Here is a 144,179-nt window from a genome sequence, read left to right on the forward strand (position 1 = left end):
AGAATCATGTCAAATCCTCTGGACGGAAGCCCAGTCCCAGTGCCCAGTGGAAAGTCAGAAGCTACTTTTGAAATGGAAAGTAGTTGGCAGCAGCGGGGAGCAAGGTTTTACTTCAAACCCTAGGCATCTGTGCTGTGATTCCCTTATTAGAGTTTCCCACAGTCTATGTCAGCAGCCGTCTGCCCCAGACACTTCAAATACCACTGGGTCTACTAGGTCTCAAGACTCAGGTGTCAGCCTGCTCTGCAGTCTGAAACTGCTGTTGTAGTTTATTTCTTTGGGTCCAACCGGCAGCCTCGTAGGTGAGCACCAATAAACGTGACAGGGCAGCAATCCCAAATGTGGTGCACATTGCCTGCAGAATGCAAACAGGTCTACCAGACTTTGTTTCTTTCTGTGTGATAGGTGCTGAGAGGTACAGCCAACCTCAGATCAATGATGCTTAAAAAACTTTACCTGGGGCTTCCCTGGTGGCGCAGTGGTTGGGAGTCCACCTGCCGATGCAGGCGACGCGGGTTCGAGCCCCGGTCCGGGAAGATCCCACATGCCGCGGAGCGGCTGGGCCCGTGAGCCATGGCCGCTGAGCCTGCGCGTCCGGAGCCTGTGCTCCGCAACGGGAGAGGCCACAACAGTGAGAGGCCCGCATACCGCAAAAAAACAAAACAAAACAAAACAAAAACAAACAAACAAAAACTACCCAATTAACAGCCCGAGGAGACCTGGGGAAACACTGTTTACACTGTTGAGATCAGTTTTTAGGGGATTGGTTCCCTTGCTACCTTTCCAATGTGACCAAACTAGAAATTAGTCTGATCTTCTGAAATTAATTTCTTAGACGTAACTTTATTAACAGGTGTACAATCCTAGCTTAGTACTTAGACATGAATTTGCAATTGTTTTCAACACTGACTAATAAGAAGTGTAAAAAACATTACCCTCTGGTAGCTTTTCTTTTTTCTGGAATATAACGAACATAATCTATGCAAAGCTTTTTAAATGGGGCAGTTGTCCTAAGGAGTTCTAACTCAAATAATATTAAAGAATGAATAGTCTAAATTTAGAAACTATCACATGGAGAGTAACAAGAGGATAGAGTACCTGGATGGGATTGTGCAAATGCCCACGTCTGATTATCAGGTTGACTTAAATTATTTATATATTCAAAGTTTTATTTTTATTGCTCAGTTACCTTTTAATACATTCAACAAATATTTATTGGTCATGTAAATGCTGAGTACTAGAGAAATTGAGGGTTTTTTTAAAAAATTAATTAATTAATTTATCTTTGGCTGCGTTGGGTCTTTGTTGCTGCGCGCAGGCTTTCTCTAGTTGCGGTGAGCGGGGGCTACTCTTCGTTGCGGTGCATGGGCTTCTCATTGCAGTGGCTTCTCTTGTTGCAGAGCACGGGCTCTAGGCGTGTGGGCTTCAGGAGTTGTGGCACGTGGGTTCAGTAGTTGTGGCTCATGGGCTCTAGAGCACAGGCTCAGTAGTTGTGGTGCACAGGCTCAGTAGTTGTGGCTCACGGGCTTAGTTGCTCCACGGCATGTGGGATCTTCCCGGACCAGGGCTCAAACCCGTGTCCCCTGCACTGGCAGGCGGATTCTTAACCACTGCGCCACCAGGGAAGTCCTGAGAAATTGAGGTTAATGTGATAGTTTTTGCCTTCAGAAAGCACACATTCTAGTGAGAGAGAGAGACTCCTGCTTTGAGTGGATAAGGTGTTATTGAAAAAAAGGGGAGGCATGATTCTCATGACAGGGAAGATAAATCTGTTTTTCCACAGAGACCTGTGGAAGTGGATCTACAGCTAAGGAAAGGCAGAGACAGCTAGATTACACTTATTTTTTTTAAAAGGAGGAGAATTGAATTTCCAGAAGACACCCAATATAAGTGGCCCAGAAAACAGACGCAAAGAAACACAGCACAGCAGGAATCAGGATCCTACAGAGGAGATGGTCAGAAATTCATGGGAAAAAGGACATAAAGTACTTACTAAGAAATGAAGATCTAATATTCCAAGTTAGCTTGTCTTGCTAGGCTGTAACCCTCTTCCTTACCCTAACATTCCATGAAACCTTGCTGTGAGGAAAAGTTCCACTTCTGCATCAGCAGAGAGCAGAGCAAAGTTACTGCCAGGATTTTGGATATTCAGAGGAATATCTACAGCCCTGTCCCACATTTTAGAAAAAATATTTTTTCAAAGGGGAAAAAATTTAAATAACTATTGGAGACTGAAGGCTACAGAAAATTTTAATCAATTTTAATATGGCAGTACTTAAGTTCTTATTATACCTGAATGGGATGGGAAGGAATAAAAGTTTCCTTTTCTAAAAAGAGTTATTTGGTTGCTAAGTACATGAAGTTTTATGCAAATAGCAACAACAAAAACTCAGTTCCAACTGTCTTAAAAATAAGCTAAATATATCAATTCATAGAACTATAATCCCAGAGTTACAGTAGGATTTGATTGACCCAATCACTCTGATTTTCTTTCAATCAGTTTTAGTCTAAGATTAAGATGAAGTCTCCTCTCTCTCTCTTCTTTTTTAGATTCCTTATATAAGTGACACCATATGACATTTGTCTTTCTCATTCTGAATTACATCACTTTGTTTAATAATCTCTAAATCCACCCACGTTGCTGCAGATGACATTATTTCATTATTTTTTATGGCTCAGCAATATTCCATTTTATGTATGTACCATATCTTCTTTATCCACTCATCTGTCGATGGACAGTTTAGTTGCTTCCATGTCTTAGTTATTATAAATAGTGCTGCTATGAACATAGGGGTGCATGTACATTTTCAAATTAGAGTTTTCTCCAGATATATTCCCTGGAGTGGAATTGCAGCATCATATGGTAATTCTATTTTTAGATTTCTGTGGAAACTCCATACTGTGCTCCATAGTGGCTGTATCAATTTACATTCCCACCAACAGTGCAAGAGGGTTCCCTTTTCTCCACACCCTCTCCAGCATTTATTGTTTGTAGATTTTTTGATGATGGCCATTCTGACCAGAGTGTGAACTTATTTACAAAACAGAAATAGACCCACCCACATAGAAAACAAACTTATGGTTACCAAAGGGGAAAGGCGGGGCGGGGGGTGGGGAGGGATAAATAAGGAGCTTGGGATTAACATACACACACTCCTATACATAAAATAGACAACCAACAAGGACCTACTGTATAGCACAGAGAAGTATACTCAATATTTTGTAATAAGCTATAAGGGAAGATAATCTGAAAAATAACCATATATATATATGTCACATTCCTTCACACCAGAAACTAACACAACATTGTATATCAACTATACTTCAGTTAAGAAAAAAAAATGAATTCTTCTCATGGAGGTAGCAACTGGTGTTTCCAGCTGAAAAGAAAGCAGTTTCCTTGCCGCTTTCCAAAAAGACATGCTAAGATTTGAGGTTTATCCTAACCAGCTTGCTGAGGTCACATTCCAGCTTTAACCCAATGCCTGTGTCTGGAAGGAAGAAATAACAGAGGTTGGATCTGGGACCCACCATTACAGCCAGGAGTTAGTGGATCTGTGGGTGCCATTACCAGTGGGAAGGAGGGAGAAAGGAGAGCTGGCGCAGAGACCAGCCTGTCCATCAGAGAGCATAAATATGGGAGAATAAGGGTAATTCTAATCAAGGAGAAATTTTATGACTTTATACAGAAACATGCTTTCTCTCATCTTAGAAACATTTACACTGATTCGATCACTTAAGTAGAATTTGCTATGACTATAGCCTTCTGTTCACTTCAAAGGCTATTCCTGCAACATTGTATAAATTCCAGTAACACTATAAACTCCTTTGAAACAGCATCATTTGCTGCCACATGTACAGCTTGAGAAAAGTTCAAGGCCGTGAAAGTGCTTTGAGGCACAAATTAACCCTCAACTGCCCTGAATGCCCTCTCTGTTCCCAGCAGTTTTATAACATCATAAATATTTATGTATCTGATACCACTAATGAGTTCCATAAAAGAATTTCTGGCCCACAAACATACTAGTTCAGACTCCTTTGGGCAGCATTAATTAGGTATTTTATGTGACTGTGCTAGAAAACATCGTAGTTGGATAGCTATGTTTAAAAATTAAAAAACAAAATTTTATACAGTCATAACAGAAAGACAGAGTTTTGTTTTTGTTGTCGGTTAGATTTTGTCTGTTTGCTTCCCCGCACCCGGCATGAAAACAGAGCCATGTCTGACTGGTTTAGTACCAATGACAGATTTTTGCTGCTCTGTATCCTGTACGGAGGAACACATTAAATTTGCAACCAAAAAACGTTTTTCAGATGGTGACATGAAAGCAAACATTCCAGTTCGAGTACACTTCATTTCACCTATGGATCAAAGCTACTCACTGAAATAAGGAAATCAACCACCTGAAGTTTTGAAAGTTAATTGTAAATTTGCACAATCTGTCTAGTTCATTATTAATTTTGGAAAAGTACTTCTGCCAGGTTAGACACAAAAGCCTCATTCAGATGTGCCGTTAACCTTCCTTTTCACTGGAAGGCATCGCAGAGCGGACGTTAATGACAAGAAGTCTTTTGTTCTCGTCTTATAGAAGAATCCTGAAGAATGAGAACTATTTTCTTTCTCTCCCCGCCAACCCCCTTTGAAATGTTTTGCTGGGTTTTGAGTCCTAGAGGCAGATGGATGTCTTTACCCTAGGGTCAGGTTTAATGGGTTTCGGATTAAATTGTTATACACTGAAGGGTGGAAAATTAAGGCTGAAAATGTCTAAACCACTAGACAATTTCTCTGACGTGAAGGGTAGAGATGGGTGTTTTGTTTGCTTTGGACTTGATTATTTTTCATGAGAGTTGTGGGGAATGCGGTTCTTCAGAAGACATGGAAAAATATGGAAGAACTTGAATGCTGATAGAAGCCCAAACGGGGTGGCATGTGGACACTTGGAGAGATGGAGAACCCTAGCACGACCGCCTTGGTGTTGAGCAAACATTCTGTGCTGAGGTTTGTGCAAAAAGATAGAACCGCTCACACAATGTGAAAGATCACAGGACTCAGAAAATGGCTTGATGCCCTGGAGACTGGAATTCTTTCTTGCATTTTCCAAGCATTGCTAAGTTCTCCAGTTTATTATGCGAAAGGGAAGGTCCCTCAAAATACGACAAAATTGAATTTCTTGCCAGCTGGCGAAGCTAGGGCATAGGCTGAGATTTAATTTAATTTATCAAAATAAGGGTACTGTGGACCTTCCTTATACTGTCTTTACGACCGTGAATGGAACTCATACCTTCTGTCTGTTGTTCTAGCTTTGGTCAGTGCTACAGTCCAAGTGACACAAACCATCAAAATTTTCCTTCAGTTGCCATTTCCAAATATTAAAAGAATTTCCACCATTTGACCCTGCAATCCCACTACTGGGCATATACCCTGAGAAAACCATAATTCAAAAAGAGTCATGTACCACAATGTTCACTGCAGCTCTATTTACAATAGCCAGGACATGGAAGCAACCTAAATGTTCATTGACAGATGAATGGATAAAGAAGATGTGGCACATATATACAATGGAATATTACTCAGCTATAAAAAGAAACGAAATTGAGTTATTTGTAGTGAGGTGGATGGACCTAGAGACTGTCATACAGAGTGAAGCAAGTCAGAAAGAGAAAAACAAATACCATATGCTAACACATATATATGGAATCTAAAAAGAAAAAAAAGGGTTCTGAAGAACCTAGGGGCAGGACAGGAATAAAGATTCAGACGTAGAGAATGGACTTGAGGACACGGGGAGTGGGAAGGGTAAGCTGGGACGAAGTGAGAGAGTGGCATGGACGTATATACACTACCAAATGTAAAATAGATAGCTAGTGGGAAGCAGCCGCATAGCACAGGGAGATCAGCTATACAGTACTGTACTGTAATAGGTTTATAATACTTTTCACACAACTAATACATAAAAAACAAATACAGAAATCGAAGGAAACATTTTTAGTCTTACAGTACAGCACCTCGAAAAGTACAGCAGTACAGCATAGCAGCTGGCCTCCAGGGGCTGGCATCGAGGGAACAGGCAGGAAGAGTTCCTGACTGGAGGAGGGATGGGAGATGGGAGGTGGTAGAGCTGAAGGATCGTCAGCGATGAGAGGTGGAGGGCAAGCTGCAATGTCACTCACGCCTGACGTTGATGGAACTCACGCTCCCACCTTTGAAAGTTCGCAAGTTGAAGGTTCATACGTAGGGGACTTGCTGTATAGGACAAGGAAGAAGAGCTTGACAATGAATGAAGCTTCTGGACTAAGGTGCCAAGCACATGCTTCCCTGCCCAGAGCCCAAAGTCATCCCCTTGGGGTTGGGGAGGGTACCCTCAAAGGCCCAAGGCTGAAAGTGGGAGGATATAAAGACACTGAGCTAGGAAAACCAAGCGAGGGATGGGACTGCAGCCTGGAAACTGGCTGGGTGGATGAGTCTGTGGCCTCATTGCCTCTGAAGACATCATCACTGGGATAGAGGTTACATGTGAACGGGACACAGGGATGATTTTCCTGAGGGGTGTAAATGAAGTCTGCCTTTGGCCAAGTTTAAATTGGCCACGGGAGCTGTGGAATCCCCTGAGCTCTCCTCAGTAGTACACGTTAAGCAAGATAAAAACCCAGAAGGGCAATGACCGATCACTGCTCTGATTAAGGAAGCAGTTAAAGGGTTATTGTGTTTGTCACAATCCTGTCCAGCCAGTATGTCAGGCAGGAACAGAAGGTGAACAGTAGCTGATTAAGGGTTAAATGTGGTGAATCCTCTGATTGGTCAGTTGACTTGACATGTAAAGCAAGATCATCCTTTTCATTCAGGACTCCTGTTGGCTTCTAATCACAAGGTCAACAGAAAGAAATCGAAATTTTTTAGGAGGGGATTTAAAAAAAAAAATTTTATTGAAGTGTAGTTGATGTACAACATCAGGTGAGTTTGAGCTGTAGAGCACAGCAACTCAGTGTTACATAAACTCAGTGTTACATAAACGTATATATAGTCTTTGCAGGTGATTTTCCCTTATAGGTTATTACAAAATATTGAGCATAGCTCCCCATGCTGTATAGTAGGTCCTGGCTGGTTATCTCTTTTAAGGAACTCTGAATTTGAATTGGGCTCTGAGCCGACAGGAGCACTGAAGTGTTAGAGTGCTGCCCCCGCTGAGCCCTGAGGACGGAGCTGCTCACATTACCTTGGAGTTATCTGCAGCCCAAACAGACACAGACTAGACCTTTTGGCAAGATGTGAATCGGGCTCCCCAGAGGAGGTCCCGCAGGTTTTGGATCGGAGAACTTCCTAAAACCTCCGTTCGTTCTCATCTGCTTGAAAGGGAAGTGTTGACTTGTTGCTGGATGCGAATCCAAACTCCCCCCACGGCAGGCAGGGTTCAAAAATCTAAGGCCAGAAATATCGATGACCACTGAGGTGACGTCATAGAAGCATCCTCACAGGGAGAGAAGTCTTCTCATAAAATAGAAGTGGGATTAGCAGATGCACACTATTATATATAGAAGGGCTACTCAAAAAGGGCCTACTGTAGAGCACAGGGAACTCTACTCAATATTTTGTAATAACCTATAAGGGAAAAGAATCTGAAAAAGAATGTGTGTGTGTGTGTATATATATATATATATATATATATATATATATATATATATATATATATATATATATAACTGAATCACTTTGCTGTACAGCAGAAATTAACACAACATTGTAAATCAACTACACTTCAATAAAATTAACCTCTGCACACCAGTGGATTGCCTCAAGTTACATTTGTAAACTTTTACTTTTAAGTACATTTTTATTTACAGAAGAGTAACAAGGAAAATAGAGTTCCCTATACCTCCCCTGGAGCTTTCTCTCATGTGGACATAGAAAATAAACTCAGTATACGTATCAAAGCTAAAACAGCAACATTGGCACAATATTGTAACTAAATTACAGCCTTCATTCTCTTTCCCCACATTTTTCGTCAATGTCCTTTTTCTGTTCCAAGATCTCGCCCAGGATACCACACTGCCTTTAGTTCTCATGTCTTTCCAGTTTCCCCCAAACGATGAGAGTTTCCTTGTTTTTTCACGACTTTGACACTTTCGAAGAAGACTGTCAAGTCTTTGGAGGAATGTCCCTCAGTTTGACTTTCTCTAATGTTTTATTATGATTAAGGCAGCGCTCAAGTTAGATTTTAAAGTAACCCATATGACATAGGCAGTTCATAAGGGACACACCTGAGGCAAAGCAACATCAAAAAGATGGAAAAATCAACAAAGAGAAAGCGACATGACAAAGTTAACATCAGGCAAAATAAAATGTAGAATTAAAGTAGAAAGGCGTGAAATGGGACTAAACGGCACCGTCCACACAAACAAATGAAGTAATTCATCAGAAAATGCCAGTCTTGCATTCAAACGTGTGCAAACTTTATACATATGTGTGTGTGTGTCTGTATAATATATAGAGAGAGAAATATTCATAAAGCCTCAAAATATAGAGAGCCAAATCTAATAGAATTATGAAAAGAAAAGGACAAATTTTAAGCATTTTTCTCATAATGTTCGACAATCACATCTAGTAAAATAAGATATCAATAATAAAATAGATATCCCTAATGGTAGCCAAACATGCATGAATTTGGAGTCTAGAAGTCACACTCTTAAATAGTTTCAGGTTACAGAATAAATTAAAAATAAACTTAAAAGCATTTATAACTCTACTTCAACAAAAATGCATATAAAAATTTGTAGCATCCAGCAGTACTTAAAGAGGAATTTATAGCTTTAAATGTATTTGGAGAATATGAATGGTTGGAAAAACATGGACTAAGCATTTGAATCAAGAAGTTTAGGAAAGAACACCAAAATAAATCCAAAGAAAATAGAAGAAAGGCAACACTGAAGAGGAGAAATGAATGAAATAGAATGCACACACATTAAATCAGAGTTGATCAATAAAAAAATAAACTGGCTCTTTGATAAGACTTACAAAATTGAAAACCTCTGTAAGTGTGATTAAGAAAAGGGAAATCACAGGAGCAGCTAAGCCCACGCGCCACAACTACTGAGCCTGCGCTCTAGAGCCTGCGAGCCACAACTACTGAAGCCCTCACATCTAGAGCCCGTGCTCTGCAGCAAGAGAAGCCTCCACAATGAGAAGCCAGCGCACCGCAACGAAGAGTAGCCCCTGCTCTGCGCAACAAGAGAAAGCCCGCACGCAACAATGAAGACCCAACGCAGCCAAAAATTAATTAATTTATTAATTTAAAAAGAAAGTGGTATGGATTATAACAGAGAGTTTAGATGTCCCAAGACATTATTTCATGGATAATTGTCAATAATTTAAAAACCATAAAAAATTGATAATTTCCTAGAAAGAAATGTTATCAAAATTCATCTAAGAAGGAAAAAGTCTGCATAGAACATTATGTACTTCTTTTTAATGTGCTCAGAATAATAAATGTCCCTAAATCTACCCTCAATAACAGAAGGATGGATCTGTTTTATAGGAGTTTTAGAAAACTCAAAGAACCATTAACTCCAGGCTTACTTAATTTCTTCCAGAGTCCAGAAAGAAGTAGGAAGATACACAACTCATTTTATGAGACGAATGTAACCCTGATGCAGAAACAGAATATGGATGACATGAGAACATGCTATTATTGGCCAATCTCACTTATAAATACAGACATAACCATTTACAGAACTCGAAAAACTGTACTAAAACGAAAAGGAATGTACCAAAATGAATACATCACAGGCAAAACCAGTTTATCCCAGCAATTATTTCAAGTTAGAAAACCTTTTAACACAGTAACTATGTTGCAGTTTATAGGAGAAAAACAACATCATGTCAATAGCTGCAAATTGAGACAATGAGTTTCTTCAGCATTTTAGCTTGGCAAAATTTCTGCATGTTAAATTCTGATTACACCACTTATTGAATGGAGGATGGGAAATGAGTTCTTTCTTACAATCTTGCCAGGAGTGTAAATTGATACTGTTACTGTAGAAAAATTTTGCGTTATCAATTAATTTTTTAATTGCACAGGGGTTCTATCTGTAGTTATCTACTATACAGAGTCAGTCTCCCATAAATACTAGAATATATACACAAGAATGTTTATTTCAGCATTGCTTGAAATAATGAAAAATTTGAAACAATATAAATATTCTTTATTAAATAAAATGTGACACATGCATATGATGAAATAATCTGGATATCTATGTGAATAGCTCTCAAAAAACCTAATGTGAATGACATGCATAGCATTAATGTAAATTTAAAAACACTAATATTTGTTCCTTTTTTTCTTTAAAATATTATTAAATTTTTTGGGAAAGTACAAACAAACTGATAATCACGGTTGCCTCAAGGTATAACTGCAGAGAAGCAAGATAAAGGCTTGGAGGTGATGACAATTTCAAGTTTATCTTTAAGGTTTAATATTTTTTAAAAAAAGACAAAGTTATATATTACTTAATAGATAAAAAGAATAAAACTTCAATCAAATATGTCAGAAAGTTAAAGTGATTTAATTCTCAGTGTTGGAATATAGGTAATTATTATATTTCCTTCACCATTTTTCTGGCTTTTATCAACTCCCGCCCCTGTCTCTCTCTCTCTCTCTCAATCTGTCTCTTTCGTAGATACACACACACACACACACACACACACACACACACACACACACACACACTTAAAAGCATAATATAGGAAGATAGTTCAAGCTCAGAAGAAAAGAGTTTTACATAGTACAATGTTGTGAATGTTTGTTACCCCCCAAATTCATACGTTGAAATGTTGACACCCTGATCCCAATGGGATGGTATTTGGAGATGGAGGTTTGGGGAGGTCATTAGATCATGAGGGTGGAGCCCTCCTGAATGGGATTTGTGCTTTTATACACGAGAATGAGCTGGCCAGCTCTTTTGCTGCCATGCGAGGATGCCGCCCGAAGACGTCTCTCTGTAAACCAGGAAGAGGTCCTCACCAAGGACCCGACCACACTGGCACCCTGATCTTGGACCACCAGCCTCCAGAACTGCGAGTAATAAATGTCTGCCGTTTAAGCCACCCAGTCTGCGGCAATTTGCGAAAGCAGCTCAGGCCAGCTAAGACACATAGGTAGAGAAATAATCTGGGAGCATAATTAGAGAGCAAGAAAAATGCTAATTCGAGTCCCACATCCCTAGATGGCGAGGGAAAATAAACAGGGGCCACTTGAAACATACACGGTTTGAGATCTAGTTCACGGTGTGAGATCTAAATTAAACAGTTCTCTGGAGCATTCTGACTAAGGTCAGGAGAGGCAGGAAAAGGAATAAAACGCTAAGGTTTTGTTTATAAGGATGGAGACCCCAGAAGTCAGAGAGGGAACGAGAGGAGGACCGCTCCCGGGGAGGGAAGAGCGACAAGACCAGAGTAGCTGAGGTGCAGGCTGCGAACAGGCCGACGGTTCTCAGGTACTAAGATGGTACATCCCCACGAGATGGGGTATTCTGCACACGCCAGTATGCCCTGGAGGACAGGTGTGACCTGGCGTGTGTGAAAGCTGTCAGATTCAGCCTAAACTACGTGTGAATCCAAAAGAACGAGACCAAGTGAGCAGGGACGCACCTGGGGGTGTTTCCTTCCAGGACCGTTTGGCAAGTAGAAAAGAGGAGCTGTTCTCCATGTCTGGAATGATGGGGCAGGAGAGGGGATGTGCGCTTTCTGAGGGGGGCAGAGCGGACCTGGCCTATATACAAGAATGGGAGTGGTTTCCAATGATTGCTTATAAATAAATAAATGGAACAGTCCGCTGAGGCTAAGATTTTTTCTGTGCGCCGTCTGGTTCATATCAATTAGCACACACTTCTTTGACCCTTAAATAGGCATTCCCTCCAGAGCTCCTAGTGTAATCTTCTTGTGAGACTGTCCCAGACATACATAAAATAGGTTACCCTGCAGGACTTCCAAAAGGGCAAAAACGTAGTATGTCTTAGTCGCAGATAAAACACCAGTTAATGTTACATACTCTATGTATCCATATATACATGTACAGATATGTATATACATATACAAATATAGACCCGTATTTACCTAAACCTATTCACACACACATACATACACACATTCATATACATATACACACATATATATACACATTCATATATGTACTTTTTAAAATCTAATATCTTCCCAGTATTATACTTAGGTTTAAAGAACAATGTTTCTTCAATAAATGGATAACTATTGTTACTATAATATAAAATATATTGCCTTAAGGAGAGTTAAATATGGTTTTGTTACTTAGAGGTTGACCTCATACATTTTTAGTATGAATTCAGAATGCAATACATTTCCATTTATACAGAATTGGGTTAACTGGATATTTTGATTAATTGAGAATAACCATTATGGTCAGTAGTTGGATTACCAATCCTCAGAGAATGAGAATACAATCAACTATTTTAACATGACAATTCTATCGAACACAATTTAGTGTTTTCTCTTTGTTTCAGGAAGAATTTCACAATCATGCAGTTTGCCAGGATGACCATTATGAGCACTAAATATCTTTTGTTAGTACCATACACGCATGACATATAAGAGATCCTACAATACATGCATCACTACCATACACGCACGAGATATGAGATCCTACAATACGTGCATCAGTACCATACACGCACGAGTTATAAGAGATCCTACAATACGTGCATCAGTACCGTACACGCATGAGTTAATATGATCTTGATTTGTCATGTTTAATACACCTAGGAAATTCTTTTCCTTATGTTTTTTTTTTTAATTCTGAAGTATTCTCATTTATTTTTCTTTTTAAAGGATAAATGTAAAATATGACCCTTGACTAAGTGTATTCTGAATTTTGGGCATTCCATTGCCCACAACCTAATTCTTAAACTTCGGAACTCCAAGTAAATAATCTAAGGACTCCTTAACACACTCCAAGAATATTTTAATATGCAACTGATAGTTTCTGCTATTGTTCCTTAAATTATTTTATATTCAAAATTGTGTATAGCTGATTCACTTTGTTATTAAGCAGAAACTAACACACCATTGTAAAGCAATTACACTTCAATAAAGACGTTAAAAAAAAAAATGAGAGTTTCCCTGGTGGCGCAGTGGTTGAGAGTCCGCCTGCCGATGCAGGGGACACGGGTTTGTGCCCCGGTCCGGGAGGATCCCACATGCTGCGGAGCGGCTGGGCCCGTGGGCCATGGCCGCTGAGCCTGCGCGTCCGGAGCCTGTGCTCCGCAACGGGAGAGGCCACGGCAGTGAGAGGCCCGCATACCACAAAAAAAAAAAAAAAAAAAAAAAATGAGCTCAATGATTATGGATGTCAGTGCATTTTTTATTTGAAAGACAAACTTCATTAAAAGTAGTTTTAGTATTTTATTTATGATTAAAGTTTTATGTTTTAGTGGAATATTTGTATATAAATGTTTTCAACAAATTACCAAATCAGTGACAATTTATGGAACATGAAGAGCTGAATTAATAAATTCATTTGAAGAGAAAAAGAAAAGTAGTTTTAGTGCTAGAAATAGTGCAGTACTAAGGGATAAAAGGACATAATAATAACCCCAATTTATTGCACAATTACTATGTGCTGGAACTCTGCTGAGCACTTTACTTAATACATTAAATCCTCACAATAATGTTATGAGGTGGTCATTATTACCGTGTTTTTTTTGTTTTTTTTTTTGGTTTTTTTGGTTTTTTGGGGTTTTTTTGCTGTACGCGGGCCTCTCACTGTTGTGGCCTCTCCCGTTGCAGAGCACAGGCTCCGGACACGCAGGCTCAGCAGCCATGGCTCACGGGCCCAGCCGCTCCGCGGCATGTGGGATCTTCCCAGACCGGGGCACGAACCCGTGTCCCCTGCATCGGCAGGCGGACTCTCAACAACTGCGCCACCAGGGAAACCCCATTACCGTGTTTTATAATTGGGGAAACTGAGGCTCAGGATGTTAAAAAAAATTTGCCAAGATTTACCGTAGTAAATGGGACTCTAGCCTAGACTATGTATTTGAAAATCCTTGCTTGTAACAACTATAAAAGATAGACTTACATGTTGTAATCTGTAACTCTTAGATTATTTTTACTCCCTCTTCAGGAATAAGGTAATTGAGAAAACCGTTCTTTGACAAGGTTTGCAGGGTTGTGAAAAGCAAACCCAGAACTCTAACTAAACTATAACTATAACGTATTCTTATTCCTTCCAGCCCAAGTCTTTCTACCCTCTCCTGTTCCCTCTGTGTCTACATACTGGACTGGCTTCTGACTTAGCGTAGCTCCTGGGATTATTTCTGTAGGATGCACCTCCCATGTACATGCCTTAAGAAATTTCACATTTTTATTGGGACGTTTGAAATTTGAAAGCTTCCAAGATGTCAGTGGACCGATTGGAAACTCTAGAGATTTTTGAATGAAAGGGCTTTTGAGTATACAAATGAATAAACCAGAGAAGGGCAGCTGTGTTTAGAAAGAGGCTTTATAACAGTCCAAGGCAGAATTTATTAGGTATTCCCTCTAATGGGTTCCATAAAATATTCTCTCAGTTAATAAGTGAAAGATCATCTTTGTAGCTGAGAAGCCTGCAGATTCTGACTCAGATTTATTAAAAACGCTGAAGCTTGTTAGTAAGTCAGCAGATATGATGCTGCTATCGTGTGCCGAATTCTTGTCCTCCGCAGGTTTCTAAAAGCTTTACGGCACGAGGTCGTGGTCCTTGAAGAAGAGCAGCTAGAGTGTTTACTATTGCTAAATGCCATGTTCCTCCTGCTACGTTGCCAGCTCCATCCCTTGAGAACAGACTGTAAAGTCAGCCGAGCTTTTCAAAAGCTAAAATCCTTTGCCTCGTCATCTAGTTTCCCATCTCACAAAATAGGGTTTCTCTTGCGCGTCAGCAGTGGCTTAGGGGCAAGGCAATGCTAATTGACTAATAAAATCCCTATTTGATGTGGTAATTGCTGCATTCTTGCTAAATCACGGAGCCCAGGAGGTGACTCCTGGTCACATCACTGTGCATAATATTAATTGAACTGCCACTGCCTCGGGCTGCAAACTGAGATTTACTGAAAATTCTTTCCAGTTATAGGATCAAGATCAGATGGGAGTTTTAGTTAAGAAACAAACAGCAGGTAAAGCGCCTTCCATCATCAGCTGTGGAAAATCTGCTTTTTCCTCTTCATTATTTCCTCAGCAATGTTAACTAGGAAATAAAATTCAAAGAGCACTTTAACTTTCTTTATGGCAATGTTTCTCCACTTTACAATTCATAATTTTTCTTTTCGTTAATGTCTAGCTTCAAAATTCTATGATCTATAGTAAAATGGCCTTTATTTAACTACAGTAAAGTATACTTTACTTAATTTTCTTTAAGACGAGTCTTTTCCTTTCAAATCACTGATTTTCTTCCTTCCCTTATGCTTTTTAATGACATGCGTTATGTATTCTGATTTGCATTATAGAGAATTGTATAATTAGCATACGTTTCCTTCTCACACTATTGACTATCATTTAAGAGAGCTTCCACTGTTAAATGTTTTCTTCATCTTCACGGTTTTGGGCTGACACAAGACCCTCAAAATATCAAGTACCCAAGAAGCATTTACTGATTTACATTTTTGTTGTTGTTATTTAGTATTCTACTCTGAGAGGATTTAGAAAGACCTGTTTTGGGTGTGATACATGAGATTTGGAAACTGTAAAAATACTTATGACAGTGAAAGTGCACTTACTGTTTGGAGTACAGAAATTCCAACTGGAACAAAATTCACGAGTTTTCTCATTGTTCTTGCTGGTTAAGGACAAAATTTTATAATACATATGTAGGGCTTCACTGGTATCGCAGTGGTTAAGAATCCACCTGACAATGCAGGGGACACGGGTTCGAGTCCTGGTCCGGGAAGATCCCACGTGCTGCGGAGCAACTAAGCCCGTGCACCACAGCTACTGAGCCTGCGCTCTAGAGCCCACGAGCCACAACTACTGAAGCCCACGCGCCTAGAGCCCGTGCTCCGCAACGAAGAGTAGCCCCCGCTCTCTGCAACTAGAGAAAGCCTGCGCAAAGCAACAAAGACCCAACACAGCCAAAAATAAATTAATTAATTTTAAAAAATACCTATGTATATATGTGTGTGTGTGTATGTGGAGAAAATGCAAAATGTATTAAAATACAAAATATCAAGTTTATGCATATGTGTATATAAACACCCTAAGATTATAACCACCCTTGAATATGGCATCTATATTATCCTTTCATATCAATCACAAGAAAGTCGGTAAAGCATATTTACTCCATTGATGCTTCCAATGCTTTGAAATAACTGGACCCTAACCTCTTAAAAGGTTACGAACAGCTTCATAAAAAAAGGTTGGGGGGAATTAGTGAATGCTAGATTATTGATAGGTTGTGTAAACATATGCACTTCATTTGAAAACATAATTGGAATAAATCTGCTTTTCTAAAACAAGATAATAAAATTTTAACAAGAAATCCTTATTAAAGGTTATAAAAAAAGATTTCAAACTATTTCTCATCTTAGGCCTGGTACTTTAAATTTTTGTATCCAGCTATTTATGTAAACTGAAATTTTCCATGATATAGATGATGATAAATTGAATGGTTTTTAAAGCAGCTTAATTTGAACACGGCATGTGCAATGGGAAATATTTTTAATTTTATTATTCAGTAGAGATGAAACTGTATAACTGACACACGCTTAATGTTGAATAAAATCATATCAGTTAACATGAGTATGGGAAGACAAACCATCCAAGACTGACCCACTTAAGAGAAATAATGAGACGTAAAATTAAACACTAACCTAAAAGGAAAGGTACCTCACTGAACTTAGCAATCCTGTCACTAAGTGTGATAAGCAAAGGTCGGCTTCAGTTTGGTTGGAGTTTGAGATGTGAGCAATGTGAGAAACAGCTACAAGATAAGTTAAACTTTAACAAGGAGAACTTCATATGTCAGAGGGAGGACTTTTTTCCTTAGTTCATCGGGCAATACAAAGCTCTAAAGATGTTTGAGCAGAACGCCATGATCTCAGCTTTATTTTAAAGAAGTTAATGTCATGACAAGTAAATAAAGAATGGGATACTGGATTACATCCTGAACTGAAACAAACAAACAAGAAAAGGTGGGACAACTGGCAAATCTGAATAAGGCCTCTAGATTATAGTAACTTATCAATGTCAGTTTCTTGATGTGGGTTCCTGGTACTACTGTGGTTATGAAAGGATGTTCCTTGTTTAGGAAACATACATTGAAGTGTGTAAATACAAAGGGTCATCATCATCTCTGCAACTGTATTTTAAATGTTTCAGAAAAAAAGTGTCTCGTGAGCACACACACAGTGGGAGAGGGAAAATAAACCTAGTGTGATGAAGTACTAACCTTTGGGGCACTGGCATGAATGGCGTACAGGAATTCTTTGTAATATTTTTGCACGTTTTTCTGGAAGTCTGAAACAAGGTCAAAAAAAGTTTTTAAAAAAGAAAAGTAATACGTACATTACATACAACAGGTTAAGAGATGACCAGGCTGTGAGAGTCTGCACACAGCATCTTGACAATCTAAAGACATTACCAGAATTTAAGATGTAGACATCTTTCAACTCAGCAACTCCACGTCTGGCATCCACTTCACGGAAATATACGCATGTGTGCGCAAAAATATTTAGTACAATGCTATTTTGTATTAGAAAAGAAAAACAATCAAAATTCATGTTTAAAAAGAAGCTAAATTCAGACACATTCATGCTATAGAATAATAGGAGGCAAAAGGTTTATCAGCATCCAATATATCCTCACATAGAAAGAGCTCCAAAATATAGGAGATGAAAAACAAATTGCAAAACCGTACATATGGTAAAATCTCATTTACGTTAAATCCCGTTACGTTATCTTTTATATTTAAAAGGTAGATAGAGGTTGTAGATGCCTAGAGGTCACTGTGGTGACCTCTGGGAAAAGAGAAAGGTTTGAAGATAGAAGGTTATGACAACGTTAAGGGCTTACTTATTTTAGACACACCTGTTTTTCTAATACGTCGAGATATTCATGTATTACTTATGCCATTACAAAATAAACATCACAAAGTAAGTTTGTAGACTGCTGTAATTGTCTGATGCATGGGAAAGGGAAACCGAATTAGGGTGGTGTCCGCAGAAATGGAGAAGCAGTGGTTGGTGTAAGGGGGGAAATTTTAGGACTTGGAACTTGACAGGGTATACCGTGTGACAAAGGAAGGCAGATGGTCCACGGGGGACTGGAATAGTGATGGCTTTACTGGAAACAGAAAATAAGAGAAGCGGTTGATTTGTAAGGAGAAGATCTTTTTTATTTTGGAAACATGGAATTTGCGATACTGACATCCAGGTAAATATACTGCAAGTTTCCTAGAAAGACATAATATGTAAAGTACACAGATCAGAACTACCCTGGGGTTAAGTGACTAAATTCTCAAGATAACAGTAGAAAGCAACCGTTAGTGGACACCAATTGTACTACCTTATGATCATTGCGTAATGTTCCATTTGTAGTTATACATACACACTGAATCCGGGGATACCTAGTTATATATATTTGGGTATTAAAATGGATATTAAGAGGCTACAATATTGTATTACAGAAAGGAATTCATTCACATTATTTTCAAGAAATAAATTCTTATGGAATGAGAACTGTCTTCCATTTCATCCATTTCCCACTTAAAACTCTATATCTAAATCAAACTCCCTAAAATGAATGAAATTGGCAAGAATGAAGAACAGAGATCACAAGCAAATATAATTATTATAACTACAAATTTAAATGGTCTAAGTATTATCCAAGACGCTTTTTCCTCTCAGCGTTTAAGATGTTATTGTCCAGGTCCTAGCAGGATGTTGAAGTCCATCAACAGGGCGACTTGTGGCATTTTTAAAGTGACTCAGGTGACTGTGCTTTTGCAACTAGAGGGTGCTGAAGGACCGCAGAGGACTAGATATATCTCGTCTTTTAAAGATTCAGTAATCAGTGACTCTTACAAATTAAAGTCTTCAATAAAATAACATTGAATTATAGATGTAATTTGCATAAACAATATGTAAACACATTTTATTATTGAATTGACAATCCAAACCCTCAGCTGCTGCAAACTCTCCAAATAATGTAAATACACTTATTTGGTCTTATGTTTACGTTACATGGATTACTGATAGTCCTAGTATCAGCTATGGAGAAATAAGAAGGTACATTGGCTCTGATATTACTAGGGAATACAAGTCTTATAGACCAGAAAGTACCTGTTTTGCAAGTTGGCATAAGACCAAAGCAATTAATCCAAGTAGCCTGGACTTTTAGCAAGAAAGAAGATACAAATGGAGGTGAGATCTAACTACGTAATCGTTTACTTAACCTTTAAATGTCTTGTAACAAAATCAAACACTATTCAAATAAGAAAAAAAGAAATTCAGGAAAAACATTTAATTTTACTTTAAAAGATGTGAGCATTTTAATAAAATAAAGAAGTTAAAATCCTCTAATGATTATGGATTTTTCTTCCCAACTCGTTACTTCTAGTAAGAAGGTATTTTCCTCTTGGTTTCTTACAAATGGTACGAAATCGCATATTCATTGCTATATTCCAATTCAAAATACTTATGACTCTTCTTAAGGCACAATGATTTTGTATACTCTGTATCAACAAAATAAAATCCACGAAAATATATCTAGGTTTTAAAGTGGACTAAATAGAATTTCTTTTATCAGAAATATTTAATCAATATATCTCCTTTTATTTTTATTTCATGAGAAACCAGAATTCAGCACGAATTTAGGTAAATCTAGATTTCCCTTTGTTTCAAAAATGCTCACTGGGCTTCATTATCTGGCATTTGACAACACAGGCACACTTTAAAATGAGCTGCTTTTGCAAATTAGGAATTTGTTTGAACTTTATTTCTCCACAGAGCTCATGTAGTTAGAGTTGATATACTTCTACTTATAAAGTTATACCATATGTAATATACTTTTGCTTTATCTATGATAATACCATCTAAAATTGTACAAGAATAAGATGGCTTTCTCCAAAAGTTACAAGGAAAGGGATCTGAAACACTACGTACATTGCGATGATGACAAAACAGGGTTCAGAGTGCACCCCATTTTACTATCAGAATTATCGGAATATTTGCAATTTACACTAACTGGAGAGAAATGTTCGGATTCTATTTTACGTAGTACGCTTATCCTCCATTTATTCCTAAAGCAATTATGTTTGCTTTACATAAATACATCATGATTAGAGCACAGACGTAACAAGATCATGCTGCCATTCCACATGATGAAGGCGCCATATTTGTATTACACTCCAATGGCATCCAAAATGCAATATATTGCTATGAAAATGCAAGGAATGTTCACAGATTGGCATTAATGAACGAGGTTGTTCACAATGCAATGGGACTTGACTTTATACGAATGGAAAAGGTTTATCATAAATATATAGACCAGTAGATAATGTTGAAGAATAAGAAGCAGAAAGGAAACAACGCCCTTGCATAAAGATCGATCCTCTTCGCTGCCGTCGGAATAACGGGTTTGGCAGGAGGCGGCTTCTTGTTATTCTTGGCCTGGGATTTCCCAAGTCCGTTGTTGACCTCAATGGGTTTTCCATAGCAGTCATAATTGGACAATTCAAAATCTCTCGGTAAGCTTCCCACGATGCTGAAGTCGTTAGATCTCAGATCAGACTTGGACGTACAAACCTTTTTGCATCGGGTCTCTCCAACCTGAGAATAAAAATTAAAGACAGGATATTTAGAATTTTTCTATTTATAAAACGTCTTCAAGAAGATATTTTAAAAATCTGATGGTTTATTCAGTTGACTATTATGTCTCTCTGTCAAACAGAAATAATAGTCAACTGATTAAAGCACGGAATTACCTGAACATTTAGGGCTCTAAAATGTTGCCTATACAACAAGGCTTATGTCATGCAATAAACTTTTGGTAGGTTATTTTATGTTAAGGGATCAAGGCACAAATCAGCCTGGTGCTCCCAGGCTTGTGAGAGTTCTCAGTTGAAAGACTGACCAATAAATGAAAATCCAACATTTAACCATGACACAGATCATATTAGCAGAACATACAGAATACAAACGTCTTCTGGTACCTCTGATTTCCCCAGGGCTCCTATTGCCAAATTGTGTTGTTTATAAAAGACTGAGGCATTTATCCTTGCAATGAGACAGACTGTGTCTCTAAACCACACTCACAAGTAAGAACTAAAAATGGTCACAATGATCATGAACCAAAGATTGACCAACGAAAGGCATTCCTCACTTGCCGCCTGAAGATGAATTAGCCAGAGAATCCAAACTCAGAAAATCCAAAGAAACTGTGGCTATTTCAGCCAGATCATATGCTACAGAGACTGTTCAGTTGATCATCTCTGAAGTACTACATTTGACTCAATTCCCTACAATATACAGAATAATTATTTCACACTGAACTCTCTCTGGCCATCAGAAAAGCTCATGGAAAAGACAGAGGCTGACCAGTGGCTTAAGGAAAGGCCACAGAAGGGGGAGCCCATGATTCCACTGCTTCATCTTTCACTGTTCTTACTCCCGACCTTTGTGATTCACCTTGGGAATCTTCACTAAAATATTTACTCTTTTACCGAAAAAGGAAACCATGTCATTGTACACTCTTAGTACACTCTAGTTTTTGCCTTAGTTACAATAATACATTGACGACTTATGTGGATTCTATTCACATTTACTAGATTATGGCTGGGTAAAAATGATGCTTAATGTAAGATGTAAAACAAATCATTCCCCAGCAGCCCTTCAGGTACCAGGATGGTATCCTTTATCCGAACAAACACTGAGGCATATTTTCTGGGCAAAAGGCAGATGGCAGTGCTCAGAGGTGGATAGCAAAGGTAACCAACATACACTGAGTGAAAAAACGAATGAAAATGTGTCACCACATCCTCTGGCTTTATACATTTAGGTTGTTTCCTTTTTTTTTTTTTTTTTTTCAATTTTGAACAAGTGCTGGTAATGTTATTTTTTTAAGCTGATCTATGAATGTTGGCTTTAGTATTATATCTTTATGCCACATAGACATTTGTACAATCCTGTTGGGTAAGAACTTTCGAAAAAGATGTTTATGTAAATATAATTGTACAAAAGTACACAAGAAAATGTTGATAAGTAGGAATGGGGACTAAGGCACTGGAATTTCATCCTTTCTGAATGTCTTATAGGTTAAAAAAATGTGAATCACCAGCATATTACAATATTTAGAAAGTGTCGATTTAGTTCCGTCCTGGTTTGATGGGACTTGGAGCTAAAGGAGGCCAGCCGGAAGAAAGAGGATTACCGTTCCCCGTTTTTTAACGTACAGTCCCAGCTTCCCCATGGTGAGGACCCCGTGGAGCTTAAAGAGGAGCTATATCCTGATGGAGCCACCATTGGTCCGGGCTCTGGTCCACATCAATTTAACCCAGTGTCTAGGAAAATGTCTGGCCAAAAATAGGGACTGATCAATGGAATGAGACAGAACAAAGCTAGCAACGAGAATCTAAGTTATTTAAATGAGACTTTGGGAAATCGTTCATGTATATATTATATATATGTATATATATATCACGAATTGTGAAAACATATATTTAAAATTTACTTCCAGGCCTTTTATTTAAATTCCCCAATTTGAAATCTTAAAAGGTCACTTTCAGCAAGCAATCTGTCACCTAAGCTCTGTCTCCACAGACACACACACACACACACACACACACACACACACACACACACACGTTGACACTCACATACCCTCCTGGTAAGTGTCCCAGACAGAAGACCGCATTTGAAGCTCTGGTTTTCCAGGACTGTTTGACGAATGGGTAAGTCTCAGTGTGTGTCAGAGAACTTGTGAAAAGACTAAATCACGACCTTCATCGGAAGAGAAGCTGGGAATAGCCCCTCCATGTCAAACCTTTGTCCTATTCTCAGACTCTCAGAGCAGCCTGCAAGCTCTGGGACTCGGTGGGTGTCCCAGGCTCTCTCTCACTTAGAATCCTCTGCTCCAAGAGCACTAACTGTGCTTTAGAATCACGTATCAAAACAAAGGAGGACTCTGGCTTCTGACAGCAACTCAGGAAGCGTGACTCCTACCAGTTCTTTTTACTTTTGCACAAAGAAGGCCATACATATTTACTACAGAAATGCATTTACTCTGAACCGTATTTTATTCATGGCTTTAGGGGTAGTTTCAGTATCTATAAGTAACTGGACAAGTAGCCCAATTTATATGATATGATAACCTAAGTCATACATATTAACACTTCAAATTTTCTAGTGTTTTGTTTACATAAACACATTCTTAGATTCTGCCAGCAATTTTGTTCGTTTTTTGTTTGTTTGTTTTGCAGTACGCGGGCCTCTCACTGTTGTGGCCTCTCCCGTTACGGAGCACAGGCTCTGGACGCGCAGGCTCAGCGGCCATGGCTCACGGGCCCAGCCGCTCCGCGGCATGTGGGATCTTCCCGGACCGGGGCACGAACCCGCGTCCCCTGCATCGGCAGGCGGACTCTCAACCACTGCGCCACCAGGGAAGCCCTGCCAGCAATTTTAACCATTATATAATTGTACCTACACAGCTCATTCAAAATGTAGACATAGAATGTTACATTTATTCCAAGAGATTGTTTATATATAGGAAATAGTTAAGGGAAGAATAATTACTTCAATGTTGAAGTGATAACAGGAAAAATCACTCCAAAAACTTCAGTTTGGTTACACTAAATGCTTAATCATTTAGTTTATTGAACACTCTTCTATAAACGTATTTGCAGATTCTTATATTTGAAATGAGGTGTGTGTGTGTGTGTGTGTGTGTGTGTGTGTGTGTGTGTTGGTGAAGAGTAGGTCTACTGCAGAAGTAATTTTTAACGACGTGTCAGAGCTGAATAAGCAATAAAATTAGGTTCCATACTGAGAAGTCCTCTAGTTGCTTAAACAGCTCATAATTCATTACCTCATTCGCTGGTCTCTTCTCCTGCTCATCAGAGACTTTACACAAACACAACTTTCTTTAGTTAATACTCTCCACACATCATTATCAAATCAAACATGTACATAAGAGTACAAAGAGTTTACAATATAAATGCTATTTTAAACAATTATAATATCACATGCAGAGGGATTAAATGAGCTACTTAGAAGTAAGACAGCAACCCCACTCAACACATTCTTAAAAGTGACCTTGGTTCTGCAGATCTCCCATTTATACTTTCCCCATTTTTCCTCATATGAATATGTGTCTCATTTACTTTCATCATATAAACTTGTCACTTCTGAAAATTACTGGTAGCAAAAATGAGGCACTACGACAATGAGGCTGTCAAGGATAAAAAATGATGACGATAAGAACTTCCAAAGGCTTCAAACTGTAGCCTCTCAGATTTTCTTTGTGGTCCTTTCCAGCTTGAATCTGCACACAGGTAAAAGCGAATCACCCGAGGCAATATTTCTGGGCCAGAAGACTTAGGTGTGACTTCACGGTGGTAACAACAGAGAACTTACTAGAAAAATGAGCAGAGCCTCAGTGGTGACGTGTGGGCCTGTAACAGACCATCTAACATCTGTGTCGTCACAGTCCTAGAAGGATGGAGGAAAGGTACTCAAAGGAATAACAGCTGAAAACTTCTCCCATTTGGCAAGAAGCATGCGCCTGCATTTTTTTCTAACAAGCTGAACAAACCCCAAACTGGATGAACCCTAAAAAAAACACTCCAAAATACATAATTAAACTTCTGAACACTAAAGGCAAAAAAAAAAAAAAAAAAAATCTTGAAAGCAGCCAGAGAAAAATGACATTTTACCTAAAGGAGAAAAACAGTGTGAATGAAGCAGAGTTCTTCTCAGAAGCCACAGAGTCCAGAAGGAATGGGCACAATACTTTTTAGGTGTCAAAGGAAAAGAACTTTCAAGGATCCTATTCCCAGTGAAGAGATCCTTTGGGAATGAAGGGAAACCAAGACATTCCCAGATGAAGGAAACTAGGAGGATCTGTTAACAGCAGTGCTACCCAAAATAATGGATAAAGGCAATTCTCTAAAAGGAAAGAAACAATAAAAGATAGAACCTTGGAATATCAGAATGGAAGAAAGATCAAAGTAAACAAAAATAGGCACAAATACAATAAACTTTCCTTCTCTCTCTGAGTTTTCCAAATTATGTGTGATGGTGAAGCAAAAAGTGTAACACTTTCTAATTAGGTTCTAAGAAGTATTTACAATAATTTTGTCATGTGAAGAGGAAAGCAAAAGGTGTTAAAGGGAGGTAGCATTTCTACACATCACACAAAGTGGTAACAGAGTGACATCAGGAAACTGTGATAAAGTTATGTGTATATAATGGGACACCTGGAGCAGCCTCCAAGCAAGAGAGTGACATGCTTACAAACAATACAGGAAACTCAAAATGTCATTCTAGGAGCTGTTCAAGCAGTCCACGTGGAAGAAGGAGAAAGAAGAAAGAGATTAAAAATAGAACAAATAGGACACAAAATACACACCCTGAGAAAACCATGATTCAAAACGACACATGCACCGCAATGTTCATTGCAGCACTATTTACGATAGCCAGGTCATGGAAGCAAGCTAAGTGTCCATCGACAGATGAATGGATAAAGAAGATGTGTCACATATATACAATGGAATATTACTCAGCCATAACAAGGAACGAAATTGGGTCATTTGTAGAGACGTGGATGGACCCAGAGTCTGTCATACAGAGTGAAGTAAGTCAGAAAGAGAAAAACAAATATCGTATATTAATGCATATATGTGGCATCTAGAAAAATGGTAGAGATGAACCTATTTGCAGGGCAGGAATAAAGGTGCAGACGTAGAGAATGGGCATGTGGACATGGGGGTTGGGGGATGAATTGGGAGATTGAGATGGACGCATACCCACTACCACGTGTAAGTCAGATAAGTAGTGGGAACCTGCTGTGTAGCACAGCGAGCTCAGCTCAGTGCTCTGTGGTGACCTAGATGGGTGGGACAGGGGTGGAGAGGGGAGGCCCAAAAGGGAGGGGATATACGTACACATACAGCTGATTCACTTCGTTGTACAGCAGAAACTAACACAACATTGTAAAGCAACTATACCCCAATAAAAAATAATAATAAAATTAAAAAAAATAAAATAGACTGAAGCCCTAAATATATCAATAAGTTCATTAAATTTAAATGATCTAAATATACAAACTAAAACGTGAGAGGGCTTCCCTGGTGGCGCAGTGGTTGAGAGTCCACCTGCCGATGCAGGAGAGGCGGGTTTGTGCCCCGGTCTGGGAAGATCCCACATGCCGCGGAGCGGCTGGGCCTGTGAGCCATGGCCGCTGACCCTGCGTGTCCGGAGCCTGTGCTCCACAATGGAAGAGGCCACAACAGTGAGAGGCCCGCGTACCACACACACACAAAAAGACAAAAAAATAAAAAAAGACCTGCAGACAGCATCACGTAAGAACAGTTTGCTTGTCTCTGTCTATAAAACCGTGTCTAACGTCCTAGGTGTTGGTAGGAGTGGCGGTCAGCAAATGGACATGGTCTGGGGCCAGATGCAGGCAAGGTTTCCAAGGCTGTAGGATGGTCTGGACCTGTTAGCCTCTTGTGGAACTTACCATGCTACGTTCAGTGGAAATGGTCCCCTGGCCTAGGGTCTTCTCAACTAGAGGTCATCAAGTACAGGCATGCTGGAGTGAGTAGACCACTGTCCTCAATCCATGACGTGGTCTGTGGCCCCAGGATGTATCAGTACCTGAATCTAGAGGCATGGTCCGCTCTTCTTAGACCCATCACCAAGTGACAAGGCAAGGTCATGGATTTTAACTGTTCAGTTCTTCTCTAGCTACTCACTGCGCTGGACAAATCCCAAGCCATGGGCATAGTTTCCCTATGAGCCAGGCACCCAGTAAAGAAGTAGCCTGCCTGACATGAGCATTGTGAAGCTCTCCAACTTGATGGGGAATGGGTGGGAGATTGACTCAAGAACGTGGGCCCCGGAAGCCTTCAGCCCCCCGGCCATTCACAAAGGTTTGTCAAATGAGAAATAGTAGGAAGGTCTGTCACTTGGGCAAGGCCTCCACATTCAGTGGTGACCATCAGAGCAAAGGAACTGAAGCATCCTTAAACTCCACGGAAAGTTCTCCAGTCATTTGATAAAGTGTTAATTTTTTTCTCGGTTACTATTGGACCTAACTGTTTTCTATTCTTTTCCAAACAGTAGGTTGTGCTTAGTCCCTTTGCATCTGTGAGAGAAAAACGAGTGAGAACCAATTCTACCAAACCTTTAAACCCGCAGAACGCACTTTGCTGGCCGACGTCGTCCTTACCTGTAAGGTGCTGATGTGAACAGGTGTGCCCGTGCCGTTCACAGTGTTCTTCTTAGCTGCACTCCCCCCCTTCCCATCTGCTTGCTCAGCCTTGGCAATTCTGGCTTTTTCCGCTTCGACTCTCTTGGGGTTATTGAGCATCACCTGGACGACCGCGTACTCCACCAGGGACGCAAACCCGAAGAGCAGACACGCGATGAGCCACACGTCCAAAGCCTTCACGTAAGACACCTTGGGAAGTTCCGCAGCCAGGGTTGTGCACTCAGAGGCCAAGCTGAGCACTGAGAAGATTCCTGCCGGACAGGAACAGGAAGTCAAGCTGCTTTTACTCCCGTGAAATGTTCTACAATCACTGCTCTTTGATGAAATCCCCCTCCAATAACTTTCAATGCCCCTCAGGTCCCCTTAAAACTCAAAGAGTAGAAGAAATACCACGTACTTGCTTCTTATGTAAGAATTATTGAATGTGGGTGGTATGTGTGTAAACACTTAACATTTTAAAAAGTAAATATTTATTTTTTATTACCCTAATAATGAAAGATGTACTTGGTTCTCTTTGCTCTTGCATTGGGAATACGGGAAACACTATATTAGTATCAATAATCATTTAAAACACTGAAAAATATATATTCCACCAGTTGCATCATTTCAGAGGCTCCTGAAAGGTGTGGAGTTTTGGGGATTTTTTTTTTTTAATATTGAAGAACTAAGAGATTCTCTCCTAGAAAGAAAGGCTTTTAGTAAAATATAACTTCTGCAGATTGAAACAATATTACATATATATATATATATATATACACACATATATATTACTATTATATTGTAATTATCCTCTATCCTGAAGAAAACTAATGAACAGGACTATGTTTTAAAAGTTAATATAGGTTTTAACATTTTCTAACCTGGAAGTGAAAAGTAACATAAAAATACAAGATCTTCTCAAACATTGCCCTAAACTCAGTTAATTATACCTATGGGCATTAATTTAGCAAATCATATTCCCAAGTTATTTTTTTATTCTTAATCAAATGTTATGTCAGCTTATCAATCAATCAAAAACAAGCCTTGAAGTAGCATATATTGACACCATTCTCTGTGTTTCCATAGCATTTCATGCTCATCAATAACACAGAATGTATCAAATTGTAGTCAATTTAGTAGTATACCTGAATCTTTATCCTGATATATTAGCAACTTTATGAATGAAATGGAGAATAGTGCCAGATTATAGAAGGCCTTCAAAGTCCTAGAGTGGATCTTTTATCGTATTTGGTAGAGAAATGACATTATCAAGAGAATATTTCAATAAGGTCACTCTTCTAGGGATAAAAAAATAAACTGAGAAAGAAAAATATAGGAGATGCAGAAACAAAGAATAAGAAAATGAAGGATAGGATGAATGTGAAAGGATTTTGGAGAAAACATTTTTTAAAACCTGATTACTGTTTAAAGGAAGAAGGAAAAGATTGAGACAAACTTCTAAACAGAATGACTGGGAAAATACCCATGAAATGTAGGAAGAGGAGAATATAGAAAAGATGTGACTTTGGAAAGAAAACACCGAGTTAGGCCAGATAAAGGCCGAGAAACAAAGAACTGGTGACCACGACTCAGCACAGGGCACCCGGGACCTTCTTGAAGGACAGATTGGCCAGTATCGTTCAGGGGAGGTTGTGGTGGAAAGGGAGGGGACTCCAGAGAGGCTCAGGCATCAGAAAAAGGAGGTCAAAGGAGCAGAGAAAGATTCAGAATAATAGGATATTAATGGACATTTGGGAGATATTTATAATCCCAGGCGTTAAGTTAAAAACCATGGTGACCAATTCCAATAAGATCTGTATCATTTCGAAGATGTAAGAATGGAAATGGAGATCAGTTGAGAAGGAAGGGAATGTGGACCTCACTGTGTGCCTTGTCTTCAGGAAATCACATTAAAATAGGAAACGTCCACTTGCTTTTTTATCCTAAAATAAGAAATCTGAGCCAATATTTCTCCGGACAAATATTTCAGCCTTATCTTAACATGGCCTTCAGATGAGATCACTTCATTGTTTAAGTAACTCATAGTGAAATGCTGCCTGAATTTTACTACATTGTGAACCAATAAAAAGAAATGTGAAACCCATCATTCAAAAAAATGGGGATATTTATAATTGCAACATTGTGTTCTTAATATATTATCCCCACTTAATGGAGCACCTCTCTAATAAATTCCAGGACTTCTTGGTATAATCTTTCTATAACGTGTTTAAAACATATAGTCCTTATTTGTCATTTGTTACTTTCTCTCCCTAATGCAAAAACAAACCAAGTCTAGATTTCAAATCAGGGAGTATGTCGTAAAATTGCTATCAACTCTGATAAACAGGCGTGAGGTCTACATCTACTAAAAGTTATGGCTAACAAATAATATAAATCAAAGTATTAATCAATTAACTACATAAAATAGTTAACCTGAATAAAAACTTCTATAAAGAATTCAGGGTGAAGATAAAGTTGTTTAGCTCATCAATACGCAGAAAGAACTTTATAGTGATAAAATCCTTATTTAAGAGACCACTATTGATGGTGAACTCCCATTGACTATGGGATGTCCAGAGATTTCTCGTTCAGACAATCTCAGAGGAAACATCTGAAAAATAATTCTTTAATAGCATATACTCTAGCAATCTATTGCCTAAAAGAGGAATACCAAAACCTAGAAGACTGAAAAAGGAAAGCAAGAAAAAGGGTGAAAAAAGAAAAGGAAAAGAAAGGGGAGGTAGAGATATTTTTTTGGTATTTCATTTATTTATTTATTTTATTTCTTTTCCTTTTGGCTGTGTTGGGTCTTCGTTGCAGCCCGCAGGCTTCTCTCTAGTTGTGGCGTGCGGGTTTTCTCTTTCTAGTGTCTCATGCAGGCTCCAGAGCGTGTGGGCTCTGTAGTTTGTGGCACGCAAGCTCAGTAGTTGTGGCGCGTGGGCTTAGCTGCCCTGCCGCACGTGGGATCTCAGTCCCCCAACTAGGGATCGAACCCACGTCCCCTGCAATGCAAGGTGGATTCTTTACCACTGGACCACCAGGGAAGTCCCGGTAGTATTTTTTATTAACAACAAATAGAACCAACAGAGCAAATCAAGGAGAAATTGTGCCCAACAGCTACTGTCTAAACCTGAAATCATCTTTATCCCATACTGAGACAAACTATACTATGCAGCAAATTCTTATATGGAGTTGTGATTAATAACATGAAAATTCATTTAGAAATACTGCTAAATTATTACATCAGCATGTTATCATTGCACAGCATTCTAATCAAAGGATACTAAAAGGAAAACTACAATTACTACCATGTGGGAATCCAGAAATAATATCTGACATTTTTGAAAGAGATCCTTATAATCAAAAAGATCTTGAACCACTGTTCCAGATGATAAGAAAAGACTATAATAAGGAAGAAAGGTACTGTGTGTGACCTGCTAGAGGTCTGAATTGCGACCTGAATTATTCATCTTTTTACATTTATAATTAAAAAGTATTGTTTAAAAAAATCATTTTTAGCAGCAACTAAACCATTTCATGTACCAGAAAAAGAATGTGTTACAGTAAAGTTTACGTAGGGTAAAAAGTGTAAGATGTTACCTCCACAGTTACTTTTATACTTAAAGAAATAGCTGAAGACAAAGTCTACCTAAAGTTCGCAGAGGAAGCTTTGATACTTGTTAACAATGGGAAAAGTAAATCAAAAAGAGATAGGAAGAAAAGTAAAACTAGAACACAAGACTGATTTTATTTTAAAAAGCAAAATGAGTCTAGGGTAAATGATATATGTTCTTCTCCTAAATTTTAGAAAATAAAAATTATAGCCCATAGAAGGAAAAGATTGGCAAATTGATTTCATAATCTTTTGGAACAATGTAGGGGAAAAAAAGTAGAAAAAGGAAAGATACACTGGGTCAAAATAGCCGTATTGACAGAATATCCTGATATTTAATCTGTCAGTAATATTATTTCTTTTTTCTTTTTAGATAAAATTATATATATGTGTGGGTCTAATCACAGAGTTTCAAAATACCTGAAGCATAATTCCATAATTAGAGTTGGGGATTTTAACAACTTTCTCATCAATAACTATAATAACTAGACAAAAGACATAAAAGATTTTAACAGTACTATCAACCAACCTGACTCCACTCATATCTACAGAATTCTACACCCAAGAGTGACAAATATACAGTGCAAGTGACATGGGATGTTTGCCAGGAGACATAATGCTGAGCTGGACCATTAACAAACTCTCAGTAAACATAAAAGGATTGAAATCATAGAGTATGTTCCCTGACGAAATTAAAAACAAATCCTATCTGAGTACTTATGAAAACGCTAAATATTTGGAATCCAAACTACACATATATAAAGAATCCGTGGGCCAAAGAAGAAATCACAAGGGAAATTAGAGAATATTTTTTTAATGAAGGAAGATGAAAATACAGTATACCAAAATTTGTGCACTGCAGCTAAAGCAGGACTTACAAGGGAAATTTGTAACTTTAAATGCCCGTGTTAGAAAAGAAGAAGGGTCTAAAATCGGATATCTGAGTTTCCACTTCAGTCATCAAAAAGAGATCAAATAAAATCCAGACTGAGTAAAAAGAAAAAGACAAGAGCCAAAATCAATGAAAAAGAAAAATAAACAAATAGATAGAAATGAATGAAATGAACGCTGATGTTTTGAAAATACCAAGAAAACGGATAAGTCTTTATCTAGAGTGGTCAAAAAAAAAAAAAAGAATTCACAATTTAACAGTATCAGTACGTAGGAATGAATACTTCACTACAGCTAGACAGGAAAAGGAAAAACAAATGTTATGAACGTGTTTGTGCTAATAATTTTATCTACTCATCTAATAGCTAGGAATCAATTGGTAAAATTTGCCAAAATAAAGGAAAAAACCATATAAACCTTTAAATATACTCAGAGAAAGCATTGAAGCATTTGGCAAAAGTCAACAGTCATGATAAAAACCCTCTGCCAACTAGGAAGAGAAGGGAACCTCTTCAACCTGATTAAGAGATCTGTAATAACTAGAGCCACTATTACACTCAACAGTGAATACTTCAACTATGTCTACCCAGAATCAGGAATAAGCATCTCTCACAACTGTATTCAACATTGTACTAAGGTCCAAGGCACTACAAGAAGTAAAAAAAATCAAGTATTTGGGGAGTATATGACACAGGAGTACGAATCAGGCAAAACGGTACCATTATTTTGATAAACACTATGCTAATATTTTAGAAAAGTTAAACATACTTTTCCTATAAAATGCAGAAATTTCATTTCTAGGTGTTTGCCCAAGAGTAATGAAAATGTATGCCCACACAGAGCCTTGTACGCAATTATTCATCACATCACGTATAATACCCCAAAACTGGAAACAACCCAATCCCCAACAACTGGTTAATGGAGAAACACACGGTGGTGTAGCCATACTATGAAATGCTACTCGGTAATAAGATAGAACCAAACATTAACACACGCAACAGCACATATAAATCTCAAAAACCTAAACATGTCCCTAGTTTTCTTTTCATGAGTCAACATGTGGACTGATCCCACTTTCAATTTACCACCACTGACCTCCAGAGGTCCGCGATCCTACCAGGCAATCAGGGTGTATTTCCCCAGTCCCTTCACCAGTCCCTCTCCCTTCAGAACCACAGTGCTTTTCCCCATCACCCTTGCGACTCATGACCTGGCTTCCCGTTTCACTAAGAAAACAAAATCAGGGGCTAGCCCCCATGACCACGTCTGCCCTCGCATCTCGCCGTGTGCCCATCAGCTCTGCCTTCTCTCCTGACGCTACAGACCAGCAGTCAGTCAACCCGATGCACCAGGCACATCTGACCCACCGCCTGTTTTTATAAATACAGTTTTACTAGGACATATCCACACCTCTTCAGCTATGTATTGTCTAAGGCTGCTTTAGTGCTATGACAGCGGATTTCGGGGTTTCAACAGAAACCTCAAATGTTTGCTATTCAAACTGTCGCCGAAGGAGTTTGCTGACCCCGTGGACAAATGCACTGTGTTCTAGCAAAGGCCAATCCCTCGTCTCCTACCTCCCATCCCCTCTCACGGCTCCTGCACTTCTACCCACTCTCATTTTTTCCTTCACTACCGGTTGTTTTCCACCAAAAATAAACGTGTGTGGATTGGCCCCTTAGAAAAACAAAACCAAGAAACCTCTCAGCTCCCATCCCCCCTGGCTATCTCCCCACCCTCCCCTCCTGTGGGCAGCTAACCACCTCCAACAGGCCGTTTACACCGAGGGCTCTAGGTCCCCCTCCTGCGTTCTCCTGAGTCACTCCGACCAGGCTTCCCGCTTCTCCTCACTCCATGGAGACTGTCTCTCTTCTGGATCCCAGGGACCCCCTAGGCTGCTAAAGCCAAGGGCAATCTTTAGCCCTAACCTTGACCTACAAGCAGCTGGCTGGTCACTCTCCTGGCCTGGACACACCTTCTCCACTTGGCAGGATTCTAGGAAACCACATCACATAGATTGCTCCTCATCTTCTCAATCCCAAGGCTTTAGCCCTGAGATTCTTCTACCTACACTCCACTCATCACCTGAAATACCATCTACAAGATGTCTTGCATGTGGGATTTAAGAAAGCAGAATCAGGGCTTCCCTGGTGGCGCAGTGGTTAAGAATCTGCCTGCCAATGCAGGGGACACGGGTTCGAGCCCTGGTCCGGGAAGATCCCACGTGCCGCGGAGCAACTAAGCCCGCGAGCCACAACAACTGAGCCCACGTGTCACAGCTACTGAAGCGTGCGTGCTTAGAGCCCGTGTTCCGCAACAGGAGAAGCCACCGCAATGAGAAACCCATGCACCACAACGAAGAATAGCCCCCGCTCGCCGCAACTAGAGAAAGCCCGTGTGCAGCAACGAAGACCCAACGCAGCCATAAATAAATGAATTAATTTAAAAAAAAAAAAAAAGAAAGAAAGGCTCTCGATTATTTCCCCAACCGAGACTATTTAAGCCCTATAGAGACAGAATTTTCAAGTCTGGCTATTGGTGTTTCTATGTCACAGAGCATTAAACATCACAAACTGGAGAGCGTGGCCTAACCAGCCCTTCCTCTCTCTAGCCTCTCTTGGTGGTACAGCACACAATAACTAGTGTTTAGGAAAATGATGCAAAGTCATGTTTAAAAGATAAATTCTATTACATATTCCCTGATGAACAGTATGAGACAGTATAAGATTTAGAAAGATTTCTATCCAAATAGTCATTTGTTTTTAAGCTTGGCACCACTGGGGATTTTAGCCTTCCGTTATCCGTGAAAATCGCTTATTAATAATTATTTCATGAGAGTCAAAGTAGGATGGATTAACTGCTTAAAATACCCCAAGGACACAAAAAGAGAAAACTTAGTTTAATTATAGAATGCATAAACACGGAGAAAATCTAGTTCAATGTCAAGGACTGAAGGAAGTCTGAAAAAAAAAGAAAAAAGGTTGCCATCAATTCCAAAACTCACTGTCTCAAAATCATTTGGTATAATTTCAAAATTATACAGTCATTTCTATAAAGATGCAGCGCACTCGCGACCCCCCGAGAGAGGCTGGAACACGTTACCCAGGGGCACTCTGGCAGCGCTGGCATCAGGGTTGATCCAGAAGGACAGCCAGGACAGAACCACGATGAGCAGGGTTGGGGCGTAGACGCCCATCATGTAGAAGCCCACCTGCCGCCTCAGGGTGAAGATGACCTCCACGCACGTGTAGTACCCTGCCAGCAACAGACACGGGCAAGAGTGACACTCCCGCAACATCCTACCGCAAAATCACATCGTGCCCGGAAATTACAGGTCGCTCCTGCTTGAGGCAACTTCATAAAGTGAACTCCACGTAAAAAGGATGGGGGCTGGTTCTGTAAATATGTATCCTTTACGTGATCTAAGAGGACGGCATGATGAGACCTGTTTCACCCGACCTCTTGCGACTTCATTATGAGATTGACAAACAGGCACCATGTGCTGCTCTGGGATGGCCAGTCCCGGCTTTTAAGTCTTTGCTCCGAGATTTTGCAGTGACTTAAACTTCCCATTATCCTTGGGTCCTCTGGGAGCAAAAGATCTAAAGAAGCCACCGGGAGCATCAAATCAGAGCAGAGCAAGTCTAAAAAGAAACATGCCTGGATTACACGTTGTCAGTATAATTTTCAGCCACGTGGACCACTTCTTATCTGGAAGGGATGACCGTCTACCAGAACTCATACGCACATTTACGCATGAAATGTGCAGACAGTCTTGGAGGTAAACACGAGCAGGGTAAGTGAGTGTTCCCAGTCTATGCAGGTAAAAGTTTGTAAAGGCAAACATCGGACATCCCAACCAAGTCTCCCCTGGTTCCACTCCAGGACCTCAAATGTTCTGGAATCGAGGGAAAGGGCTTCACTTTCACAGGCTGAGATTAAAGCAGACGTTGCCCTTACACATCATTCTAGGACTGCCATGATGTCAAGTAGTCTCTCAAATTAATCACAAATTATGGGCAGCCTCATAATAGCCTTTGCTGACTGGAGAAAGAAAATAAGTGACACAAATAGCCTCCCAGCACTGGCATACAAGAGACGTTTCCAGATGTTTGAGATGAATTTTTAAAATGTTCAATTTAGATAAAAATGTCATTTCCCATTCAACAAAAGGAAGGGTATGCATGAATTCCAAAACGTTAAAATATCTTCAGTTGCGTTCAGCTTAAACTGTACATAATTATTTAAAAATGCTGAGACAAATGAATGGGCAGTGCATAAATAAAATAATTATGGGGGAAAAAGACAATATTACCTTTTTACTGTGTTTTAGTTTAAAAAGTTGTACTTATCTAGTTTTCCGAGTTGGGAAGAAGGTATATATTTCTGATGCTAGAATAATCTTCATATTTATTCATTAATAGTATCTAGAGCAGTAATTGCACACAAATAGGGTCTTTCAAAGAATGGCTATTCTCATCCCTTTATCAAATAGCTTAGATTAGAAATCTATCCTTTTCCCAATAACCATTGATACCTCGGAGGGATTAGAAAGATGTTAGGGCTAATCTGTAACAAAAATAAATAGTTGATTTGAACTGAAGTAAATTCTAATTATGCCAAATGTTTCCATATTATATCAAAAAAAGACAAGCATGGGCTTCCCTGGTGGCGCAGTGGTTGGGAGTCCGCATGCCGATGCAGGGGACACGGACTCCTGCCCTGGTCCGGGAAGATCCCACATGCCGCGGAGCGGCAGACAAGCAATGCAGAGTGTTGTCTTTTTTAAATTTTAAGTTCATTAAAACTAGGCAATTCATTTAAATGGTGCACAGGTTCTAAAAAGATATGAAAGGCAAAACGATGGAAAATCCCCCTCCCTTTTCAGTGCCTACCTCTTATCTCAACTTCCTGCCTGGACAAATGAGAACATATGCTTCCAACTAACAACCATGTGCAAAACTTCCAAACTATAATCTTTCCTAAGCCCATTCGCTGCAATTAAGGAGGCCCACAGCGTTGCCTACACGCGGTTCTGCAGTACCTTGCTTTCTAAGAGTGTCACTCCCTCAAGGTAACTTTACACTCACCTAGTGCCTGTGAAATGGGGAAGAACACATATGTGCTTATTACGTATCTTTAGGAGCCTAGGTTGTCACAAGGATTATAACAATTTTCTATAAAGTTGCTCACTTTCCAATGCATTTGCGCATCCCATCCACCACATTTAGATGACAGCCTAGTAACCGATTGCTTCATCTGAAGCCACCCCCCGGGGAGCTTCCCAAGCCGTGGATGCATTTAGCAGTAAAATATATGCCTGGATATCATAGTGGTTTGCTCCATAAACTTTTATGAGAAACATCCCTTGATCTTTTTTGATTTCCTGGTACTGTTACATTTATGAGGGGCAGGTGGGCAGCTAATGGGTATAAATGCTCACTGGCAAATTCAATTTACTTTCTATTTCCTGTGAGCTTTTATTTGATTATTATTCACTCAGGCTTCCAATTTAAAGATTTTTCTATACTTGTGTACCCATATATTTCTCCACCTGTGTAATTTCTACTATTATAAATAAAACCCTAATTTTTAATAAAGTTAAAGCCAAATCACCAATTCGGATAATTTTGTACAAATTAAAGAAAATATTGGCCATCATTTTATACATTGCTTTCTGTGTCTTTTCCAGTATTCTGCACTGTTAAGCATTTCATATATTTTGGATGTTCTATTTTCCTAGATACATTTCTAAGTATTATCCAAACATTAAAATGTTTTTCTTATATCCATATACTGATTCATATAAATACTGACAAAGCATGTTTACTGAAATATAGTGCCAATTATTATTATGTTAGCCATGAGTTTTTTCTTATTTTCTGTATCTAATGAGATATAAGCGACTTATTTATGATAACTCAAAAAATAAATACCACACACACACAAAAATCTATGAAAGATTTACTTATCGTAAATCTTGAGTATATCCCCAAATACTCTCTACCGCAGCACACCCTCTTATTTCCTTCTTAGGACTAAAAGAATTATATTTACTTTACTTGCTTGCCATGTAAGAATATGGATCTATAAAACAGCAGGGATCTGTCCTTTATTCACTGCTGAGTCCCCAAGTAGAGGCTTCTTTTTTGTTAAGATTGTTTTGATGTGGACCATTTTTAAAGTCTTTATTGAATTTGTTACAATATTGCTTCTGTTTTATGTTCTGTTCTTTTGGCCACGAGGCATGTGAGATCTTAGCTCCATGACCAGGGATCGAACCCGCATCTCCTTCCCTGGACCTCCAGGGAAGTCCTGAGACATTTTAAGTTCAGGGCTTAAAGGTGAAAAAATGAATAACCCCATGATTTTCAATACTATTACATGATTTTATACTACATAAAATTAGAAATAAAATTACTGGTTTTATTTTTCATCTCTAGATGAAGTTTAAAAAACTTCAGTAAACTCTATTTCAAGTTTCTCCAACAATTTAGAGACTATTCATTTTGAAATGTTAATCGTATAATCTGGATGTGGGTAACTATTTTCCAAATATAATAGCACTCACAGGATTGTTGTGAGGATTAAATGATAGAATTCCTGCAAAGTGCTTAAAGCAATGCCTGACAGATAGCAAGAACTCAAAAAGCCATGTATTAAATGTTTCTGTACATCAATCCTCCGAAAAACTTCTCTTGGCTTTCAAGTTTATTTTTTCCATTACTAGGTGAGAAATCCCTGAAAACTGTAGTCAGTCTCAATTTGCATGAGTCACAGAGAGGAGAATGACTGTGCCCAGGTTACAGCTGACACTGATTTGCCCTTGACATTCAGGAAGTCGTTGACCCTGCATCTCAGTTATTTTATGTGTTCAACAAAAGAGCTGACTCAGCATTAGCCGACCGATCACTTCCACATCTGACAATCAAGGTATCTACGATTTCTTCACTGAGTACTTTGATGGTCAAATTTTTAAGAGCTCTGTTTTTCCATTAAAAATTTTGATAATTCTTTCAGCAGTGTATTTGCTTATTTTGTCTCTTGTCCTAAAATACTATAAGCTCTACAAGCGAAGGGACTATTTATATATAAATGTTACATAATCTGTTAATTTAATTGAAGGTCAATGACAACAGATGCTTAAACTAACGTTATCTCTAAGTTGGCCCGTGTTGTATCTATTATTACAACAACGTAGATGTGCAACTATTCACTCTATCTTTTATTCTAATCAACAGGTATGTTTTAAATCATACTTTGTCCTTGATGAGGTCACGATGCAGCATTTTAGCTCAAACATCTCATCTCAGTAAATTTTCCACAATTACTCTACACGTTTTTATTTTTGCAAAGTCAACATAAATGTTGCAATAAACTTAAACTTTAATTACATCTATTCCTGAATATCTTTGTCATGATTTACTTCCTGATACAGAATTAGAATTTTGTGATAATTTATAAGTTAGACTGATTATTAGTGTGAATGTATTGGTCAAAAGTCACTCACCTTTTTATTTATATTGCTGAGGAAAATTGCACTATATTTAATATCTAGAGCCTTCAATAACCTATAACCTCCAGAGGAGACTCAAAGGTTGAATACTAACCATATTATGAAAGTATTGATCAGTGAGTACTGTATTTTCATTTCTGTAAAGCTTGACATGATTTAATGCGTGAGGTTAATTTGTTGAGCTTTCATAACTGGCCGTTCCATAACCTAGATCAAGAATATTATACGGCAAATTTTTACTCATGTCCAATTATTTCATGTGTTTACTGTTTCCTGCACAGCATAAAGATCAAACTTTTTGAAAATTAAGAAAATGGGTCAACCAACAATGAAAAACTGCCCCAAAGACAGCAGACGAATATATATGGGTTACATTGTTTATATCCATAACGTTTGGCCCTAATATGAATCCTGTCAGAGCAGAATTTCTAGGCAACATCTAAGAAAACCACTGCCTGGAGAGTTCATATAAAATAAAACGTTGAAAACCTCTTGCTATCCGGAATTACATAGAGAAAAGCAAAACTATCTAGTGATAAAATAAATTTTAACTTTAGTGGATGTCATTTTATGAAAGATTTAAATATATCAACATATAGATATAATGTTTATAAATACTGAATTTATTTTTTAACTAGTTTTCTCTGTTCTGTCCCTAGCATATTTTAATATTGAAACAAATCTTTGAAATAAGACTTAGTTTTGTTTAATTTAAAGACTATTACTTACCAGTGCCTTTGTAGTATTTTGTACAGTTACCATATTCAATATCTTCCTTTTTAATATCAAATTGAGGCAAGGCAATCTTTTCTAATTGAACAGGATCCCCCGACTGCCAGATAAATCGTAAGTCGTCAGTTGTGTAACCAACTGTAAACAAAAGGAAATAAAATATTAGTTTGAAATATAATTATGGACACTTCTTTAACATTTTAACATCCAGATATTAAACACAGAAATGGTAAAACAATAGGCCCTTTTATGAAACTTTTGTTAGAAATGTAAAGAGGTAAAATCTATGGCCACTAATAAAAATATTAGCACAAGTTACAGATAATTGGCTTAAAGAAAGAACAAGCTAAAATAATCAGCATATCACAGATGGTAAAAATCCTCGGGGGGCATGAACAGTAGTACATCTGTCTATGTCAGAATTCCGAACCGTCATCAATGAAAAAGTAGCAAATAAGTGATACCAGCTTTCTGAATGTACACGTTTACAATCATGCAATATGCTACCTGGAGATTTTTAAAGAAACTTAAGCACCAAAATGGGTTTTTTTTGAAGAATTCACTACCAACTTCCCTAGAGGAGTTGCATGGCCAGAGGAGAGCAATAAGACAGCCCCTCAAATGGACATCACTCCATCACTAGAGCCTCCTGGAACCCACATTGTGGGCTTAGGTAACCTGGCTACAACCCAAGGGCCCCATGGGCTTACAGCATGTTGTAGCCTACCGTTCAACTCTTACACGCCTATGTTTTTTAAAGCCGTACTTTAGTGTATCTAGTAATAGAATTGAAGGTATATACACATGTGGAATTATTTATAAAAGGTGCACATGGACACACAGGCACACGTACATACAATACACACACAGACGTGTACCTACATACACTTATATCTGCAGAATCTCACATGATAGTTAGAAAGCAAAAAATATTGTTCAAATTTAGGATCCAGCTTCAGTAAATTAAACAACAACAAGAAGTAACCACTAAGTGACTTTAAAGCACGTCATCAAGCAATCACCTACATTTTATAAGGTGTAGGAACAGGTCACAGTATATGGGTATTCAGGCTGAAGAGTCCTTCCATTAGTGTTAGTTTTTCAAGTTTTATTTCCTACTTTGATTTTCACATGACAAGCTTCATAGCAAATTAATTAATAAATATATTTTAGAGATAAGCATTTCAATGACTACACCTGGTACCTCTTTTAGAAACTGAAAAATACATGATTCTAGAAATATAGAAAATCTGAAATCCAACTTTGTAAAAGATTTTTTTTTATAGATCCATAGAAAATGAATGCTTGGTAGGATTTAGATAATATTTTTCAATGTTTTCCAAATTTTCTGCTCTGAAAAATGTGGTTTTAGCATTAGAAGAGTTATTAGGACATCATTTTCTCCTTTACCTTGTCTATATTACTAACTCAAATGCAGGTGGCAATTGGAATAAGTTAGAAGGGTACACACCTACACCTACGGCAACTCAACTGAAATCAACTGGTAACAAAAGAATTCATCTATCTTAGTATACAAATTAATACAGTAAAAGGAAAACTATAATTTCCCTAAATAACTTATTCTAACGTCTATTTGGAATCAAAAGCATTAGTTTCACCGTTATTATCTAAGATATTAGTAGCATGTATTGCCTAGAAATTTTAAGCATTTTTATCCCTATGGTGACTTAGGGTCTCATTTACATACAGCTCTCAAGTTGCATCTTGCAACGTTGTGTATCCATGGGAAACAAGGTCAAGTCCAAAGGGCACGAAAGAGTAATAGATAGCCTGAAAGCAGAAACAGACGTCTTAGAAGTTGTTTAACACATGTCTCCGTGATACACTGATTTTTAAAGGAAAATATGAATCTACAAATATTAGAGAGAAAAGAGTACCTCATGCTGACGAGGACATCTCCATCCCGAAAAATAAAGAGGAGAATATTTTCCTGGGTTACATCATGAAAATTGGCACTTTTTTCATTTGCAAAAAATAAATCAGGTTTCCACAGACACTTGTACATCGTGGGGTCCACCGTCAGGGCATCTGAGCCCCGGAAATCGCTAGGCAGCTTCAGTCTGGGGTCGTTCCACTTCTGTCTCAGGAAGATGTTGACTCTATAATCCTGGGAAAATTACGTGTGCGTGTGTTTACTGCCATTTTTAAGAATGCATTCAGCACCAGAATAAAAAGGGTTCAATCGTTAGCAGCACAAATACGTTTGCTCTTCCAACATTAACAAGGATCACAATAGCTGGGTATAAAAAGCCCCTCGTGTCTTTCTAAGACTCTCTACAGACATCCTCTTAGCGCTTGCGAGTTCAAACGTCGTCATAGAACTTTACCAATAATTGCTTTACTGTAATACAAACACCAATTATACCAGGGGGTTAGTGGGTATTGTCAAAAAAGCACAGGAACTGCTAAATACTGCCATTATTCTTTCCCCAAAAGTAGGATACATTTTCATTAAAAATAGATAAGAAGCCAAGAAAAAATATTTCACTTGTATCTTACTAAGTAGCAAACTACAGAAATAATTTATATGTATATAAAGCTACAAGGGGGTTCGGGAGGGAAGGATTGGGAGTTTGGGGTGTGCAGATGGAAGCTGTTTATCCATAGGATGGATAAACAACAAGGTCCTACTGCAGAGCACAGGGAACTACATTCAGTAGCCTGGGATAAACCACCGTGTAAAAGAATTTTTAAAAGAGTGTGTATCTAAGTGTAACTAAATCACTTTGCTGTACAGCAGAAACTAACACAACACTGTAAATCAACTGTACATCAATAAAAATAAAATAAAACTCCATATATGTTTAAAACACATACTTTAGATATACACTTGAGGAAGAAAAGGAAAAATGATCCTTGCCTACTCATACATGTAAATGGTTATACAGAGGTAGTCAAATAACATTTGGATTTTGCCAGATGAGCGTACATGCAACATGTGTAAATGTTATATTCAACTCCAGTAGGAAAAGGTTTTGAAATCCACGAAACAGCTGATTCTTTTTCTTCAGTTTTTTGCCTATCTCCAAAGTTTTAATTGTAAAACTTTGTAGAAGTTGGATTATATCAAGACATGTATATTCTAAGAATAGATGAACCTGGAAACATTGTTTAATACCTTAATACCTTTTATATTTGCCAGTGAAATGAGGTTCTGCCACACATTGGGTTACTGGGGTACATACAGTCCAAAGCAGCACGGTGGCATGATGCTCAGGCTTTTTTATTTTAATTTTATATGCTGAACTCAGAATATGCACCAAAGTGCTCAAGGCATAAATGACATTGGGCTTCAGCACCCTTATTTTCAACCATTCAAAATTCACAAAATACTATTATCCATGGCCTTTTGACATGATCAAAATGAATCAGAGCATAAACTTCAAATCAAAATCCAAATATTTAAATAGGAAGAGATGATAGATTTTCTTTCTTTAAATAATAAGACCTAACATATTTATATGAAACATAAATGCGCACATTTTATTTATGTATAAAATATAAAATAAGCAATGCGCAGTGACTAGGAAAATTTGAGGAATTCACTGTCTCTCTCCTACGATGTTCAGATTCCATAATAGTAATCAGAGGAGGGTAAGGCACATATTGATAATAGATATTTCCTGAACTACAGACAGTGAAGTAAGATTTAACTTACCTACATCTAACAGCTAAACTTGATGTTTATAAAAACTGCAACACATACAACACATTGTAAATCAACTATACTTCAATTAAATACATGTTTAATAAATAAATAAACTTCAACACATAATATAAATTGGTTGTTAAAAATCATACGCAGATGGTCTTGAAGTGCAAAAGTCAAATAAATTAAGAATTATGTAAGCTGGCACTGAACATATCTGTACCACTGGCAGGGAAAACAAAAATAACATTTTCCTAATCAAACGAACATGGAATCAAGGAGGACGTGAAGGAGACCTAGGACCCTGGAAGATGAAGACCTGCACTACACAGCTCCATTAACTTTTTGTCAAATAGACACATATCTTACAATTCATAATGGGACTTAAGTGGTTACCTCATATCTGATTGTGACAGCTAAAGAAATTAGCTCAAAACATGTCCAGGACATAGGCCTATCAGCTGGTAAGCCTTCCAGTGGCCACAATGCTGCTTCCTGACCAAAGTTTTTCTCATCCCAGAAAAACATGCATGGCCCCCAGCTTAAGAAGAAATACACCACAGATCTGATCATTTTCAAATAAAATTCCTAGTATGCTAGCTTCGCGAAAGCACATGGTTGATGTACACTTGCCATTACTTTGCGCACTTAACAGTATCCAATTCCAAATTATTTGCTAAAAAGCTTTCCTGTAATGATCGGCCAAAATGACTGGTATTCTAAAATTATATACAGTCAAAGCTGTTCTATTACCCTCGTATAACTACTGTTTCTTATCCAGGTAAATCATCAAACACTACATCTTTAAGCTGTGGTATTTGAAATACGCATTCACGGTATTATGATAAAATACTGTGTCCTAAGGGTCAGATGAGGTTGCCGATGTATCTTTCATAAGCTTATTATTAAAGCTATGGTCCCTTATTTTGGTCAATAACCATGACATGAAAATACTGAAGATGAATTTTTCTTTAATTTTTCATTTGCTTATCCAAATATAACTATAATACCTTTGTAGAGGTATTTACTACGTGCTAGCCATATTTGGCCTAAGTGCCTTACAAAAATATGACTATTTTTGGAAGTTTATACTGTGCAAATGGTCTCTTGGTGCTCATAAATGCTTCCTGTTACTGGGAAGTACCAGGTAAGCTTATTGTCGTGTTTCCTTTCTGTCTGGCAGCTAGGGAACTGAAAGCTAAACCCTGCAGCTAATTGAATTCATGTATAGCTCACATCCTGGTATGACTGTCATGGTATGGCTCTTACACATTTAGTACTGTTTCAATTCCTTCACTGTATTTTTGTTATTATTATACACTGTAAATCCTCTCCAGAAACAGGGGGCTGGATAAAAAAATAAATAAGTTGAGACACTGCCAGATACTGACAAGACTCTTTCGGTATCAAATTATTTGGGCGCAACTCCCAAGCAACCTTACCAGTGTGGCTTCTAAAACTGGATGCTTTGTTTTAGCCTAATATTAGGTTTTATTACTTTGAAGAGGGTGAGAAATATGTGTAGAGATAGAAATATTAAGATCTCATTGGTATTCTTTATCTAGACCCAAGCAACTACATTTTGCTTCTTAGTAATTAATTTCTAAAGACATTATATCACTATTTTTTTAATATCAGAAAGATATCTGACAGGAATTAAAGCAACGCTAACCTTTAACTTCAGCATATTTTGCATAATTAAAAAAGAAGCCATCTTACAATGTTTGGGGTGGAACTTCAGGAATTAAGCCTGCATTATGTCGAGTTCCCCTCGATATCTCCACACAGGCACACATTCTTTTGGGAGCACTGTTCTACTTCCCACCTATCTCCAAAATGGAATGGTTAACTCATCTAAAACTGTATCGCAAAATTATGTTTCTTTTAAAATTTTTATAGCAATTGCAATAGTGTTTTTCCATGTGAAGTCCATTTTTCTAAATTCTTCTTGAAGTCTAAATCAATGTTTCCACACCATCCCAGAATATATTCATGTCATTTATCATTTATTAAGTTCAAAGCATTTTAATCAGCTGAAAGCTGATGAAAGCCCTAGATAGTATCAGAGACCTTGACAAAATAAACTGTCTGTGTGAAAAATTACAAAATTACAAATGATACAAGAATGTTTTCATCTACAGTCAGCCCTCTTTTTATTCTATATGTCTGAGACAGGCTGGGACCTGGGACCTGGGACCCTTTGCTGCAGGGCTTGCACCTGGACACACGTTTCCTGCAGTCATAAAGAAACTATAAGGGACTAAAAATAACTGACAACAGCAAATGGAAATGAGGGTGTGGAGCAGTAGGAACTCTCACTGCTGCTGGGAATCAAAATATGACAGCTACTTTGGGAGACAGTTTGTCAGTTTCTTACAAAACTAAACATACTCGTATCATATTGCACTCCTTGGTAAGTACTCAAAAAAGTTGAAAACTATGTCTACACAAAAACCTGCAAATAGGTATTTATTGTAGCTTTAGTTATAACTGCCAGAACTTGGAAGCAACCAAGATGTCCTCCAGTGGGTGACGGATTAATAAACTGTGCTCCATCACGCAGTGGAATATTATTCGACACTAAAAGGAAATGAGCCGTCAAGCCGTGAAAAGACATAAAGGAGCCTTAAATGTATGTGACTAAGTGAGAGAAGCCAATCTGAAAGGGCTGCATACTGTATGATTCCAACTATAATGGCATTCTGGAAAAGGCAAAACTAAGGAGCCAGTAAAAAGATCAGTGGTTGCCAGGGGTTAGGGAGAGAGAAGAATGAACAGGCAGAAGACAGTGGTTTTCCAGGGCAGTGAAATTCTTCTGTTTGATACCATAATGGTGGACACATGTCATCATATGTTTGTCAAAGCCCATCAAATGGACAAGGCCAAGAGCAAACCCTAAGCTAAACGCTGGATTTTAGGTGATGATGTGTCCATGTAGAGTCATCGATTGCAACCAAAGGACCCCTTTGGGGGAGTAAATCCACAGTGGAGAAGACTGCACGTCCAGGGGTAAGGGGCCGACAGGAACTCTCTACGCTTTCTGCTCATTTTTGCTGCGAACCTAAAACTATTCTAAAAAATAAAGTCTACTTAAAAAAAGGAAACGCAAAAAATTATGTCAACAAAAGGAAAGCGAATAAATAAAAGCTTAGCCAAAATTTGGAGACAGGCAAGAAGATGGCCCTTTCAATATCACACTAAATGCTATCTAACAAGCCCACCTAAGGGCTGTCTGAGTCTCTAGGAAAATGTAACTTTGTTTGACTTGCCATTTTCTACAGATTAGGGCCCAGACTCTGTACAATTATGTCATTTCAAGAAGATTACTAAATTACAAATGATTTCTGTCAGGTAGGACAGACACTCCCAAAGGTATGCCTTTATTGCCCTGTAGAACATTAACAAGTATATCTAATTTAGCAACCTAATTGCAGCATTCTTTCTCTCCAGTCTCCTGAATTCTCCACTGAATCAGCTTTACTATCTGGCTGGTCCCCTCATTAATGAGTTAAATAAATCACTGACATGTCCTTACAATATTCATGTTTTTAACTTTTTAAAAATTGTGCTTTGTTCTCAAAACGTTAAGTATAGAATTACCATATGATCCAGCAATTCCACTCCTAGGTACATGCCCAGAAGAATTAAAAGCAAGAGACTACAACTGATATTTGTACACCCTTTTCCATAGCAGCATTATTCACAATAATCAAAAGGTGGAAACAATCCAAGTGCCCATCAACTGATGAACAGATAGACAAGCGTGGTACATACATGTACACACACCGTGGAATATTATTCAGCCATAAAACGGAATGACATTCTGATACATATTACAACATGAATGAACCTTGAAAACACTACCCCAAAAAATCAAGACTAAGAAAGAGTTTGTCCAATATTCCTACCTAGAGAAGGAATGCAGGGGAAAAAATAACCCTAGGGAGGGTAAGCATTTAAAGGGCTGGCTTTCTCAGAAGTCTGAGAAAAAGAAGAAAGCCCTGAGAATGTGATTTCACCAAACCAGAGTCAAAAGCTTCAAGATGGTCCACAGCAATGAATGCCACCAGAGGTCAAGTACAGTCGAACTGAATACTTTCAGCAAATGAGGGAGACACTGATGATTTCAGCAAAACACTGTGGCACATAAAAGCAAGATGACAGAGAGTTAGGACGTGAGCAACGTTGCCTATCTAGAAGATGAAGATAATAATGATACACCCACAACACAGGCTTTTTACCAGCAATAAATGAGAAAACATATGTAAAGTACACAAAGTTCATCTGGCTATATTAAGCACTAAGCAAGTATCGATATTTTGTCTCATTATGGATAGTATATATCCTTAATGTTGTTATTCTTTTATAATGTTGGTAATAGAGGTGAATAGGCTTTTTGCCTCAAAAAAAAAAAAAAAAAACAAGCCTATACCGTAATTCATTGGGTTTGCTCTGTACTGTGATCGACCTACGATTATTCTAAACGGTAATCCATTTCTAGGTCACAAATCTTGAAACTGCTTTGAGCATCTCCTGAAATGAACTCTTCTTGCTCTCAGCTGCACTGATGTAAGCTCAATATACCATAAGCTTTGAGTCTCTACTGTAATCCTTTTTCAAATTTTATTTCTGAGTAGAACTCCAGAGTTGTATTACAATGAGTATCACTGAAAAACTGGAAATCAGTTACTTCATTGTATCATTCTTGGTCATTATGTCTTATTAGCTCATTAGGAAAGTGCTTCCAAGATGCTTTTCTATTAGTTATGTAGCTACGTAGTATTATATTCAATACAAGTTGCAGCACGCTGATGCGTCTTTTAAGAGTGTTTAAAAATTCCACAATTTAAATTAATAGCTTTGGCTTAATATTCATTAAAAGATAAAAGATTATTAATTAGTATGCTTTGGTTCATGCTTTATGGGCATTTCTAAATAATTGCTACTTATTGGCATTTCAAAGCCTCTGTATCTAGATAACTAACTTAGAAACCTATTTATTTTCATTTTCATTTATTCAATCACTATACTTATAGCTCTATCATTTATTTTGCAATAAACAACTTCCCATCAGAAACAGACCTCTTTTATCACTGGGAAATTACTTAATTGTTTTGAAAGAACTTGGTGACAAATACTGTCATTATTCATTCCAAATAGCACACTAATAGTCATGATCTGGAAAATGGATGTTCTCCAAGATTTTCAGTACCAATTAACACCCAAATTACACTACTTATTCAAGGCAATAAAACATTTCACAAGAAGGCATTAAAAATGGTTAGTTTCATTAATGATATTTTAATATTAAGAACTGTTCATCTATGTTCTGTTTTGTTGTTAGGATACCTCTTCTGGTTACTTGTAATTTTTACCTAACTCTCACATACGTGATGTTTCCTCATTTGATTTCTTTACATTACGATAAAAAAAAATGGCGTTCAAGGAAATAAAGAAAATCAACTCTCATAGCATCCGGCAGCATCATAATTAAAGTTCTGTCAACAGAGCTGTTATAAAGTCTGGTGTGAAAGGGATTTAAATTTGGTCATTAGTGAGGTTAGAAATTTCATGTAAGAACTGCAAGCTACCAAAATGTCAGTAAAAATTCTTAGGTTATGCTTATGCTTTATCTATTTTTCTCAATATGTGATTTTTAAGTTTTTAGTTAAATACTGTTTAATCACACCCTACGAATATTTAAATTTTTCTAGACCTATGTCAACATTCCACTTTTATTAGGGGTGCCTGCTAGGTGATACAATGCGACCGCCCTAAACTATAAACTACGTGAGTTGCGGTCTGCTGGACTGGATATCTAGCAAGCGCCCAATATATTTCTGTTAAAGACAGAAGGGAAGAAATAATTTCTATGACATTTTGACAGGTTAGGATATTTGGATAGCACTGTTTACACCATTAATTTGATTTTTCTGTACCAGCTGATAATGACAAATTTTGGAAGGAGAAGATAAAACTGGGACATTTCTCATCCTTCCTTCTTGTCTGAGACAGTTGACCCTCGTACAGCGCAGGGTTAGTAGTGCCGACACCTTATTCAGTCAAAAGTCCGCGTGTAACTTCATTGTGTGCCCTTCTGTATCCATGGATTCAACCAACTGCTGTAGGTCGTGTAATACTGTAGGACGTACATGGCCCTATAGTGACAAAAATCTGCATAAAGTGGACCCGTGCAGTTCAGAAACGTGCTGTTCAAGGGTCAGCTGTACAATCCTCTTACTTATGATGTCTGATCACCAGTGCTTCTGAATAATATAGCTAAGAGAAATAGGGTAGAGAGTAACTTAGTAAACTAAGACAAGTTGTAAGGAAAGAAATTTAAAGTTACATATAGAAGAAAATACATAAAATCCAATTGTTTTGAAACAACAAAGATAAGTAAGTGCCAAGAACTAGAATTAAGCTCTTTTAGCTGATCCCAAATATGATTTTCTTCTTGAAAAGGTCATGCAGCACAAAGGCATAGAAAGCTTGGCAGGATCATGGATCGTAATGCGACAATCATTCAATATAATTACAAAGCGTGTCTACACCAAAGAAAATGGATTGTATAATCAGGCTTTTATTTCCATGAAAGAGTTCTTACGTACTTCTGATGAGGCAAAGTGTCTGTGTACAGATCGTTACAATAAACCTAATACCTAATTTTCCCCACAAGTGCAACAGTTCACATTTTCAATTCTAAAAACCAACTGATGTAAGCCAGAGGTTGGAACTGAATGGAAAAATCAACAAATATTTTCAGTATAACCATGGAGCAGACGCCACCTCGCCTCTAACAAACCACTCTTTTGTTTTGAAGGTCTTATTTCAGTAGTCACCAGCAGTAGCATATAAACTGATACAAGTGACTGCTGTACCAACTTCAAGTGAGGATGATTACATTTATTTGATGATTTGGGTAATGCTGCTATTAAGTCAGTAAATATCACTTACAGCATTAACAACGATGTCTTACAGAAATGGAAGGTAGCAGAATGCCAACGAACACACCGACATGAGAAATAGGAACCATGAAGCTCAAAAATGAGATTGTGAAACCAGCTGAAGGAGCACATACATAACCGTGGAGGTTAGAAGGGCTTAAGGAGTATAATATGGCTGTGACGTTGTTTCTTCCACTACACAGTTACAGTTTGTGAACAAACGTGAGACTGATTTTAGTTTAGCGAGTTAGCCTCTGAATTATGTCCCTGCCACTCTCTCACTTCGTCCCAGCTTACCCTTATACGCTACCAAATGTAAAATCCATAGCTAGTGGGAAGCAGCTGCATAGCACAGGGAGATCAGCTCGGTGCTTTGTGACCACCTAGAGGGGTGGGATAGGGAGGGTGGGAGGGAGACACAAGAGGGAGGAGATATGGGAACATATGTATATCTATAGCTGATTCACTTTGTTATAAAGCAGAAACCAACACACCACTGTAAAGCAATTATACTCCAATAAAGGTGTTAAAAAAAATAGCCTCGGAATTAGAAGACAAATAAGTAGGAAGGCATGTTTTCCAAACAGAATTGGCTAAAATGTCCTTACAGCAGCGTTAATGTGCACCACCTCGATGGCTTCTTTGTTTGGTAATGAACTTTATACACTGGAGGAAAGGGCTGCCCTCCTCCTTCAGAAGTTGCCCCACCTCTGTCTGCAGTTCCTCACGCTACGCCCATCCCAAGCTCTGTGTTCTACATTATGTTTTCTGGAGTAAGCAACTGCCGGTTAAAGTAGAAAGATCTGAGCTGCAGAGGAAAGCTCTGGGCAACACTGAAGCTTCCAAATTTTAGGGCTTCCTTTATTTCAGCAGATCTTTATAGGGGAAATTTCCAGGGGGCTATTCATAAACAAAACCACAACCGTACAGTGAAGCTGCTAACAAACATAAATGGTTCATTTTCTTTAGGATGAGATTCTATCCTGACAGTACGTTAATTTGCAAATGCATGACAACCAAACAGTGAACCACTCCTAAGAGTTACTATGTCATGCAAAACACTGTTGCTTTATTTCTATAGTTTTTTCACTCTTTTTAGGGTGTAACACATCAAGTACACAACAGATTCCAGCACAAGCCTGTCTGATATCACAACTTACACACTATTCATCATACTGTTTCTATGAACATATATCTTATATTTAGACAAATCTAAGGCTCTCTGCTTTTCCAACCTCTTTTTTTTGGAGGCGTCTTTTTGTTTGTTTTCTTTTGTTTTTAAGAAATATGCTATCTGGCTATTTTCAAAAAGACAAGAGATCTAACACAACATTGTAAATCAACTATACTTCAATAAATTTTTTTTAAAAGACAAGAGATAAATTCTGGTTAGAATGTAGAGAAAGGGGAACAATTGTACACTATCAGTGGGAATGCAAACTGGTACAGCTGCTATGGAAAACAATATGGAGAGTCCTCAGGAAATTAAAAATAGAACTACCATATCCAGCAATCCCATCTCTGGGCCTATACCCAAAGGAAACAAGATATCTAGAAGCGATGCGTGTATTTCCATGTTCACTACAGCATTATTTACAATAGCCAAGGCATGGAAACAACCTAAGTGCCCACCAATGGAGGAATGAATGAGGAAAATTTGGTATATATATACATATATCGTGGAATATCACTGAGTCTTAAAAAAGAAGGAAATACTGTCATTTACAATAATATGGATGAACCTGGAGACCATTATGCTACGTAAAATAAGCCAGACAGAGAAGGACAATTACTCCGTGGTATCACTTATATGTCGAGTCTTAAAACAACGTTGAATTCATAGAGTAGGAGAGTGATTGCCAGGAATTTCAGGGTATGGGAAATAGGGAGAGGTTGGTAAAACGTACAAACTTTAGGTTGTAAGATGAATAAGGTCTGAGGATCTAATGTGTAACATGGTGACTGTAGTTGATAACACAATTGTGTAATTGAAATTTGGTAAAGGAATAGAACTTAAATGTTCTCATCAAAAAAAAAGAGATAAATGTGGATATGCTAATTAAGTTGATGGGGGAAATCCTTTCACAATATAGAGGCATATCAAATCATCACATACACTTTAAATTTCTTACGATTTCATCTGTCAGTTATACCTCAATGAAGCTGAAAAAAAATAAGCCCACCCTGGGTGATTGGAAGGAAAAAGAAAGAAATAACTGCTCTCCACACGTGGACCCTCTTAGTTACCCTGCTGAGTCATCACTATTATTTCTGACTGGTGTCTATAACAAGTAATGAAGAGCAAGCTTGTCTTAGATAACACTTTTTTCCCTTAGAAGACATCCTAATGTTATCTCTATATCAAGAATAGCTTGTACCTTTCCTAACTATTAAGCAACCAGGTATTAGGGCATCTGTTTTTGGAAAGACTGAGCAAATCTATAAAATATGACAGGCTTAAAACACACATCTATAAAACTCTGTCTTACAGGTATGCATGAAATAAACACTGCAAAAGCAAAAAATAATACTTATGATAAAATGGAACATTTAAGTCTATTTGATGAGTATGGTTCCAATTCTGAACCTTTGGGCTGTATCTTCACAACACAAAGGGAAAGCCAGGTTATTTCATCAAAAGAAACAGTAAATATAAATAATTTGGTTCCTCTGCATAAAGGTCTCTAAAACTAACCCTCTACTATTATAACATTATTTGCTCTTTTTTTTTTTTTTTTTTTTTTGCGGTACGTGGTTCTCTCACTATTGTGGCCTCTCCCATAGCGGAGCAACAGGCTCCGGACGCGCAGGCTCAGCGGCCATGGCTCACGGGCCCAGCCGCTCCGCGGCATGTGGGATCTTCCCGGACCGGGGCACGAACCCGCGTCCCCTGCATCGGCAGGCGGACTCTCAACCACGGCGCCACCAGGGAAGCCCTGCTCTGTTTTTTAACCCAATAAATGTTCAACATGAGTCTATTGTTTAAATTTGCTTTGCCAATTTCTTTATGGCTACGTGGACTCACTTTTTGCTAGACAAATAGAATTTATTTGTTCATTTATTTAACCGGTATTAGTTAATAATATGACATTATTTATGTGTTCACTAACTGAGGGCCTATTGTCTCCTCACTTTACAGGAAATGAAGAAGTTGAATACATTTTTCCTGACTTAAGGAGTTAATAGTCCATCAGAGATCAAAAGGAAAAGACACAAAAATACTTGCATTACAGTCAAGAAGCGATCTGGTTTAACAAACAAACATGACAGAGCTGAAAGACCTGGATGGAAAAGGGGGCACAGGGTGAGTGGGAGTAGCTCAGAGTAAGAGGCCCTGATTACAGACGAGAGATGGAGGTTCGAGGCAAGTAGCAGCGACAAAGACGCTGCTGAAAACTGGTGGGATCTGGTCCCAGCAACGGGTGCTTTTGGGCTCGCTACTGCGAAGAGCAGGCAGGAGGACAAGAGAAGATTATGTGAGAAATTACGCAGTATTTTGTTATAATCCTCAAATAGCCTGTAAGAAAGTTCTTACTCCTTTTCTATGTCCCCCACATGTTTTCAGCTTGATACAATTAAGTAACTACTGACGGGACCTAGAGAAGTGTAGCATCTGATATTTGGGAGGCATTCAATGTTCATTAAAGAACAGGTACATTAACGGTACTGCGTGAGTTGGGACACATATGTAGCCTTCATGCAAATGAGAAAAAACATCCCTGCATTAGTTGTCCTAAAATGCAAGATAGAGTTGGGGATGTTTCCCACAGGCTGAAACACCTCGATGGTGGTGTTTCGGGATTAGCGTAACGGTACCATGAAAGATAAAACAGGGTACAGGGAAGAGTATAGAGACCAAATAGATCCCCTCAAAGTTTCACCTTGAAATGAAATTTCTCACTCTTGTTAAGTGAAGTGCTTAGATAAACTAGTCATATTTTCAAACGATGAGGGCTATCCTTGTCTCCTGAGTGATATATGGTTGTCTGTCCTTTATTTCAGAGCTGTCTTCTAGTGATCTATACTATATTAGACATACAGCCATTTAGGTGAACTAAAGTCGCTGCAAGTGAATTTTGGACTTGAGTTCAAAATCTTTAATTATCCAAAATATCTACACACTGTCTAAAAAAAAATCAAGTACTCAGGGCTAAAGACATGGTTCTATAAAAAATAAATAACATTCTCCTCACAATTAATATATTATATTCTTATATTAATTAATATAAAAATAGGTGTCATCATTTAAATGCAATATACAATTGCTTTTGTAACATATATGCTGGTCCTAAGAATAAAGGAAAACATATTTAAAATCATTCTTTCTCTGGTCTGAGGTATTCCCTGAAAAACTCTACTGTGTTCTAACCATTGCTATTAGGCTTTTAATGCAAACCTTATATTATTCCTTAAGAAAAATATAAGTATCTCAAGAAAAAAGATACCAAAAAAAAAAAAAAAATTAAGCTTTCTTTCTCCCACCTAAAGTATCATTTCTGCATGTGGTTTTTCAAAAAGGGTACAAATCTAATATGTTAAAACATTAATAAGCAAGTGGACTGTACCGAATGTCTTCTAAAAGCTGAGGGGTAATTGCATCACACATGGCTCAGGGCATCTACTAATCACCCTCCACAGACATCTTTGCCCCTAACGCCCAACTCACCCTGGATGGCAGCCCCACCTCAAGCCTCCCTTCTCTGTTCCTTTCGCTCTTTTCTGTCCCTCCTTTCTCTTCCTGGCCGTCTCCTTGCCCTTTCTTTGTGTCGCATAATCTTTTCAGGGAGCTCCGCTGCTCTAGTTCAGGAAAATCAAATTTGCTTTTTACTATTCTCTGCTCCACACATCACAAAATTAGCACAAGAGAAAAAACAAAGATTCTTCTCAGGAAATTGGAAGGAAAAAAAAAACTATGAACACTTAAATATTTTTGAATGCTTCTACACATAAGCATATTAGGAAAAAAATGTCGCTCCAGAATATTAATTGCATAAATCCTTTTCCCAGGTGGTATCCAATTAGCCGTTCAGAGTGAGGACGTTAATTCTCCCAAGTCTGTAAGTTTCAATGCAATATAAAGACTAAATTTGAATGGCAAAATCAAAAAGCCATTGAAATCACTGATTCAACAAAATGCTGAAATTTGAATATTTTATACTAGGAGACAGCTTGCATTTTTTTCCCTGAGAGTTACTCCTTATTCTTCAGTTATAATTTCTTCCACTATCCTCCAGTTAAAATCTTCTCAATTAAAAATATTAAATTGGTTGTAATCTTACCATTGTTGTCTCTTGAATAGATCCAAAACTGTTGATAAAAATGTTGACAACTACATCAACAGGAATGCCTGTCAATAAAAATTAAGGCTATATTTAGTAGCTGTAAAAAACTTGGTCAGAATCTTCATTTTTTATGGTTTATGCATTTGATTTTTCTATTTTTTCCAATCCGTACGGATGTAAAATTATAAATCTATGGTTTCAGGATACCATGTTCACAGTTGCTATTGACTTATTTTTCTAAATAGGGATCAACACACAAATAAAAAATGAGTTACCTTGTACTTTATAGCGTTATTTATTCAGAAATATTTCTCTCTTAAATTGTAGAAATTCTGGGAAAATACATTTACCTTAAATTTTTTTTTAATTGGGCTGATGCGTTTACTTTAAGAGATTGTAAATTATTCTTTAAAAAACATCATTTTTAAAATATGGGGTTTTTTTTTGCATTTTATAATCATTTTAAATTGTTACCTTAAATGGTAATGCAGAATTCAATTACAATTGCTATATTTTGATTTTTAATTCATGAAAATGCAAAGTTAATCAGACATATAACAGAATCATTATTAAGATTCTTGCCTGACCTGCTGGAAAATAATTTTAAAGTTCATGGAGTGAGAACTAAAGTACAATGTTGCCAATTTCTTTCTGTTTCTTTTTTTTTTTTTTTACTCATTGTGAACTGCTGCTTGGGCTAACAAAGGGAAAATGTGAATTTAGCCTTTTAGCCACATAACCTCTGACTGATGAAAAACAGGTGTTGAATCAATACAGGGTAGACATGTGACAACTCAGAGCACAGTGCTGCTGAAAGTAACCGCAGGTTCTGGTAACGAACAAAAACCCTGTTTTTATAACAGAGTCGTATAACTTCACTTGACTAGAAGCAGCTGCAAGCTTTTCTTTCTTTCTTTCTTTTCTTTCTTTCTTTTCTTTCTTTCTTTCTTCTTTCTTTCTTTCTTGTTTCTTTTCTTTCTTTCTTCTTTCTTTCTTTCTTTCTTCTTTCTTTCTTTCCGTCCTTCCTTCCTTACTTCCTTCCTTCTTTCTTTCTTTTTTCCGTAAAGGAAAAATAATCAAGCCTTATAATGTTAATCCGATCTACATTAATACCTGTCCTTAACCAGCAACAAAGATGACAGTTTTCCAGAGATATGTTCATATAACTTTTCCTAACTCATCAAGAGGAAGCAAGAAGGAAGAGAGAGAGGAAGAAAGAAAGAAAGAAAGAAAGGAAGGAAGGGAGGGAAGGAGGGAGGGAGGGAGGGAGGGAGGGAGGCAAGGTGTACCATCTTCCCACAACTTTTAGCTCAAGTACAGTTTTGGTTCTTGAAAGGAATGATAGGAGATAATGCTTTGTTGAAGAATACATAGTCATTTTATTCACAAAGTTAACACGCTTTTAAAAACCATATGGCCATTTTTTTTCAGCTAAAGAGTAGAGGGAATTTTTTTAATCAATGTAAAAACCTAATAAAGATTTTTAAAAAAGAATTTAAATGTCTATCAGAGCGTTCTCTATCCTCAAATGAGTATATGGCCATTCTCCTACAAAGTAGAACTTTGGTGTCTGAATGAAAGTCAGAGCATAAATTTTAAATTATTAAGGTTAAGAATACAAAGTACTTAGAAAACCCATCAGATCGGTTAGCCTATTAATTCACAACATATCTTTTTTATTTTTAACTGGGAACTACATAAGCCTATTAGAACGAATGCTTTGCTTATCTTTAAACATCTTTGCATTAAATTGCTCTGACTTAAGCACATTACATGACAGATGTCCATTTAGAATATACTCTTTTGAATAAAACAAATAAATGATCTTATACAGATAAAATTAGTTTTTAAACTGCAAAGAATGGAGATATTGGGGTGGAGGGAGACCAACCTTTGAAATTTGGTCTTATCCTGGGATCATAACTGACCAATAGCCTATTCAAGATATTGCTAGTGGAGTTGGCCGGTACTCGGGCAAGGTCCTCGGCTGACTGCTGCCTATAGGAGAAAAAGCAAAACAAAGCCCTGGTAAGTATTTAGAATAGCAAGCAACAGGAATGCGTGATGTTCATTGGAGAAAAGAGTTCGCTTTTTGAGATAAATTTGCAGCACGGCTTTTCCAAATAGAGGTGAAAAGTAGTAGACTTATCAGAATCCCAAAAAGTATTTGTCATAAAGAATAAAAACAAACACAAAAAGTATTTTAGCGTTTAATTTTACCAAATGCATGAAACACTGCCCTAAATACTTCATGTTACTTTCTTTAAATAAAATTAAGCAGACCTCTCACTTGTCCTGAAGCAACATGCAATCAAAATCTAGACAAGCGCAAAAGAATGGCAGACAAGGAAACAAGAGCAAAAAATAGTTTTTGAATAATATATATAGTATTAACCTTACACCTAAGCAAAGGAGTATGTGAATACTACAGGATGATACGGCCAGAGGGTCCAGGAATTCACAAAAAAATGGTGCTGACCCATAAATGATATTGTCCAAGAAACACACAAGGAATGCTCTCTGTGGAGTAAAATACACCGGGGATTGGTAAAAGCAGTTCCTCAAATATCAGACCAATTAAAAGGGGAAAATACAGAGCTCCGAGACACAGCTGCCTTTTCTTTTACGTGCACATATTTGCTGTCCACTATCGAAAAGAGAAAAACTGCCATTTCTTCTACTTTAATCAACTTTGAACAATGAATCTTGACTAAACTGGTAGTTGCTTGGGAGCACGTAAACGCTTCCTTGGAAGCCAGTGGAAACTGTTGTTCTTTACTGTTGGTTTGGATTCATTTACCACCTGTAAAGTCTTATCATATAATCACTTTCCCAGTCCAAAAATAATATCCATGAAAATCACAGGGAAGGTTAAAACTACACTTGGAGCATCCAGCATTGTCTATCCTGTACCGATACGGTAAAAGTGTCAATTTCATAAGTGACATTATAGGAAGCAAAAAATGTCATGTGCTTGGCTTTGTTCTAAAATCCCAGCTCTGACCTACCAGACAATTCTTTTCTGTGTTAATTATCGTACAATGTGCTGATAAGATACAACCACGACAGGTGAAATATGACAGACATTAAGAAGCGTATGAAAAAATCTAAAACTACTGTGAGTTGATACCGACAACCTTTTCAAGTAGCTCTCAGAAAGAATCCAAAACATTGGAGAAAAAAAATGAAAACCAATTCGTTAAACCCCCCAAAGGTGCAGGAGATTAAGTAGATATGTTTCTCAAGACCTTATCAGCTCCCATATCCTAGCTGCAGGATTTGGGGACCAGTAATGAGATTTTTCCATTTCATTCTCCAGGATTTGGGGACCAGTAATGAGATTTTCCCCTTCATTCATTTTCCATTTCATTCTCAAGAGAATGAGGTTATGTGGAAAAATTAGATATTAAGATGCAAATTAGTGTCCAAACCCATCTACAAGTTTTCTCATTCAAGGGAGGAAAACGGAACTGATGGATTACAAACTACACTTGAATTGGATCAATTAAGGACGGCTATTATTATGTCTCCATATAAAATCCTTCACAAGTACATTTCTTCTAAGCAATAGAATGAACCCGACAACATAAAGACAATTAACAATTTCTTTTCTTTTTGGACCATTGTGTCAATACATACATTCATGTCTCTGCTGCAGGTAACCTGATATGAGTCTTTAATCAACACTTCACCTTTCTTTATATTAGAAATTCAAAGACATTTTAAAATTGAAGTGAAATCTCATGTAATTTATAGTCACATGGACGAATTCAGGGATTTTTTTCCTACTAAATAAAAAAATAGAAATCATTCTTTTTCAGCTTGGTCAATCCTAAAATAACATTAAAGTCATCTCCACACATTAAAATATATTTTAAAAGCCTAGATAGCTACATCACTTTCTTCAAGAGAGCTGAAACAATTTGCATACAGCACATTTTCCTGTGTTTGCACTTTACTATACATAACCTTATAATTTGGAAAGTGGCTAGTATTTATACAAAATAACCAGGAATAAGAAGAGTTAAATGATTTTAATTAGGTTCCATGCTCAATGTCTATTTCGTCATTAGAGATTTCACATTCTGAATCTCAGTCCAATGTTTCATCCATCTGATGAGGCCACTGTGTTTTCTTTCAGTAAATCTATCAAGGATTATGATATTATTACACAACAAGACTGATTTCATGGAAATATGATATTAGTTTAAGACAATAACTGAGTCTACTGAGGCAAAGTCATCAAATGACTAGAGAAAATAATGTCTTTTATATCAAAAGCCTTTTTACAGCCTGCCTCTTTTGTTCACTCACCTAAACTTGAACTGATGTCATGACTAATATGCTAAGGAATGGACCAGGCTGTATAGCTGGATGATGTAATGTTTTCCAGCACTAAAGGAAAAATCCAGAAATGTCTTTCCAAAGAGGGAAGCTCAGTTTTCCATTAACTGCAGAGTGTACTTATTTTCCATGACCCTTTAGTGACCACACAGCACTGCTGCATTTCAAAGCCGGTGTGCGCGAGCATATTGGCTTCACATCCTCCCTTAAACCAGGAATCTGAGTCAAAGGACCGTTTTGTTTTTCCAGTTATAAGTGCAGCAACCATGGTCACAGGTCTTCGCAGACCTGAGTGTGGCAGGGCACTAGCCAGGTCACCTCAAGGAGGGAGCTGCCTGCTGGCTGTGAACTAAAGCAAGCACCGCGGAGGGAGGAAAGAGCAAGGCGTGCGAAATGTGTACGTTGTATTATTTCTCCTCTTTACTCTAGGGCAGTGATTCTTTACCTCTTTTTTTAGCACTACAGATACCGCTGGGAATATAATGAAAGCTATGTGCTTCCCTTAGAAAATGGCCACAAATTTGCAATGCTGAGGGTTCCCGGATGTGCCCCACAGGTTAAGAAACCCTCCTTCGTGGAAACAAATGCTGTTATCCTCACCTAAAGTGAGATAAGGGAAGTTTTTTTTTTTTTAAAGCTGATGGGACTTTGTCAAAAAGACACAGGAGCCAACTGAAAGAGCTCCCTATGGCCAAATCTAGGATGACTTGAGCAATAAAATAAAATTGTACTGGCTTATAATCCAAAGTATAAAATAAGAACGCATGAGTCCAAAGTATAAAATAAGAACGCATGAGTCCATAAAGATGTAAATAAAATGGCTGATTGACTGAGTAAATAACTAAATGGTAGAGCACAGACGAATCTCCCGTGCAGAATTCCAAATAACTGGCATAGATCCTCTGCTCTCAAATTGCTGGATCATCACACCCCCAGCTTGGTGTGAGCTGTGCACAGTGACACCTTTCCAAAGAGCATGGGATGGAAAGGGGGAAAAACAGTAAGTTCTCCGGGGGAGAAACCTGACAAATGCGACCTCACCCAGGTGATTAACCTTAACCTCTAACCAGGTGATAAGTCATGTTGACTCTGTGTACGTTTAATATGATGTGATGGGATTGTCATTTCTAAACGAGTGTTCTTCCTTCCCAGAACACATAACTTCAATCTAGTCCTGACAGAAACATCAGACAAATCCCAGCGGAGGGACATTCTACAAGCTACCCGACCACGATTCCTCAAAGCTTCCATGGCCACAAAAAACAAAGTCTGAGAAACTGTCACAGCCAAAAGGAGCCTAAGGAGGTGTGAGGACTGGATGTCATTTGTATCCTGACTGGGGTCCTAGAGCAGAAAAAGGACATTAGCTAAACACTAAGCAATCGAAATATAGACTATAGTCAATAACAATATACCACTCTTGGTTCTTTTTTTTAACATCTTTATTGGAGTATAACTGCTTTACAATGGTGTGTTAGTTTCTGCTTTATAACAAAGTGAATCACCTATACCTACACATATATATCCCCATATCCCCTCCCTCTTGCATCTCCCTCCCTCCCACCCTCCCTATCCCACCCCTCTAGGTGGTCACAAAGCACCGAGCTGATCTCCCCGTGCTATGCGGCTGCTTCCCACTAGCTATCTATTTTACGTTTGGTAGTGTATATATGTCCACGCCACTCTCTCACTTCGTCCCAGCTTACCCTTCCCCCTCCCCGTGTCCTCAAGTCCATTCTCTACGTCTGCATCTTTATTCCTGTCCTGCCCCTAGGTTCTTCAGAACCATTTTTTGTTGTTGTTGTTTTTTAGATTCCATACATATGTGTTAGCATACGGTATTTGTTTTTCTCTTTCTGACTTACTTCACTCTGTATGACAGACTCTAGGTCCATCCACCTCACTACAAACAACTCAATTTTGTTTCTTTTTATGGCTGAGTCTTGAGTTGTAAGAAATGTGCTAAACTAATGTAAGACGTTAATAATAGGGGAAACTAGATGCAGGATATTGGGAACTCCATATTATTTTGACAATTTTTCTATAAATATAAAACTGTTCTGATTTTTTAAAATTTATTTATTTTTTGCTGCGTTGGGTCTTCGTTGCTGCGTGCGGGCTCTCTCTAGTTGTGGCGAGCTGGGGCTACTCTTCTGTGTGGTGCACGGGCTTCTCATTGTGGAGGCTTCTCTTGTTGTGGAGCACGGGCTCTAGGTGTGCGGGCTCACTAGTTGTGGCTCACAGGCTCTAGAGCGCAGGCTCAGTAGTTATGGCACACGGGATTAGTTGCTCCGTGGCATGTGGGATCTTTCCGGACCAGGAATCAAACCCGTGTCCCCTGCACTGGCAGGTGGATTCTTAACCACTGCACCACCAGGGAAGTCCCTGTTCTAATTGTTTTAAAAAGTTCATTTGAGGAACACAAAAGAAGAGGGGGGACAAATAATAATAATAAAACACCTCACCAAAGATGAGCAAGGTGGCAAATAACGTATGAAAAGATGCTGCACATCATGTACCACCAAGGAAATGCAAATGAAAACAACAATGAGGTACCACTACACACCGATCGCAGTGGCCAAACTCCGGAACACTGACAACATCAAATGCTGACAAGGAGGTAGAGCCAGCAGACGCTCGTATTCGTTGCTGGTGAGAAAGCAAAATGGTGCAGCCACTTTGGAAGACATTTTGGTGGGTGTTTATAAAATGAAACATACTCGTACTATACGATCCAGTAATAGCACTCCTTGGTCTATACCCAAAGGTAATGAAAACTTACGTCCACACAAAAACCTGTACACGAGGCTTACAGCAGCTTTACTCATAACTGCCGAAACTGGAAGCTACCAACACGTCCTTCAGCGGGTGAATGGATAAATAAACTGGGGAACATCCAGACAGTGGAACGTTATTCAGCACTAAAAAGAAATGAACTGTCAAGGCATGAAAATAAAAGGAGGAAACTGACATGCATATTTCTAAGAAGCCAATCTGAAAAGGCTGTATAGTTCCAACTATATAACATTCTGGAAAAGGCAAAACTAGAGACAGTACAAAGACCAGCAGTTGCCCAGGGGTTGGAAGTTTGGAGGAGAGATGAGTGGGCAGAGCACAGAGGATTTTTAGGGCAGTGAAAATACGCAGTATGACCCAATAATGATGGACACATGTCACTGTCATTTGCCCAAATCCACAGAACGCTCACCGCCAAGAGTGAATCCTCGTGGAAACTATGGACCTTGAGTGATCACGACGTAGATTCATCAACGGTAACAAATGTACCATCTGGTGGGGATGTTGATAATGAGGGAGACTGGGCCATTGTAGGGGCAGAGGGTACACGGGAAATCTCTGTACCATACTCTCTATTGTGCTGTGAACCTAAAAATTCTCTGAAAAAGTAAAGTTAAGAGAAAGAACAAGAAGGAAGCTAAAAGATTCAGAGAGGCACTCACACTTTCTTGTTCCAAAATCCACAGCTGTAACTGGAGGTAAACTCTCTATACAGTCAGGTAAAACTGACATTTTGATCATACGTGAAGTCTGGGGCTTATGAAAACCACTGGTACAAGTCTGTACCTATCCCCTTACTAAGAGGTTAGTTCCCATTTTTATCTACATGGAAGAATTTTTAATTAGACAATCAGATAGACATACAAAGACAGACAAACACTTCCTAGATTCAGGTAATAAATCAGGTCAGTAGTTATTTAAGAATCCAGATAATTGTGGGGTTATTGTAGAGTACTTTTATTTGTTTTGTATTCGCCTTACTATAGTATCATTTATTATCACCTCTCTTAACAGCTTCGGTATTTATTTTCCATTCGGTTTTCCCAAATTGTGAACGGAAGGTTTATGAATACAGGGAGTGATACCTTTGACTGACTAGTTGACTTTAATTAGTTTTACATTATTTGAAAAGAATGTGTTTATGAGTGTGTGTGTATGTGCAGCAAAGTCTGTTGTGTTATAATTGTCCACGAATTATAATTACAAACAGTGTTTCTCAACAACCATTTTGTCACTCCAGTTGGGCTTAAGGAACTGTTAAATCCCGTGGAAACATTTGACAAACTTGTCTGTCTTCAATTACGCAATTACATTACCCATGGCTCATAGAAAAAAATATTTTTCATGAAGCAGAAACATCTATTTAGAGATGCTATATATTGGACACTAGTGATTTCCGAAACTCATCAAAGACTGCGGTCCTTTTGATACAAGCCTCGTGGTACAAGGAATTAAACTTAAACCTCAACCCAAACAAAATGTTTACTGTGCAATTATTTTCCATACTACACAGAAATGGTATTCCATCCAGCCCAGCAAATCAGAATCCATAGTGTTGCAATAATACCTCTGACTCTGAGACAAATTACAACTGGAACAGGACTTATCTTCTGTCAGTTTTCCGCACATGGCATAAGTGTAAAATACTTCCCTTCTGGCCTAAGAGACGTGGTAATAAGCTAAGCTCCACAGTCGCGTAATAAAGTTAAGTACGGGTATCACTGAAGACGCTCTTACCTTAAGAGTGGACACCGTACTAGTGCCAGACAGACTGCGAGATTGCCACGTGACTCTGGCAAATCACTTCCCCTCGCTGAGCCTCCGTGTACTCACCTTTAAATGAAGGTCTAAATGAGGTGAACTCTAAGATCCGTGCAGGTGCCAATCCTATCCCCCTGTGATGGACCCTGGGGTGCTGCTTCCCCCCAGATCTCCCAGCACAACGGAGGCTGCCAGAAATGTGGCTGCTTAAGGCTCTGAGCTTGGTCTCTTCAGAAACAGCCTTCAGCTGAAGGTGAACCGTGTCTGAAGACTCTCTGTGAGGACACCAAGCCCCAAGTCCCTCTCTACCCACCGAGGCCGCCCTAAAGGCCATCCCAGCCTCGAGCTCCTGGGGCATCGACTGAAGCCTCAGTTGCAACTGCCTCGTTCCTGTGTTTGAATCTGCCTTTCTCAGCCCCAAGAGGTCTTGTTCCCAAAACAATCTCATTCTGCGGGTCAATCTCCATCTCAGAGTCTGTCCCTGAGAAAACTCAACTTAGGACATGAAACAATAAGATCCCTTAAAGAACAACCAAAGCTTCACCAGCCACGCCACTACAGTCTGCTGCATTTCTCTTCTACTTCAGTCGTTTAAGGTTTCATTTAAGAAAGCTCTTGGCGTTCACAACACACCATGCACAGTGCATGGGCTAGTGAGGTATTCAAGGGTCCAACACACATACGGGTGATTCTCACATGAAGGTGGTATTGAAAGCTGCAGGTTCTGATGAACATGTCCAGCGGTTCTCAGCTTCGACTGTGCACTGAGCCCCCTGGAGGAGCTCTGCAGACTACAGATGCGAAGTCGCACGCCCCACCTCCAGATTGAGTTAGTGCGGGATGAGACCCAGGCATCAGGATTTAAAAGCTCCTTGGATGATTTTTTTTTTTTTTTTTTTTTTTTGCGGTACGCGGGCCTCTCACTGTTGTGGCTTCTCCCATTGCAGAGCACAGGCTCCGGACGCACAGGCTCAGCGAGCCCGCTCCGCGGCACGTGGGATCCTCCCGGACCGGGGCACGAACCCGTGTCCCCTGCATCGGCAGGCGGACTCTCAACCACTGCGCCACCAGGGAAGCCCTCCTTGGATGATTTTAATGATTAGACAAATCACTAGTTAGAAAAAAAAAAAAAAGTTTACAGTGACAAAAAGGACATGGAATTGAAACACCAGGAGCCCCAACATGTAATGAGCAGATGTAGGAAGATAAGCCGACAATTAAGGCAAAGGATAAGCTGCCCAAGAAGAAGGAGGTGTGGGCAAAGAATGTTGCCGCCGTATCAGTAAACAAAGGATGCTGCAGCCATGAAGCCAGCACATGGCAGCCACCCCCGGCGGTGCCCCCTGAGGGGACTCAGGATGAGAACGCTGGTCCCCGGCAGCCGAGGTGCACGTCCAAGGAAGAGTTTCAGCGAGCCCGGACTCTTGCATCTTCCCATACATAGAAAATTGCTAAATTCATTACGTTGAGATGTCTGGCTTTCGTTAATTAGTGGTAAACTTTTGATGTTCCGATTACTTGGTCTTTGTTGCAAAAACTCCTCCGTGTTCTGGCTCTCCCCTTACCTCTTTGGAACAGTCCCTCCGAGCTATTCTGAGAGGCTGCATCCTGGGCTTAAGTCCTCAGTTTTGTCCGCCAAATAAAGCATAATTCTCAACTTCTGGTTGTGCATTTTTTTCCATCAACAGAGAAAACCCACAAGTGTGGCGTCAACAGAACTCCAGGAAAAAAAATATTTGATGGAAGGGTTGGTTCACAGGACCAAAGCTGCTGAGAGGTTAATAAGTTGAGGACTAAAGACTCTTCACAGGATTGAGCAAAAGGGAGAGCTGCTTTCCAGCTGAGGGAGAGACAGAAGCCACACTGGATGGGATGGTAAGATGTAGGGCGGGAGATGGAATGAAGAATTTGATTGGAGGGACTTCAGGAGATGGAACAGGAAATCCTGGACTCTCCTCCCGCCATGGATACACCATCTCAACAGCAAGGCACGGATCCATCCCCTCTGTGAGAAATCCAGAAACTAACAGACAGGCTTCTCCACCCAACCAGCCTCAATGGCCCCTGTAGGAAAAGGGGAGACACTGTATCCCCACAATCCCCACCCCCCAGGCACCGCCCACCACAACACAGACCAGAGAGAACAGGGAAGGAGTGGAACCAGCATCCCAGCTCATTGGGGTGCCACCCCAGGGATGGGCTTCTAGCTCGCCTGCCTCCAGACACTGATGGGGCCGGTGGATACCAATCCCGCGGGGACCACAGAGATCCAAGCCGGGGCTGGAACCAGGAGAACTGGCCACGGCCCCTCCCACCACCTTAGTGCACAGTGTTGAGCTCTAAACCCCAGCTCCGGGGGGACTTCCCTGGTGGCGCAGTGGTTGAGAAACTGCCTGCCAATGCAGGGGACACGGGTTCGAGCTCTGGTCCGGGAAGATCCCACATGCCGCGGAGCAACTAAGCCCGTGCGCCACAACTGCTGAACCTGCACTCTAGAGCCCACAAGCCACAACTACTTAGCCCACATGCCACAACTACTGAAGCCCGTGCACCTAGAGCCCATGCTCCACAACAAGAGAAGCCACCTCAATGAGAATCCCGCGCACCGCAATGAAGAGTAGCCCCCACTCGCCGCAACTAGAGAAAGCCCGCAAGCAGCAACAAAGACCCAATGCAGCCAAAAATAAATACATAAAAATAAATAAATTTATTAAAACAATAAAAAATAAAACTCTACCCCAGCTCGTCCCCGCATCTGCAGCTCAGGGTCCCTGCCACACTCTGCACAATAGACACTGTGTGGAAACAACCTAATGCCTATTGACAGATGAATGGAGTTTTAAAAGCAGTCCATGCATACACACAATGGAATATTACTCAGCCCTAAAAAAGGAAACCCTGCCACATGCAACAACACAGATGGGCCTGGAGGACAGGATGCTAAGGGAGATAAGCCAGTTTCAGAAGCACAAATACTTCAGGATTCCACTTATATGAGGAGTCTAAAACAGTCACACTCATAGAGACAAAGGAAAAAATGGGGGTTGGTGGGAGTGAGGAGGGAACTGGAGTTGGTCATCAACAGGTGTAAAATTTCACTTAAGTAAGATGAGTAAGTTCTGGAAATCTACTGTACAACGTTGTACCCAATGTCAACCACACTGTATTGGACACAAAATCTGTGAAAAGGAGTAGATCTCATGTTAAGTGTTCTTGCCACAATAAAAATATTTTAAATTAAAAAAAAAAAACGATATCCAGTGACAACTCGCCCCAAAAGAAAATCCACACGGTATTTATACATAACAAAATATTGTGACTGAGTTATTACTCAATTTAAGACAGAAAAAAAACCAGTCAAATTACTAGTTTGCTTTTGTTTTTTTTTTTTTAAACCAAATGGCTGATTATTTGAACTATTTCCCTAGCTAATATTTGAAAACCAAGTTTAACGTCCTGGCTTTCTTCTAAGGAAAATCTGGCCCATGAAGAGATAAAAAAGTGAACACTAGCAAGACAAAATATCACTGGGTATAGTTCCTAAATACTTGGGCTTCAAAAATTAATAAAATAAATCTACTCTTTGTTACCACCCCCAAAAGAAGACTTGGACTATACTGACTCCAGAAAAGGAGAAAAACTGACTAGAAGGAAGTGTGGGTTTCAGAAACATGTGGGAATTTTTCTTTACATTAGTCTGTGTTGTAAAATCTAAGGAGATGAAAGATGCAGTTGAGTGGAAAAACTTGGAAATATGAATTCCCATTTCAGATTCCCTCCCCCCCAAGACAAAACCCAGAGTCAATGAAATCTAAGACATGGGAGACATAATGAGTCCTGGATGGAGGTGGGGAGTGCCTTCCCTGAAAGGGAAAAGGTGGGGAATACAGGCAGGATCATATGCCTGGTGGGAAACAGTCAGACAGATGTCCTGTCCTCCTTGAGAGTTTCACTCTAACAATCCAGAACAATCCTCTTGTTTACCTGCCAAGAACTAAGCTATCACAGAGCACCCAGAAGATACAAAATGACATATCCTGAATTGCATTTGAAAACAATTCCGAACCTTAAATGTAACCAAAAATACATCAATGCGACTGATTTTGAAACTTACGTTTTAAAGGTATTATGATACAGTATCCAATACTGTTGCCAAATGATTCACTAATCATGACTAATATCAATTACGGCCTATCATTGTCTATATTTGTTAACACCTTTGGGGGGAAATGTTCTGTGAGTGTAAATGTTTCAAGAGTTGAATCTATTTCTCCCTCACAGAACCTACACTTAAATAGAACTACCATTCTTCGTATTCTGCACGGGTAGCATTCAACACATATTGAGTTAGCCAACTGCAGCCAGGCGTCTTCCTCAGCCTTGGAAACGTGCTCAAAAAACAACATGCAAAAGCACCTGCCCTCCTGGAGCTCAACCCTGGACTCATGGAGTGATTGCCACCGGACAGGAATCCGAAAGCCCCCAGGTGCCAGTCCTGAACGTGCACTGTTCAGTGCTAAGGTTTGCATCTGATGCGGTTTCAAATACCCATGATCCAGCCACATTTAGGAAAAGGTGGTTATCACAACTTGAAGATAAATATCTCCACTCCCAGTTCATTTGCTTTGCCTATTTTCCCACGTACGTTTCTCTGTTTACCTTTTTATTTCACGTTCGACTAAAAATTAGAAACAAAATCGAGTCCATACCATGTTAGGGACCACCCCAAGCTTTTGTATCTACCTGTGTGAAGATGGATATGCTGATTCTAAACTTCACAGGGAAAGGCTACGAGCCCAGGATGGCCAAGGTGACACGGAAGGAGAACCAAGCAGGGGATGTGAGGCTTTCCACTCCCTTGATGGGGGGTGTGTCACTGCACGAGGTGAGCAGTCCCGGACCAGTGGGACAGAAAAGAGAAGCGATAACCGACCTACAGTGAATGTACACTTGCCAGTTAGCAAAGTAAGGAGAGCCTTTTGCATAAATGAGCTGCCCTCACTGGATGTGCCTATCCCATCATACACAAGCGATGAGCTGAAGTGGGCTACAGAGCTAAATGTGAAACACGAAACAGTGACAGCCTCTAGGAAAATAACCAAAACAGACTACTTCGTGACCTGCGTCCGAGAAAGATTTCTTAAATAAAACACAAAAGCATTAATAAAAATTAATAAATCTGACTTCATTAAAAAGAAGCACTTTAAATTAGGAGTTTGGAATTAACAGATATACACTCCTATATACAAAACAGATAGCCAAAAAGGGCCTACTGTGTAGCACAGGGAGCTCTACTCAGTACTCTGTAATGACCTACATGGGAAAAGAATCTAACAGTGGATACACGTACACGTATAACTGAATCACTCTGGTGTACCCCTGAAAGTAACGCAACACTGTAAATCAACTATACTTCAAAAGAAAAAAATAAGCACTTCAGTTCATCAAGAGACACTGTTAAGACATGAAAATGCATAACAAAGATGGGAGAACTGACTGTAATACAGTCATCCGGCCATATCTGCAACCAGGATTCAACCAACCTCAGGTGGAAAACACGTGAGGAGAAAAAAACTTCCAGAAAGTTCCAAAAAGCCAAACTTGAGTCTGCAGTGTGCTGGCAACTTCTTACATAGCGTTTACGTGGCCTGAGGCACCGTAAGCGCCCTAGAGATGATTCTTTGCACTGTACATCGTTGTTATAGATACTTTTTCTGTATGGTTTATGATGATTTTGAGAGTGTCACCATATCATTCTGAGCCTTTCTAAACCATATATTAAAGGCAAGATCCCCTTCTCATCTAAAAAAAAGAAATATGTAGCCCTTGACATGAGAGGCACCATTAGTGACAGCATCCTGGCTCTGAAAGCCATGCCGCCTGGGTGTGAATCCTGCTTTACTAGCAGCGTGGCCCTGGACACCTAACCCCGTGCCTCAATTAGCTGTCTTGTAAACAGTGCTGATAATCCTGGAAAATCACTCTTTTTCATAAAAGGCATGTTTTCAGAATCAAATTAGGTGATTTACGTAAGAGCTTAGAACACACCAAATACTTGGTGTTACACATCAATCAGTGCACGGTACCCTATCTTGGGTCATCGGCAAAGGAACAGAAACTGGTTACAATTAAGAAGACCCCTAGGGCTTCCCTGGTGGTGCACTGGTTAAGAATCCACCTGCCAATGCAGGGGACACAGGTTCGAGCCCTGGTCCGGGAAGATCCCACGTGCCGTGGAGCAACTAAGTCCGTGAGCCACAGCTACTGAGCCTGCGCTCTAGAGCCCACGAGCCACAACTACTGAGCCCTCGTGCCACAACTATTGAAGCCCACGCGCCTAGAGCCCTGCTCTGCAACGAGAAGCCACCGCAATGAGAAGCCGGCGCACCGCAACAGAGTAGCCCCTGCTGGCCGCAACTAGAGAAAGCCTGTGCGCAGCAATGAAGACCCAATGCAGTCAAACATAAATACATAAAAATAAATTAATTTCAAAAAAAAGAAGATCCCTAGTCAGAAAACAGCTGATCCAAACCTGTTGAAGGTTTCAGTATGTGATTTGATCCACAAATATGTAGAATATCCTGATTTCTTACACATACACATAACGTACATTCACGCATCTTCTTTTCCAAATCAACACCCTATTCCTACTGCTCCCTCGAAATGTATAGCACCGAGCTAGTAAAAGGGAGTGTTTTCCTTGCTACTACAAACAAAACTCAAAAACAAGATACTCAGTAAAGAGAGGTCAGAGCAGGGCTTCCCTGGTGGCGCAGTGGTTGAGAGTCCGCCTGCCGATGCAGGGTACACGGGTTCGTGCCCCGGTCCGGGAAGATCCCACGTGCTGCGGAGCGGCTGGGCCCATGAGTCATGGCCGCTGAGCCTGCGCGTCTGGAGCCTGTGCTCCGCAACGGGAGAGGCCACCGCAGTGAGAGGCCCGGGTACCACAGGAAAAAAAAAAAAAATTGTCAATGTTAATTTTATTTCTCTATCATTTAATTGTGTCTAGAGTAGGGATTTAATAGACTAGGTGACTCCTGAGCTGGGCTGGAAGGATAAGGAAGCAGGCAACAGGTGGAAAGGGAAGGAGGACGGCAGATTCCAGGAGGTGGTCACAGTGAACACAGCAGATGACTAACAGAGAGGCACTGAGAAGCTCACCATGGCAGGAAAAGAAGGTGTGGCACATATATACAGGCACATATATACAGCCATACAAAGAAGGAAACTGGGTCATTTGTGGAGATGTGGATGGACCTAGGGACTGACATACAGAGTAAAGGAGTCAGAAAGCAAAAAACAAGTATCTATTAATACATACATGCGGAATCTTGAAAAACCGTACAGATGAACCTCTTTGCAAAGCAGAAATAGAGTAACAGACATAGAAAACAGATGTGTGGATACCAAGGGGGGAAAGGGGGTGTTGGGACGGATTGGGAGATTGGGATTGACACATATACACTACTACGTATTAAAATAGATAACTAATGAGAACCTGCTGTAGAGCACAGGGAACTCTGCTCAGTGCTCTGTGGTGACCTCAATGGGAAGGAAATCTAAAAAAGAGGGGATATATGTACACGTATAGCTGATTCACTTTGCTGTACAGTAGAAACTAACACAACATTGTAAGGCAACTATACTCCAATAAAAAAAAAAAAAAAGAAAAGAGAAATACATGGTTGGATATACAATAAGCATCTCAAATCTGCTGACACTAGAAAACAGCAGTTCTCAAAGAGTGGTCCACAGACACCTGAAGGTGCCCGAGACCTTTTCTGAGCGTCCAGAAAGTCAAACTATTCTCTTCATCTCCATCATCATCATCATCATCCTCCTCAAAACAACATTTACTTTGTTTCACGCTGCAGACGTTTGCACTGATGCTGCACAAGCAACGGTGGATAAGACCGCCAGTGCACAACTCAGGAAACTAATAGTTTTACGTAGCAAGAGTGTTCGTGTCCTTAACCACTAGACACCAGCAGTAAGAAATAAATAAAAGATGTGAAAGATGGTTTTCCCATGTACTGTTCTTAAAGAAGCAGTAAAAAATATTAAGGTTATTAAATTTTGCAATTTAAATCCATATTATTTTAATATTCTGCATGAAAAAAATGGCAAGTATCCAGACAGCACTTCTGCTGCACAGAAAACTGAACTACGAGAATTGTTCCAAAGAACAGCACTTGGATGACTGTTCGACTTGCTAGTGAACAAGAGACTTTTCATGCAACACTGTTTTCATGGAAGACCATGGGAAACCTATGGTGATTCAGACTTGGATATTTGGCAAAAAAAGTTTTCACAAGTGAAAGAAGAAAGACTGTAAGTTCAAGAAAAACTAATGAGGGTATTTGCTGCCGGTCTGCTGATACTAACAGACTTTCCAGTGAGATCAAAAGTAATAGTAAATGGATGTGATTATTTGATACTGTATAATGAAACCTGTCAACATTTGGAAGATCTGTAAAACCCAGCAAACCAATATTTTCCAAATGATCGATGCATGTTATAAATTCATGTTTGGGCAAAAAAAAAAAAAAAAGCCATTCAAAATGAAAGACCAGCAAATTTTAATACAACAGAGATCAAAATGTTCACTGATCTGATTTCAGATTTTACATCACAACTAACTTTTAAGGAACTATCACTTGTCCAATTTTGGCATGGCATTAAGAAGGGATATTCATAATTATAGAAAGGCTATTGAAATACTCTTCCCTTTTCCAATTATATGTCGGCATGAGGTCATATTTTCTTCACCTAATTCAACCAAAACAGTATATCACAACAAACGGAATCCAGGAGCAGCTATGAGAATTCAGCTGTCTTCCATTATGCCAGCCACTGAACAGATAGGAACATTGTAAGACAATGCCACTCTCCGCACTATTTTTTTATTTTTGAAAATATAGTTAATTTTCATAAAAATAAGTTATTCATGTTAATCTGCAATGAGTATATTTTAGGTAATTTAATAAATATTTTTTAAAATTTCTGTTTCAATTTATAACAAGGCAACATCAATAGATAACTCCCACATAAACTAAAGCTCACTGTGTCCTTAAAGATGCTTCAGATTGGAAAGGGGTCCTGAGACCAAAGTTTGAGAGCCGCTGTTATAGAAGATGAACTACAGAGGACAGGATGGAATGCAGGAGTCTGGGGAAGTCCCTGCAACAACAGCTTCAAGGTGAAATGATTAGAACCCAACAAGGACCACACCCGTTGAGATGCAGAGAAATAGCCGGATGCAAGAGTCATTTCTGAGCAAGAATCAACAGAATGAGTAACTGATGAGATGACCCAGGTGAGCGTCCGGGACAGAATGGAAGATGTTTCAGCAGTTTCTCATGAAAGGCTGGGTGGAGAGCTGAGGAAGGCTGATGGCAGAGCTGGTTTGATATATTAACTCTGAGGTCCAGTAGGAAGTTACAAATAGTGCCCTGGAACTCACAAGACTAGTTACACCTGGAGATAAGGATGTGTGTGTAACCACAGACACAGGGAGAAATTACTCAGGGGAAGAGCGATAAGTAAGAAGCTAAAAGGACCAAGATGAACATCTAGCAACATCCAGGATATGAATATGTGGCAAAACCCACTATTTCTGGACAGACAAAAAAGAATAGCTAGGAAGGTGTCTAATCAGGGGTAGCAGGAGAGGCAGATGCAAAGCTGGAAGGCAAATCAGGGCAGAGGGGTTGAGGGTAAGAGATCACTTCAGGACGCAGAAGACAATCATTTGTCCTTGTCAAGTAAAGTAAGGACTCCGAAGAAATTTTGCAGATTTGCTTAAAAGGAATAAAATAAATATCTTCATCAAAAAACAGAATGGTGGCAGGAGTCAATACTAATAGGAGAATTAAGTGGTTCTACTGTTTCCTTTGTTACAACAATAATGTCTGGCTTTTTCAATTCAAAGAAATTCAAGTAAAGAAAAGGAAAAAATTGTGAATTAGAGCTGAAATTGTGGGCTGTCAGTTTAAGAAATGTGACAATGAACACAGAGGAAAAAACAAATTTGATGAAATAGGAATACAAAAAATGTGCATTTGGGACTTCCCTGGCGGTCCAGCAATTAAGACTCCGTGCTTCCAATGCTGGGGATGCGGGTTCAATCCCTGGTTGGGGAACTAAGATCCCATATGCCATGCAGTGCAGCCAAACAAACAAACAAAAAAACTGCATTTTTTCAGGTAGGCGACGCTTCAGCGTAGTTTTAAGCCCTTAGAAAAAGGAGCCAAAGAAGAGAAGATATGAAGCATGGGCAAGCAGAGTGTGGTGATGGGGCGCGTCTCAGAAGGGGGTGGGGGACGGAATCCAGGACTCAGAAAAGGATGTCCCTCTTCCTCTGGGTCAGGAGCCAAGGAGAAGAGAAAGGATGTTGCCACAGGCAGCTCTGGAGGGAAGATGGAGGGGTGAGTGAGCGCGAGTCCAGCAACTTCTATTTTTTTTCTTTAAAGTGGAAGTTCGTATCGTAGGTGAAGACTGAAAGGGGTATTGATCAAGGACTGAAACATTATTAGGGAAAGAGAAACATGGAGCCACTAAGGGCCAGTGAAGAATTGAGGCACCACAATGAAGACCCAGCCAAGGCTACATCAACACAAAATAAACCAATGGAGATTCCAAACAACATTTGTAGAATGAAACCGAAAACATTACAGATATTCCAGTCAAATACATATGGAACTCCTGGGAGATATTAAAGGATGTTGCAATACGACCTTTGGATTATCTCAGCAGCCACGTCCGTGGTGTAACTGAGAGCTGAACACAGACGCAAAGAAGGCTACGAGTCCACTCATTAAATGTGGGCCTTTTCTATCAGGTTACTCTTGGGAGTGGAGTCCTAAACTCCCCCGAATCATCAAGAATTCCTCCTACTGTTTTCTCACAGGAGGACTAATAAAGGTCAGATGTCTCACATTCTCCAACAAAGTCTATTAGTGACTGAATCATTGTTTTGCTGTTATTCCAATCAGAGCTCTTAGAAAGGTAATTTCCTATTTACATCATCTCTCAGAGGAGCTATTTGTAGGTACATAAATTTGAATAATTTGCTTCTTGAATTCTAAGTGTAAATTTCCAAGTTGAGGGCAAAGGGACTCATTTATGACGTGCTCTCTGCTCTCTGGAGGACCGCAGTGATGTGCTTTTTTCAGGTAGTAGCTCAAGAAGAATACAGGAGACTTCGGCAAAGATACTCTATCCTTTACTGCATTACAGAAATTATTCACCTCCAAAAGAAAACAAAAGACAAACACAGGACACATTTTTGTAAGTCAAATTCCTCAGTTTGTGAAAAATTATAGAGTTAAGAATGGGTACAATTTATCTTGCACACATGTGATTCTCCTACTTGGGAGGATGGTTACATACCTACATTTTGATAAGTCAACTCTGCAATTAGATCCCTTAGTAATTAACTTGCTTAAGAAACAGAATTTTGTGTATTCTCTTTCCATTGGTTAGGCTTGTCTAGTTCTAAATCAGAAAATGAAAAATCTTGACAAAAACAAGAATAGTGAGCCCTGAATATAAAGGTAGCAAAACAATCATAAATAAAACTTGACTGCATCATAATAGATAGAGTTGGAATGAATGACTGAAATTAGGAAACTACTGAGATGAAACTTTTCACCATAAGAATGAGAAAATTGAGACCTAAATAAATTAAATGACTTATTGAAAGTTATAAAGCCCATCAACAAAAGTCCTAATTGAGATACCGCAGTGGGCTTTCTCCCAAATTCCAAGGTTTTATCCATCTAGATTAAGCAGACATACAAAGGGAATTTTAAACAATGCATGTTTCAAGGTGATCTCTAAACATGGTCCCAGAGAGCCACTGACCCATCAAAAGATTAATTTATGATTTTTCTATTTGATCAGTCACCCATTTGATTCCATTTGGTTTAGTAAGTATAAACATAGCTGAAATGCAGGGAACATTGAAATAGGCAGAATATGAAACTATATATATATACGAAAGTGTGTATCTTTACGAAAGTGTGTGTGTATATATATATATATTCTTCCTACTTCAAAATTCCTTGAATCAGAGCTTCATGTATGCTTACTAAATGAAAGTGTATATACTGTAATGAAAGTGGAGAGAGAGGGAGAGCCATCTCATCTCAAGTATTTATAATCTGGCTGAAGAGTTAACACAATATATACATTTCAACTAGAAAATAAAAGGTATCATAGGAAGAATATTACTATTAAATCTAATCAAGTGTCAAAACACACAGGATGCACAAAAAGGATTCTAAGAGATCAAGAAGAGGGAGTTTAATTTTAGCTCTAATCATAAGCTCGTGAAACCTTGGTGAAAAGAACTTTTAAATTCGGCAACTTCCCAGTGATGCTACGTTTAGGTAGTGTCCCTACCCAAGCTTGGGAGGTGCTGGTGACAAAGAACCTCCCAAGGAAATCCTTGGATAGTTATATTGTTGGATAGTTATATCGTATCCTTTCAAATGGAAATGTCTTCCTCTATGTTTCTCTCTTTGGTCTTGGTTCTATAACTTGAGGTCTAAATATGAATTCTAGCTCCTATTATATGAAAACTCCTCACAATGGTGGATTACTCATCTACTCTTAAAGAAAATAACCCACGGTAAACCTATCAAACCACAGACTCTCATGTTCCTGCAAACGCTGATCATGATTATCTGAACAAACTCCCACGTAAATCCAATCCTCACAAACGAATGCAACCAGAATTCAACACAATGTTCCAGGTATGATATACCCACCACGAAATTAACCCTTTTTTTTCCTCTGCAAACACTGTATTTCTAACAAGGTCCAAGACCTTAATGCATTAACAGCCATAGCATGCTAATAATTTGCACTAATCTTACTTTCAGTGAACACTTCTAATCGTTTAAAAGGTTTCATCAGGCAAGGTAATGACTGAGATGAGCCCTGAAGGACTGCGTAGATTAAGCAGGAGGTTGTCGCTCTATAACCATAAGCATGTCTAAGCATAAGCAGTGGCAGGTTGGCACAAGGACAGATCAGCCTTTCTAAGATGAGAGAGTAGTTTCGCACAAAGTTCCGCATGTAAATCAGAGAGACCTTTGAAAGTCAGAGTGAACAGTCTGCCCTGGATCCTTGAGGGAATAAGAAGACATTGTGGGTCTGCAACATAAGATTAACAAGATGAATATGGAAACGGTATGTAAGACGAATAATAATGAGCGGGGAAAAAAATACGGCAAGTAATTAGGAAACTATTTTAACAGACTATGTTGAAAATGACGGTAAGAGGAGATGCAATGAACAGGACAGATACAGGAGATCATTTTAAGAGAAAACAGGTTCCATTTAAGTTTCATGCTGGAATAACTAAAATAATGAGGATTCCGATTTCAAAATCTAGGAAATTATTTGGAAAGGGAAGATCATTAATTCAGTTGACTGCAAAATAATATCATGCCATTAAATCAGAATTGTTTGTTAGGTAGTAAGAAAATACATAACTGCCCATCAATGAAAAATTTGATCTACCTTTGTTATAGTAATAATAATACTGGCAGTTTTCAATTATATCCATTGTACAGATTCTCCTTATCCATTTCCAATCAGCCTTTCATTTTTGGGCCAATGTATTTATCTTGAACATTTCCATTAGGAAGTAAGGAAATGGAACTAAACTGAAATCAATCCATTCTATTAATGAATAACAGGGAATAAAATCAGAATAGGAAGAAAATGGCTAACATTATACTTAACCCAACCCTTCATACTACACAGAACTGATGTCGATGAATACTACCATTAAATGGTATCTCTCTGAAGGAGACAAAAAAAATCTCATATTGGTATCAAACACATTTATGCACACACAACTTTTTTAGGTTGTGAAGAAACTAATAAAAAGTAATCAAATTGTTTCTCATTACACACACAGAACCATAAATCTTCATGTCATGATTTTAAAGCTAGAGTACCAACAGTTTGGAGGAAATATCATTAGGATGAAGTAAATACATGCAAACATGACCGAACAGTCATAGAAATAATAGCAGTCCTCCTCCAGGATCAATTAAGGGCTCCTTATGATGCTTCTTCACACCTAAGGTACAAGTCTGGGCCCAAAATGGGAGAAAGATTTCAAATGTAACTTGTAAGCAAATTAGTTACACTTACGGTGAGCTATCAGATGCCTGGAATTCAAACAGTCCTCAACAAATGGTAGAAAGTTCCCTAACTCAGCGATGACAAAAATGTCAGTATGTGTCAAGAGGTTACAGTCGGGCCAAATTCAGTATTAAAAAGTGTTACTGTGTCTGCTATGAGTACAAAGAGAAATGACAAATAATGCTTTGGTTTTGGTTCAAATAGTTCTGTTTTGTTTTGTTTTTGTTCATTCAATCAAGAATTCCGAAAGTATATTTTAGAATGTTCTGGTTTCATCTACAATAGACGTATAAACACAGATCCATAAACCTAAGCCTTCTTCTCATCAGTTATGGCAGGCATTGCTCAGATAATTAATATTCGTCATCCCTCAATCATTATTTCTTGAGATTAACAGTAGCTTGACATATTTATTCCGATTGGTTTAGGTCAGAAAAGAGAAAAGATGGTCTGAGTTTGAAAGATATTCAAACAACCTGATTACTTGTGACATTTCAAGAAGAAATGCTACCACTGCAAGTTTTTAAGTCCTGATTATTAGACCAAGGTATACTTATTTTATATGGTAGAGCTCTCCACGACAACGTACCAAAATTAGCAGCCAAGCTCTTTCAATCTGGGTGGAGATTAAATTTTTAAAAGGCGATTCTTTCTATATCATTCTGCAATTGGATAATCATAAGACCGTCATCACATACAATATACTAGAGTCAAAGACTCTTAAAAATCTCACAAATTGAAATGTCCTTAAACACCTCTGTCTGCCAAACTACCTACCCAAGGCTCAAACTTTCTATAAAGTATGCCTGCAAGTAATTATCCCCCGTGGCTTGGGGTTGCTGTGAGCTCCACTGCCTCTGTTCCCAGGCAATTATATCTGGCAGAATGCTATTAGAAAGTTCTTGCTAATTTGGAGCCAAAAATATCCCTTCTCGAGGTTCTACTCATTAGTCCTGGTTGTAAGTATTGGTGCCAAGCAGCAAAGTCTACTTTGTCATCTGAATCACAAGTTTTCACAAAATTGAAGATACCTGTCAAATACCTCAGTTCCTTCAGCACTTCCTAATATGACATTATTTTAATTACCTCAACTATTCTTATTTCTCTCCGCTGAAGGTATTGACCAGCACAGTGCAGAAATCTCTGTAAGTCTTGCTTTAAATAATATAATTCTTTTAAGGCTAGTAATATGCTTCACACAGAATTGGTAAAATAAGAACACTGATTTCTTTCTTAAGTAACTATGCATATAGTTATATTTAGCTGGGATGGAAAGATAGCGTGCAGAGCTACTCATCTGCATCAGGTACATATATTATACATCATATTGTATTATGTCATATTATACTATACTACAGTATATTATTATTCACTTGTATTATGGTTACAACACTATTTAATATTTTTTCCAAGTGTGTTCAGCCACATTGCTTTCCCCATCCTATACTTGCACACATGATTTCTGAACCAAAGTGCAGTTTATACTTCAGTCTCGTTAGATTCAGCCCATCGCTTTGGACTTCCAAGGTCATGTTAGATCCTAATTCTGTCTCACGTACCCACCATATGTTTCAGTATCACATTACTCTCCACCTGGATGTTTCCTCTGTATAGTTTATTTTAGTCATTGATATGATGTTTATCACGAGAAGGCCAGACTTTCACCAGGAAGCATCTTCCAGGCTGAAGACGCTCTACCAATAACCTAGACATTAACTCCCTTCTTCTCCTTATATTAAGACTATATGTCTAAATACTGTCCAGGGAGATCATATAAATTATTTTCAAGTACTGTAACAAAATCCAGATACAGTGACTTGTAAGGGTCAACGATCTTGAGTTTGTATTCACTCTTTAAACAAATGTTTATGGCACGTACATTTTGAACCAGGCATGATGTTGATCTCTGGTGACTAAGTCAGTAAGACAAGCCCTCGCGGAGTTTACCATCTAGTAGGGGGAGCAGACAATTACAGCTGATGTCACCACGTAGTTTTATAAGCACGATAGGCAATTAGGGAACCTCGAAGGCACAGAGTGTGATTGTCTAAATCAGACCGTCAGGATTAAGAAAGGTTTATGCTCCAATAAAGATGTTAAAAAAAAAAAAAATAGATATCCACCTTGCAAGATGGGTTATGAAAATCAGTCAGGATTAAAATGTTATAGAATCTATAATTTAACCATTTCATAATGTTTAAAAAACAAAAATAAATCTATCCTTGTACTTAGCATGTAATAAAGGAACATTATATGTAGCTGAAATTATGTTATTCAGGAAGCAAGGATGGCCTGGAGTCTTTTGCTAGTGTCTGCTTGCGCATATATTCAATGCATTATGGTGTTAGGCGTCTGTGAATAATTAAGCAAGAGTCACGTGCAATAATTCAGAAATGATTCCATTAATGGTCAGAATTTTTCTGCATATTTAAAGAAAGCAAAAGCATATGAATACGTGTGTGTATATATAGGCATATACATGCGCACATATAGAGAGATTTCTGATTCAGCGGCCGGCATTAATTTTAATTTTTTGTTAACAGGTGGTGGAAATAGTAAACACTTTATAATATGGAAAAAAAAAAAAAAAAGGTTTCCCAAAGGAGACAACAAAGTTTGAGTGTGGGGTCATTACGGGACAGTCAGATTCAAGTGTTGGATGTATGGATGTGGTGCTCTTCAGAGAGATCTGGGCCGGGCACACAGATACAGGAGTCGACAGCGAACACGTGGTATTTATCGCTGTGGATTTTCATAAGACCGCTGAGGCAAGGGTTAACTCATGGAAGAAGGAAACCTCTGGCATTTTGGTAAAGGGAAGAACACTTCGGAAGTGTGAAAGAGCAAGTGTGGATGAGACTTGAGTAAGGGCGTGATCGGGAAGCAAAGAGACAGACGGAGGCGTCAGAGGCCAGTTCAGCAAGAGTTTTGCGTGCTGAGCCAAGAAATCAGAACCTTTCCCAAAGGTTATGGAGTCCCTCAGGGGACTCTAAGCGCTGGAGTGGCTTGAGTACGCTGTGGAAAATACACTCTAGGGTCCGGGTGGGGTAGGGACTGGTGGAGGAAGCCGAGAAGAGGGAGACCAATAACGAGCTCACTAGAAAGGCTGGGGGGAGAAGTGACAGCGGCGTCACGATGGGGATGGAAGTGAGGGACACACTCACAAGATGGCGCAGACTCTGACCGTGGAAGTCTCGGCAACGACTGGACTTGAGAAGCTAAGGTAGAAAGAGGGGGTCCTAGGTAACCCCTAGGATCTGAGTTTGGATGGCAAAGGATGCAAATGGAAACACCGTATTAGGAGACGTACTCGGGTTTTTATCATTTTGAATTGAGTTTTAAGATCAAGATGGGATAACCAGGCAGAAGTGGTGGATGTATGGGTACAGTCTTCAGAGAGGCTGGGCTGCATACAGCACCTTAGGCGTTAACAGTGCACAGATGGAGGTACAGCCAGAGATTTGGACAAAATCGCTGAGGCAGAACGTATAGGAAATCAGAAGACCCATAGAGTCAGGTCAGTGTCAAATTCAAGCTTTAAAATAAAAAGCTAAACAGTGTCCAAGGACTTAATCTAAAACATAGCTTCTAATTTAAAGTTTACTGTGTATTTATTAATATATACTGAATTTCTAAAATTTTGGGACTCAAATTTATCAGGTAGTTTGGCAACCTGGTACCGCTGCTCCAGTTACACACCAAAAAACAATGAATAACAGCATAAATTTATCATTTTCGAGCTTCTCAAAACAATTAAAGGTTAAAAAAATCATAAAGAGCCAGGGAGAGAGTATCATACGATTCCAGCTCCACATCAACCTAGAGTACGAAGGGTCTTAAGTCCTTTCTACATTTAGAAACAGTTTTCCTCTTATTTCCAATCTTTGGGAAGAAACGTTTCAAGAATAAAAAGGGAAGTTTCTGCTCCTGTTTACTACACGTGCACAACACATCAACTGCATATATCCGTTCAACACCATTGCTCTTCAACTCTATTCAAAAAAAAATGTAAAGAAATCAGAACATCACGGGGCAAGATTTCACCATATTGAGGAGTGTATGGAAGCCTGTACGTAACTTCCGGGTTTTGTGATCTCAAGTATTCCTCTTAATCGAGATGTTTTATTCTTAGTCAGCTTACACAGGACGGGCAAACTGGACCATCCGCTGAGAAACAAATAGTCTGCAGCCCGTTATTGTAACTGAGATTCCCAACCTGGATATTCAAAGAAATTTAATACAATGGATCCAACAAAAGCCAGAGAAAACCTTAGCCTTCAGAAGTTCAGTGACCATGAACTCAAAATTCTTAGTAAAATGTTCAAACAAAAAATATGCAAATGTAATTCTCCAAAGTACATCTACTTGTTAATAAGCTGGCTTTGGGGCAGTATCACCAGGGCTCCTGTTAATAAAGCTTTATTCAGTCTCATAATTGAAGAAAGTAAGTAATATAATCAAAATTTGAAAACTGTGGTAGAAAATTTCAGAGATAAAACTTTAATTTCTCAACATACCTAAAACACTGCGATACGGGCTCACCACGTGTATGTTGGGCCTTCCGCTTGGAGGTTTCCATATGCACCAAAGAGAACCTTCATTGTTTCACTCTTTATCTATCAGATTTAATGTTAAAAATCTGTCCTAACCAGAGACAGCCTAAGCATATACAGTCAGTTTACATATAAGGCAAGAGCGCAGTTCTGGGAAGAAATAGGATGCCCTCTAAAAGACTCTTGTAAGGTACACGGCAGCCGTAAGGCCTGCAGTTGCCACATTCAGAGCTGTGATTCATGACATTTAACAGCATGGGGGGGCGGGGGGGGAAGCAGGCTGGGGCGAGGGAGACAGGAGCCCCATCAGCTTCCACAGAGAGCGGAACCCGACTGACCACAGATGGCTTGACTCCACACATAGGATCAGCGCGCCCTCAAGACAAATACAAGAGTTCACATCAATATGCCAAGATTTATCCAACAAACCGTTAAAATGAAGGATATCCAAAATATGACAAGGTGTCCTTATCCTTGGGAAGAGTAAGGCCTGACCGTGTCCAGTTCCCGAAAACGCGAGTCCCCTGGTTGCAGCTCAAACACTCTTATCGGTGAAGATGAGTCACACTCAGTAGGGCGGATGGGGCCATCCTGTCACACCCAGAAGCCTGGCCCTGACGTCAGGCTGTGTAGACTGGAAGAAGCAGGACTGTTAACGCTGAAAACTAGGAGGTATTTCTTAACAGAGAGCTTTACGTACTACGGGACTTTATATGGGTCACCATACCGTCCCCAGACCTTCCGTCTCACATATTCATACAGACGTCCATTCCAAAATACCAACTCTAATATCCTTTCTTCACAAAATTTACTTCCCAGAAGGTATCTTAATAATTCTTATGAAACATCTATGAAACTATAATAATCAATATTTAAGTAGTGATGATGCTGGAATAATGTTACCTGAGATCAATATAGCACTTCGGAAATCTTAATGTAAAAATAACCAGTACCAGCAACTTAATTCTTACTCCACATTACTGCATATGTTCTAACATTATTACTTAAAAGCACATATTCTGTGAAGGTTATTGATTTATATACTGTTCAATTGTTCTAACTATTGGGTATTATTTACTGTTATTCACCAGTAATAGTAACACTTTATTTTTCTTTTAAATGGAGTCCAAACCATAAAATTTTTTTGCTGTTTTTTTTCTGAGTGGGGAGGGAGTGGGAATTGGATTTAGATTTTGTTTTTACAGGTAACTTCAAATTTAATGACATTTTTTGAGAAATATACTTATTTCCTAAGATAAATCTTTTACCCAAAAAAACCCCATTGAAATGGAAAATGGATCTACCACGTAATTCTTCTCCTGCCATGCCTTAATGTGAATTAAATAGACCTTAAAATCATAGTCTAGCAATCTGATTTTTTAAATGAATATTCAATTTCAGTAGTATTTTTTTTCAAAGTCAACTTTTTGAACTGGCATTTGCTCAAAGCAGGGAATCTCAGTAACCAGCGAAAGTTGCACATTCAGGGTAAGAAAGAAATAGAAACTTTTTTCTACTTTTATAAAAGATGTATGAAAATTACAGAAGCCCAGGGCACGAACAAAACTTTATAAAACTTTACCTTTATCATACTGAGAATTAGCTTTCCCATTGTAAAGCCCTCTTCACTTTGTCACTTTCTACCTATGAAACAAATGGGTGCAATTCTAATAGGGAAAGTTCTGTTGCTATGTGTTTCAATAAACCACTTTGATGAAAAATGCAATAATATTTCTCCATATAAGAATATAAGACATGAAGAACATACGATGGGCATAGGTACTGCTTCTTTTTCCCCTTCCCTTTCTTTGAAGACTTCTCTTTAGAACAGGCTTCTTCAACACACAAGGAAATTAAAATAAAAAAGGCCACCGCCAATACAAACTTCATCTTGAAAAGTTAAATTTCAGGAGATCGATCTACAAGAAAGAACAAGAAAATGTTTACATTTATGAGGCAAACGGTAACTACACGACTCTTTAAGGAGTACGACCATTACTACCCAATGGACAAGGGTGTCTTGTACATCAAGTTCTCATTGCTTGTGGCAAACATCTGTCTTGCATACAGGTGCAAACATTAAGATTTTATCATATTTTGGGGCTTCCCTGGTGGCGCAGTGGTTGAGAATCTGCCTGCCAATGCAGGGGACACGGGTTCGAGCCCTGGTCTGGGAAGATCCCTCATGCCACGGAGCAACTAGGCCCGTGAGCCACAACTACTGAGCCTGCGCGTCTGGAGCCTGTGCTCCGCAACAAGAGAGGTCGCGATAGTGAGAGGCCCGCGCACCACGATGAAGAGTGGCCCCCCGCTCGCTGCAACTAGAGAAAGTCCTCGCACAGAAACGAACACCCAACACAGCCAAAAATAAAAATAAATAAGTATTTTTTTAAAAAAAGATTTTATCATATTTTAAGCTTATTAAATATATTCAGTATAATTTTCTATTCTTTCTCTTCTGAAGAAAGAACTCTAAGTTCCATCTTTGAAGTCCAGTTTTAGACTTTTAAAATCACATCATGTGTGTTTTCATGTATAATTATGTACAGTGTCTGTGATTTGTTTTACTTGCATAAATGCTACTTGGCTTTAAAAAAAATTCTCATTGCTCAAACCTACAAGATACATGGAAAGATGTTTACACGGTTTTAAGATGGTTACGACGGACTAGGTCATTTAAATCAATGTTTTGTTTTTTAAATTTCCTCTGTTCTTTGACTTTCGCATGTATATTTTTTCAAAACCAATAAAACTATTCTCGAAAAAAAAGATAATTCTAAGTATTAAAGGACTGATAGAGAAAAAAGAAAAAACTATTATCAAAGAGTTTCACTGTCTAAATTCATTGTTTTTATTTATGTACATTAAATTCGCAGTTACCTTTTACCCAAAAAAGGTGCTCATTGATTTAAGTTAGCTTTTGGCTTTCCCACTCACATGATACTGACATTTATCATTCAAATGATGATTTCTGACTCCAGAAATTCTAGGCAACATTGTATGAAATAAAATAGCAAATATAGTCAGCCTTCTCCAAATACTCTTCTTTGCTGTATTTTAATAACATTTTCCATGCTCCAGGAGAACTACATTCTTGCCTATCTGATACATAAAAAACAAACAAACAAACAAAAAAAACCTTTAAGCATCTCCTAAACCCTGTACTATTTAGACCTCTTCCGCATCTTTAATTCCCAAACCATAAAGTGTCTCCTTCACTGTTTCCTGCACAGGAAGAGACCGGTCTACTCCTCAGCGTTCACGGAAGTCCCAGCTCCCCCTCATAATTTGGCTTCTCCTGTGTCACGTTTTTCATCTCTCTTACTCCCAGGAAGTCTGATCTTCTCACGTTTCTCCTTCGCAGCCCTAAGCAAGCAGGAGGGGACGCCTCCCTGGTCCTCTCTCCCGAAGACGACGGAGGGGCTCACCAGGCCCACAGCTGCCCGCGGTCACCTCGCAGCACTGGACTCCCTGCCCCGCACCCCAGCCAGCGGCGGCATCCGGCCCCGACACCTGTGCCCACGGCCGCAGGGACTGCGCCCGCCTTCCCTCCCGGCGCCAGGAAGCCCGAGGCCGTCCTGGAGGTCTGAAGGGCGGAGAGAGAGATGCCACCCCGTCCTTCTGCGCCCACCCACACCTCCCGAAGGGGGCAGCGGCAGGGGCTGACGGGCCCCGCAGACCAAACGCCGCCGACTGCACCCCTGCGGCCAAGCTCACCTCCACCGCAGACTCGCGGGAGGCGCTGCGCCTCCGCCTCCCGCCGCCGCGGCGCCCCGCGCCCCGGCCAGGCCTCGCCAAAGGGGTGCTCATCCCGGACCCCCGCGCCACCCCTCCCCCCGGAGCCGACCTACCCTGGCGCCCCGCCCGCAGCCCCGGAGGACGCGCGCTCGGGCCGGACGCGCCGGTGCGGGGGGAGCGTCTGCGTCCCGTCCCCGCGTCCCCGTCCCCGCGTCCCCGAGATGGGCTGACGCGCCTGCTCCGGCCGCCGAGCCTGCGCCGTGTGGTCCGCGCCTGTGCGGTCGGGACGCTGCGCGGCAGCGGAAGGGAGCGGGGACGGCGTTGGGGACGGAGAGGGGCACGGCGTTGGGGACGAAGAGGGGCACGGCGTTGGGGACGGAGTGGGACGGAGATGGGGACGGAGGTGGGGACGGAGTTGGGGACGGAGATGGGGACGAAGATGGGGACGGAGTTGGGGATGGAGATGGGGACGGAGATGGGGACGGAGATGATGGAGATGGAGTTGATGGGGACGGAGTTGATGGGGACGGAGTTCGGGACGGAGTTGGGGACGGAGTAGGGGACGGAGTTGATGGGGACGGAGTTGGGGACGGGGATGGGGATGGAGATGGGGACGGAGTTGGGGACAAAGATGGGGACGGAGTTGGGGACAGAGATGGGGACGGAGTTGGGGCCGGGGCCGGGGAGGGCAGGGGTGTCCCGGCCGCGCGAGCGTCCCCTCCCCACGTCTAGCGGGAGAATGTGGTCCCCGCCAGAGGCTGGAGACGATGCGGGCGGGGGTGGTGAGGGCAGGGGTTGGATCAGAAGGAAAACCATTTCAAGGAGCTGGAATCGTTTAGGGTCTATTTCTGACCATTAGTTTGGGAAAAAAAAAAAAAAAAAAAACCAAACAACAACCAAAAAAACCCAACAGTAGACTAACAAATGACCTTCTTGGGCCAAAGCGGGTAACATACATTTTCTGTGCCTTCATCGTCTGCCTAGTCTCCTGGAATCTAACTTCATCTCGGAGTCTTATTTCCAATTTCTCAAAACCTGACCTTTTAAGCGCACTTAAATTGAGCAGAATCACTAAAGCCGTATAAACTTGGACACAGTTGTTTTCATACCTTGGCTATTGTGAATAATGCTGCTATGAACATTGGGGTGCATGTATCTTTTTGGATTTTCTTCAGATAAATACTTAAAAGTGGAATTTCTGAGTCGTATGGTAGTTCTATTTTTAAAATTTTGAGGAACCATCGTACTGTTTTCCATAGTGGCTGCACTAATTTGCATTCCCACCAAGTGTAGGAAGGTTCCCTTTTCTACACATTCTTGCCAACACTTGTTACTTCTTGTCTTTTTTGAAGATAGCCGTTCTGACAGGTGAGGTGATAGTTAATTGTGGTTTTGATTTTCATTTCCCTGATGATGAGTGATGTTGAGCGTCTATTCATGTGTCTGATGGCCATCTGTATGTCTTCTTTGGAAAAATGCCTATTCAGATCTTATGCCCATTTTTTTATTGGGTTGTTTGCTTCTTTGTTTTCATATTGAGTTGTATGAGTCCTTTATATATTTTGGATATTAACCCCTTATTGGACATATTTGCAAATATCTTCTTCCATTCGGTAGGTTCCCTTTTCGTTTTGTTGATGGTTTCCTTTGCTGTGCAAAAGCTTTTTAGTTTGTGTCCCATTTGTTTATTTTTGCTTTTGTTGCTTTTGCTAGAGGAATCAGATCCAAAAAATATTGCTAAGACCAATGTCAAAGAGCATAGTGCCTAAGTTTTCTTCTCCGAATTCTATGGTTTCAGGGCTTACATTTTAAGTCTAATCCATTTTCAGTTTATTTTCGTATCTGGTATGGGAAAGTGTTCTAGTTTCATTCTTTTACATGTAGCTGTCCAGTTTTCCCAGCACCATTTATCAAAGAGGCTGTCTTTTCCCCATTGTGTATTCTTGCCTCCTTTGTCGTATTAATTGATCCTGTACATGTGGGCTTATTTCTAGGCTCTCTATTTTATTCCATTGATCTATGTGTCTGTTTTTGTGCTAGCACCATACTGTTTTGATTACTATAACTGTGTAATATCATTTCAAATATGGGAGTGTGGTACCTCCAGCCTTGTCCTTTTTTCTCAAGATTGCTTTGGCTATTTGGGGTCTTTTGTGATTCCATACAAATTTTAGGATTATAAAATTCTGTGGAAAATGCCATGGGTACTTTGACAGGGGCGGCACTGATTCTGTAGATTGCTTTGGGTAGAAAATATATTTTAACAATATTAATTCTTCTAATATATGAATACTGTGTATCTATTTATTAGTATTGTCTTCAATTACTTTTATCAGTGTCTTACAGTTTTCAGAGTACAGATCTTCCACTTTCTTGGTTAAAGAAAGCATTCCTAGGTATTTTATTCTTTTTGGTGGATTGTAAATGGGATTGTTTTCTCAATTTCTCTTTCTGATATTTCATTATTGCTGTATAGAAATGGAACAGCTTTCTGTATACTGATTTTGTATCCTGCAAATTGCTGAATTCATCAATTAGTTCTAATAGTTTTGTGGTGGGGTCTTTTGGGTTTTCTATATATGGTACCATGTCATCTGCAAATAGTGACAGTTTTACTCCTTCCTTTACAACCTGGATGTCTTTCATTTCTTCTTCTTGTCTGATTGCTGCGCTAGGATTTTCAATACTTTGTTAAATAGAAGTGGCAAGAGTGGGCATTCTCGTCTTGTTCCTGATCTTAGAGGAAAAGCTTTGATCTTTTTATCATTGAGTATGAGGTTAGCTGTGGGTTTGTCATAAATGGCCCTTATTATGTTTAGATATGTTTCCTCTGTACCAAATTTGTTGAGGGTTTTTAATCACAAATGGATTTTTAATTTTGTCAAATGCTCTTTCACATCTATTGAGATGATCATGTGTTTATTCTTTGTTTTGTTAATGTGGTGTATCATATTGAATGATTTGTGGGTATTGAACTATCCTTGCATCTCTGGAATAAGTCCCACTTTATCATGATGTATGATCCTTTTGATGTATGGTTGAATTTGGTTTGATAATATTTTGTTGAAGATTTCTGCATCTATGTTCATCAGGGACATTGGTCTGTAGTTTTCTTTTTTTGTAGTATCTTTTCCTGGTTTTGGTTTCAGTATAATGTTGGCCTCTAAGAATATGTTAGGAAGTGTTCCTTCCTCTTCACTTTTTTGGAACAGTTTGAGATGGATAGGTTTTAACTCTTCTTTCAACATTTGGTAGAATTCCCCTGTGAAGCTATCTTTTTTTTTATTTGGAGTTTTTTGATAACTGATTTGATTTCACTACTAGTAACTGGTCTGATCAGATTTTCTCTTTCTTCCTGATTCAGCCTTGAAATATTGTATGTTTTTAAGAATTCTCATTTCTGCTAGGTTGTTCAATTTATTGGCATATAGCTGTTCATAGAATTCCCCTATGATTGTTTGTATTTCTGTGATATCAGTTGTAACCTCTCTTTCATTTCTAATTTTATTTACTGGGCCCTCTTTGTTTCTTGTTAAACCTGGCTAAAGGTTTATTAATTTTGTTTATCTTTTCAAAAAAGCAGGTCTTAGTTTCATCGATCTTTTCTATTGGTTTTTACTTTTGGTCTCTATTTCATGTATTTCTGCTCTGACTGCAAGTTATGTTAATACACTTATTATCTATGAAAAACCAGAGGCTCAGAGAAGGAATTTGTTTCTCCAGGATAATAGAGTTGAAGGGGAAGAGATAGGAGTATTTCACCTTTAATGTCCTATTAGAACATTAAAACTCCAGTTTTAGTTGCACATGAGTTAATGCAGCTTATTTTTTAGACATAGACTTGGCTTGTACAGAATTCTGGCTACAGTTTAGGAAGTTGAAGTGAAAGAGGCTGTTCTAGTAGTAGATCCAGAATTTTACTTCCAATGTCAGGTTGGTCCTAAAGATTAATGAATATGTGAATTGTTTTTCACTTAATTTTTCTTTCTGTTCCATATAATAGCAATAATAATAATTATCATTTTCAGTGATTGAGGGTGTACTATTTTCCAGGTGCTGCATAAATTTATTATCTCCTCTCCACCTTCATGAGGGCAATACTCTTCTTATTACCATTCATAGATAAAGATCCAAAGGCATCATATAACTTTTCCCAAGTTTGTTAATAACATTCCTAATACATGATTGAGAGAGCTATGCACCTAAGTATGTCTGATTTTGGAAGCTGGGCACTAAAAATATTTTTGTGTGGCTGTAAATTTTATATTTAATAGTAGCTAATGACATCCAAAATAACATTTATATACAACCAAAACACATTAACTGTGATGTAATTTTGAGAAAATAAAAGTAGAAATATGAGTAAGAAACTCCTGTTTATGAATTTGAGTATTGTATTCTGTCTCATCCAATTGAGGAAACAGTTCCGAACCATCAAAGGCCACTGTAACTTCTATTAATCCACCACAGCCCTTACCCCATAGAGAGGACCTATCTGTGATTGGAGGTGTATGGTTTTCAAGATTTTAATGTTTTGCCAGATTATTCATTATAAAAGCAGTGACATTATATGATGCAGCTTTTAGATAAATTAGATATACTGTATGTCCTAAGTCCTTAGCAAAAGAAGAGGAAGAATTTCTCACCTCTTTGTTAATGACATGATACTATTACCATACTTTAAGAATATGACTTAGGAAAAAGCAAGTGAACTTAATGATTATTTAGTGTTATTGTTACCAAACTAAACTTGGGTCCACTTGCCCGTGTGCAGAAAAGCCAAACTACTGACACTGGGTTGTGGTGAAGGAAAGTACAGCGTTTACTGCAGGGCAAAAGCAAGGAGAATGGGCAGCTCATGCTCAAAAGACCTGAACTCCCTAATGGCTTTCAGGGAAGGGTTTTAAAGGCCCCGTGAGGGAGGGGCTGCAGAGTGCATGATTAGCTCATGCACGAGTCTCAGGTTGGCTGGCATCAAGGTGAGGTTTCAAGCATCATCAACCTTCTGGTTTCAGATGGTCTAGGGTCTGCGTTCTTACAGTCAGCACTTTTCACCTGGTGGGTCTGCTTCCTATAAAAAACAACCTAGGACTGTGTGTCGGACATTTATCTGTATCTTTCAGGGAACTGGGAGTTCAGTGATTCTGCTGTGTGGCTGGTTTATAGTCTAAATTGTTACCAGTTTCCAAGTCCAACAGCTAACATTTGTTTCTACATCTTCATATTCCTAATCCTTAGCTCTTGACCCAGACTTTTACTTCAAAAAATCAAGGACACAGGAGCTTGTACACAGTTTCATTATCATGGCTAGTCCAATATCAAAATCACTGATTTTCACCAAAGCTCTTAACATCCAGATAGATATTATGAAGCAACTGTCATCCACAGATCAGTTTGTGTGAGTTATTTATTCTTTTTTGTTTTTTTTAAATAGGGGCAGAAAGTTGTATTGAAGCCATTTTTCTGTCTGGAAGAGTTAGTGTAAATAAGGTTACAGTTAGAAAGACATAGACCTGGAATTTAAACAGTGCAGCAATCCCCCATATAGCCATCGTAAAACAGTTATCAATAATTGAACATTTGCTTTATCTGTGTCTTTTTAAAGGTAGTTAAAGGCGTTGTCATGTTATTTCAATACTTGCTCCCATATGCATCTCTGGAAACCAGACACCTTCACACATTACCACAATGTCATTTTCACACCTAACAAAATGAAGAATCCCTTAGTATCACCTAAATTCTGCCCATAATTAAATTTTCCCAGTTATTTTAAAATATATATATAAACATTTTACCATAAACATATATATTTTTTTCACATCATGCTTCTCTCTCTCTCGTGCCCTCTCTCGCTCATTCCTGCCTTTTCTGTGTGTGTTGAGTCTTTCATTCTTCTGCTTTGCAGTTAGCATGTGATAAACCAGCTCGTTCCTACCGCTCGAAGCCAGATGCTTCTCTGAAGCAATGATGACAGTTCCTGGGGCAGAAGCAGATGGCCAGTCACTCAGGCCCACAAATCTTCCAGTGAAACAGAATCTCTGCCAGAAGTATTTTCAGTTTTTACCAAGTCTGAACAAATAGTAGCCTCTTTTGACCAGCTCTGAATGTGCCCATCAGCAGTGCTGCAAGTCTGGGAAGATCTCATGCTCTCCTCCAGGAGTTCATGCCTTAAGTGTCCTGAACAACAGCTGTCTTCCCCGGTAACCAGAGCAGATGTGTCACATCAGTTTAGAAAGCAACCCAAAACCTGTCTTTTAGAAACTTGTAAGTAGTGTCAATGTTCATTTCTTTTGCTTATTACCTCTTTCTTTTAAGACCTAGGTAAACAATTAATATTAGAGAAGTATTATCTATGGACAATATGAAGAATTTATTCCTCTAAGTTTTCTAATACCAAGCTACATCAACTGGAAGTTCCAAAAATGCACATTGCATGGATTCTAAATCTGTGTCTTTGTTGGAAGTGTTTTTCTATTTGCCATACCAGTAAACTCCATTTACAGTTTATGTCTATGATATGACAGATGATGACCAAGAACTGGCTTCCTATTTCAGCAATTTATTTTTTAGAATTAGTAAGTGAATGTATAATGGTTGTACAAATATTAAAAGTAAGCTATAGAAATAAAACTGTGGTATGTATCAAATTATTATGGTTTTAAAATAAGATTTAAAATCAGCCTCACCAAACAAAGTAAGCTCATCATGTTATCATTAAGAACAACTTTAGCTTGCCGTGGATTTTTTTTTTTTTTTTTTTTTTCGGTACGCGGACCTCTCACTGTTGCGTCCTCTCCCGTTGCGGAGCACAGGCTCCGGACGCGCAGGCTCAGCGGCCATGGCTCACGGGCCCAGCCGCTCCACGGCACGTGGGATCTTCCCGGACCGGGGCACGAACCCGCGTCCCCTGCATCGGCAGGCGGACTCTCAACCACTGCGCCACCAGGGAAGCCCATGGATTTGGTTTTTTGGCATGTCAGAGTGTATGGCTTTATTTTATTAGTATATTAGTTACGTCTTTGTATTTTCATGACCCATCTCTCAAAAGATCATTTGAAAAGCCCTGGATGCATGACTTTCTTCTCAGAATCATGTGTTCCTTCTTGGAGACAGGAATTAGAGCCATAGTCACCAAAATAATTATTCCAAAGAAGTGGGGGTGGGGGTGGGTGGGCAGAGACAATATTTTAATGATAAAAAGCAATATTGCTGGAATATTCTCTTCAGATTTTATGGTGAACGGAGCTTCGTGGTGGTGTATATGTTTTTAAAAAGATTTACTTTGGGGGCTTCCGTGGTCGTGCAGTGGTTAAGAATCTGCCTGCCAATGCCAGGGTTTTATCATTATGACAGAAGACTCATGTATGAGGTATTCACGGCTCCCTGAGGAGGGAGTGATGATTAACAGCCTGAGGGAAGGGAGACGATTACGATCTCTCATTGAGATGATGTCTCAGTTGGATTTTAGAGAATCAGTGTGCCAGATTGACCAAAGGGAATTCCTAACAAGTGGAAAGGTGGGTGTGGAGACATAGATATACAGTACATGGTGTGGACATTTTCCCACAGAGTTTTATTTTTCTGGAACATAAAGAATTTGTGATTCAGGGAAGAGAGAGAATGACAGAAAATGAAGCTGGAGGGGTGCATGGACCAGACAAGTAAGGGCCTCATTTACAATGATGCTTATTTTATAGGTTGAAATAAAGCTGGGAAGGGTCTTAAGAGAAGGGAATTATGTAATTGGATTTGTTTTGTAGAGTGATTACTTGAACAGCCATCTGGAGACAGTGTTGGGACAGACAAGAAACAAGAAGACACTGAGGAAGTTGTCGGTAGGTAGCGTCTCAGGAAATAAAAAGAGTCCAGAGAATAAGAGAGACATCGATGACACAGACTTAAGGATGCACGATGGCCCATGGTAGGATGAGGGTCGCAGAACCAAGCGTGCCGATGGCCAAAAACAGGCACGACAGGGAAGTTATTCTTGGCTTGTGTGTTTGGTTTGTTTTATTTCATTTCAGTGGCTGACAGGATGACAGAAACCGTGGTTGGGCAGTTTCAAGGAATAACTTTCTTATCGATATCCTGCACTACACTCCGATTGTCCTTCTGCTACCCCTCCTTGACAAAATTCCAATCCTGCGTGAAGCCCACGACCTGCTTTCTCCAAAACTGAGTGGACGGATTAGTTACTTAACAGAACAGCTTTAATGGCATTTATAGTAGACGGGCCCTTTATGTGCTCGGCAATCTTATTACGTTTGCTCTGGTTTCCATGGTTATTTCATTCATTCTCCATGGTCCTCGAACTTCCATCACCCGGCTCCCTACTCACCCTCAACAGGTGACAAAACAGAAGGCAGCATTCACTCGACGTTCATTCAACAAACCTACCCATGATGAGAACTTTGCTTTTCTCCTCCACTCAGCTAACAGCAAACGTTTCCTCTCCATCTCTCCTCCCGTCCACCACCAGCTGCATCACCTTGCTTCGACTCTCAGCATCTTTCATGTATCCAGGAGCCGTGACGCTGCCTTCCCCTCTCCCTTTCCCTTACCTCCAGCTGCTCCCGTCCTACCAACCCCAGCACTAAACATAACACTCTCCAACATTTGAAAATAAGAACCTTCTCCCCAAAGCTAAGTAATTGACAATAAACTTTGGTGTTAAATGAAAACAAAGTCGTGGGAAACAGCATCCCGCCTCTGACACTCTCCATCTGCAATCGCGCTTGCTCCTTTTGCTAGACCTTGCTTTTCTCTCCTCACGTGATCAGCCTTATTATGCACTGGAGGGACAGCATTAGGACACCTGTGTATTGAAACGTCCTTGACCCAAGGTCAGTGCTGTATTAGTTTGCTGCAGCTGCCACAACAAAGTTACAAAGACCGGGTGACGTAAACAAGAGAAATGCAGCTTCTCACAGTTCTGGGGCTGGAAGGCTGAGACCACCACCCAACCAGGGTTTGCTCTGAGATGTCTCTGCATGGCTTGCTGATGGCGGCCCTCTTGCTTCCTGGCTGCATGGCCATCCTTGTGTTGTACACATCCTTGGTGTCTCCTCTGCTTCTTCTAAGAACACCAGTCCTGTTGGATGAGGGCTGTTCCCTCGCAACCTCGTTTTACCTTAATCATCTCTTGAAGACCTTATCTCCAAATATGGCTACATTTGGAGGTACCAGGGGTTGGAGCTACAACACATGCATTTGCGGGATGGGGGCGGGGCAGTAAACAATAAAGTTCATAACTTTATTGACTGCTACGTATTAGGTTATTGATTTCTTCTCTTACTCTGAAGGTGGAGGGAACCATTTCAGACCTATCATAACACCTGGACTTTGGTCATAGCACCTGGAATGCAGAAGAGAGATTCATGAGTGACAGGATTCTGCCAATGCCGTTGATACAGAGAACTGATTAAATGTGGAGGATAGTGAAAAGCGCTCAAAGGCAACTCGCAGTTTTTGAACTTGGATGAGTAGGTTGCCATTGGTATATCTACAGGAAGATGGAACAGAAGAAGTGCAATGGTGGGAAGAAGGATGAAGTGTTTTATTTCAGGGGCACTGAGACTGAGACAGCAAGCCAGTGCTTGGGAGAAAGTCAGGGAAGCAGAGGTGATATCAGGCACAATGCCAACCGATACCCTGAGGGAAAATACAGAATAAGACGTGCAGCCGTGTCTGTGGGGACGCTCACACTTAGAGGAAGAATGATGGGGAAATTGTTAAAATTGATAAGGAAAGGAAATTCATGGAAGCAAAGAAAGGAGAGCGTTTAAAAGAGAAAAAGAGAGAGAGAGAACTTCAGAGCCTAAGGCTTCAGTTTGCCATCTTCAATGAGTAAGATGGAGCTCATGGGAAAATGGGGTCGGGGGGTCGGGGGGGAAGGTCAGGGACCCAGAACAAGCAGGGATCCGCTACCTTGCACCAGAAGCTTTATGAGCTGTATCTCTGACACTGAAGGCAGGTATCGGATTTCATTGGTTTCTGTGTTAGAGCCAGGTTTGAAATCTAGGTCTTTTCATTTTCATACCCTGCTTCATGTAAATGAGTCATAGTAAATTACCTAGATGGAATGTTAAAATAAATACATTTGAAGTCAAAACACAGTATTGAACAGAAAATAGAATTGGTAAGAATAAATGACAGATAGGTAGATAGATAGATACTTAGATATAGATAGACTCTAAAAAACATTAGTAGAAGCTAATTTCTACTAAGTAGCTTTTTTGACATTTTTCGACCTCATATGTAGCTCACCAATAAGAGAGCTCCATAAGCATTTATGAAGTTCTCATTGGTCAAAACTGATAGTCCCAAGTGAAAACTATTTAAACCAAGACAAAACAACTAACTGTACTTTTGATAAAAATTCTTCCGTCGTTCTTGTGTTCAATTTCTTTTATTTGCTAATTCTAATTAATTCAACTCAGTTTCCTATGCTTTCTTTGAAGATTATTGAAACCTAGAATCTGGTTATTGAAAGTTCGTGAAGGTGGAAATGATAGATGCTTAGAACAATGACATCAGACAATACTTATTTTTAGTAAGAAAATTACTCTAATTAAAACTGAAGAAATACCATATAGCTCATTTTACTTCTATTTTTCTTTCAATAAAAACATGTTTTGGGTATCCACTATGGGTCAAACATTGTGGAAGCAACTGAAATATAAAAACTAGTAAGAAATGGTACTTACACTAAAGTGATCCAAAGTGAGGCAAACAGATATATTTATAAAACTATGTTACGTGTTGCCACTTAACACAATGGCTGGATCATCATAGGGAAATGGAAAAAGATGAAGCCAGGGAGGAGAGTATAACCAGATAATGAAGAACATTGAACAACATGCTTAAGAGTTTATTTTCATTTTATTCTGAAGACTATGAGAGCCATTGAAGAGCTTTCATTGGGAGATAAAAACGACCAGATTAACATTTAAGAAGTATGATCAGCAAAAGAACATGCTGATTTTGAATTGCTGTCAAATATTGAAGGGTGTCATTAAAATAGATTAAGCAAACAGTGTAATGAATTTGCACCGAGAGTAAATCTCTTTCAAAGTAACATATTGCGATTCCAAAATAACACAGCACCGTTATTTCAATTTTGTGCTATATTCATTACTTTTAGGTAATTTCATTAGAATAGAGGTAAAACTGATTCAAGAAGTTATTTATGGTATTTTTTTTAATGTAAATCTCTCCACTAACAAATTCTGTGCAAAACTTGACTGTCAACCAATCTCTCTCCGCGATTGATAGCCGGCTCTATCCCAATGGTGTGTGTTAAGTAATTTTGTACCTAAAACTTTTTTTTTTTTTTTTTGGGTATGCGGGCCTCTCACTGTTGTGGGGTCTCCCAGTGCAGTGCACAGGCTCCGGACGCGCAGGCTCAGCGACCATGGCTCACGGGCCCAGCCGCTCCGCGGTATGTGGGATCTTCCCGGACCGGGGCACGAACCCGTGTCCCCTGCATCGGCAGGCGGACTCTCAACCACTGCGCCACCAGGGAAGCCCCCTAAAACTTTTTAAAAATAAAAATAGTACTGGCCTAAAGGAAAATAATCTGAAAAAATATACATATATGTATATAATTGAATCACTTCGTACCTGAAACTAACATAATACTGTAAATCAACTCTACTTCTGTTTTAAAAAATAGAGCTGGCAAAAATAGTTGCTCTAACACAAGTCAGTGTTACTCGAGGAAATTGCACCTGTGCTGCTATAACTGTAGCTGGGTTCGCTGAACCTCTGGGAGCCTGACGCCCGAGCAGGCGTGGAATGCGAGTACGTGCACACGATGGACAGGCTTGCATTGGGAATACTTAAGGAGGAGGAAGAGAGACGTTTATATCTCAGGCTGAATTTGGAGCACCGCTGGGGAATCTTTTCCACTAGATTTATGAATGAAAGTTTTTATCTTCCTAAGTATTGGAGAACTATATGACACAATAGGGTCAAAATTCCTAGCTATTTAATATAAATTTCTGTCCATGGATTTTGGAAAACTTCCAGATGAATAACACATTTGGATTGCACAAGGATAAACTATTTATTATCTTTTTTCTAGTCTGGAATATAATGACATGTATGTAGGAAGACAAACATATAACAACAGATCAATATGATACTTGAGATGTGAGTCTATGCCCCTTGGAAAAGTATGGGGTAGTTTTGTTTGTGTTTGAGTGTGTTTTACAAAGAAATATAGGAATTCCAGAAATGATTCTTCATTTATTGCCATTCCATTTTGGTTCGTATAATTCCAAGGGAAAATATGTGCCACTGATTGAGTTGTTTCCATCTGAAAACCAAGACAAAAGATGTGTCCTCCAGATGTCACACCAGGTACAGTGTTACTGATGGAATAGCTGAAAGCAAGGCTCGTGGAAGAACATATTTCAGATTTTACAGTAGGGGGCATTTAGTGTAGTTCCACTGATTTCCTCGTGAACACGTAACTGCTGCTTTTAGCAAATTCGTGGCTCCACATGGGAATTGATCAGGAAGATGAGGGAAGCCAGGAAGGAGAAAGTATGCCAAGATTTAAGGAGGTCAAAAGAGACTGGAATGTTGACCCATGAGCAAAGCTCAGGAAATTTAATACTATTTCCATTGCTTTTGAGCAACGTATTTTATGATCTCCACACTGACAAGCAGGCCAAAATGTATTTCAAAAAATAGGCCTCTTCATTTTCACAATTTATCAGGATAATATTATTTTGTGAATAAATAGGGCAGTCTTGATTTGAGAATTTTCACTTGGCCAGATGCGAAATAAGAATTGAAGAGTTTTTCTAATACAAAGATATAGATACAGTTCTTTACTTCAGTTAATTGAGATGTGAGGATCTCTTTTACTCATCAAGATGAAATATTAAACATTCTTCAGTCTTTGTCAGGCACACACTGCTGTGTTTTAGCAGATCTCAATATAAAAGGGTCGCTTTGTCTAATTTTTGTTATTCAAGAAGATGGAGAAAAGTTAATAACGAGCAAAAGAGTCTGTAAAGATGGCTTCCTATGCTACTAATAAATCCTTTTTTAAAAAAAATTACCTCTTTAGTCATTTGAGTGTGTGTGTGTGTGTGTGTGTGTGTGTGTGTGTGTTCTAAGAATTTGGGGCCAAGGGCTACAGCTTAGGGAGAAGCGGGAGATCACCCTGTCTTGTAAAATGTGCTCTTTTCCAAGGGGCCCTGCAAGCAGCAGTGTCCGTCATGAGGCTGTGCAGTCTGAAAGGAGAGCCTGCTGCGGACACTAGGGTGACGACGTCCCAGGCTGTGCCCTTCACAGAGGAATGCCCCTTTCTGCTTTGTGATCATGACTCAGGGAAAAGCATAAAGCTCTTAGCCATCCAGTCCCCCTAAGGAGGACCGGCCAGGGGAAGGCGAAGCCAGGAGACGAATGCCCCTCTCTGCTCCCTCCCTAAGAGCTGACAAACCTGGAGGAGTCCAAATAGGGCCACTCGACCTACGGTCAGCTTGCCAGGCCATGGGGTCCTCACCAAATGTTGACAGGATTCAAAATCCAGCTATGTGCCTTTCACAAGGAACAAGACAAAAACAAAGTCACATAGGAAGGCTAACAATAATGAAATGACTAAGGATGTATTGAACAAAAAATAATCTAAAAATCAAATAAAGTGAGCTATGACATGAAAAGCATTAAATGAGGCCAAAAACAAGTATATTTATAATGATAAAGACGAGATCGGGAGTTCCAGAGATCTGGGAAGAGCTTGGAAGTTGTTACTCCTAAGCTTACAGCAAGAAAAAGCTGAATAAACTGAAAATCAGTGATTTTTTTCTTAGACCTTTCAGAGAACTAAGTTCGTAGTGAAAGTCTCCATCCCAAAATCTGGAGCGACAGTCAAATCTAGAGCCTCATAGCTGAGATCTGCTTACCAGGAGCAGAAGCCCTTGGAGCTGTAAACAGATAGGAAGCCGTAAAGGTGATTTTGACAAATTATCGAGGCAGAGTGAGGACTAGTGTAAGAGTGAGATGCTTCTGGGGGCTGAGGTCCTAGCGAGCATCACACATCTTGGACTTTACCTTTAGGGACCTCCCCTGATTGTCACAGTGAAGACTGGAGAAAAGTTCCTTAGTGGCTCTGACAGGGGAAGGGAAGAGTGAGCTTTGCGGTAAATGCCCAGAGACTTTGCTATCACAAGAACCTACTCCCCCCGGGGAAAGACTTCCTCAGAGCCTGGTCCCTGTCTTCCTAAGAGGAGAAGCCATACCAGAAAAAACACTCGTGAAGGTCACAGGCCAGAGATATAGGCCCCATGAAAGAGATTTAACTGGAAGTTTGTGGAATGCCCTCTGTCATCCATACCTTATTATAATAACAGTGGATTACAACTATTACAACTGCATACGAACAGACTCTCTAAGAAGTACTTAAGAAAGTCCAAAGTCAAGAAGGAAAAAAAAAATAAGGACACAAGACGAGTCTGAAGCCTTGTCACTTAACAGCCACAGCAAACACTAAGGAAAGACCAACTCCAAACCAGATTAGCACAAAACTACACCCTAAGGACCTATCACCTCACTTCCCATTATCCAGTAAAGCATGGTCAGATTTCATGAAAAAATTACAAGGCACATCGAAAAGTAAGAAAAAAACCGTCTGAAGAAACAACATGAGCGTCAGACCAGATCCAGATATGACAACAGGTATTGGCATTCTCAAACAGGGAATTTAAAATAACTGTGATTAGGGAATTCCCTGGCAGTCCGGTGGTTAGGACTTGGTGATTTCATTGCCATGGGCCTGGGTTCAATCCCTGGTCAAGGAGCTAAGATCCCACAAGTTGTGTGGCATGGCCAAAAATAAAATTAAATTAAATTAAAAAATAAAATAACCATGATGAACATGATAAGGACTCTAATGGGGACGGCAGCAACAAGGAAGATCAAGTGGGTGATGTAAACAGACAGATGGGAATTCTAAGAAAGAGTCAAAGGAAGTGCTAGAAATCTAAAAGACTGACAGAAATGAGGAATGCCTTTGATGACCTCGTCAGGAGACTGAACACGGCAAGGGAAGAAATAGCTTACCTAAAGAATGTTTGATAATCACAAATTTTCTTGCCTCATAAGCTAGCCTTAAGGCATGTAGAGGAAAAATTTCTATTAATAAAAAGAGAAGTACACAATTCTACCATCATGGTGGGAGATTTTAATATACATCTTTCAGAAGTTGTCAGATGAAGTGGACAAAAAAGGTAAAAGGTATAGAATTTGTTTGCTTTTTGCTTCTTCTATCTGCTTTGTTAACAAGATATACGATGCTCCTTGCCTCTGAGTAGGTCTGTGCTGCATGAAATATGAAGTAACTGGAATCGCCCTCCATTTTGTCTCCCTATTGTCCGTCCTCCCTCCCCCTTTCCCATCTCTGTCTGGATTGGGACCAGATACTGAGGATAGAATTCGAATGAAACAATTAACTGATTGATCTAATACAGATAGAATTTTATAGCCAATAACAAAGGAAAAAATCACAAAGAAATGTCAACAATCCACAGATATTCTTACCCCAGACCCTAATTCTTCGCCCCTACAGTAGTAGACATTGGCTATGTGTAAGGCCACAACGAATAACTCAATTCATTTCTGGAAGAAGAATCTATACAGGCCTCATTTTCAAGCTACAATGCAATAAACTAGATATTAGCTACAAATGACTCAAAACACATACATACACATAAATCACTACATTCCAAAATTTATAATCCATTTCTAAATAAAACTTGAGTTAAAGAGGAATCAAAACAAATATATATATATATGAACTTTAAAACTTAATCATGAATCTCCACATTTCAAAAATAATGGAGTTAGACCAAAGCAGTACTAAGAGGAAAATTTATGACTAGAAATACACTCATTATAATTCAAGAATATTTTAAATAAATGAATTAAACATTCAGTCCAAGAAATTACAAAGAAGAACAAGGTTAATTTTCTTTTAAATATAGACAATAAAATCAAAAGTAAAAATTAAAATAAATAATAAGGAAATAATGTCTGGCCAAGTAGTATTTTTATCAGAATAAAAGTTGGTAGCAACATATTATTAGTAATGAGAAAACAGAAAGAGAAAGTAAATTCAGTTGCCGTAGATGATGACAGCCAAGTAGATAGATAAATGACAAGAATTGATTCAAGAAGACATAGAAAACACAAAAACACCAATACCCACAGACTATATTGAAAAGAATACTGGATTTTCTATTGCAGGGATTGACAAACGTTTTTCTGTAAAGACTCAGATAACGAATACAGTAAGTCCCCTACGTACAAACCTTCAAGTTGTGAACTTTCAAAGAGCGAACATGTGTTTGCACGTCCAGTCACGTAAGTGAGTTCACGTGTCTGGCGTACATTGTCACGTGCGTGCATTCTCTACAAGTGGTTGTGCTGTTGTGTACTTTACTGTACAGGACTTTATAGAGTACAGTAGCACAGTAACTTTATTTCAAGATCAGGATGTCTGGAAGCAAGAGTGAAAGCAGCTGTGATGTAGCTGGTACTGCTAAGAAGCACCGGGAATAGGAGGCCCAGGGAAAGGATGAAGAGAGACAAGAGGAAGAAGTAACTGAAGAACTGAAGAGATTCACGACGCAGAAAATGGCAAGGGGATTTTCTTCATTTGAGGAGGCACTGTTAGTTTTTGAGGCACAGGACCTGAAGGTAGAAAGGTACACGAAGGTCGCAGCGTCTGTTCCATATGCAATCCAGTGCTACCATGTTATCTATGATGAGAAAAAAAGAGCTGCTACCCAGACATCACTGGATCGTTTTTTCAAGAGGGTAGATAGAACTGAATCCAGCAAGGAACCGGAACCTGTGCCGTCAGCGTCAGGCGTGAGTGAAATGGCAGCTGGCCCTCCGTCTCCTATTGCTGACGACCCTTCAGCTCTACCATCTCCCACCTCCTCTCCCTCCTCCAGTCAGTAACTCTTCTTGCCTGTTCACTCGATGCCAGCCCCTGGATGCCAGCTGTTGTACTGCACTACTGTACTTTCCAAGGTGCTGTACTGTAAGACTAAAAATGTTTTCTTTATTTTGTGTTTGTTTTTTATGTATTGTTTGTGTGAAAAGTATTATAAACCTATTACAGTACAGTACTATATAGCCAATAGTGTAGTGGTTATGTAGGCTAAATCTGTCGGACTTACGAACAAATTGGACTTACGAACGCTCTTTCGGAACAGAACCCGTTCACATGTAGGGGACTTACTGTATTTGAAATTTTGCCAGCAAGGTTGTCTCTATTACAAATACACAGTTCTGGAGATCTATAAAGATGGCAGGATAAAGGGACATGGAGCTCACCTGCCCCCAGGAACACATCCAAAAAATCTACATGGGGAACAATTCTCACGGAAAACTAGATACTGGCAGAAGGACTCCTGTACAACCAAGGCTGAGGAAAGCCGGACAGGTAATCAGAATGGAAGGAAAGCAATCAGGTCAGGACCTGGGCCACTGTGAGGGGACTTGGAGGAAAAGGGAGAACACACAGGTGGACATTTGCCCCAGGGACTGAGCGGTGAGAGCCACAGATTGGGGGCCCCAGTCCTGGGACCCCCTGCGGGAAGGCAAGCCCCCCTTGCTGATAGGAGGGACACTGGGACCCACAGGAGGGCAGCGGGAAGCCTGAGGATGGCCTGTGCCGGCTTGTCCCAGGCCGGAGATAGGTCTGCTCTGTGGCTGCTAGGTTTCCCACACTGGCCTCGGCTCCAGCTGAGCAAACACTATGGTCCCAGGCACAGGGCGGCGCCGGGTCTGGGACAGCCACAGGTGGGCAGAAGACTTGACCATGGGACATCGAGGCCCCACGATCTGGGGGCAGAGCCCGGGTGGGGCTGCAGTGCCATTGTGGGCGCTCGCCTTAGGGGCACATTAGAAGCTGCCGAGCCCTGGGACAGGGGCCTCCACTTCAGCCCCGCCCCCGACCAAGGCGGCCAGCACACCCCGGGCAAAGACGCGAGTCGCATCCATGTCGAGTCCCGCCACGGGCACTGGACACACAGTCTCCGCAGGGACGCTCCCACATAAAAACTCCACCTCAAGACCTCAGCAGGTAACTGGTTCGCCAAAATTCATAGAGGCAGAGAAAGTTAAACGAAATGAAAAGGCAGAGGATCTGCTCTCAATCGAAAGAGTGAGAGAAAAACCATAAAAAAAAATAATGAAACAGAAATAAACAGGTTACCAGGTAAAGAATTCAAAGCATTGGAAAAAATAATGCTAACTGAATTAGGGAAAAGAATGAATGTACAAAGTGAAAATTTTAGCAAGGAACTAGAAAATACAAAACAGACCCAATCAGAAATAAAGGATTCAATACTGGAATAAAAAAACACACTGGAAGGAATGAATAGAAGACTAAGTGTTACAGAAGAATGCCTAAGTGATCTGGAAGAGAGAATAATGCAAATCATCCAACCACAACAGCAGAAAGAAAATCACATTTTAAAAAATAAAAACAGGGCTTCCCTGGTGGTGCAGTGGTTGGGAGTCCGCCTGCCGATGCAGGGGACACGGGTTCGTGCCCCGGTCCGGGAGGATCCCACATGCTGCGGAGTGGCTGGGCCCGTGAGCCATGGCCGCTGAGCCTGCGCGTCCGGAGCCTGTGCTCCGCAACGGGAGAGGCCACAACAGTGAGAGGCCCGCGTACAGCAAAAAAAAATAATAAAAATAAAAACATTTTAAGAGATCTCTGGGAAAACAATAAGAATACCAACATTTGCATTATAGGGGACCCATAAAGAGACGAGAGAGGATTGAAAATGTACTTGAGGAAATTCGTATTTTATCACTTTCAATCGTCACAAAACCCTTACAGTGCGCTATTATTATTTTCATTTTGTAGATGTAGACTGGGGACATAAAGGAAAAGAATTTAGTTCAAAGTAATGTCTTCAACAATGATTCAATTTTAGCAAAATATCTTATACTAGAAAACTATATTTCTTGTCATATAAATTTCCTGTGGACTATTAGGAAATTATTTTATCGATGGAAATAACAAGGTCCAAGGAAGTTAAGTAACCTGCCCCAGGTAACATACTCAGTAAATGCGAAGTTACCAGTATTGTACAGATTTATAGTTCTGAAACACACACACCCTCCCGGGCCTGGATTAAAGGGGAGAAACCTGTAGATAATAGGGCATCACTGATGTGATGGGGTTCCCTGGATCTTTGTGGATTCTATTTCCCACCCTTCAGACCCATGGGTCTTATCAAGGCCTCCAAATCACTAACCACTTTGGCTCATCCAGTCCCGTTAGTATAATGGCATCACTATCATGGACCAATGTGATGTGCTGTGGTGCATCTAGAGGGCACAGATCTCCCTGGACCACATTGTGACACAGTGTGCCCTGGGGCAGAACTCTATATGTCTCTAAATGTCTTGTCTATTCCAAGTAAAGGTGAAGCATTTTTTCTTTAATTGAAGTACAGTTGATTTACAGTGTTGTATTAGTTTCAGCTGTACAGCACAGTGATTCAGGTATAGTTCCCTGTGCTATACAGTAGGTCCTTGCTGTTTACCTATTTTAGATATAATAGTGTGTATCTGTTAATCCCCCAATCCTAATTTATCCCTTGCCCCCTTTCCTCCTTTGGTAACCATCAGTTTGTTTTCTATGTCTGTGAGTCTACGTTTGTTTTGTAAATAAGTTCATTTGTATCATTCTTCTAGATTCCACAAATAAGTGATATTATATGGTATTTGTCTTTCTTTGTCTGACTTGCTTCACTCTGTATGACAATCTCTAGGTCCATCTACATTGCTGCAAATGGCATTATTTCATTCTTTTTTATGGCTGAGTAATATTCCATCGTATATATACACCACGTCTTCTTTATCCATTCATCTGTTGATGAACACTTAGGTTGCTTCCATGTCTTGGCTATTGTAAATACTGCTGTGAACATAGGGGTGCATGTATCATTTTGAATTAGAGTTTTCTCCAGATATATGCCCAGTAGTGTGATTGCTGGATCACATGGTAATTCTATTTTTAGTTTCTTGAGGAACCTCCATACTGTTCTCCATAGCGGCTGTATCAATTTAGATTCCCACCAACAGTGTAGGAGGGTTCCCTTTTCTCCACACCCTCTCCAGCATTTACTGTTTGTAGACTTTTTGATGATTGTCATTCTCACCAGAGTGAGGTGATATATCATTGTAGTCTTGATTTGCATATGAACTGTGTATGATGCTCTTTGCTAGTAAGAATGGAAAATAACAAACTCATCAAATCAGTGGCCATACACCATGCACCTGTTATTCTACTCTAGCAAAGACAATCACATCTGGCTCAGGAGCTGCAACTTGGATGACGCCTTGGTAGACTTTCCAGTAGTCTGCTGCATCCTCCAGCCAGGCCGCAGACGAGCCAGCCCTGAAATCCTGCGTTAGCATCTGCTCCTTTGAACACTCCTGGCACCAGCGACTGCGATTTGGCTTCCCTACGAAGCATACTCTGAGATGAAGATGAGTTTGCCAGACGTTTGTTAAAGACTGCTCCTGGGAGTGCACGAGTGTAGAAGAGACAGAAAGGAAACGGGATTGGACAGAAGGAGAAGCTGAGCTGCGATGACGTCCCAGTGAAAGACTCCCCGGATTCCACGGAGAGATCTGGAGCAGGGATGGCCTTTCAGAGCTGCCCTGAGTTGGGAAAGAGGGGCCTGGGCCGATCGGTCCCTGGGTACAGGAGAACCCCAGAAGTAGCTGTGACCTTGAGCGGGCCAGTCTCCTTCAGCTGAGGCCATCACCATAAATGGCTGTCAGTCTGGGAGCATCTCCCAGCAGCTTTCTCAGCGTCTTCATCATTCTCAGCTGCCGACAGAAGGAGCCCTTCATTTGTTAAGGGAAATACGGGCTGCTCATCAGAGCGCCCACCCCTGTCAGGTGACGGTCTGTGGGGCCGCTTCTGGGCTTTCGACTTCTCTGTCTGCACAAATATCACATTGTTCTAATTACTGCAGCTTTATAATAGGTCTTGCTATTTGGAAGTGTCTAGCGTTGTACTCCCAAGGCTCATAAATTATCCCTCCATTTCTCTAGTCTTTCATCTTAAGAAGGATTTTAGTTTCTAGTGCAGAGGCTTTGAACCTCTTTTGATAGATTTATTCCTAGATACTTGATGTTTCTTGATGTGATTGCAATGGTATAATTTTTTCCATTTCATTTTTGTCATTTGTTGATGGAATGCAAACGATTTTTGTAGATTGAACACATATGCAGTAACTTTGCTAAATTCACTTATTAATTTTAAATGTTTGTAAACTCTTTATATTTTCTAAGCATACAATGGCTATGTCTGAATAATGATCGTTTTATTTCTTCTTTTCCATTGTTATGTCTTTTTCCTTGCCTTATTTTACTGCCTAAATCTCCAATACAGTGTTGAATGACATGTTGATAGTAAACACCCTTGTCTCCTTCCGAATTTCAAGGACAATCTTTTCAGTATTCACCATTTTGTAAGATGTTTTCACTAGGTTTTCTATAGATGTTCTTATAGATTACTTATAGATTAAGATATTTCCCTTCTATTTCTAGTATTCTCAGAGTTTTTAATCATGAGTAAGTGTTGAATAGTGTCAAATGGTTTTTCTCAACCTAGCAAAATAATGTGATTTTTCTCCCCTCCACCTTTTTTTCTTAGTGTGGTAAATTACACTGATGGCTTTTCAGTGTTAAACTAACTTTGCCTATGGAAGGATGATATCAGCATATATATAGACACATACATATACATATACTGAATTGGAATTGCTAACGTTTTATTAAGGATGTTTGCATCTATGTTCACTCTTGGTCTGTGATACTACTTTCTTGTCATTTCCTTGTCAGGGTTTGGAATCAATGATTGGATGCTATTCTAAAAAACAAACAAATAAACAAACAAAAAAACACCCAAGGAATTATTCCCTTTTTTCCACGTCCTGGAAGAATTTACGTCTGGCTGGTATTTCTTATTTACATTTCTTCTTTAAAAGTTTGGAAAGATACACCAGTGAATCCTTCTGGGTCTGGGATCTTTACTATGAGGTTTTTAAATGACATATTCAGCTTTAACTTCTAGGCTATTAGGAAGTGAAACTTAAGCCCTGTTTATTGAGTGTATCTTACCTACCAGGCTAGGTATCGAATGTATGTACTATACCATTGTGATAGAGGTTGATGATTCAACGGTAATCCTATGAGCCTAAGATGGAGCTTGTGTTGAAAATACAAAGGTGAGATGCATGGACCTTCTCTTCTGGAACATACTCTAGAGGAGAGACCGGCTTTTGCCAAGTATACAGCAATAAACATAAAATTTCAATTTTAATGAATTTAAATAGAGGGTCTGGATGCCATGAGAGTTAATAACAAGAATATTTGATCCCTAAGCATATTAGAAACAACTTTCGTAAAGAAATACTGTGTGGGCGTAAGTAAATGTTTTCAACTTATCTGTATTTATACCTGTTCATTATTCCTTTCCTCTTTAAAAACATTCTGTTGACAAGCTGCCCCCCCACAGAGCTACTTCTCCAAGACGGGCTGTAGATGTGGACACGTCCCTCAGGAGTATCCACGCTGGGAGGAGACCCCAGGCCTCCTCTGTGGTCCTCTCCCACCCCGCTTAGGGGGGAAGCTCGGTTTCTCATCCTTCTCCTGCTGCCATTGCTTCTCCCCACCACAAGGTGTCTCTGTTGACAACTCATACTCCACAGTCACCTAGGTGATGAGTCCCCGCATCCCCAGAGGATTCTACTCTGAGAATTCCTTGGCACAAGCATCTCCCCTGCTTGGATGTGCATCCTCCAGCTACTTGTGCTCACATCTCTAAGCCATCCTTGGCCATCCTCTAGGCTCAGGGAGCACAGTGTCCACATTTTTTCCGAAACTGTCTTTGCGTTTCTGAACCTGCCCCTTTGTAACTCTCAGAACCCAAAGGGCCCCATATGCCCCTTCTCACCAGTTCAGCCACCTACCCTTGTAAGGATGGTTAGATCAAACGTCCTGGGTCTAAGACCAGGCAAAACACAAGAGAAGCCTATGGAGCCCCTTTTTTAGACCAAGGAAGCTACTCTGTTTGTTCAGAAAAGGAGAGGGATCTATTTCCAGATCTTAAGGGAGAGTTCTCCTCCTAGGGATTATTGAGGTAACTTTCTAACGCCTCTCTCACTAGATCAAAGAAGTGGAAAACCAAACACACACACACGTTTAACTTGGGGGTATATATACAGTTAAATGCTCTTTAATTAAACACCTTTCTTTTGTTCTAGGAAACATTGGTGTGGAGAAAAAAAACAATAATTAGTTACAATCTGGTGAAAATACCTCATGTATCTAATTATAACAATCAGGCTGCCCCGTGGGCTTCTCTCCTCTATTATAAGCAACACAATTCTTCAAAACTTTGCTCAGGTTACTATTTTCTGTTCCTTTCTTCATTTTCCTCATTCCTTTCCCATCTTTTCCAGTTTGTCCACATCTCTTACAAAGCATAGTGACACGAAGTAGCCACAGAATCCTAGTAAAGAGTTCATGAATGCATAATATAGCAGGAATATTGCTTCCAAATGCCCCATGAATTATTCCTTTTAATAAATTCCAGAATCCTCACAGCTTGGGTTCAGCACCCAGACTCCAGGTTTTTCTTTTATATTTTTGTCTAGTCAAGTCCTTTCCATTTGTTTTTCTACAAAATTTTATCCCGCTTTAGAAACCAACAGTTTTATTCATGTCACTTTGATTCTCATTTTCACATTTCAGAAAAATGGCAAGTTTTCCAAACGCAAAGTTATTTCACATCGCAGCCCTTTTTTATATACGAGATTGATTATTCAATAGTTTCAATATACTGACCTTTAAAATAATTACTTTGTACTCTCCCCCGGCCAACAGCTTAACATCTATTTTTAAAAAGCACAGTTTAGACAATAACTCACAATGTCCTTCTGATTCTGGCAAATTTAATTGAGTTTTCTCCAATTTTAGCAATAATGCAACAATTTTCTGCCAAACAGAGATCCATTTCTATTCAATAAAGTGCTGTTAGTAAAGAAAATATTTTATCTTACTTTTGTATGCTAATGTATCTGGAAGCAAATAGGTAGACAGGATAATTTCTCCATATTCTTTGCAGCACCGTTATTTTAAGCAAGGTCATATGTATACATTCTATAGCATATCATTCCACTGTTCGGCAAATAACAAAATTCATTGCATTGTTCTTCTATGATTCATTGAATCAAATAACCCCCAACCCATGAATCTTGAAATGACATTAGAAATCATCAAATAAAACCCAAAATTAAGACTCTGAGGTTCATCCTGTCTCTGGCAGTGATATCTTCATCATCACCCAAACTGCTGGTAACTCTACTAAGTGTTTTGCATACATTATTTCATTTAAACTTCGTGACAGTCTTAGGGTTATTATTCTCACTTTACAGATTGGGAAGCTGAGGCCATGCTTGTCTTTGTGATTTTAGAGGCAATGCCTTTAACCTCTACAGAGCCATTCTCTGTACTGTTTTCAGAGTGATCTATTTAAATAAACAATTTCTGATTGTGACAACTTCCAAGCTCTTCATTTTTCTAGTGACTGCCCCTTGCTTACAGAACCAAATCTAAATTTCCTAACATAGTATGCAAATATTGATAGATACGTTCCTGCCCATTTCTCCTGTCCCTTATGTTTCTTCACCTAGCACTTTGAAACCTCCCTACCCTACCATCCTGGATTCCTTGTAGTTTCCAGTATGCTGGCTTGTGTATCTGTGTCTTATGTTTCTTGTTCTACCTTGAATTTCCTTTTTCCTTCAACTTGTGACCTAGACTTTTTCTTCATAATAAACTCCAGTGTTATCCGCAACAGAAAAACTTTGCTGATCCTTGAAGTCACTGACCCATTTGCTTGATGGGTCAAGCAAATTTGCTTGACTTTGCTTGAAGTCACCTTGCCCATTTGCTTCTATATCATTCTATGCACACATTTACTGGAATGTTTTACCTTGTGTATCTATCCCCACTCTTACCAGACTGTAAGCTCTCTGAGAAAAGAATTTAGTTTAAAAGTGTTTAGTTCTGTGATCTTGGTGTATGGAACACAATAGACCCACACAGTAAATGTTCATTAAATGAAAAAAAAAAAAAACAAACTACGAGGTTCAGGCAACTTAAGAGATGTATCTAAAATCTATTAGTGATCAAAACTGGATTAGAAACCAGTTTTTCTGATACAAAATCTAAGGTTCTTTCCTCTACATAACACCATCTTCTGAGTTTGCCATTTCAATAACATTTAAGGAAAGGTAGAGTTAAATGGGAGTAATATATAGAAAATTTCACTCTATGAGCTTAAATACCAAAGAATTGTAGCTATATAACAGAAAAATCCTATTATTAGTATTGATTAATTTGTTGTAAATATACTTTGTAATTACAGCTAAATGAACATTGATAGGTGTTTTCAAATAATGTAATAAGTTAACATTGTCAATATTTGCCTGATCATTGTGCTGGGTTTTTTTACATTTATTTATTTTTATTTTTATCATTATTATATTTTACTGAAGTCTAGTTGATTTACAATGTTTTGGGTGTACAGCAAAGTGATTCAGTTATACATGTATATATCTCTTCTTTTTCAGATTCTTTTCCATTATAGCTTATTACAAGATATTGAATATAGTTCCCTGTGCTATACAGTAGGACCTTGTTGGTTATCTATTTTATATATAGTAGTGTGTATATGTTAATCTAAAATTCCTAAATTATCCCTCCCCCACCTCTTTTCCCCTTTGGTAATCGTAAGTTTCATTTCTCTGTCTGTGAGTCTGTTTCTGTTTTGTAAATCAGTTCATTTGTATCTTGTTTTTAGATTCCACATATAAGTGATATCACATCATATTTGTCTTTGTCTGACTTACTTCACTTAGTACGATAATCTCTGGGTCCATCCATGTTGCTGCAAATGGCATTATTTCATTCTTTTTTATGGCTGAGTGATATTCCATCGTATGTATGTACCACGTCTTCTTTACCCATTCCTCTGGCTATGCTGGTTTTAAATCCACTGCATCTCAGTTCTGGATCTGTCCTTCTACAATGCACCCTGGAAAGCTGGGACTGGAAGCCTGCAGATGACACCTCACAGGCTTCCTTACCAGCATCCTTCAGGAACGAGAGAAAGATCAGGAGATCGGCAGAGGGGCAGAGGGCCTTCGTTGTTACTGTTTGCCGACTGTGCCGGTCGGTCACCACCACCCCAGCAGTGGCCGCCAGTTCCAGCCTTCAGCCTTTTCCACCTGTTTGTTCCTGCCCAGAGGTGTCAGCCGCAGCCCAGCCGTGCCCTGCACCCAGGGCTGTGCTCCCATGTTCTAAGTACACTAATCTCCCTCTTTACTCCCCAGACAGACTGCTACCTAACTCCTACTCTGACTCCCTGGGGTTTCAGCGTTTCCCTTTGCCCCTAAACCCTCCAACACCTGGGTAGCAAATTTCCTATATTAATTCCTCCCTGTCGAAAAGCTTCTGACCCCTAACAGATAAGGTTACCCCCATCACAAGGAATAATTGACATTTGTTTCTCTTTATTTTTCCAAATTTTGCACTATTAAATTCAGAATTCTCTACCATTAGGGAGAGCAAAAAAGGAGAGAGAGAGAAAATCGGAAGATTTAATGTCTAAGTGTCTTCCTTCCTTGAGACAAAGCTCTGCGAGCAACTAATCGTGAGAAATGACATATCTTATGCCAGAGTCAGATTCTAAAGTCAGTGTGCAAAATAGAAATAGGGTTCAATCAAATTACCATTGAATATCCCTTAATAATTCATTAGTATTGCACATATAGTTTTGTGTAAAGTACTGTATTTAAAATATCTATTCAAAAAGTGTATAAAAAGTGCAGTATATTTTTAATGGTACCCATGTAAAATATAATTAAATTTTTTTAAACTTTATTGTTGAAATTTTATAGTTTAAATTTAAATATAATGCAACTAAATCAAGTATTTGTAGAACTATGAAAGGATGTAGAAATTAAGATGTTATTACTTTCCTTAGGATGTAGTTTTGGAATCCAAGAGGCTTAACATTAGTTAGCCAAGTTTTAGTTGTCTACAAATATAAGACACTTTAAAAATGCTTATATAGGTAACTACTTGTGCCAATTAGAAATGATTTAATGTATTTCCTAAAGAACATCTATTTTATAAGAAATCCTGGGAGGATTTAATAACTAGAGTGAATAAAATAAATGCTTATAATTTTAAGTAATTATTTCTAATAAGTAATTACAAACAGTATATGGTATTACTCTGGAAAAATGTAAAAACTTCTATTTTCAAAGCTACTGTTATTAATTTTTTGCAAAAGTAGACTCTCATCATATTAACACATTATATCATACAGATACAGAAAAAGATTTGGATTTTTTAAATGGAAGTTTTCACAGAGAGGAATTTTCTATATACTCTTTTTTAAATTAATTAATTAATTTACATTTATTTTTGGGTGCCTCGGGCCTTCGTTGCTGCAGGTTGAGCTTTCTCTAGTTGCGGTGAGCAGGGGCTACTCTTTGTTGCAGGGCACGGGCTTCTCATTGCGGTGGCTTCTCTTGTTGCGGAGTACGGGCTTGCGGAGCACGGGCTCTTGGCGCATGGGCTTCAGTAGTTGTGGCACGCGGGCTCAGTAGTTGTGACTCGTGGGCTCAGTAGTTGTGGTTCACGGGCTCTAGAGCACAGGCTCAGTAATTGTGTCTCACGGGCTCAGTTGCTGCGCGGCATGTAGGATCGATCTTCCAGGACCAGGGCTCAAACCCATGTCCCCTGCATTAGCAGGTGGATTCTTTTTTTTTTTTTTTTTTTGCAGTACGCGGGCCTCTCACTGTCGTGGCCTCTCCCTTTGCTGAGCACAGGCTCCGGATGCGCAGGCTCAGCGGCCATGGCTCACGGGCCCAGCCGCTCCGCGGCATGTGGGATCTTCCCGGACCGGGGCACGAACCCACGTCCCCTGCATCGGCAGGTGGACTCTCAACCACTGCGCCACCAGGGAAGCCCTATAATTAGTCTTTTTTTATGCAGTTAATTTTATCCAGGTAAATTCTTATGATTCACGCAAATGTAATTTTATTAACAATTTTGTTTTATAGATAAGTTTCTTTCTCTTAGAATTTATATCACTATCAGCTCCACTTTCCATATGTTTATTCAGTTATATTATTCTTGATGTATTTAATTATGCATTTTCTGAGATGGATATTTGAAAGAATTATCAGCAGTTAACTCTGCTGATTCCAAAAATTCTAAAAATTACTTTTTCACAAATATCCAAAATAGAAAGTAAAATGGAGCGGTTATCTGAATTATTTTTACCGGTACATGAAAAGTCTTTGTCGCTTTATGTCCCTTGCTTGGCATAACTTTTGAACTGAAACTCCATCTGCTTAATTAGTAAGCTGGACCCTTAAAATTCACTGAGATTCAGACTTTACATATAGCGTTCTTGTTTGAATTAAGTCGCTGTAGCACAACTAAACAGAAATAGACTCACAGACCTAGAAAACAAACATATGGTTATCAGTGGGGGAAAGGGGGTGGGCAGGGATAAATTAGGAGTTTGGGATTCATAGATACACACCACTGTATATAACATAGATAAACAACAAGGACCTACTGTATAGTACAATGAACTATATTCAGTATCTTGTAATAAACCATAATGGAAAATAATCCGAAAAAGAATATATATTATATATGTGCATATATACGTATAAACTGTACACCTGAAACTACATTGTAAATCAACTATACTTCAATAAAAATATAAATAAATAAATATAGTCTCCCAATATTATAGTCATTTATCCATGTCTACACTGGATAAAGTTTGAGCCTCCGCCCTCCCCTCCACTCTGTGTGGCTTGTTCCCCGTACAGGGCATCCCAGGGGACCAGGCAGCCCAGAAGTTCCTCTCAGCAGTCTGGCCACGTCTGCATCCACAGGGAGCGTGCTGGGCTCTGGCTCTGTCCTTCTGTCCCATTGATCCTCAGCCACATTCCTTAAAACTGAAGCCACCTGTCACAGCTGGAGGTTAATCATGTGATAAAAGAATGCATACAGTAGAATGTCAAGGAAAACTGCCCCAGGACTCTGCAATAACAAAAAACCCTGCCGTTTGGAAATGATATAATTTGAGATAAAGTGATAAACTCCTAATGGTGAAATTTTAGTGAGTCCAGCAGGCCAGTGAGAACCAATGCAGAGAGTGGGTTCTTATGATAAATACGCATCCTTTGTAATATCCTGCCTTTCAGCATTGAAAAGTAGTATCGAATATAGAAAAGGGGAAAGATCTCTGTGCGAGTGAGGGAATGAGAGAAAAGATCTCTGTGAGGGTCTGTGAGCCTAGAAGTTGGAAATCTTCTTTTTCACTTTGAACAGTGTTTTTGATCATTCAGATACGCAAATGGTGATCTTTGAACCAAGGAAGCTGAGCCAGAGAAAAACACATTTAATCTCACTTCAAAGAAAGACGTGGACCATCGTCTTCATCATAAATTAACGCGATTATTTGTTGTTTGGCCACCACAAAGTATATTGTATTTTTCACCAGTAGAGGATGGAATTTTGGCCTGATTTTACAGAACTTGAGCCAGATTAGCTTATTTTATTTGGATCCTTGGTTTATCTCAAGAGATGGAATTCAGGGCCAGCCCAATTGTGAAACTTTCAAATTGTCTTCAGAGCCTAAGCTAATCCCTATACATCTTTACAAGAACTGCTTATCTTAGAATCTTGGCATTTCATAAAGAAATGAATATTCATCTTCAAGAACAAATATTTGGGACGTAATTATATTAAAAGTATCTACCTAAGAAGACTCACAGGAATAATTCTGACGTGTTAATAATTCTCACTGTCATTAAACAATTCACCAGTAATGTAAAAAGTGATGAGATATACAATATATGCGAAGCAAGATTTTCTGAGTTTCAAAGGAGGCCACGGTGAGTGGCTTGGCGACTTTGAGAACTGAATTTTTTTTTACGATTTTAAATGAATATTAAATATCTTCAGGTAGCTATCTGTAATGATGGATATAGATTAATTATTATCCTTGTCTTTAAAATTGGGTTGAGGGCTTCCCTGGTGGCGCAGTGGTTGAGAGTCCGCCTGGAGATGCAGGCGACGCGGGTTCGTGCCCCGGTCCGGGAAGATCCCGCATGCCGCGGAGCGGCTGGGCCCGTGAGCCATGGCTGCTGAGCCTGCGCGTCCGGAGCCTGTGCTCCGCAACGGGAGAGGCCACAGCAGTGCGAGGCCCGCATACCGCAAAAAAAAAAAAAAAAATTTGGGTTGACCCCATTACATTCTGCAGTTACAAGTATAGTTCATTCAACTCCCAGAGAGCTGCCTGTGTTAGGTGCTGTCTCCCTCATGTCGACCAAAGTATTTTCATGATTCAAAAAAAGTGTCACATCTGATGAGCTGCCCTTTGCCTGTGATTTCCTTTTTTTCTGAAGGTCCCAATAAAATAAGCATAATTTCAGAAAGACGTGAGTGTTGGAAAAATTAGAGCAAATGATTAGCTTGTTTAATTGAAGACGACATCTTGGAATGCTGTAAACACATCATAATTGTCCTTATTATTAAAAGAAATGTACAGCGGCTTAATGGTTGTTCTGGCATTGCATGATAAGAAAGGCTCAGATGGAGTTCTGACCTCTACATCTCAAAAATCAGGCATATTTTAATCTGCTCTCTCTGCAAGGAAGTTCATATTTAAAGGCAGACTCCAAAATGACCTCTTGGGGGCACTGATGTGTCCTCATATGAAACCCCAGGTATCTTGTGAAAAAGTGCAAATTATGATCCAGTAGGTCCGGGGTGGAGCCCAGGAATCCACTTTCCTAATAAACTCCCATGGGAGGCTGACCCGGCTGGTCCATGAATGCACCTTGAATAGAAGATTCTAGAACAGTCATCCCAATAGAACTTTCTGCAAAGAAGAAAAGGGTCTCTATCTCCATGCTTTCCAACATGATAGACAGTAGGCGTAGTTAGCAAGTAAGCTTTTGAGATATGGCAAGTGGGAGTGAAAGTTTAATTTTAGTACATTTAAGTTAACTCAAGTATTAACTGTCAGGTATGTCTAGTGACTCTTGTTGCAGCTTCCCTAGACCGCCTACAAGCGAATACAGTACCCCTAGCCATTGAACTCAGTGTCTGAAACAGAGAAGTTAATTCCACAAACACCCGTGATGTCTCAGTATAATCAACTCTTCCTAACAAGAGGTGCATCTTCTCAACTAGAGAAACCAATTGACCTTTTGAGGTAAACTTTCAGAATGAAGTACATTTGCTGGGAGTCACTGTGGTGATCCAAAGGAAAAAGTCTACGAAGGTGTATCTTGATTCACATAATAAAGAGATCACTAAAGTGGAATGAGAAAAAAAAAAAAAGCAGTATAGAACAGCAAGAAAAAGGTTGAAAAGACTGGGAGTATTGGAGGGGCAGCTGTCACTCCTGAGGGTCTCTGGAGAGATGGAAAGATGAAGAAGATTTGAATAAACTTGGGAAATTTCCCTAGGTCTCAGGTATTTCTCAGGGAAACTCCTTATTCTTCTGCATGGTTTTTATAATTAGATATTATTTTCTTTGCATGTGTTAACTCCCACTCATGCTTCGAAGGAAAAGCCAAGAAAGGCAGATAGCTCTGGTATGAGCATGTTACCTGTGTCCTCCCTAATTCTCCCTCATTCATATCCCTTGACTCTGGAATTGACTATTTGGATATTTGCAATCTGTGAAAATTTTGGTTTAAATAATTATCACTTAAAAGGATAAGAATGTAGAAAACAAACTGATGGTTACCAGGAGGGAAAGGGAGAGGGATAAATTGGGAGACTGGGATTGACATATACACTCTACTATATATAAAATAGAGAACCAACGAGGACCTACAGTATAGCACAGGGAACTCTACCCAATACTCTGTAATGACCTATATGGGAAAAGAATCTAAAAAAGAGTGGGTACGTGTATGTATATAACTGATTCACCTTGCTGTACCCCTGAAACTAACACAACATTGTAAATCAACTGTGCGCCAATAAAATATTTTTGAAAATAAATAAAGTAAAAGGATCAGAGTTTTATTATACCGAGTTATAAAATAAACTACCTTAAGATAGTTCTATTCTTATGAAACCTGCCTTCTTAACGCTTCCTAGAACTTCAAATAGCCAGGTCTCCTGGCCTCCCTCCTTTAATTTCTTTCACAGCAGTGGATACAGAATCAGCTGGGAAGAGCACGGCTGGGCTACTGACTGCATCCCACTTCACCACACGCGTCAGCTTTTCACTCTGTCTTTTTGACCTAGACATCTCTATATAACTTTTCTGTCCTGATAATCTATTCCAAATTTCCTGCCTACCTGTGAGAGATTTCTGCAACATATTTTACAGACTTTTCCATTCATTTGTTAAGCCCACAAAATCCCTGCTTAAAATATGACATTGGTGAAAGCTATGAAGAAAACAGCTATTGTTCAGACTGGAAATGTCTGTGGCCAAGAATAGCAGTGATTCCTCTGGTGCCATTTCTATCATCAGTATTCTTATTCCTGGCAGTTCGACATCAGCATGCAGGGAATTTATTGAACAAAGAAAAGTTGAATTAATGAGCCAACAAAAATGATCAACATCAAAGACCTGATGCAGATGGAAAAACTGAGCCAAAGAATGAGTGTGTTCAAAGATGTTAACGCATTGCGTGACTCTTCTAGAGGATGTCACCTATCAACCTTTCGAATAAACAAAACACTCGTTAACAGTTGGCACTGCAACCGCCTCTTCCGAGGGCAGATTTGGATGGGATCCCAGTGACTATATCACCCAGGGAGAATGGAGGATTTTCCCTAATCTCTGACACTTTAAACCCAAAGCCATTCCGTAGAATCTTCAGAGCCTTCCAATACCTATTTAACTAATTCATTTATACCAGTTGTTGAGATTCTGCCTGTAACATACGCAACAGTTCCTACCAGCCCTAGCCGAAAGGAAAAGGTTGAAAATGTATATTGTAAGTGTCCCTTAGCCTACCTGCTTAGACTGTAACTCTGATACTGACTGTGCTCTATAATGAGGTAAGGAGTCAAAGACATGGGTACTTCTCAAGGTTCTAGCAATAAGATGAAGTGGGACTCACCACCAGGGCCCTGGGGATCCTGGGCCAAAACTGTACAGCAAAAGACAGACCTGTTAGAAAGTTATGAGTTTATGATACAATAGAATGCAATACAGTAGAATGCAATATGATATATGATATGATATGATATGATACTAGTTGAGTTGAGACACTCCAAAATGTGGTTCTGGGTGAAAATTCATATCCTGTTGAAATTTTACAGCTGGACTAGTTGTCATGGTCAAATTAAGCAGAGCATTGAAACACTTTGGGGTAATGACCTGAGATGGTCTGATTAGTACTTGCCCCAATTCTGGGCCTTGTGGTGGAATAATAGTGACATAATGGGGCTACAGAAGAAAGAAGCTTAAGGAATTTAAAGAGCATGGAGTTAAACGGGGAAAACAACTAGAATTTTAGAAGCGTCGTACTTTAATCCAAATCTTAGGGATCCTCCTATTTGGAAGTATTTGAAACAATTTGTATTTGCCACGGTTTTCGTCTCTGTTGGATGTGGAAAATGCTGTCACCCTAAACTTAGCAAATGAAATCATGCCTTAAAAAATGTGAGAATTACTATCTGAAATTTTGAAGGTGCGACATAGGATGCAAAGCATTTGCCGGTGTTTTTAATGGCTTTGTTTTCGTTTTAAGAGTTAAGTTTTCCTTGAGAAGGAATTTACACATTACCCTCAGACTTTCACTAGTGTGCCTTCTAATCACCCAGAGAGTGAATATAAAAACGGGCATGACCCTGGGCTCCGCTCTCTGCAGCTTCTGACCCAGCATGTGTGAGTCGGACCCCCTGGTGGTTCAGGTGTAAACACTGCACTTGACCAGCCCCGCTGCAGAAATCGTGTCACTCATTTTCCATGCAGCTGCCAGTGTCCCTGATGTCAGGAGTTACTCTGTAATGAGTGGATGTGTGAATCACGCTGGCTGTTTAATGAATCTGGTTTAAGGTTTGATAAGTGTATGAAACCTTAGGAGAAAAACTGTTGCATATTGGCCTCCCCATTGAAATCATTCTTTTATCCCAGTTACCAAATTCTGATGCCCAGTACAGGGGAACAAATGAGGTAAGTTTGATGAATGGTGAAATATTTTTCATTTATCATGTTTTTCTACTCCATACATTTTCTCTTATATCTTTTGGAAAATACTAGAAAAAATTTATAAAGCTAATGTGTTTTAATAAACCAACATCTGTTAATAAGGTGTTTTCCCCTCATTGTCAAGTGTGTGTGTTTGAGAGAGGGAGAGAGGAGAAAAAGAAAAAGTATTCTCGGTTGCCGCAGGCGAATACACAGAATCATACCTGAGGGCAATGCAGCTGGGACAGTTTCCACATTCTACTGCGGAACCACGTCCCCAAACATTACCAAGCTCAGGTCCAGCTGCTTTCTGCTCGAAAACCAGTACCCAAGGGGCAAGTGTTGGTGGAAAGGAAAGTTGCTTTTAATCCGAAAGCCATCAATCTGGGGAGAAGGTGGACTCAGCGTCCCCAAAATCCACCTCCAGAGATTTTGCTCGGCCATGAAGGTTTTTAAAGGGAAAAAGGGAAGTCATTTCAGTGAATCATCGAGAAGGGGGGTGAGGTTGGTCGTCATCCCCCGCTGTGGGCAGGCCTGTCAACCGCTGGTGATCTTTCTTCAGATGCTGTCTTGTTCACACACTCTGTTTGCCAGGTTACTGAAGGGGAAGCTGGGGGAGAGATCTGGTCATCTGTTAATTACTTATTCTTTATTTCTACTTTGATCTATGGAAAGAACCAACAGGTTAAGCAAAGTATGGTGTGCTCGGGCCAGAGATGAGTAGAGCATGGGGGCGCCTGGTTTAAGATGAGCGACAATGTAGCTTTGCTAAAGTAACAAGAAAAGGGGCTTCCTGCTGAGGGCGGTTTCCTGCAAAGAGCTGCTTACAAAAATAGAGGAAAACCAGCAGCAAATGCTGGAGGCCGTGAGTGCTTACCACACCACAGGTCTCTACAGGTCAGTAACAGTGGTCAGTCCACCACTGAAAGTCCTCTCATGAGGGATGTTATAATACCCTGATATTATAGTACAGAACTGCGAGACCCTGTGCCTGACGATGGTACCACAGATGTGGAAAAGCAGGATCACGCAGAGGGAGAAGAGCCTGTAATTATGAAACATCCTTGCCCTTTGTATGTGCTTAAACTTCTGGCTGGGTGGGACCATTCCATGCTACTTATTATTCAATGTTAGCTACCTGTATGGAGACTCCAGACGTTTTTCTGGAAATAAAAAGCAATATAGAAGCTGCCAATTAGACAAGGTCCTCGTCGGCGGTCAATCCCTCAATCTTGCCTTTAAGAGCAAATATGAATTTTATAAACCTCCTAAGAGGATGTAGCTAAAGAAGGTACAACATTTCCTCCATTTAATAATTCGGATATGATACGATAGTCTGAATTAGTTTATGTGGAATGTATGCTGCTTTCCTTTTAGAATCTTAGAAACCAAGGGACATTATGGTAGTTTCCTCTAAATCATTGAGTTTACTGCTCTACCAAGTTTGTATCAGATAGATACAAGGATGCTAACTGCAACGAGCACTTAAAAATGCAAACGCCTGGGATGCGAGAAGACTGTGCCCTCAGGCCCTGTGGAAAAGAGCAGGGAATATTCCTGTGTGCTCTCACCCACCCCTGCTCCTCTTCCCCTCACACGTGCACAGACAATATCTCCTGCAGTCTTACGTAGCCCCCTTCCTTGTGCTTTCTGTCACCCTTTCTAGTCCTGGTGATAAAAATCAGTCCTCCTATTTTCATGATAATTATGAATGTGTTCATGATAAATGTGATTTACTTTTTTTTCCAATTAAAACATTTGAGGATTGTAAAGTTGTCAGCTGTACAATCAACTCTTTCAAGGCACATTTAAACATGACATATTTACTGTTCTTTAGACACTGATATTTTACAAAGTTAGATGTGGTTTGATAATTTGACAGCTTCCAGAGGAAAATATTTTAATTCATGATTTAAGTTACTGGCCAAAATGTCTTATTTTCCCTGACTTACGACGGGGCTAAGTCCTGATAAATCCACTGTAAGTTGAAAATATCGTAAGTCAAAAATGCATCGAATACAGCTAACCCACCACACATCATAGCTTAGCCTAGCCTAGCTTAAACAGACTCGGAACACTTACATTAGCCTACGGCTGGGCAAAATCATCTAAAAAACCTATTGTATCATAAAGTGTTGACTATCTCGTGTAACTGATTGGATACTGCACTGAAAGTGAAAAGCAGAATGGTTGTCTGCATACAGAGCGGTCGTAAGCATGTCAGTTCTTTACCCTGGTGATCACGTGGCTGCCCAGCCTCACAAGACAGTACTGAACCACAAATCACTTGCCCGGGAAAAGATCAACACTCCAAATTCCAAGTGTGCTCTCCACTGGATGCCTAGTGCTTTTGAGCTCTCCAAAAGTCAAATAATCATAAGTCAAATCATCGCAGTATGATGGTCCCTGACCATCACACTAGGAATTCTCTCTCTCTCTCTCTTCTTGTTAAGATAGGAATTTCAGTTAAGATTGTTCTTGGATTTTCAAAGTCTCCTTTCACTGAGTAGCTCAAAAGGAATGTTGAGGTCCCTTGGATTCTAACACATTTAAATATCTTAAATATTTTATAAACAGCTAATTTTCTTGCAAATTGGGAAGACTTTGATCTATGTATTATAAATTGAATTCAACTACAAAGTAAATACACGAGTAAAATAATAGAGAAATACTTAATTCTTCACACAGGTCCACGAAGAAAACAACTGGTAAAGCTAGTGTCGCGAAGCCAAGGAATTGTGTAATAAAATTCATGAGTATCAGTGGAAGGGATGCTGAACTCTGTGGTGGAAAGACACACTTTAAGCTTCTAGTCTTATAAACAGTATTTTAAAACTTTTTCCATTATTATAAATTTAAAACAAATTTTTTCTATTTTTTCCTATACATGCTCATTTCTAACAGATTTTTCTCTTCTGGATAGACTTCTGAGGACTACTTTGGGTTTTCGTGTCTTTGGGCTTTTGTGTGAAACTACACTTAGAACGCAGCATCAAACTAAAATATGTAATTAATACAAAGGGAAGGAATTTCTAAAATGACTCAAGACTTTAGAAGGCTTAAGATCTTTCCCTTCATTCTACAGCTGCTTCTGTCATGGAGACAGAGACAGCATGGAAAAAGCAAGGCAGTTCACCCTTAGTACTGTTACAAACTTCATGACTCAAGTTTCTTTTGGTTTACAAGAATATCTAGACATAATGCTGGCAGTTCTGTTTTACATCCCCTGAGTTTTAAACGGATGCAAACTCAGAAGAATAAGCCAATACACTCACAGACCAAGTAAACTTGGGGGAAATTTTTCCTAAATTCTCAATAACATCAATTGTAATACTTTCCTCAAGAATTCTCAGGAGGGACTTCGCTGGTGGCGCAGTGGCTAAGAATCCGCCTGCCAGTGCAAGGGACACGGGTTCGAGCCCTGGTCTGGGAAGATCCCACATGCCGTGGAGCCACTAAGCCCGTGCGCCACAACTACTGAGCCCACGAGCCACAACTACTGAGCCCGTGTGTCACAACTACTGAAGCCCACGCACCTAGAACCTGTGCTCCGCAGCAAGAGAAGCCAGCGCAATGAGAAGCCCGCGCGCCGCAACGAAGAGTAGCCCCTGCTCGCCTAGAGAAAGCCCGCATGAAGCAACAAAGACCCAACAAACCAAAAAAAAAAAAAAAAAAAGAATTCTTAGGAGGTCTTTTCTTCTTTGCTTCCGGCTGCACTAGAAAAAAATATTAGTTGTAGACCATCTTTACTTTAGGGCATTTTTCCTTAGTACTCATATGTTTGGGTCTTCTTACCCTTTGTCAGAAACAATATTGAATCTCGTCAATATATATCTTGGCCAAAAAATACATTTATTACTTTTTATATCAATATGAACATTAATGAAAGATAACCCCTGGAGTTTCCAAGCATTTTCTTCACTGTGTCTTAATTTAAAGTCTTTCTTTTACCCACACGCAAAAATTATTTATGTATTTACATTGTGTGTTAAATTGGTAAGCCTTTAAGTTTGACTTTTTATACAAGACATATGTGTCTCCTTCATTTATTGAAAACAGATTTATTAGCATCTAAAATCTAAGACCTTGGGAAAAATCATGAGTTTATTCAGCAGTTACTACTGAGCATTTACAACGGGCTAAATCTCAGACGTAGACACGAGTACAGGTGTCTGACACGATGAGGCACGGCTGCTGTTTGCATCAGTGTTCACGTATGAGTGAATTTCAGTGCAGGTGTTACGTTAGTTCATGTGGGTGAGTGGAAATGTGTATTGTAGTGAGGGCAGTATGGCAACTGCAAATGCAATTTCTGCTTCACTTTTCCCTCTGAGAAAATATAATACATTATACATCTGCGATGGTCACAACCCTGATGCTGTGTCCTGAGGGCTAATCAGCATTTGTGGCTCAAGGGGTTTCTCACTTTTATCTTAGACTCACTAGAAATGAGAAACCGTTTCATTTCTGAGTCCCCCAGCTTCCCTTAGACTCTCTGTGTCCCCTCGCAAACAGTACAGATCTTTTCTGAGCTTATTCTTTCTTGCATTAGCTTTACAGATATATCAAATCACAACCAATTTCAAACACCATATCCATTACATTCTCAGCCCCTCAGGTATTTGCATTCAAAAGTTCAGCCAGATAGTTCCTTATTACATAACACGGCTGCCATTTTTTCCAGACTCCTGGAAGTTTCCTTACATTACCTCAGCCAGCCCCAAGCCAACGCCAGAGCTTTCTATTTCTTTGTTGTTACTGTAAAAAACGCTTCAATCTTAGATGTTAAGATCGCCATTTGTCGTCTTTAAATATGTTATGCTCCATAACAAGAAGAAAAAAATCTCAAAATCTTAAGGGCACACACTGCAAATACATCTTATTCACAGTGCTCGCTTTGGCTGTGGGCTGCCGCTGTGCTTCAGGCTATGAACTAGATTAGGTGTGCTTTACAAATCGATGAAAACTTGTAATTTCTTTTAAAGGCTAGAGCTATCAAGATGTCACTTTTGCCACATTCCATTAGCAAAGCAAGTTATATGACCAAACCCAGAATTGATGGGGTGGGGAAGTACGGTTCTCTCAGTGGTAAGAGAGAAGAAGATTCGATATTTATTGACAAAAAATACAGTTTACCACAGTCACTGTACCTTTATTGGCCTTACTATGATGTGAATCAATTAAAGGACAGGGCAATGTACAGGCGCTCATACTTTGTGACTAATGATAGATGCTAGAATATCATCTATGTGTTCGGTATTTACAGAATAGTTTTAATATACTAGCAATTAGTTTGAAATCAGACTGAAACATATTTACCCCGTGCTCTCTCTGTAAGTGGTTTTATTAAAATAGCGTATTAACTTTCCTACTGTACGTATCCTCAAGTCAATGAGCTCGCAGTAATGACATTTAGATCTGGTACTGCACAGCTGTCAGTAACTCATAACTAAAAATCCGTGAGAAATGACAGTAATTTCTTTATCCGTAGTGTCAAAACACATAAAAGTGAATTTATCACCCCTTTGGACAACTTTCAGTATCATTCAATCACCAGAGCTCTCACTGAAGGACATTTGGCAAATAAATTGGCTTTTAGTGCCATCATGATATGGTCAGTTTGCCTGTCAGCCAGGTTTACTCGGGTTTCCATTTGAAAGATAAGAAAAATAATTTTTTTCTGCAACAAGACCAGGAATAAAGTAAAATTTCTTCCATTACCCACCCTCCTTCCTCTCCTCCAAACTTCAGTAGTATGGAGTTTGGAATTCTTTGGAATTATACGAATTGTTAGGCTCTATCCTTCAAACAATATTTACACACGAGGGTCAGAATTAGAGCAGTCATCCCAAAGCTTACTGCCAAAAGGGAAGTGTGAACCACAGAGAATGTGCGTCTCTGACCAGGAATTTCTCTTATCCACTCTCAGCACCTTTAAAAATCTCACTCAGCACCTGACAGTCACTTCAGAATGTTAACAGCTATCTGCAAAAAGCAACTGTATCAGTGCCCTGAGTTTCGTACCTGTGCCCTAAGCCGCAGCCATCCTGTGACCGTTTGGTTGTCCTTCTGTCACATCTCATAAATGCAGAGATAAAAGAGTCAGTACTTCGAAAGGAATTTTATACCAGCTGCTCTTGTCCATTTCCAATCTGTTTATTTTATAGCAAGCTCAACTTTATAAGGAAGGTGTGCGACTTTATAAGGAAGGTGTGCAACTATATAAGGAAGGTGCAACAACACAGTCGCAACTATGCAACTACATTCAGGGCAAAGCTTGGCGCCATTAGTTCCAGAGCTGGGACTGGCTCCTCCGACCTTTGGGGATACTGGGTCGATTCATCCGTCATCACAGTGATCTGACCTGCTCTCAGACGTGAGCCAGAAAGTACTGGAGTCAGTAAAGGATAAACAAAGTAAATTGCACAGAATTTTAACTCTTAGAAGCATGTTTTTCAGCTGAAGTTCCCACTTGTTCATACATGAAAGTTGAGTCTAAGACCCAAGGTGACCTATGATTTCAATAAATTAAGCCTGGATTCCCAGATGTAAACCTCGGTTCTCTACTGTTTTCTTCCGCTTTTCACAGGTAATAAGGAGGACTTTGTCTGAAAACATAGGACAGAATTAAGTACCATGGAATAAAATCTAAGAAGAATCACTACACACTTACTAAAGTGACTAAAATCCAAAGCACTGACAGCACCAAATGTTGACAAGGATGTGGACTAGCAGGAATGCTCATCCGTTGCTGGTTGGGAGGCAAAATGGTGCCGTTAAACATACTCACAAAATCTGATCCCGCAATCTTCCTCCTCGGTGTTCACCCAAACTCACTGACAACTTCTGCTCACACAAAAACCTGCACATGAATTTTTAAAGCAGCTTTACTTATACGTTACCAAAACATGGAAGCAACCAAGATGCCTTTTAACAGGAAAGTAGATAAACTGTGGTCCATCCATACAATGGAATAGTATTCAATCACAAAAAGAAATGAGTTATCAAGTCATGAAAAGACATGGAGGAAACTTAAATGCATATTGCTAAGTGAAAGAAGCCCGTCTGAAAAGGTTCCGTACATACTGAATGATTCCAGCTATATGACCTTCTAGAAAAGATAAGACTATGGAGGCAGTGAGGAGATCAGAGGTTGCCAGGGCTTCCGAAGAAAGGACCGAGGGAAGGATGAACAAGCCGAGCACAGAGAAATTTTTGGGTAGTGAAACTATTCTCTATGATACTGTAACAGTGGGTACATGTCTTTATACATGTACAACACAGCACAACGAGTGAACTCTAAACTATGGAGTTTAGTCATTAATAAGGTACCAGTATTGGCTCATCGATTATAGCAAACAATAAAACACATCTTCCCACTATAACATCTTGCACAATAATCCAAGACGTTAATAATAGGGGAAGGGAGAGGTATAAGAAAACCCTCTGTACTTTCTGTTCAGTTCTTCTGTAAACTTAAAACTGCTCAAAAATTCAAGTCTATCAATGTAAGAAAAAGATTTAAGAAGATAGAGCTGTGGGGAGAATGAATTAGGTTACAACATGTGGCATCATGACTTAAAATTAGTCCAACTGATTCCATGTTATACATGGCAATACATTTCATTACATATTACTTTTCATTTCATATTTCACAACAATCCCAGACATATTCAGCAAAAAAAGTTAAAGGAAGAGTGAATACTGACACAGTATTTGCCGAGTGTTTAAAAACTGTATATTTTTTAAATATAGTTTATTATTAAAGAACCATATATGTTAAAGAGTATTCTTTTTAAAAATCCTTTCCAAATTGAAGATATCTTTAAATAGTTACTCATACTGCTTCCTGCCATTACCTTAGTTAAAGGTACCTGTTACCTCTTGCTGAGAATACTCATTCACTTATTTTTTCAACATATATTGAGTATGTACTGTGTGCAGGGCGTTGTCTCAGATGTTTCGGTAGAACAAGAGATACAGGCAAATAAAGCAAGACCTCTGAGCTCAAGGAGCACACGCAATCTAGTGAGACAAAGCGAGTTTAGTTTTGTAATAAACATGTCAAAATCTCGCAGCCTAACACAGCAAAGGTTAATTTCCGGTTTATCTCACAGCCTAGTGTGGACCAGTGTGTGTGCGGCCAGGTCGGGAGATGGGGGAGTCGAGGGGGGAGGGGCCCCATGCAGTGACTCAGAAACTCAGTTTCTTCTTACCTAGCGGCTCCATCAGCTTCAACGTGTGGCCTTAAAAATCGCCATAAACGGGGAAAAAGGAAGATAGGATGAGGAAGACCGTTCAAGGGTCCCACAGCCAAGCCTCCAAGTTCCGCACATCGCAGGGTTCCATGGAAACCATGGGGTTCCAGGGTGGAAAAGAGCATCTTTCTACTTGGCTGGGAAGAAATGGATTGCTATGGAATATAATGTCTTCTCCATCACACAGACATGTAAGAAAGTATTTCTAATACCATGTGGTAGGTGACAGAACAGAGCCGTGTGTAGGCAGTCCCGTTTAATTCAAAGGGGGAACTTTCCAAAGACATTAAATTAACACTCGCATAATTCGACTAATTTCCCCATAAAAATAAATGTCAGTTAGAGGAGGTGTGTTCTTGGATATTAGAACTACTCTCGAACTATATTGGCACCTTTTTTGCTTGACCGTCCCCTTTCATTTTCTCAACCTAGGTCCAATATTTTAAAGTCTCCCATTTCAAATGAATTAGCAAGATTTGTCCTGCAGTGTTTGACCTCGGCATTTCCTGTCATCTCTCGTGCATCCCAAAGTTTGGGGACATATTTTTCAGCAAATTCAGTGCAAATGACCTCCAGATGACACTGTGAAAGGGCATGAAAATATTCTACGTAATAATATCATATGATAAAATACACCTCCATATATAGACAGTCTGAGGCCCATACACGAATCACATAATACCGACTAAATATGGATAGAAGTTATATCCGTTTACCGGTCAAATTGGTGTCACCTCGCGGCAATACTGTTTACACAGTTTACAATTTCCTCTGCCTGATAGCTTTAAAAGTATGTGATCTTTACACTCGAAACTAACACAACATGGTAAACCAACTCTACTTCAGTTTAAAACAATGGAAAAAAAAGATGTGCTCTTGATGAATATTTTTTAAATTTTTCAGATTCTCAGTATCTCAAAGTGTGACCATCTTAAGGTTTTAGCTGTTCAAAATCACAGAATAAACTTTGCATAAAATGTGACCCAATTTATAAACTGTGTTTTCAGTAACCTCCTTAGCAACAGGTTAATCTGGGATAGCTTTTCTACCCTTAGAATTCCAATTCCTTCCCCACATCATCCACAGAGAATTTTCAACAAGGAGCACACATCTCATTGTGTTGTTCTCTTAAGTCAAAGCCTTCAGTGGTTCCTCACTCCACTGGCTCCACTACAAGACAAAGGCCGAACTCTAAAGCCTTTAATTACAGTTCCATACAACAAACGTTTAATGAAAATCTACGAGATGCCAAGTCTTTGGGAGAAACAAAACTTAAAAACTCGTAACCTTTGTAACACTCCTCCATCTGTATTTTCTGCCCCATCCACCCTTGGCTGTAACCCATCTAGCAGCTCCGCATTCCCTGACCACAGACTTTTTTTTTTCCCACATCTCTTGCCTTTGAACATGCCGTGTCAGCCAGAGTGGAGCGTGGTAAACAGATATTTCCAGCAGAAGAGATTTGACACAGGAAATTAAATGCTTACGAAATGATCGAAGGGCTGCTGCAGGAGGAGGGGCGTGGGCAGCTCCTGCACTGATTGTTTCAAGGACACACTGGACGCTGACAACTAGACCCAGGTGTGTGGACTGCAGCTCCTGCAATGGCTGCCTTTAGACCCACCAGACGCCAGACTATTAAGTCTGGCTGCTACAACCGTCTTTAAACCCTAACATCTCTTTGGGATTATTGGTACTTAAAGTAGCAGTGAAAAAATGTCTCCTACTACATAGCCAGGTTCCAAATTTCACACAAATGCCTCCAGTTAGCGTAACCTAATTTGCATCCAGACCTGGGCTACCAGGAAGCCCAGGAGACATAGTTTTCGGCTCTCTGTCTACCATGATTCAGGAGTGCAGATAGCAAGAAGTAGGAGAAGATGCTGAGTCACATGCAGAACGCAGAACGTACCTGATGCCTGGGTTGCATTCCTCTCCTATCCTTTGCCTGCTACCAGCCCCATGCCAGCGTCTAACGCTAGTATTTCCTTCTATGAGATGATGTCCAGGCTATTAGGACCACAACGTTGCTCAGTTCCTGAGGGCACCCTTCTCTCAGGAGGTATTGAAGATAAAGAATCCATAGACTATCTTGGGTTCTGAGTGAGTGGTCCCTCCTGAAGTTGTTCACCTGAACCGCCTCACTGTAACTCTTCCACTTCCACAGTCTGATTGTGCCGTGATGCTCTGCTCTGTTCACCCCGGTAGACTGTGTACTTTCCGAACGCAAAACCTATCTCTTACTCTATTTAGGAATTCTTCTTTTCTTTTCCCCATGTCCAGGCGTACAAAACGTACCTTAGATGCTGCACGTCTGAAACTAGCACAACATTGAAAAGCAACTATACTTCAATTCAAAAAATAGATTTAAAAAAAGAATGTAGATATAAGTAAGAAGTATTTAGGTAACAGAATCAACAAAACTTGGTGACTGCTTGAAAAATAAATAAATAAAAATGAAGGTACGCCACCTAAAAAATAAATAGATAAATAAAAGGCACTTAGGAAAAGCTCGTTAAAGTGAATGAATACATAAAGAAACAAATCTTTCAATCATGGACTTCTATGTCATTTTTCTTTAATGTCATCAGAGCAAGATGAAGCCTTCTGGAAACTTTTTTATGTATATGGAGAAAATGTTTAGTGAAATTTTAACTATATAGGAGACCTTTTTTTTTTTTTTTTTTTTTTTTTGCAGTACATGGCCTCTCACTGCTGTGGCCTCTCCCGTTGCGGAGCACAGGCTCCGGACGCGCAGGCTCAGCGGCCATGGCTCACGGGCCCAGCCGCTCCGCGGCACGTGGGATCTTCCCGGACCAGGGCACGAACCCGTGTCCCCTGCATCGGCAGGCGGACCCTCGACCACTGTGCCACCAGGGAAGCCCAGGAGACCCTATCACCTATCTTAAATGAGTTTAAGATGATTATCTGGGAAAATACATAGATACATAATGACTCATACTGGAGTATTAGCAACTCTGGGTCATGTACATAAGTTTGGTATGTATAGGTGATCTTCCATGAACTTCTCAGTTTTTGTTGGTTGGTTTGTTTTTGTTTCTTTTTCCTATTAATGGTTCAGAAATAAGCTGGAAACAAACGAGGGCACTTTAGTGTGGCTGGTATAACAGATGTTCTCTTTAGAGTTGTGGTTGATGTTACAGGGAACATGGGCTCACTGGGAATTCACACAAACGGGGCGTAAAGTGGAGCTGGAAACAGCCAGGAACCCAGGCAGCCCCGGGGGAGGAGCCCTCCTCTGCCTCTAGCCACGTGGCTTCCCTGATCTCTCTTGCTGTGTGTGTTTACACACTTCTCTCCTCTTCTCAGCCTTCTCCTTCATGAAGGAGCTCCCTTTCCTCACACTTTTCTTCCTCAGAAGTCTGACTCGCCCGAGACCTCGTGGCTCTGACGACATCCATGAGCACCTCCCTCTGCATCCTTTCAGCTGCAGTACCTGTCATGTCGGATTCTGTCTCCCACTCAGAATCTTGAGAGAAGACTCTCCTTGGTCCAGCTTGTCTTTGCACGCTAGACCACATCCTGGGAAGTTTTCACATCAGGCCCGTGTTTTCAGCCCTGTGAGTCACAGCTGGAAACATTCTCAGTGTCCTGAGAGTACTGGCCCGTCCCAAACCAGCGGGAAGATAAATTCTTATAATTCCATAGGCAGTCATGTGTCACTTCCCATGTAGCACTCTACCCCAGTGAAATGTTCCTGGTTATCTGGGGTGTATATAGATGCTTCACGCTATATGACATACAGTATCTAGGTCTGGAAACAGTCTGTAGTAGCCACCATGAACTGTGATGAGTTTGGGGATTATGCTGTGCTTGCGAGCTGCATTGGACGACCACAGTTTCGGCGACGTGCAGAAGCCACGATGCTCCTGGAGGATGTGCGGAAGCCGCGATGCTCCTGGGTCAGAGAACAGGACAGTTTCTTACCCACACCAACAGCAGTGCCTGAGCACCACCCTCTTCTTCTCTCAGCTCCAGGAGGGAGGGCTATGTGACAGGGCCAAGCGACGTCCCCACACACAGTGGCTTGTGTCACAGGAAAGGTCCTCCGGCTGAGGACACCCACCCCAATCTTGTATCAATAGAAGACCAGAGCAAACCTACACATGACCTTTGCTTGGGAAGAAAACGTCATGCTTATTATCACAGCGGACCACAGACAAACCTGCCCTCTGTCTCAGAGGGACGCAGTAGCTCTATCTCCCAAGGCCACTTGCTACACAAACACCTTTGAACAGATAATCCAAAACAGAACTATCAATGCTTGTAAGATACTCGGAAACCAGAGAGACCAGGATAGAATTTTCTTACATTGTAGCTTACTGCTTCACTTTACGCCCCGTTTGTGTGAATTCCCAGTGAGCCCACATTCCATGTAACATCAACCACAAAACTCTAAAGAGAACATCTGTTATACCAGCCACACTAAAGTGCCCTCCTTTGTTTCCAGCTTAATTCTGAACCCTTAATAGGAAAAAGAAACAAAAACAAAACAAACCGACCAACAAAACCTGAGAAGTTCATGGAAGGTCACCCATACATAAAAACCTCATGTACATGACCCAGAGTTGGTAACTCCAATGAGTCATTATGTATCTATGTACCTTCCCAGATAATCATCTTAAACTCATTTAAGATACGCGATTAAAAAGAGTCTCCTATGCACTTAAAATTTTCACAAAACGTTTTCTCCATGTACATAAAAAGTTTGCTCATCATTTTGTTCATTAATATAAAATACAAATTTGCATTGAAATCTTTATTTGGACAATGTTACCTTTTGATGAATATGTTAAGAATGTGCTATACGAATTTAAGTTTATATTTTGTTTCTCTTCTGGGATTTTGCTAGACTTCTTAAAAGTTTACTAATATAAACAAGACTAATATTTAATGCTGATTTAGATGGTCCATAAAAATAAAGTTGCATTCCTAATGTGTTGGGGTTTCTTTCCACTGCAACAATGTCTATTTTGTGTAAAGTTAATAAATATTTATTGTAATTGGTTCGTAGCAACATTTTGCTCTAAATGTAGCTGCTTAGCTAAGCTTTGCAATGTCATTCTGTTTACTAAAAAAAGGTGTTTGTAGGGGTTTGATCCCTAAAATTATAGACTTCTAACTTCTAATTATAGACTTTAACATTTTTTCATGTTAAAATGCCTATTTAGAGCAATGATACAAAATTTTATAATCTCATCCTTAGAGTGGAATGAATTAATAACAATAAGGAAAGATATTTATCCTGGGTATTTTTGAGCTAAGATTTTTCCACTGGCATGATGACCAACAAAACGTCATATATTTATGGTTTTGGTGGAAGAGAACATAGAAGCATTAGGTCTTGAATTAAGGAGTAGAAAAGAACTGCAAATCAAATATAATTACACTTAAAAGATAAGCAAGCTCTTCATATTTCTACAGAAATCACTTGGCAAAAATTCTATATAAACTTACCTCCAGTTCCTACACAAGCTACTTCATTGCACAACACTTTCTTCATCACCTCAATATGGAAAATTGCTTACCAAGAAAGTCTCCAAACTATTAATATTTGGACAGGTTGAGTGTTTAAGAAAATATGAATATTGATATAAACATACCAGCATACTCAGAGTATCTTAGCTAATTTCCTGGTAAAGAAGGAAAGAAAATGACCATATATTAAACTCTTGTGATATATACACTAGGTGTTGTTATAGATATTATCACTTTTCTCTTTATATATTTTTAAACATCTTTATTGGAGTATAATAGCTTTACAATGGTGCATTAGTTTCTGCTGTATAACAAAGTGAACCAGCTATACGTATACATATAGCCCCATATCCCATCCCTCTTGTGTCTCCCTCCCACACTCCCTATCCCACCCCTCTAGGTGGTCACAAAGCACCGAGCTGATCTCCCTGTGCTATGTGGCTGCTTCCCACTAGCTATCTATTTTACGTTTGGTAGTGTATATATGTCCATGCCACTCTCTCACTTCTTCTCAGCTTACCTTCCCCCTCCCCATGTCCTCAAGTCCATTCTCTACATCTGAGTCTTTATTCCTGTCTTACCCCTAGACAGGTTCTTCAGAACCATTTTTTTTGTTTGTTTAGATTCCATATATATGTGCATTAGCATATGGTATTTGTTTTTCTCTTTCTAACTTACTTCACTCTGTATGACAGACTCTAGGTCCATCCACCTCACTACAAATAACTCAATTTCGTTCCTTTTTATGGCTGAGTAATATTCCATTGTATATGTGGGCTACATCTTCTTTGTCCATTCATCTGATAGACATTATCTTATGTAACAAAAACACTGCTTGCAAACTACATACTATTATCATCTGTTTTAAAAATAAGGAAATGAGATCCTACTGTTACAGGGAAGAACCAAATCTGACTACATGTTGGATCTGTTTCTTTTACTTTAACCTTTACTTTCCGCTGCTTTTTTTCACTAAGAGGTTACTGTCTATGCATAATGGCCTGCCTTGGGGAACCCCGCCCCTCTGCCTGAATGGTAAACTTAAGTGCCTTTGCGCAGGGAAACATCCTGACCCTGTCCACCTGTGGACCGCCGCAAGAAAGAAGAAATTCACACATCCCCTCCTTGAGGCTGGCCATTCCTGGGGATATTTGCAAACTTGTGGCCTTTTCACTTTACTTCCTCTTCTCCTCCCCCTCTCTGTGCTATAAAAGAAACTGGCACCCAGACCACAATAAGATGGTTTTTTGGAGATGTTAGTCTGCCATCTTCTAGGTCTGCCGGCTTTCCAAATAAAGTCGTATCCCTGGCCTCAACACCTTTTCTCCGATTCATTGGCCTGTCATGAAGCGAGCAGAGTGACCTTGGACTCAGTAACACTACCGCAGTTCACACAGCTTCTGAGTAACAGCCAAAATTCAGACTCAGGTCTTATCTGCCTCCAAAGCTCATGGGTTCTTTGTACACAGTGCTGGGATTTATATTTAACGGAGAGGAAACTAATGAGTATAAAGAATAACATAATCTGCCCCGCTTCAATTAAGTTGAGACAAAGGTATAATGAAGAAATGGGATTTGTCCCCGCCTGGAGAAGGTTAGAAGGATAGTGAATTAAGGACATCTATCGAGGCATCGATGCACCTCCTTGCCAGTATTGTATAGATAACGCAGGCTCCAGGGTCAGGCTCGATTTCAATCCTGTCCCCACCGTTTAATAATAGCTGTGTGACTCTGAAGAAGTTAGGAAGGCTTTGATCTCAATTCCTCGTTTATAAAATGATAATGATGAGAGTACCTACCTTCCACAGTTATTGTGGGGATTAAATGAGGTCACACAGGAGAAGACCTTCTAACGGCACCTGCACAAAGTTAGCATGTGATTTTTTTTGTCATTATTTCCACTACAACCTGCACATGTGTGTAAACTGAGTATAATTTAACCAACAAGGGCAACGCCATGATATTAATAAATAAACACATATTAAATTCCAAACATTTTAATAATAATGTGGGTATTACAGAAGGGTTGGCCACACTCACATCGAACAAAGCTTCCTAAGAATATTCTTTAGGCTTCTGTCTTCCCAGGTTCCAAGCAGAGGTTCTCCTAATTCTAAGTTTTTCTCTGTCTGTCTGTCTATCTGTCTCTCTCTCTACCCCTCCACTCTTATTCTTTTAGCCTCACAGCCAAGCTGCCTTTTGCATCTACCATCCCCAAACCTGAATACCAAGCAAGTAGTCAGCTTTTCTTGAAGGAGACAAGGGTTTTATGGTACATCCAATCATTCATTATTTTACACGGAAAACTAATTTACATTGAAGCTAATGAAGTTTAATCTTCAAAGCCCTTGGGAAGAACCCTAGCAGCGTTTTCATATGGTCATATATTTTTATAGAATTTGCAGATGTTAGCTGCGTTTGCTGTAATCTCGTAATAACACTATCTCTTTCCATCTGATTGTCCCTCCAACACATAATCCCTTTTATTGCGAGTGGTGAGTAGGAAACTGGAGCAGCCAAAACATTTTAGGGCTCTAAGATGCATTTAGTTCAGGTTTGGTCTAGTAAAGTTTACTGTGGGATTTGGGGTCACTACTGTATATAGATTAAATTAGCTCTAGCAAAATCCCACAGGTTAATAAGTGGCAGAATTGAGAATCAAACCGAAGTTTGTCTAATGCTAATAATTATTGAACCTCCCAATCAAAGACGGCCAGGTACAGTGGTAGTCAGAAAGCTAGGTTGGTGTTTTGCTGTTGTTGTTTTTGGTGGTTTTTGTTTTTGTGTTTTTTATTAGGTTTTTTGTTTTTATTTTGTTGTTGCTTTGTTGTTTTGCTAGTTGCCGGGAATGCAACTCAAAGGAACCGTGGTGTGTCTCAGAAAAGAGGAATTGGAACACACTTCTTGAATGAGTTGGGCTTAGGCTGGTTGAGAAACAGGGGCCACATTGTAGTTCTGATTTGCATTTCTCTAATAAGTAGTGATGCTGAACATCGTTTGGTGTGTTTTTAGGGCATCTGTATGTCTTCTTTGGAGAAACGTCTATTTAGGTCTTCTGCTCATTTTTTGATTGGGTTGTTTGTTTTTTTGATATGGAGCTGCGTGAGCTGTTTGTATATTTTGGACCTTAATCCTTTGTCCGTTGCTTCATTTGCAAATATTTTCCACCATTCTGAGGGTTGTCTTTTTGTCTCATTTATGGTTTCCTTTGCTGTGCAAAGCTTTGCAGTTTCCTTAGGTCCCATTGGTTTATTTTTGTTTTTATTTTCATTTCTCTAGGAGGGGCGTCAAAAGGGATCTTGTTTCTAGATTGGACACTGTCACAAAGAGGTGACAATTGGGTGGTCAGTTACTGTGTCATTCCGGGTCCAATGAAGACGTTGATTGGGAGAAAGACTTAGAAAGGATGGAGGAAGGAGGAAGGGCCAAGACAGCCCTTGACCCTGGATGCGGGTCTGACATCCTTGAGGAGAGAGAGAAGACAGGAGGCTTGGGGTGGAGAAGCTCAGGCCACAGAGCCAGGCAGGGCCAGGCTGTCGTGGAGTGAACAGCAAAGGTGTCCAGTCGGGGAGGTCCGTGATGGAAAGAGGGCCCAGCTCCAGCACCACCACAGGCTTGGCTGGAGCTGCCTGGGACAGCCAGCATGTCCTCGGCGGGAATGCTGCTCCGTGGGTCCCAAGGGGGCTTTCCCAGGCCCTCAGCGACCCCCATTCCTCCCAGCAGGCGGATCTGAGTGGTGACCTTCACGGCTCCCACTCTCCACTCGTTACACGCACAGACGCACAGATGCTCAGGGAGTAGCTTCTCCAGGATCCCAGGGTTCTCACTTCCCACCCAAAGTGGAAACGTGGGGGAGGGAGTTGGTGGGACATAAACGAGCCCCAGTGGCTATTCTTGGTCTCTGACTGCAAAGGCCATTCATCCTTACTCTCCTCCACTATCCCTTATCCATCCCCCTCCCTCAGCAGTCAGCCCTGCGGAGCCTGGGGTCCCAGCTGGCAGCGGCACCAGCTCTTCCTGTCTGAGGCGTACCCTTCCCAGGCCAGGGCTGCTGTCGGGTCTGTTCACCACACGGCTGAAAAGGGGTACCGAGAGATGCCCCGGTGGTCACCTGAGTCCCACACGTGCTCCCCCCTGCCCAGCCGTGTAAGAGCAGCCCCCTCTTCCCGATGACCAGTGACAATCACTCGCCTCTTCTGCCTGCTGGGCTCTGGTCACAAGGACCTACAGCTTGTAGTTGCAGGGATAACTTTTGTGTTTCCCACTGTGAGAGGGACCCCTTCGAGCTTCCACTGCAACCAGAGAGAGCACAGAGTTCCCGGTGGGACGTTGGCAGTGACAGTAAGTGGAACCACTTTGGTTCTGAGAACTGTGTATTCTTCCCATTGGAGATACAGAGCCACGTGGAGAGGTCACTCGCTTTTTTTTTTAAATTGAAGTAGAGTTGATTGACAATGTTGTGCTAGTTTCAGGTGCACAGCAAAGTGACTCAGTTATACATACATATATATCTATTCTATCACAGATTCTTTTCCATTATAGGTTATTACAAGATATTGAGTAGAGTTCCCTGTGCTGTACAGTAGGTCCTTGTTGGTTATTTTATATACGGTAGTGTGTTTATGTTTATCTCAAACTCCTAATTTATCTTCTTCTTTCCCCTTTAGTAACCTTCAATTTGCTTTCTATGTCTGTGAGTCTGTTTCTGTTTTGTAAATAAGTTCATTTGTATCATTTTATTTTAGATTCCACATATAAGTGATATCATATGATATTTGTTTTTCTCTTAGTTGGATAATGTCTAGGTCCATCCATGTTGCTGCAGATGGAACTATTTCATTCTCTTTTATGGCTGAGTAATATTCATTTATATGTGTATATATATATATATATATATATATATATATATATATATATATATATATATATACACCACATCTTCTCTATCCATTCATCTGTCACTGGACATACAGGTTGCTTCCATGTCTTGGCAATTGTAAATAATGCTGCTATGAACATTGGGGTGCACGTATCTTTTCAAATTACGGTTTTCTTGGGAGGTCTCTTAATTTGCTGTGTATACTGTATCCTGGGAGTGACAACGCTTCCTTGCAGACTATTACCTCCAAGATGGCCCTGCAAGGATGCCTTCGAAAAGCCATCGCAGGGCTCTAGCAGGCCGACTGCCTCTGGCTGGTGTGGTACGTGACACACCAAGGGATCCTAGGAAAGTGAGTCTGCTACCGCTTCCGCTCAGTGTTCAGATGATGCGGCACGTGGGATTTCCTGCCTGAGGGTCAGGCACTCTGTAAGCCCCCAGAGAGTGATGCTGGCTGAGGCTCTGAGGGCAGGAAAGTCAAAGCGGTACACCAAATAGGTACCTGCTCCTGGAAGGATGCATTCTGGGCAATGGGGCCCAGTGTAGCTGAATTGCCACCAGGCTGACGGGTGGTCTCCTTGAGAAACCAACATATGGGAGGCCCAGCTTTGGTCCGCATTGCTGGCGAGTGAGATATTCAGAGGCCGCAGCAGCTATGTCAGCCTCTGCAAGCGGGAATCCGTATGGCTGGGCGCACGCGTATTCTCCTCTCTTCCATCTTGGTCACCCTCCTTACGGGCCCACTGTGCCAGTTCTCAGATGGCTAATGACCAGGATGGGCCAAATCATTCTGTGACCATAGCTGTTCAGTGCCTTTCCCATGATGGACACTTTCTGGTGGGAGGACATGAACATATGATTGTAAAAATATCTTCACACTCTGCTCACTCCTACATGCATGCCTCTACCTCCCATGTCTTTGTCTCTGATTTTTTAGTCCTTTTCCTTCTAGGCCCCTGACCAACTGGCCAGGGCACTGACCACCTCCTACAAGTTTGTATATGTTCTCTGCCTGGGCTCCATCTTCCCCCATGACCGTGAAGCTCCAGCCACTGTTCATATATGCACGGTTCCCCTACACCTTTCCAGTGTCAGAATCGCCGCACTGGCGAGAGCATTCTGCTGCAGGAATGGCCGCTGGACCACCATTCCTCACCCTGGAGTGTCTGTGACCTCAGACCACTGGGCCAGCATCCCCCGGTCCTCTCTGCCACTTAGGGGGTGAGTGATGTCATCCATCGGCAGACCCGTCCTTCATCCTGCCTCTGCAGAACCAGCCGTGTCCGATTATCCTCTGGGAAGCAGACGCCAAGTAGAAAGTACAAGTGCAAGAGATTTATCAGGGGAACATCTCTGAAGAGACAAGGGAGGGGCAGCAGGAAGAAGCAGGGGGACCTACAGACCACCATGTTTCTCTGACATCTGTGAAAGGAGGTTGTATAGGAAATCCTTCTGACTCAGAGCGGTGCTGAGAAACACTTGGGGGGGCGCGCACGGTGGGGCAGCCAGCCGGTCCGTTAGAAGGGTCCACATCAGGCAGAGATGCCCCAGCTCTGGGGCCCCTACCACGGTGTCACTGGCTTGGGAACAGCCCTGGGAGAGGTGACCCGGAAATGGGCTCGCCTGTACCTTAGCTATTCAGAACCTTACTAATTTCTTGCCAGCTTAACGTAAAATGCTAACATCAATAAAAATAATATGCAATTCATATTATGCCATTACAATGAGGGCATTGACCCTACGATGAGTGACGCTGACATTCTGGTTAAGATTAGTCACAGTATAAGAACACTTAAAATACCCTAAAATCATACAGCTCACATTTGAAATAAACTGTACACGGAGTTTCTTAAATATGACTACAATCCTAGAGATTCACAGCATAAGTCAAAAATCTGAAACAATCATTTCTAAGCCATTAATAATAAGAAGTAAACCTCGATCTACCAGGCTATAGGGAAGAACAGACTATTTCCCTATTCGCACTGCAGCAGATATTATCAAACTACAATCAAATGAAGAGATGGGTTAGACCATACATCAAAATAAAACAGGAAAAATCTCATGCAGGGATATATCAGACAGTTAGTAACCTCCAAATGCTATATCCGCCAGAGGGAAACACTTTAAAATATTAATATAGAGTGTTATCTATGTCTTACTATGTCAATATAAGAGTAGAGTTCTGGTGGGAATGTAAATTGATATAAACTTACTGCAATGGCGCTCAAAAGTTTAAGATTATTTCTTAAATTTTTTGAAGGAGAAATTCTTATGCTTTCAGATACTGAATAGCATCTCTTGGCTTTGAGAACGTTTTAGCAATTGTATTTTGGTAGAAATGAGGACATGTTATCTTCTTTGAAATACTAGTACTATAGTAGGATAGAAAGACACGGGACTGAAAACCAGGCTAGCTAGCTGCTAGTTTCATTTCTACAATAAATTAAACTTTTTTCTTTGGTTAAGTCATTGAATCAGCTTTTCCATCTGAAAAATTAGAGGATTAGCCAAAGTTTCTTGCTCTACTAAAATTATAGGACTATTACCATCGATTCACCAGAAAATATAAAAATCATGTTTACACGTGTTTCTGCTTTGTACAGAAACCAAATAAAATTTCAGGTATTGTAACAGCTTGGTCGATGATTAGTTTTATCAGTCAGTATCAATGATTATCACGCTCTTTTCTGGGGGTATCCTAGAACAGTTTTCCATTACATTCAAGATGACTCATTCTTAGAAAGTAAATGAAGGAATATTTGCAACTACCAAGACCAGTCGTAGTCTATATGAGCTGTAGCGTAGACTCAAAAAATAGTGACTTGAGTAAGATGGACTTTTTACTTTTCCATGTAAAGCGAATCCAGGGGTAAGCAATCCAGGTTCATGAAGTATTTACGACACAGGCTCCTTCCTAGTTTCTACTCTGCCTTCTCCAGAGCAATATCCATGGTCCAGAATGGCTGCTAGAGCACCAGCCTTCACGTTTGCATTTCACAAAGCAGGATGGAGGGAAAATCCAGGAGGGGAATATCCAGCTCCTTTAAAGTAGATTTTCTACAAGTAGCACACCAATTTTGCCACAGCTCATGGGCCAAACTGTCATCACTTGACTATAACCAGATGCAAGGAAGGATGGAGAATGTCCTTACTTCTTCCTGGACTGCAGTGTGTTCACTGACCAACAGGGTAGTTATTACTAAGTAAGTAAGGAAGACTAGGTATTGGGACACCACTAGCCATCTCTACAACAGCACGCTTACCTCATTTTCTAAGAAGTCATTGCAATTATGACACTTTACTTCCAAGAATTTGTTTAGCTCCTGGCCCTCCAGTTTTTTCCTGATTTCTGTTCCATTGCCTTGCTCTGGTTCTTTCTGTTTCAGGAGAGAACTTCTGGCCATCTGCTTTCCTTCTATTTTGGCTTCTTCCTAGGTCTGCCGCTCAAAGCACAGCCCCTACCTGAGCCGGCAGTCAAGTGAAGTCCCCACCTTTAAGTCCAGCTCTGCCAGTCCCTACTCAAGCCTGAACCTAGCACTCTGGCTCCCTCCTTTTCCAGGAAGAGAGGTTATCCACTAACCGTCTAAGCTTTTCCAACGCAAACTAGAACCCTAGTTTTTCAAGCCTTTTCTAAATTTTACAAAGGGATGGATTTTCATCATTTGGACCAATTGCTCCATGACTACATTAATTTATTCATCCATTGCCTTATTACCAAACATCTACTGAGTACCCACCATACGCCAG

The 144,179-nt window shown here is 39.8% G+C and overlaps 1 protein-coding gene across 8 annotated transcripts; it reads right to left on the reverse strand.

Annotated features, from left to right (window-relative positions):
• Window positions 1–19,322: 19,322 nt before the first annotated feature.
• Window positions 19,323–87,851, reverse strand: GLRB (glycine receptor beta). Of its 8 annotated transcripts, none has more exons than XM_079920231.1 (10): window positions 87,580–87,851; window positions 85,497–85,647; window positions 58,003–58,109; window positions 56,109–56,176; window positions 42,111–42,340; window positions 41,921–42,003; window positions 40,210–40,350; window positions 35,067–35,219; window positions 27,440–27,732; window positions 19,323–20,820 (listed from the first exon to the last, which is right to left on the reverse strand). In XM_079920231.1, exons 2-10 carry the CDS (start codon window positions 85,616–85,618, stop codon window positions 20,524–20,526), a joined length of 1,494 nt encoding a protein of 497 aa, XP_079776357.1. In that variant the 5' UTR covers window positions 85,619–85,647; window positions 87,580–87,851; the 3' UTR covers window positions 19,323–20,523. The 8 variants fall into 8 exon arrangements, with proteins under 8 accessions (XP_079776357.1, XP_079776358.1, XP_079776359.1 ...); XM_079920232.1 differs by lacking the exon at window positions 87,580–87,851 and adding an exon at window positions 84,158–84,362 and having other exon boundaries at window positions 85,497–85,564; XM_079920233.1 differs by lacking the exon at window positions 85,497–85,647.
• Between the last annotated feature and the right edge of the window lie 56,328 nt (window positions 87,852–144,179).

Source organism: Stenella coeruleoalba (genome assembly GCF_951394435.1).
Source record: "Stenella coeruleoalba genome assembly, chromosome: 4".
In the NCBI taxonomy this organism is placed as follows: Eukaryota; Metazoa; Chordata; class Mammalia; order Artiodactyla; family Delphinidae; genus Stenella; species Stenella coeruleoalba.

Coding starts and splice junctions, on each gene's coding strand:
- GLRB (XM_079920231.1), bottom strand. CDS start 85,618: ATGAAGTTTGTATTGGCGGTGGCCTTTTTTATTTTAATTTCCTTGTGT. Junction 56,177..58,002: donor GATAAGACCAAATTTCAAAG/GTTGGTCTCCCT, acceptor TTTTATTGACAG/GCATTCCTGTTGATGTAGTT. Junction 42,341..56,108: donor CTATTCAAGAGACAACAATG/GTAAGATTACAA, acceptor TAATTTTCCCAG/GATTATAGAGTCAACATCTT.